Consider the following 144,179-nt stretch of genomic DNA (forward strand, 5'->3'; position numbering starts at 1 on the left):
TGAATCTATTCTACCGTGCCCATAAACCTGCTCTATTTACTCTCTGTTCCGAACGTACTAGATGGCCAGGTCTTATAGCCTTTAGCCGTACCCTTATCCTACTCCTACTCTGTTCCTCTGGTGATGTAGAGGTTACTCCAGGACCTGCAGTGCCTAGCTCCACTCCCATTCCCCAGGCGCTCTCATTTGTTGACTTCTGTAACCGTAAAAGCCTTGGTTTCATCCGTGTTAACGTTAGACGACTCCTCCCTAAGTTTGTTTTATTCACTGCTTTAGCACACTGCCAACCCGGATGTCCTAGCCGTGTCTGAATCCAGGCTTAGGAAAGCCACCAAAACCCCTGAAATTTCCATCCATAACTAGTAACATTTTCTGACAAGATAGAACTGCCAAAGGGTGCAGAGTTGCAGTCTACTGCAGAGATAGCCAGCATAGTTCTGTCTTACTATCCAGGTCTGTGCCCAAACAATTTGAGCTTCTACTTTTAAAAATCATAAACAAGTCTCTCACTGTTGCTGCTTGCATATAGATCACCTTCTGCCTCCAGCTGTGCCCTGGACATCATATGTGAATTGATTGCCCCCATCTATCTTCAGAGCTCGTGCTGTTAGGTGACCTAAACTGGGACATGCTTAACACCCCGGCCATCCTACAATCTAAACTTGATACCCTCAATCTCACACAAATGATCAATGAACCTACCAGGTACAACCCCAAATCCGTATACATGGGCACCCTTATAGATATCATCCTAATCAACCTGCCCTCCAAATACACCTCTGCTGTCTTCAACCAGGATCTCAGCGGTCACTGCCTCATTGCCTGCGTCCGTAATGGGTCTTCGGTCAAACGACCACCCCTCATCACTGTCAAACGCTCCCTAAAACACTTCAGCGAGCAGGCCTTTCTAATCGACCTGGCCCGGGTATCCTGGAAGGATATTGACCTCATTCCATCAGTAGAGGATGCCTGGTTATTCTTTAAAAATGCTTTCCTCACCATCTTAAATAAGCATGCCCAGTTAAAAAAATTTAGAACAAGGAACAGATATAGCCCTTGGTTCACTCCAGACTTGACTGCCCTTGACCAGCACAAAAACATCCGGTGGCGTACTGCATTAGCATCGAATAGCCCCTGTGATATGCAACTTTTCAGGGAAGTTAGGAACCAATATACACAGGCAATTAGGAAAGCAAAGGCTAGCTTTTTCAAACAGAAATGTGCATCCTGTAGCACAAAGTCCCAAAAGTTCTGGGACACTAAAGTCCATGGAGAATAAGAGCACCTCCTCTCAGCTGCCCACTGCACTGAGGCTAGGAAACACTGTCACCACCGATAAATCCACGATAATTGAGAATTTCAATAAGCATTTTTCTATGGCTGGCCATGCTTTCCACCTGGCTACCCCTGCCCCGGTCAACAGCCCCGCGCTCACCACCCAAACTGCTACAGACCTACAGTGCCTTGCGAAAGTATTCGGCCCCCTTGAACTTTGCGACCTTTTGCCACATTTCAGGCTTCAAACATAAAGATATAAAACTATTTTTTTGTGAAGAATCAACAACAAGTGGGACACAATCATGAAGTGGAACGACATTTATTGGATATTTCAAACTTTTTTAACAAATCAAGAACTGAAAAATTGGGCGTGCAAAATTATTCAGCCCCTTTAATTTCAGTGCAGCAAACTCTCTCCAGAAATTCAGTGAGGATCTCTGAATGATCCAATGTTGACCTAAATGACTAATGATGATAAATACAATCCACCTGTGTGTAATCAAGTCTCCGTATAAATGCACCTGCACTGTGATAGTCTCAGAGGTCCGTTAAAAGCGCAGAGAGCATCATGAAGAACAAGGAACACACCAGGCAGGTCCGAGATACTGTTGTGAAGAAGTTTAAAGCCGGATTTGGATACAAAAATATTTCCCAAGCTTTAAACATCCCAAGGAGCACTGTGCAAGCGATAATATTGAAATGGAAGGAGTATCAGACCACTGCAAATCTACCAAGACCTGGCCGTCCCTCTAAACTTTCAGCTCATACAAGGAGAAGACTGATCAGAGATGCAGCCAAGAGGCCCATGATCACTCTGGATGAACTGCAGAGATCTACAGCTGAGGTGGGAGACTCTGTCCATAGGACAACAATCAGTCGTATATTGCACAAATCTGGCCTTTATGGAAGAGTGGCAAGAAGAAAGCCATTTCTTAAAGATATCCATAAAACGTGTCGTTTAATGTTTGCCACAAGCCACCTGGGAGGCACACCAAACGTGGAAGAAGGTGCTCTGGTCAGATGAAACCAAAATTGAACTTTTTGGCAACAATGCAAAACGTTATGTTTGGCGTAAATGCAACACAGCTCATCAACCTGAACACACCATCCCCACTGTCAAACATGGTGGTGGCAGCATCATGGTTTGGGCATGCTTTTCTTCAGCAGGGACATTGAAGATGGTTAAAATTGATGGGAAGATGGATGGAGCCAAATACAGGACCATTCTGGAAGAAAACCTGACGGAGTCTGCAAAAGACCTGAGACTGGGACGGAGATTTGTCTTCCAACAAGACAATGATCCAAAACATAAAGCAAAATCTACAATGGAATGGTTCAAAAATAAACATATCCAGGTGTTAGAATGACCAAGTCAAAGTCCAGACATGAATCCAATCGAGAATCTGTGGAAACAACTGAAAACTGCTGTTCACAAATGCTCTCCATCCAACCTCACTGAGCTCGAGCTGTTTTGCAAGGAGGAATGGGAAAAAATTTCAGTTTCTCGATGTGCAAAACTGATAGACATATACCCCAAGCGACTTACAGCTGTAATCGCAGCAAAAGGTGGCGCTACAAAGTATTAACTTAAGGGGGCTGAATAATTTTGCATGCCCAATTTTTCAATTTTTGATTTGTTAAAAAAGTTTGAAATATCCAATAAATGTAATTCCACTTCATGATTGTGTCCCACTTGTTGTTGATTCTTCACAAAAAAATACAGTTTTATATCTTTATGTTTGAAGCCTGAAATGTGGCAAAAGGTCGCAAAGTTCAAGGGGGCCGAATACTTTCGCAAGGCACTGTATATCTATCATACCCTGCCTTTCTAAGGTCTTCGAAAGCCAAGTTAACAGATCACCGAACATTTAGACTCCCACTGTACCTTCTCCGCTATGCAATCTGGTTTCCGAGCTGGTCATGGGTGCACCTCAGCCACGCTCAAGGTCCTAAACGATATCATAACCGCCATGGTTAGACTGTAAACTATCCTTCCATACTCACATTAAGCATCTCCAATCCAAAATTACATCTAGAATTTGCTTCCTATTCCGCAATAAAGCATCCTTCACTCATGCTGCCAAACATACCCTCGTAAAACTGACTATCCTGCTGATCCTTGACTTTGGCGATGTCATTTACAAAATAGCCTCCTACACTCTACTCAGCAAATTGGATGCAGTCTATCACAGTGCCATCCGTTTTGTCACCATATACACTGCAACCTGTATGCTCCAGCTGGCTTCATATTCGTTACCAAAACCACTGGCTCCAGGTCATCTATAAAAGTCTTTGCTAAGTAAAGCCCCGCCTTATCTCAACTCACTGGTCACCATAGCACGTGCTCCAGCAGGTATATTTCACAAAGCCAATTCCACATTTGGCCACCTTTCCTTCCAGTTCTCTGCTCACTAACTTTTTTTTTGTTGTTGTTGAATTTTAGCCCTTTTTCTCCCCAATTTCGTGGTATCCAATTGTTTAGTAGCTACTATCTTGTCTCATCGCTACAACTCCCGTACGGGAGTAGGGGCTCGGCAGTAGAAGCCAAGGCAAATTGCTAGCTAGCATTAAACATATCTTATAAAAAAACAATCAATCATAATCACTAGTTATAACTACTAATCTAGTTTAGCAGGCAATATTAACCAGGTGAAATTGTGTAATTTCTCTTGTGTTCATTGCACGCAGAGTCAGGGTATATGCAACAGTTTGGGCTGCCTGGCTCATTGCGAACTAATTATGGCATAACATTGAAGGTTGTACAATGTAACAAGAATATTAGGGATGCCACCCGTTAGATAAAATACTGAACGGTTCCGTATTTCACTGAAATAATAAATGTTTGGTTTTCGAAATGAGTTTCCGGATTCGACCATATTAATGACCAAAGGCTCGTATTTCTGTGTTTTATGTTATAATTAAGTCTGATTTGATAGAGCAGTCTGACTGAGCAGCAGCAGGCCCATAATCATTCATTCAAACAGCACTTTCGTGCGTTTTGCCAGCAGCTCTTCACAAAAACAGCGCTGTTTGACTTCAAGCCTATCAGCCTAATGGCTGGTGTAACCAATGAGAAATGGTTAGCTGGGTGTGCGCTAATACTGTTTCAAACGTCACTCTCTTTTGGATTTGGAGTAGTTATTCCCCTTGCAGCGATGGGTAACGATGCTTCGAGTGTGGCTGTTGTCGATGTGTTCCTGGTTCGAGCCCAGGAGGGGGACGGAAGCTATACTGTTACACTGGCAATACTATAGTGCCTATAAGAACATTCAATAGTCAAAGGTATATGAAATACAAATGGTATAAGTCTCATGTTCTGAGCAAGGAACTTAAACGTTAGCTTTTTTTACATGGCACATATTACTTTCTTCTCCAACACTTTGTTTTTGCATTATTTAAACCAAATGGAACGTTTCATTATTTATTTGAGGCTAAATTGATTTTGATGTATTATATTAAGTTAAAATAAGTGTTCATTCAGTATTGTTGTAATTGTCATTATTTTTTATTTTTTTTAATTGTCCGATTAATCGGTATCGGCTTTTTTGGCCCTCCAATAATCGGTATTGAAAAATCATAATCGGTCGACCTCTAGTTCATTCCATGTGTAACTCAGTGCTGTTCTTTGTGTTGCACTGCTTTTCTTTATCTTGGCCAGGTCGCAGTTGTAAATGAGAACTTGTTCTCAATTAGCCTTGCTGATTAAATAAATAAGTGATAACTAAGCTCAGGTAGAAATCAGTTTTTCCAAACTAGACAAGCTATGGAACTCCAATATTTAGTCATATATATATATATATGAAATGCATGCCCATTACTCTCCTGAGTTGTCACGCAGTCTCTTGTTGATAGGAAAATTAAGACAAGTGACGTTTTGGTAACACTTTTTATGATCCACTGGCTTTAAGGGTCTTAGTGTATAATACTACCAGTGTGATTATTACAAATGCATCTACTGTATGTATTTATAAAGGGTGTTAATAGGAGCTTTGAGATGTGATGAAGCAACTTTAGGGTGATTGGGTGACATTCAATTCATTACTACATTAAAACAATATTTCACTGGAGACATCGTTCAGCATAAGTGTTTGCTATAGTAAATAACTAATGCAAATATTGTAAACGTAAAAAGCAACAATTATTTAAGTGTAAAAGAAATCACTTCATTTGTAGTTACAATAACTAACATTGCTAAACATTTCAACTAGCATATTTTCTCAATTACACTCGCAACATCTCAAACTGCATTTTAATATAGATTCTATCTTGCATCCAGCTTTCAGTTGTACACTGTCTAAAATGAAATACAAAAAGGTGAGAAGGGAACAGTGGGGGTGTAGAGATCTAGTTATTTCATGGAGAGAAAAAGGAAAGCAATTCATTTGTAATATTTTTTTATTTTGTATTGCCAACTCCACGCCTAACGCACAATTACAGAACATTTTTGTACAGAATGTCGCAGAGAAAACAGAATGGAAAAAATGCCACTACTGCTAAAGAAAGAGTCTCTGTTTACAAGGATAGGGGTACAGAACATTCTGCCATTCAGATGCTGCAAGTTCCTTCTTTTTTCTTATTAAAGGACAGAAAAAAACCTGTTTGTTACAAAATGTTTATTTTTTTTGTCACTGGAATTTGTTTGCTACACAAGAAATTAACATTTCTTTGTTCCATTTGTGTGTCTGTGCGTGCATATGTGTTTTAAATGTTTAGATTACTTTTAAAATCAAGGAATCCTTCCCAAGTATGGATATAAGACCAGGTAACTGTTTATGTTATGGTGTTTGCTGCTCTCAAGTGCATAGCTTTGACATTTTAATTGAATTATTTATGCACAGATTAGCCAAAAACAATATAAATACCATTGTAATTATGATATATTTAACAGGTTATTTTCTTTAAAAGAAAAACATCAAAAGGACTTAGTTCATATGCACCTCTTTTTAAGCAATTCTACAGCATGCGATCCTAAGAGTTAACCCACCCATGGCAGACAACTTTTCTTTTTTTTTTTTTTACTTAAAAAGTTTCAATATCATTATTTTCAAACATTGATTTATACAACCTTTCATTCAGAGTAGTAACTGCATTTCCAAGCACAGAATGGGTTCCTCTTGAAACTCCGGAAAGAAACCGGGGTATAAGTGGAGGCTTCCCTACCCAACCAAATCACATCACCGGTCCCAACCACAGTCAACAGAAAGAAATAAAATGAACCAATGGGATTTTTCATTTCATTATTCTACATTGTCACCAAACAGAAGGTGAAGAGAATGGGTAAATAAAAAAAAGATTTGATTTGTTTAAAAATTAACATTCATTATCACAAATAGCATGTGCTTGGTTAGTTAACTTTCCTTTAAACATTATTCTGCATATGCAAAGTAAAATTGTGTGCAAAACAAATTCTTGAATAGACAGAAACCCCCCAAAAAACTGAGTAAAGAATCTTGGGACTAAATATTCAAAATGGCCAGACCCTGTCGGTGGCTCATGGACACCCTGCTGAAGCTCAATTCTCGTTTGCTTTTTTTTCTGATGTGATAAAGCTGGATTAAAATGACATGATCATGAATTTTTATTTCAAATCTACAAAACTTGATTCTAAAATATTTCATGACCAAGAGATAAAACAAAGCTTTTGCTCCTCAATTTACCAACAGGAGGCCACTGATCTAGTTCTGGGGGGAAAAAGAGGAAAGTAACATGACCGAAAAAATTAAATAAACATGGCTGGCCAAAAATCTATCAAGAGTTAGATCATCATTGTGTAAATGACCTTCACTCAAACCTGTGTAATGAAGATGGATGATATTTGCATGGTGGTGAATGTATTTTCATTCAACACAATATCAGAAAATGGTCCCAGGAGGAATGCACAATTTCTTCCCCATTCCATTTCATACCACTGCAATTCCTCATCTTTTTTAGCTGAGTGATAAACAACTGTGGTATTTTAAATGAGAAGGAGATCATTTTTGCCCTTGGTAGTTTTTGGGGGTGTTGGGAGTCAGTATAGTGGTGTTTTGATCAAATTGGATATGCAAGAAAATTGAAATTTTTTATGTTGGAATGGTCTTCCACTCCACTTTGGAGTCCGGATGCCATCTGAAAACAGGACAAAGAGAAACAAACTTGTTATTTGCAACAAAAGTACTTCCTAAAAGTGTAGAGTCATTGTAGACAATTAACCTCTTAAAAATGAACCAAACCAAACTGATTGGTCAACGGTGAGCTATAAACTGGATGGCCGCAAACCAACAAGCAGTTAAGACTGAGCTAGACTTGATTTTAGTGATTTCCCCATGTTCACCCACAGATGGCAGCAGATATTCAAACTACAGAATATGATATCCAGTGCTACACTAAATTACCAAAACTATCTGGACACCTGCTTGTCGAACACCTTATTCTAAAATCATGGGCATTAATATTGAGTTGGTCCCCCCCTTTGCTGCTATAAGTTTCCACTCTTCTGGGAAGGCTTTCCACTAGATGTTGGAACATTGAAAGCAAATCACCGCAGCATTCAGCCACAAGAGCATTAGTGAGGTCGGGCAATGTTGTCGGGCGTTCAGGCCTGGCTCGCAGTCAACGTTCTGTATGGACCTTGCTTTGTGCACGGGGGTATTGCCATACTGAAAAAGGAAAGGGCCTTCCCCAAAATGTTGCCACAAAGTTGGAAGCACAGAATCGTCTAAAATGTCATTGTATGTTGTAGCGTTAAGATTTCCCATTACTGGAACTAAGGGGCCTAGCCCAGACCATGAAAAAAGAAAACCCAGACCATTATTCCGCTTCTACCAAACCATTCAGGAAGGTAGCGTTCACCTGGCATCCGCCAAACCCAGATTCATCCGTCGGACTGCCAAGATGGTACGTTTCCACTGCTCCTGAGTCCAATGGCAGCAAGCTTTACAGCACTCCAGCCGACGCTTGGCATTGCTCATTGTGATCTTAGGCTTGTGAGGCTGCTTGGCCATGGAAACCCATTCCAGATGAACAGTTCTTGTGCTGACATTGCTTCCAGAGGCAGTTTGTAATTATCTTTTTATTAGAATGTTATTTTCTTTTAACAGGGGTTACATAAACAACCAAACTAAGCATACCACATAGACTAAGTACAATCAAAAGGAATAAGGATACAGCAAAACATTATACCAAAAGCAGTAATAAAGTGGAGAACAACATTTTACTTCACAATGATAGCATGGGACATTTATGGGAGGTTTTCTACAGGACAACAATGTGGAGACTAGATTTTCCAAAATGTAACAGACTTCTGGTGTAACTCAAAGGTAAGTTTCTCTAGGGGTAGAATAGCAGAAGCTTTAGAAAGCCACATTCTCACAATGGTACTTCAGGTGTGGACCATAATAACAATATACATTTTTTTGCTAAGTAAACAAGTGTATTGAACAGATGTTCAGAGTCAGGGTCAAACACAACGTTACAATAAATTCAGCGAAAAAGCAAATTGTCTACCCAAGATGTTCTGGATGTGTAAATGAATATCATTCCAGTAAGACTGGATTCTGCTACAGTACCAAAAAACGTGCATGAAGGTGCCAGTATCCTGTTTACATTTGAAACATAAATGTGATGCATTGGAAAACATTCTTTGAAGGCGGACAGGTGTAAAGTAGATTCAATGAAAACATTTGAAATTGAGTTCTTGTATGCTTATGGAGGTGCATTTGGGGTAGACCCTTTCGCAGATAGAAGCCCATTCTTCCTCACCGAATGCATGTCCAATGTCTTTCGCCCAAACATGTCTCAACGCGTCATAGGATGAGGCACTTCTGTTCAATAAAATAGAATACAAGTCGAAGATTAAACCTCTCCGAACTTCAATAATTTGAAAATGTAGTTTTAAAATCGACTTTCTTCTGACCCTCTATGAAGTGTCTAAATTGTAGGTACTTAAAATCTGTTGGATAAATGAAACTCAGTGTTGGAACGATTTAAGAGTGTCCTGAGTAAATAAAGGCATAAAGTCAGCAATACCCTTTGTCTTTCAGCCCAGAAGTTCAATACTCCTTATTGTGGGGGAGGGGGGGGGATACAAACTAATCATGTGCTTGATCTGAACAGACCAGTAATATAGTTGCAGATTTGGCAAAGAGATCACTCCTAAATCTTTACTTGGTAAATTAGGTTCCAGGTTTCTTATTGTTCCAGATATATTGGCATTCCTTTTCTGGAAAAAAAAAAGGACTGAGATAGATGCCAAGGGATATTTTAGAATAGATAATTTAGCCGAGGAAGGATGTTCATCCTGACAACATTAATCCTGCCAAAAAGAGTTTGGTAGGGTAGATCAGTTAACCAGGTCCTATTTTATTAATTTTTTTACCCCCTTTTCTCCCCAGTTTCGTGGTATCCAATTGTTTTAGTAGCTACTATCTTGTCTCATCGCTACAACTCCCGTATGGGCTCAGGAGAGACGAAGGTTGAAAGTCATGCGTCCTCCGATACACAACCCAACCAAGCTGCACTGCTTCTAAACACAGAGCGCATCCAACCCGGAAGCCAGCCGCACCAATGTGTCGGAGGAAACATCGAGCACCTGGCAACCTTGGTTAGCGCGCACTGCGCCCGGCCCGCCACAGGTGCGCAATGAGACAAGGACATCCCTACCGGCCAAGCCCTCCCTAACCCGGACGACGCTAGGCCAATTGTGAGTCGCCCCACGGACCTCCCGGTCGCAGCCGGTTACGTCAGAGCCTGGGCGCGAACCCAGAGTCTCTGATGGCACAGCTGGCGCTGCAGTACAGTGCCCTTAACCACTGCGCCACCCAGGAGGCCTTAACCGGGTCCTATTTAATCTTTGTGAGCAAAGGCATATAATTTGAAGTGAACAGGTCTTTAAGATTTGGAGTAACATTTATGCCCAAGTACTCCAAGCCTGTTTCAGACAGCTGGAATGGAGATATCATATCTCAGTTGATTGTAGAGGGGATATTCAAAGGTATAGACATGGATTTATCCACGTTAATTTTGTTCCCTGACAGGTTACCATATTCAGATATGATGTCTAAACCAAAGACCTCTGCAGTAATGGACATGTGCTTTTATACATCAGCAAATAATGAAATTCAGTGCTCTTCGTCACCCACAGAGATGCCCCTTCCAGGGGCAGTTTGAAACTCAGTAGTGAGTGTTGCAACCGAGGACCAAAGATTTTTTACACGCTACGTGCTTCAGCACTCGGTGGTCACGTTCTGTGAGCTTGTGTAGCTGAGCCATTGTTTCTCTTAGTCACTCTAGGAGCTGAGCTCTTCAGTAAGGCCATTCTACTGCCAATGTTTGTCTATGGAAATTGCATGGCTGTGTGCTCGATTTTATACACCTGTCAGTCAGCAACTGGGGTGAGGCTGAAATAGCCAAATCTACTTGTTTGAAGGCTGTACACATAATTTTGCATATATAGTCTATTACACAACCTCAACACTCCATCCACTCAAATACAATTAGGCAAGGATGATGAGATCAATCTTTATCCAAGTTACACTGCACTGGTACATGGTCCCCTCATGAAACCAATTTTATCCATCAACTGATACAGAATGCATTCTCATGGCAGCTCAACCCAAATAGGACAACCCACTTTACGAAGTGGCACGGATACGATGCAACTACATGGCACCTTTACTTGGTGTTATTACAAACAATACACAGCAACTCAATTGAAACCATAGGCTATTTCCACTCAGTATAATTATAGTTTCATATAGTGCATCTGCAGTGTTCAGTTGAGTAAACACATTCTGGTTACCAATGTAGCTGTAGAGGAACTATAGGGCATAATGAAACAATTAGGAAAAATACATTTCTTCACCCAGGACAAGAGGCAAGTACAACTATATTCCTATTCAAGTCAATCATGCATTCATGTCTTAATTTACAGGGTCTGTGTTCCTGTAAGGCATCTTGAGATGTTTACCTGAACAGAAGTTATAGTCCACCTCCAGATATTTTGGAACTTTTCCAGTTGAAAAATGATATTCAGAGTAGAATCATAGTAATATACACATGTTACACTTTAAGCTTCAATAGAGACATTTGGAGCAAAACAGCACTTTTGACTCAAAACTTACATTCTACAACTTCAGAAAAGGATAAGGTGAAGTTAATTAAACTGGAGTTAAATGTTCTTTATGGGGAGAGATGAGGAGAGTGCCATAGCATGTCAGGCATACTTGTGGTGGGATGGCGGCTGTGAAGTGTAGTTACCTTCAGAATCTAGTTCCAGATCTTGAGGAAGCTGTCCCAGGACCCTGTTGCAACGGCCATTCCATCATCGGTCACACCCAAGCAGCTGACACGGTTGTCATGTCCAGCCAGGACACCTAGGGACAGAGCAGGGTCAGACCATGAGATCATATCACAACACTCAGCCAACACCACACCATCTCTTCTGCTCACTTAGTTTAACCCTTAAAAGAGCATTCCATGAACAACCTGGCTAGTCTATAATTATGTGTAGGAGTTCTATTGCATTGTATAAATGGAAGAATCAGTTATTAGCAAATGTTACTAGTGCGTGTCAGATCCAGCCCATCGCTTTCTCCTTGGATCCAGACCACAGTCGAAAGCACTAAACTATTCATGCCTCTGTGGGAGCTCGTCCGCTGCTGGAGCAGGTGAAACAGCGGGGGCTGCATCCACAAACCCTGTTACTGTACAAACTAGCCTTCACTTGCACACTCCCTGTCATGGATTTAACAAATGGTGAAAATTCCCTCCAGCCAATGCTTACACCAGTCTTATGCTTTTGACTCCACGAAGGGAAGTCTAAGTGCACAATTCTGGAAAAAGGTGGAGAATCTGGAATTCTCAAGTTCAATCTGCTGTATACCCAGAATTGCTGTGTCTGCAGTATCCCTGCTGTACTTGAGGAACTAGTCTGGCTACAACACCGACCCCTGTGTGGCCCCAGACGGTACCTCCGATGTGCTGAACTAAAGTAACCCTGCTGTTATCTGATACCTACAGGAACCCAGTCATTCCTGTAATACGGAGATGCTCCAAATCAATATCTCAGGTACTCCTCACATTTTTTGTCACATGCACCGAATACAACAGGTGTAGGTAGACCGTACCGTGGAATGCTTACTAACAAGCCCTTAACCAACAAATGCAGTTAAGAAAATATTTACTAAATAATACTTTTTTTAAAGTAACAAAAATAAAATAACAATACTGAGGCTATATGCAGGGGGTAGCAGTAGCGAGTCAAAATATCCCTGCTACAGTAGAACCACACCTAGTAGATCTAGTCCATTCCAACACCCCACCCCTTTTCACCAGCACTGGCTGCACTAGCTACATTCCACCCGGCTCCACTACCTGGAGGTACTGATGACGTCAAATATAGGTGTGTACAACCGTCAGAATGTAGCTTGACCACTGCTCTGCCACTGTACCCCCGACTTTTGTCATCATGACCGCCTCAAAGTAGGATAAAGTTGGCTCTAGATCTAGAGTCAGTTTAGTGTTTTCCCCCCTAACCATTAAGGATGGGATTGGGGAGTATGGGGACCTGATTCTAGACCTCTGGTTAGGTTGCTTTTTAACCCCGTCACACTTTCCCGGCATTCACCTGCACGGTCAGCCTTGAGGCTGTCCCATACGTTGCAGTTGAAGTCATCGTAGCCGGCGAGCAGCAGGCGGCCACTCTTGGAGAAAGCCACCGAGGTGATGCCGCAGATGATGTTGTCGTGGGAATAGACCATCAGCTCCTGGTCAGCGCGCAGGTCAAACAGCCTGCAGGTGGCGTCGTCCGATCCCGTGGCAAAGGCGTTGCCGTTGGGGAAGAACTGGAGGGAGGGAAAGAAGGGGGAGAGACAGTGAGGTTTGGTCTGATAAATTGCTCAACGCTCCACATGCGGTGTGTTTGTATGAGCTAGTATATAATGGCTGCCACAGCATCACCAAGGTGGGTGCTATACATTGGTAATGAGGATACCTTTCATAATGTAAAGCACTTGGTATTGACCAAGTGACCACGCATACTAAAGTTGCCAATGGACAATATATATGTCCACAATCACATTTATACACGACATAAATATAGACCACCATTTAACAAGCTGGTGTGTATACAATGTCTGTTTTGAAGTCTGTACGTCTGAATGCAAAAGACAACCACAGGTGTGGGCAGCCCGCAGCGGAAACACTGGTGACAAAAGACACTGGCATCACAGGTGAGAGTTTGCGGCTCCGTTTTAAATGGAGGTGTAGCAATGTAGGTTGAACAGCGGTCGGGTCGTGTGATTGACTTACGCAGATGGCATTAATGTCTGACTCGTGTCCGGTGAATGTCTGTCGGCACATTCCTTCTCTGATGTCCCAGAGCTTTGCGGAGGCGTCACATGCCCCGGACACAAACAGCCGGGTGTCGGGCGCCAGCGACAGGCTCATGACGTCACCGGTGTGGCCGGCGAATGTGGTCGTCTGCTGGCCCGTCTCAATGTCCCAAAGAGCACTGGTGGACGGAGAGTGGGAGGAAGGAGAAAAGAGAAAACATCTGATATGAATATCTGCCTTTTCAAGGAACACTCAAAATGTTATCAACACAACAGTGCAGAACTGGCATATCCACTGGCATATCCACTCAGTGAACATGGTGGATGGATGGATAACCATCCCCATTCTTCCTTGCCTGTCGCCCAGGCAGGCACAGTTCCCTCACTCACCAGGTGGTGTCTCCAGAGCTGGTGACAATCTGGCTGTCATCCACGAAGCGACAGCAGGACAGGTAACCTGGATGCCACAGCAGAGCAGACAGTAAGTCAGTCAGTCAGTCAGCATTGAGAAGCAGTCACAATGATCTCAAGACAGAAGGAAACACTAATTGAACTACATTACAGTTTGTACATTATAGGCCTGACCATGAAGGGTACAAATAGTTTATAAGAAGTGAATGTGTACAACAGAACCAGCTCAATAACACTAATGTTCCTTTTCACAGCAACTAGACAGACACAGCTCCTGTCATGAGACTGAAATAAGTGGCATTGAACATATCCAATGCTTCCAAGGTACTGGTTAAAAAAAATCTAGTGCATAAACAATATCTCTCCTGCAAACTGAACGTTGACCATAGTCTATCCTGTGTTACAGGTGAGCTGTCCGTGTGTACACACTGTGGTAGCTATTAGGGGTGACTACCGTACCCGTATGTCCGGCCAGCTCACGGCTGACACGCACGTTGCCCTCGCGGGTCTTGAGGTTGTAGATGGAGCAGATGTTGTCTAGGCCTCCACAGGCCACATAGTTCCCAGAGGGGGCGTAGGCACACGTCATCACCCAGGAGGAACGCAGTGGGATGGCGTGGACCTGAGGGAGACAGGGAGGAACTCTTGGTTTGATTCAAGCATGGACCACATATACTGGGAAGCCTATATCACATGTCACATATACTGGACATCCTATGTCATGAAACAACAAATGGTAGAGAATCTTTTTTTGTTTAGTTGCCCTCATGTTTTTAGGTACATTTTTTTTTTAAATGTTAAACAAAAATGCATTCAAATGTGAGTGCTTCCTTTTGATTCTTAAAGATGTGCACAGGTCAACCTTACCTTGTTTGTGGTGTAGCTGTCCCAAATAATGAGTTTACCATCCTGGGAGGCACTGACTAAAAGCCTACGGGGCAAAAGGAGAGCCATGATTAAACCAGTGATCTTAAAGGAAATCTTAAGAGCACTAGTATTACTAGGGCACATGAATGACATGCACACACCACGAATCCAAACAAAACATGTTAAGTTTGGAACTGTTAATGATAACAAAGTCATCAAGCAGAACACAGGCACGCAAACACATAACTGCTTCCCTATGAACATAGGGTGAAACCATGTTTTGCATTTTAGGGGTGGTGTGGTTTCCAGGGGTCTTTATGGCTGGGGAGCATCTCACCACTATCTGGGCAAATCAAACAAGAGTCGCCATGGAAACCAGGCCCTTATGGCTGGCTGGGGAACATTGGCTCCCTTTGGACCCACTCAGTGTATGCAAATCACACATGCTAACATAAACACATGCTAACACACGCACGCTAACACGCACACCCACTTCTTTACTGTCCAACATCCCTATCACACATAATAGGAAGGACAAGGTAGGTAAGCCTATGTTATGGGTGTGGTGGGTGTAAAACTGTAAGAGTGAGTTAGAAGCAGTAGCTTCAGCACTGGCAGTGATTCAATGCTTCCTGTCTCTGTGGTTTGAAACCATCTGCTGTTAGTTGAGGCTGATGAAACACTGCTAGGTGTTTGCCTCAGGTACACTAGCCTTCCAACTCCTGCACGCTAAACTGTTGCCTGCTTAAAAGAGGGTCAAAGTAGCACGTTTGGAGAAAAAAAAGGACATTTTTCAAATAATGACTAAACAAGGCCTGTATAGATTTATTTTCGCGTCGGGTGAGTTTTGAAAAAATAAGCTCTAGTGGAAAGTTTACTTTGAACCACGGTCGGTGTGTCACTGTCCACTCCGTTTCTCCAGAGTGAGTAAGATGCTTAGCAGAGATTGCAGCGCATTATCTGACTTTCCAAACACGCCTGCAATAAAGCAGGAGTGGAATTAACTAGCGCTCTTCTACTAGCTTTGCGCTGCTCTATTCACTTACATTTACTGATTACACATTGGCATTTGGATTACCTCTGCTTTTCCATTAGACGACAGCACCTCAATGTGAACAGAGGCATTCCAAGTAACGAGGACTTGTACTCCTACTCGGAGACACTTCATGAATAGACCCATGCTCTGGGTCAATTAAAGGAAACCCACCAGGAAGGGCGCTATAATTATTATTACCATACAGTTGAAGTCGGAAGTTTACATACACTTAGATTGGAGTCATTAAAACTTGTTTTTCAACAGCTCCACAAATTTCTTGTTAACAAACTAAAGTTTTGGCAAGTCGTTTAGGACATCTACCCTGTGCATGATACCATGTTTTTTTTTTTTTTTCCGTCCTCATGATGCCAACTCTTTTGTGAAGTGCACCAGTCTCTCCTGCAGCAAAGCACCCCCCACAAGATGCTGCCACCCCTGTGCTTTACGGTTGGGATGGTGTTCTTCTGCTTGCAAGCCCCCCCCCCCCCCCTTTTCCTCCAAACACAACAATGGTAATTATGGCCAAACAGTTCTATTTTTGTTTCATCAGACCAGAGGACATTTCTCCAAAAAGTACAATCTTTGTCCCCATGTGCAGTTGCAAACAGTAGTCTGGCATTTTCATGGTGGTTTTGGAGCAGTGGCTTCTTCCTTGCTGAGCGGCCTATCAGGTTCGATATAGGACTAGTTGTACTGTGGATATAGATACTTTTGCACCTCTTTCTTCCAGCATCTTCACAAGGTCCTTTGCTGTTGTTTTGGGATTGATTTGCACTTTTCGCACCAAAGTATGTTCATCTCTAGGAGACAGAAAGCGTCTCCTTCCTGCGCGGTATGATGGCTGCGTGGTCCCATGGTGTTTATACTATTGTTTGTACAGATGAACATGGTACCTTCAGGTGTTTGGAAATTGCTCCCAAGGATGAACCAGACTTGTGGTCTACCATTGTTTTTCTGAGATTTCGGCTGATTTCTTTTGATTTTCCCATGATGTCAAGCAAAGAGGCAATGAGTTTGAAGGTAGGCCTTGAAATACATCTACAGGAACACCACCAATTGAATCAAATGATGTCAATTAGCCTATCAGAAGCTTCTAAAGCCATGATGTCATTTCCTGGAATTCTCCACGCTGTTTAAAAGGCACAGTAAACTTCTGACCCACTGAAATTGTGATACAGTGAGTTATGTGAAATAATCTGTCTGTAAACAATTTTTCGGGAAAAATGACTTGTGTCATGCACAAAGCAGATGTCTTAACAGACTTGCCAAAACTATAGTTTGTGAACAAGAAATTTGTGAAGTGGTTGAAAAACGAGTTAATGACTCCAACCTAAGTGTATGTATGTAAACTTCCGACTTCAACTGTATGTACGTATTTTTTTTTTACCTTTATTTTACTAGGCAAGTCAGTTAAGAACAAATTCTTATTTACAATGGCGGCCTACCCCAGCTAAACCCAGACAACGCTGGGCCAATTGTGCACCAACCTATGGGACTCCCAATCATGGCCGGATGTGATATAGTCTGGATAAAAACCAGAGGGAGACAGAGTCCCTGTGCCGAAATAGCACCCGACTCTGGGTCAATACTTACATCTCTCCATTCTTCCATATCTCTGGTCGACTGCACTTCACTACAAGTAGACTATTTAGAGTCTTCAAACTCCCAAAACAAAGACAATAATACACAGTAATATGACTTTACGGATGAAGGTGGGGGAATAATAATTGTAATAATTTTATGTTGCATCATTGTGAACTCACCCGTAAAGAATGATCTCTTCTTTTAATTGGGGGTGGGTTGATAAAAATGAATCGGAGCAACAAAGAGAGATGACAACGCAATTTGGTTTGGGGTGAATGTGTTGTGTGTGTGTGGTGTCTCTATGGAGCGGAGTGTTATTAGTTGCTGAGATGAGAGCTGCTGGGCTGGGGGCTCCTGGGAAGGCCCCCTAAGCTCAGGAACACAGGAGTTACCAGCACTGACTGACACTCAGGGAAGAGCAGCCAGCCAGCCACACTACTAAACAATGGACTACTCCATTTTGTCTACACGCATACCCCACCAAACCACACACACACACAGTACACATGCAACAAACCACAAGCGACACAAACACACAGCATAAAAGTTATAGTTGTTAATGTTTTTGTTTAGGTTTTAAATTGCGAGGGAGTCATCTTGGAATCTCTATACAGGGAAGCTACACAAGATACAAATCGGGGAAAAAATGTACATATTTTTATGGCAACTTCCTGGATTTAGGGAGAGGGGTTGAATCATTTAGTTAATAGACAGAATGTGGCTAAATAAGATTACCTCGAGTCAGTGCCCCAGTGCATGGCATAGATTTTAGCCAGATGCCCCCTCAGTGTCCTTCTAGTGCGCATCTGAATTCGGCCAATTGGGTCGATGTTTGCAGTGATCTGAAGGGAAGGGGGGGACAATCAATGACCATGACAAAACAGGCTGTGTATCTGCATGGGAAATGGGGATGCTCTTTACTATGTTCTCTTCTATGAAACAATTGCCTTTCCTTCATCAGCCCCCATGTTGCATTTATAGAAGTACATGAGAGTGGGTGCTGCTGCTTCTAGCGTTTGTTGGCTGGGTGACAAATAGCCTAGCAATAGCAGGCTCTATTCTAGTGAGCTATCTCTGCTGCTATCTAAGGACAGCCTTTGAGCCATGGAATCATTGAACCCCAGTGCATCTCGCTTACCTATCCCAGTTAACCTTTACTAGGCTTTGACAACAGGTTTAACATGGCCCTTCACCTGTATCCTGCATAATGAGGAAGGCTTTATATTGGTTCCCCATCCCCTTCAACCTCGTTTCTGAACTGCACTCTATGGGATCTATGTGGGGTAAGGTGGGAAGGTCTCTTACCTGAGACAAGGTAGCATCCGCACACGCTTTCCTGGCATCCTGGAATAACAAAAAAAAGTTTTCATTATCACTGATCTAAATAGACAAGTCCTTATTCTATCCCACATAACATTTTGATAACATTCCTCTAACTCGCTGTTTGTCAATCTACCCAGAGCACACAGTGATTAAAATCTAGCAATACATACATGCCACTAGACACATTCTGAATCTCTGTGTTTGCATTGTTGTATCCTTGAATCATATATTGCTGTATCCTTGAATCTTGTGGGATAGGGAAAAGGCAGGCCGTGAAGAGCAAAGCCAAACACACTACAGCATCAAACATGCATAGTGATGTAATCACTCAGTAGAGAAGGGGAGCCCAATAGCAAGGGGAGAAAGGCAAGGAAGGTGGGGCTCTAGGCCCCACCTGTGAGTTCAACTTTTTGTTAATTTGTCAGATCATGGCTACACTATCAAAATGAGATGCGTTTAAACATCCCAAAACAATTCAATTTCAAACTAGACCACAAGCCCAATTGTGTTATTTTTGGTGTTTAAACTTATCACTACTGAAAAATGTTTCCTCACTTTTGCTATCTAGCTAGCATCTTGCAAAGATTTCACAGCATCTAGCTAGCTCGTTACAAGATAATTGGCTGAGACTAAAACAGATGCACGAGTATGTTATATTTTGATAGAGGAAATAACACAGATTTTAGCATTCTTAAGTGCTAAAATGTAAATGTTCAACTGAGAACAAAGTATGTGTTAGGCTTTAGGGACATCTGCGAGAATTGTAGTGCCCTCTAGTGGCTCTATGTAAAATCACTGCACAGACAATGCATTTATGAGAAGAAATCCGGGAGAGGACGATTGTAGAGGACTTACTCTGATCTGGTTTTTGAGCTGCTCGGCCTCCTGACGTAGCTGGTCTAGTTCGCTCATTTTCCTCTGCTAATGGGGTGCTTCGCTCCGCCGCCGGGACTCGTGCTGATCTGAGGCGCGAGAAAGAGGAGACAAGCTCAACACCCTGTTTTTCCTATTAGTAATTAGTGTTACTTACCAGACCAGGGTTCAAACAGTATTTACAATCTGATAAAAATCCTAAAAGTACAAACCCAGCCCATCTGGCACTCCAGGCAGGCTCAAGCAAATGCCCTCTGAAACCAGGTCTGGTACACACAGGCAGCTAAATAAACAGCTGTTACGGGGTCCCTAACAAGTGAGCGTCCAAATCCCTGAGACGGGCTCAATACGCAATTCCCGAAATAGCAAGGACAAGCTCAGGGCACTAGGGTTGAATGTTCCAGACATAGAGACCATGTTATGGTCAGATGCTATTTCTAAATAGTAGACTATATTTTCAAGCTAATACCTTTGTGTTGTGAAAGAGAAGAAAATTAAGCTTCCTATCACATTTTCATGTAACGTCCAAGAACGTAACTGTTGAGAAGAAAATTTGGCATTTGGACTCAGCATACACTAGCATCTATAAAATTCACAGTAAAGACAATTCCTGCTCAGAATCACACATCATTCCCCCGAAAGATTCATAAAGTCACACAAACTCACTGGGATTTCACAGAATCCCAACCCAGAATCCCAACCCTAGAGAAACCAAGATGTGTCATTGCCAGCAAGAAACGGTTACCTAGCAACAGGATTCTGCAGCTAGTTTGTGCTAAAGATCACCATTTCCAAAAATGATGCAGAATTTCTCTATCCCCCATCCCATCCCCTCTCGATAGACTGGCCAACTCGAGGCAAACATATGGTGGCCAGTAGCCATTCCTGGACAACGGAGGCAAAATTGAAATCCATTGAGTCTGCGAAAACATTGAGAACATACCCCTCCTTTGGCTTGCCAAACAGAGGGCTGGAGCGAGAAAAGAGGGAAGCCTGGTGGGTTCTGTGAGCTACTTCTAGCATAGAGGTGCTCAGGTGACAAGGACAGGCACTAGTTCAGCTCTCAGACACTCTGGCCCTGGTCAGTGGGCTCAGAATTCTCCTCCCAATGTCATTCCTGTAATCCTGGGACACAGTTGATTCAGCTCCTCCAACCAAATCCGGTTAAGACAAAACCTGCTGATGATCCTAAAAGCAGTGGCTATCCCGCTGACCCCAATCCTCTGTTGGACGGGCTTAGCCCTGACACTTTCACTGTCTGGAGACGAAACACAAACACAAAAATATAGGATACTTAGTGTAGTGATAAATGCTACAGTACAAGTTGGAAGTTCTGCATATTGACAGTCTGGGTTGAAGTTCATTATTGGCTAAGCACCGATGCTACCTTTTCTACCAACTGGTTCCACAAACAAAAAATAACCCAATGTCATCGTCAACCAGTTGCCATTGGTTTTTACAAGAAAAATGTATTTTGTGTTAGTACATTAACAGGCTTCCTTCCAGCTTTACGATTTGTAGGTTTGACCAAGACAGGGATAAAGGAATTCAGCCAATGAGGCAATTGATCTTAACATCTTCAATGTACATAGGTAATGCATATAGAACTAAGCATTTCTTTAAACTGTTTGGTGCAAACATTGGGGGGAAACCATTACATCCACCTTTGTCACTAATAACACAGTTAAAGACACACAAATATCCACATTCCTTAGTCCAAGTATGTAGACTATAACAGTTTCCGAGTTTTGCAAAACATTTCAACCATCCCGTCCATTTTCCTTACCTCCCTTTCTCTCTGTCTTTTCTGTATGGGTCATGTGTCCTAAGAGCTTGGAGACCTTCTGAATGAAGTACCTCATCCTTCAAAACACCTGAGCCATCTCAGCAGCTACCTGCCACCTGATTGGCTCACGGGCTAACTGGGTCTACTTCTAAGCAATGAGACTTAAACCCCTAACCATGTTGATAAAAATGTGTCATGATAATATTACTAACTCTCCTTGTCTTCTCCCTGACGAGAGCCAGTTAGAATGGCCTGTGTGTGGCCCTTCCCAGAACCAAAGCCGTACAGGCAGATCTGTATGTTATTTCAACTAAACACTTCCACTTTCTCTTGTAAGTGTGAGTAGTAAGGTCTACTGTGAGTATTCTAAACTACAGGGTAGGGCTGGGCGATATGGCCAAAATATTATATCACAGCATTTAAAAAAATACAAAATAAAAATTGGCTGTATTTTATGTTTTTTAATAATAAAAGTTCTAAATTTGCTTTATGAGTAGTGTGTGACCCAAGGGTGGCAACACATACATTAAGTGATTTCAAAATGGGTCTTTCTCCATTATGATTTATACTGTTTATACTGTTCAATTCAACTTCAACCCCCCAAAAAGTAATCATTTTCATAAATTTCTGCATTTGAGATCATTTCCACACTGCCACGTAGGGCTGCACAATACGGGCAAGTAATATGGGCCTTATTTTTAACCAAATGTTGCAATTCGAATTGCGATTTAGAGCAAAATACTTTGAACTATTGGAATCATGGGAATATAATGTCTATTCTAATTATATAGTTAGTTAGAATATAATAGTGGGCACTTTCAATACAGTGGTGTTCGACATGACAACGAATGAAAATGCCAGGGAGGATTTATTGTGACAGGGTAGAAACTGTGTTGATAGGTGTTTCCTAGGGGACCTATAATCTTTCGGTACATTGAATGTTTTCTCTTAACTACTTCTAGTAGCTAACATATGCTTTCTTTGCGTTTACCTCTAATTTAGAAGACACTGTTGCACAAACAACATGCTGATTTAGGTCTACACAATCACTGGTATTATTAGACTGTATGGCTAATTACGCTTGCGCTTATTCAGTACATATATTAGCTAGCTAGCAATTAGCATTAACGGCTAACAAGATTTAGGAACAACTTGCTAAGAAAATTCAAATTAGCTGTTTGCAGATGTAAGAAACACGGGCTAATAGTGTAATTAGAATGTCAGTAGGATTATATTAAGAAGCAGTGACAACTATCGTTTTCATCCGTGTTGCAAATGCATTGACCATGCAGACTGAACTCAAGGGTCTCGTGGTTGAAAAACTTCAAATGCGCTCCTTGAGTGACAGGGGGCGTGGCTAGGTCTGTGTGGAAAGCGGCATAGAGTGGAGAGAGAACTCAAGAAGCGAAGTAAACTATAAAAATGGACGTTACACACTGCGTATCACATATAGCAAACCTAACATTCATATACTGGTATAGAAGGTAAAGTAAAAACCCAGACCGGTCCATGCATCAATACCGGTTATTGCAAAAAACAGTGTACAGCCCAGACCTACTACAGGGTGCCTTGAATAAGCTTAGGGATGTCTAAGATTTATTTATTGGGCCATATTGGATGTTGGTGGTGACAAAATAAGATCGTAAATCCCATTACAAAAGTCAGTTACATGAAGAAAAAAAGGGGACATTAATATGTTCAAATTGAGATGGAATTTGGTCAAACAGATGGCATTGAAACCAACCATGATGGCAGAAATATGAGTGGAGGGGGGGGGTCTGTAAATGGTGGCAGAAGTGGGATTTAGGGGCAGCTTGGGGAGTCTACATTGGTGATGTAAGTGTGATATTTATTTGTGGGGGAGCTGTGTGATGGCGGCAGAGGTGTGATTCAGAAAGCCTTTTTCTGTTCTGGTGGTGGGAGTGTGTTGAAACCGCTGGCAGGCCCACTGATAGTGTGTCTCAATGCTGCTGCCTTCTCTCTCAGCCTCTATTTTTAGAGAGGTGGTGGAGGAGGGAAGCAGACTTCACATTTTCCAGCCAGTTCTATTGGCTCCATCAAGCACAATGCAGTGACATAGGGAGAGGGAAGTGAAATTAGGGGGGGGGGGGGGGACCAGCGCTTTAAAGGCATTTCTTCTTCCTATGAAGCAAATCAGCATTTACTACCTTATCAAGCCCTGATGCCACTATTTGGCATAGGGAAGCCTAATAAATAGAGGTCGACCGATTCATCGGAATGGCTGATTAATTAGGGCCGATTTCAAGTTTTCATGACAATCTGAAATCTGTATTTTTTGACACAGATTAGGCCGGAGGGAAAAAAGTTGTATTTATCTAGGCAAGCCAGTTAAGAACACATTCTTATTTTCAATGATGGCATAGGAACAGTGGGTTAACTGCCTTGTTCAGGGGCAGAACGACAGATTTTTAACTTGTCAGCTCCGGAATTCAATCTTGCAACCCTACAGTTCACTAGTCCAACACTAACCACCTGCCTCTCATTGCACTCCACGAGGAGCCTGCCTGTTACGCAAATGCAGTAAGAAGCCACGGTGAGTTGCTAGCTAGCATTAAACTTTTAAAAAACAATCAATCATAATCACTCGTTAACTACACATGGTTGATGGTATTACTAGTTTATCTAGCGTGTCCTGCGTTGCATATACTCGATGCAACGTAGGGAGATGGTTTAACAAAAGTGCATTTGCGAAAAAAGCACAATCGTTGTACGACTGTACCTAACCATAAACACCAGTGCCTTTCTTAAAATCAATACACAGAAGTATATTTTTTTTTACCCTGCATATTTATCTAAAATAAATCCAGGTTAGCAGGCAATATTAACCAGGTGAAATTGTGTCACTTCTCTTGTGTTCATTGCACGCATATATGCAACAGTTTGGGCAGCCTGGCTCATAGCGAACTAATTTGCCAGAACTTTACGTAATTATGACATAACATTGAAGGTTGTGCAATGTAACAGGAACATTTAGACTTAGGGATGCCACCCATTAGATAAAATACAGAACGGTTCCGTATTTCACTGAAAGAATAAAAAAATATATATATTTCCCCCACCCCTCGAGGGTGGCTGTTTTCAATGTGTTTCTGGTTCGAGCCCAGGTAGGAGCGAGGAGAGGGACGGAAGCTATACTGTTACACTGGCAATACTAGTGCGCCTATAAGAACATCCAATAGTCAAAGGTTAATGAAATACAAATTGTATAGAGAGAAATAGTCCTATAAATACTATATTAACTACAACCTAAAAACCTCTTACTTTTGAATATTGCAGTGTCATGTTAAAAGGAACCACCAGCTTTCATATGTTCTCATGTTCTGAACAAGGAACTTAAACGTTAGCTTTCTTACATGGCACATATTGCACTTTTACTTCCTTCTCCAACACTTTGTTTTTGCATTATTTAAACCAAATTGACCAAGTTTCATTATTTGATGCTAAATAGATTTTTATTTATGTATTATATTAATTTAAAATAAGTCTTCATTCAGTAGTTGTAATTATTACAAATTATTCATTCATACATTACATTACATTACATTACATTACATTACATACATACATACATACATACAGTGCCTTGCGAAAGTATTCGGCCCCCTTGAACCTTCAAACATAAAGATATAAAACTGTATTTTTTGTGAAGAATCAACAACAAGTGGGACACAATCATGAAGTGGAACGACATTTATTGGATATTTCATACTTTTTTAACAAATAAAAAACTTGAAAAATTGGGCGTGCAAAATTATTCAGCCCCTTTACTTTCATTGCAGCAAACTCTCTCCAGAAGTTCAGTGAGGATCTCTGAATGATCCAATGTTGACCTAAATGACTAATGATGATAAATACAATCCACCTGTGTGTAATCAAGTCTCCGTATAAATGCACCTGCACTGTGATAGTCTCAGAGGTCCGTTAAAAGCGCAGAGAGCATCATGAAGAACAAGGAACACACCAGGCAGGTCCGAGATACTGTTGTGAAGAAGTTTAAAGCCGGATTTGGATACAACAAGATTTCCCAAGCTTTAAACATCCCAAGGAGCACTGTGCAAGCGATAATATTGAAATGGAAGGAGTATCAGACCACTGCAAATCTACCAAGACGTGGCCGTCCCTCTAAACTTTCAGCTCATACAAGGAGAAGACTGATCAGAGATGCAGCCAAGAGGCCCATGATCACTCTGGATGAACTGCAGAGATCTACAGCTGAGGTGGGAGACTCTGTCCATAGGACAACAATCTGTCGTATATTGCACAAATCTGGCCTTTATGGAAGAGTGGCAAGAAGAAAGCCATTTCTTAAAGATATCCATAAAAAGTGTTGTTTAAAGTTTGCCACAAGCCACCTGGGAGACACACCAAACATGTGGAAGAAGGTGCTCTGGTCAGATGAAACCAAAATGTAACTTTTTGGCAACAATGCAAAACGTTATGTTTGGCGTAAAAGCAACACAGCTGAACACACCATCCCCACTGTCAAACATGGTGGTGGCAGCATCATGGTTTGGGCCTGCGTTTCTTCAGCAGGGACAGGGAAGATGGTTAAAATTGATGGGAAGATGGAGCCAAATACAGGACCATTCTGGAAGAAAACCTGATGGAGTCTGCAAAAGACCTGAGACTGGGACGGAGATTTGTCTTCCAACAAGACAATGATCCAAAACATAAAGCAAAATCTACAATGGAATGGTTCAAAAATAAACATATCCAGGTGTTAGAATGGCCAAGTCAAAGTCCAGACCTGAATCCAATCGAGAATCTGTGGAAAGAACTGAAAACTGCTGTTCACAAATGCTCTCCATCCAACCTCACGGAGCTCGAGCTGTTTTGCAAGGAGGAATGGGAAAAAATGTCAGTCTCTCGATGTGCAAAACTGATAGAGACATACCCCAAGCGACTTACAGCTGTAATCGCAGCAAAAGGTGGCGCTACAAAGTATTAACTTAAGGGGGCTGAATAATTTTGCACGCCCAATTTTTCAGTTTTTGATTTGTTAAAAAAGTTTGAAATATCCAATAAATGTCGTTCCACTTCATGATTGTGTCCCACTTGTTGTTGATTCTTCACAAAAAAATACAGTTTTATATCTTTATGTTTGAAGCCTGAAATGTGGCAAAAGGTCGCAAAGTTCAAGGGGGCCGAATACTTTCGCAAGGCACTGTATATATATATATATATATAATTTTATTTGTAATAATGACAATTACAACTACTGAATGAACACTTATTTTAACTTAATATAATACATAAATAAAAATCTATTTTTTTATACACACATACATGCATACATATATATCACACACACACACACACAGATAAAATAAAAAAAAAACACAAAAAAAACATCAGATTAATCGGTATCGGCTTTTTTTGGTCCTCCAATAATCGGTTTCAATTGTTGAAAAGTCATATTCGGTCGACCTCTACTAATAAAAGAATCATAGAAACTGTTGAGGAATTCCTTCAATTTCAAAAGCATCCAGTGGCAATTACTTCACATGCAATAACAGCTATAGATTTGATCAGAATAAAAGTGGATAAGATAGGTCATTACTAAGCCACCTTTCCAATCACATTATAGGTTCTGAGACAAAGCAGTCAAATCACTTCTCTCAGCACCCTATTTCTCCTACCCCCCAGTATGTACGCAAATGTTATTCACATAAAAAAATACATTGAAACAGACCGGCTTGATTCAAAATTGAAATATACTGAACAAAAATATAAACACAACCATTTCAATGATTTTACTGAGTTACAGTTCATATAAGGAAATCAGTCAATTTAAATAAGTCAATTTATAATAATAGTCATTAGGCCCTAATCTATGGATTTCACATGACTGGGTAGGGGTGCAGCCATGGGTGGGAGTGGGAGGCCATAGGCCCAACCAATGGGGAGACAGGCCCAGCCAATCAAAATGTGTTTTTCCCAACAAAAGGGCTTTATCACAGACAGACATATTCCTCAGTTTCATCAGTTGTCCGGGTGGCTGGTCTCAGACAATCCCACAGGTAAAGAAGATGGATGTGGAGTTCCTGGGCTGGTGTGGTTACACGTGTGGTCTGCGGTTGTGAGGCCGGTTGGCCGTGTTACCAAATTCTCTAAAACGACGTTGGAGGAGGCTTATGGTAGAATAATGTACATTCAATTCCCTGGTGGACATTCCTACAATCAGAAAGACAATTGCACACTCCCTAAAAACAGTTTTGGCATTGTGTTGTGAGACAAAACTGCACATTTTAGAATGGCATTTTATTGTCCCCAGCACAAGGTGCACCTGTATAATGATCATACTGTTTAATCAGCTTCTTGATATGCCACACCTGTCAGGTAGAAGCATTCTTAGCAAAGGAGAAATGCTCACTAACAGGGATGTAAGCAAATTTGTACAAATATTTGAGCGAAATAAGCTTTGTGCGTATGGAAAACTTCTGGGATCTCATGAAACACGGGCCCAACACGTTGCGTTTATATTTTTGTCTATTATAGATAACGGCCGAATCATAATTGGGTCGTTGTGGTGTAAAGAAGAGGGAAGCTCCTCCCCATGGCATGAGGAAGGGGACTGAGGAAGGCTGGGTGGGTATTTAGGGAGATGTTCTGGTGCACAGGAGGATAGAGGAGAGGGAGGAGAGGCGGAGGGAGGACAGAGCCAGATTAGCCTAATGAGCCTAACAAGCAGAGGACGATTGGGAGGAAACCTGCTAATTAACCCCTTGGTGAAGGGGAACAGGGTGTGGTAACCTTCACAACATTAAGAACCCAGCGGAGCAGGCGCACAGACCCAATCACCTTGCAGCTACTGCTGGGAGCCTCTTAAGGTTGCAGCCTGAGAGATCGGTGCTATACACACTTACAGTTGAAGTCACTTAGGTTGGAGTTATTAAAACATGTCTTTCAACAACTCCACAAATTTCTTGTTAACAAACTATAGTTTTGGCAAGTTGGTTAGGACATCTACCCTGTGCATGACAATACATTTTTAACAGACAGATTAATTCATTTAACTCACTCTATCACAACTTCAGTGGGTCAGAAGTTTACATACACTAAGTTGACAGTGCCTTTAAACAGCTTGGAAAATTCCAGAAAATTATGTCATGGATTTAGAAGCTTTGATAAACTAATTTACATCATTTGAGTCAATTGGAGGTGTTCCTGTGGATGAATTTCACAGTCTACCTTCAAACTCAGTGACTCTTTGCTTGACATCATGGGAAAATCAAAAGAAATCAGCCAAGACCTCAGAAAAAAAATTGTAGACCTCCACAAGTCTGGTTCATCCTTGGGAGCAATTTCCAAATGCCTGAAGGTACCACGTTCATATGTACAAACAATAGTAAGCAAGTATAAACACCATAGGACCACACAGCCATCATACCGCTCAGGAAGGAGACGTGTTCTGTCTCCTAGAGATGAACGTACTATGGTGCGAAAAGTGCAAATCAATCCCAGAACAACAGCAAAGGACCTTGTGAAGATGCTGGAGGAAACGGATACAAAAGTATCTATATCCACAGTACAACGAGTCCTATATCGACATAACCTGAAAGGCTGCACAGCAAGGAAGAAGCCACTGCTCCAAAACCACCATAAAAAGCCAGACTACGGTTTCAAATCAAATTTATTTGTCACATACACATGGTTAGCAGATGTTAATGCGAGTGTAGCGAAATGCTTGTGCTTCTAGTTCCGACAATGCAGTAATAACCAACGAGTAATCTAACCTAACAATCCCAAAACTACTACCTTATACACACGTGTAAAGTGATAAAGAATATGTACATAAAGATATATGAATGAGTGATGGTACAGAACGGTATAGGCAAGATACAGTAGATGGTATCAAGTACAGTATATGCATATGAGATGAGTAATGTAGGGTATGTAGACAAAGTGACATAGTTTAAAGTGGCTAGTGATACATGTATTACATAAAGATGCAGTAGATGATATAGGGTACAGTATATACATATGAGATTAGTAATGTAGGGTATGTAAACATTATATTAAGTAGCATTGTTTAAAGTGGCTAGTGATATATTTTACATCAATTCCCATTTGCAACTGCACATGGGGACAAAGATAGTACTTTTTGGAGAAATGTCCTCTGGTCTGATTAAACAAAAATAGAACTGTTTGGCCATGACCATCGTTATGTTTGGAGGAAAAAGGGGGAGGCTTGCAAGCCGAGGAACACCATCCCAACCGTGAAGTGACCATCCCAACCAAGTGACCAAATACACTGACTTTTTAAAGCAAAACTACTTCTTATGGTAAACCGGAATAATCTAAATATTACAGCCACACTGGAAGTCACGAGTCATGAAGGCAGTCAAATTCCATGTGACCGTTTAGTCATAGTCAAGGTAATTAGGCTTCTCCAAGCTCTGATGTTGCTGCTGGTCAATAGTAGCCTACCAAACTTGCTAAATGCCTGGTACTCGGCACTCTATTGTACCTCTAATCATCATCAATGCAAATGTATTAGAAAATCTATATCAAAACACTTCACGAGAAGGGCCTCCCTAGTGGCGCAGCGGTCTAAGGCACTGCATCGCAGTGCTACTAGAGATCCTCGTTCAAGTCCAGGCTCTGTCGCAGCCGGCCACAACCGGGAGACCCATGGTGCAGCGCACAATTGGCCCAGCGTCATCCGGGTCAGGGGAGGGTTTGGCCGGCCGGGATGTCCTTGTCCAATCTCGCACTAGCGACTCCTGTGGCGGGCCAGGCGCATGCACGTTGACACGATCGCCAGGTGTACGGCGTTTCCTCCGACACATTGGCGCGGCTGGCTTCCGGGCTTAATAACGCGTAAGCATATAGTAATATTCTTCATACTAAATTAACTAGTGTAGCCCACAGCCATTTGGCATAGCCACATCAGGACCTAGCATAAGGACAACTCAGAGTATGCTATTATTTTCTTCTGAAATAGACTACATTTTCTTCATACCATGTTTCTTTAGGCCTGTCTAAAATAATGGATTTATTGTGAAGGTGTAGGATAAATTACATGGATTTCTTCAACTTTTTTTGCGTGGAAGCCAGGAGATGCTAAATGTGTTTGTTAATTAACAGTCAACTAGCGTGAGAATGAGAGTTATTTGCTTGACAATCACTGGCTGACAAAAGTTTGTGACCGCCACAGCCCTAGTTGCGTCTATTCCGGTAGGCTACACAACTCCGTAAAAAATAATAGCAATTCTACAGCACACTTGGTAACAATGACCCAGCGAGTTACGTTGGTTGTAACTCAACTAATAAAGCCTGCGAATTGATATTACGGATGCCATTTTACAAGCATCTGACCGCTGAAGGTGCCGCGCAGATATACGAATAGCCTACTAGAAACAGGGATCGGCCTACCTCTCGTTGGCGCGAGTAGCTATGTCTCCCGCACTGTGCACACAGTTATGACAGTCCTACGCAGTTACATGCATAAAAGTTGGATAGGCTACTGAACTGAAGGAGAGGACGCATCAACTCAGTCACAACAGATAAGTTTTCTGATTAAAACAATAAGACGAAAAAAACATTCCGTTTTAACATCTGTTTCTGACCATACATGATTTATTTGGAACATTTGAACCGGGGACCGATGCGTCAGTGAATCGTTACATCCCCAAGACGATTTACTCAATCGCAGTTCTTCATTTTTACATGAAGTGGATGAAGTTAGAATCACCAAACCTGTGCTATATTTATTAGGTATATCATAGGTGATTTTCAAAGATGCATTATCATGCTTTACATGTTCAAAACATTATGACAATATCCATGACAATTTGCATGACAATAGTTACCCAAAATTCCATAATCGTCACAGCCCTACTAGTCACAAGCTGCTACTGTTCTAGAATTGGAATCCTTTGCTTTAATCTTTTGACCTGAGAACTACAACACAAACAGTAGCTAAATGGAATGGAAGTTATGTTCTGATTAAAATCATTGTGGGAAATGACTTGCTCAATCTAGGCATTCAGCCATGGCATTCATAGTTAAATAAAATGTTATAATTCTAAACAGTATTTTTTTAGGTTAGTTAGCTAACTTCAGCATAACTGGTTACCTATAAATTAAGTTTTAGCTGTCATCTAAAGAAACAGGGTGTGTGGTGCTTAAAAGAGATGCGTTGTGCTTAAACGGTAACTGTAATTAACACATTAACCCATGACAGCCCTTATTGCTGTTATACAGATCAGAAAACTCATGTTCTCTAAATCTAGGAAATGTCTCTGAAAACGTTGACGGTGCCCTGTGTATGTTTCACCACTGGTATGCTTGATACCATGGACACTTCACATGAGGCTCTGATAAAACAACTATATATTTTGTGAAATAAGGATGACTTCCCTGACTATCAATCTACCCACCTAATCTAATGATACCGTCAGCCACATTGGTGTGAAATTGGGGCAGCATTTGAAAACAGAAAAGGTGTGGTTTAGGAAATCTTAATGTTGAACTGTCTGCAAGGCTGAGATTTGGTCACTGTGTGAGAGTTAAATCCTGCCTCTCACCAAACTGTGCCATGTATTAAGTATTAACCATGAGGCCCTGTTGAAGCAGCATGGGGGTGAGGAGGGGGTTGGTCTTAATAATTAAAGACCCCTTCCCAGCTGCCCCACTCCTCCCCTGCATGATGTGGCGTTACTCCTTCCTGCCTGGCTGATCTTAGACTTCACACCGTTGCATTACTATTCCCTGGGCGCCATTTACCTCATGACCAGATTTGCTCATTTCTAAAAGCGAGAGGAGCAGTGGACGGATCTTCCTTCCATGATGCTACACAGTCTGCATGTCAGTACTTCAGCCATTTATTTGGTGTATGTCAGCACACTCCCTCTACACCAGGAAGTGCAGCGTGGAGCCTCTGAACGGGCGTTTCCTCTCAAAGGGTGTTTCCTTTGCTGCTGGTCTCTCTCCCTCTGTCGAAACACCCAGCGGAAGTGGCGACAGCGCATCCTCCCAAAACACTCTTTCAATCATCCTCTCCCTTCGGGTAATACACCAGACAGGTGACAAATACCATCTGACTGGTCTGCAAGCAAAACTCCAGTGTTTGACCATGGTCAGATGCTCGTCCCTGTTCTGTTGTGTGCCACAGCCCCAAAGGCTACTGCTTGCCTGAGCAGCAAGAGGTGCTGTGGATGGTGAGCTCAGCTGAGGCTGCTGCAGCACACGTAGATTGACACACTAGTCCTCAATCAGATTATTCCATACTCAGAACAATCATTCAACACTAGCTCAGTGTGACCTGCAATGATCATCACAGTAAGTACAGCCAATTAAAATCACTGGGCTGAGCTACCTGCCATCCAGGACCTCTATACCAGAAGGCCCTAACAATTGTCAAAAGACTCCAGCCACCCAAGTCAGACTTCTCTCTGCTTCTGCACGGCAAGTGGTGGACCATGTCTGGAACCAACAGGACCCTGAACAGGTTCTACCCCCAAGCCATAAGACTGACAAATAGTTAACCAAAATAGCTACATAGACCATCCGCATTGACCCCCTTTTGCACCAACACTTTTGACTCATCACATACGCTGCTGATACTGCTTATTATGTATCGTGCTGTCTAGTTGCAAATGTATTATAAATAAAAAACAAAACTACCTTATTTACATAACTGTTCAGATCTTTTGCCACGACTCAAAATTGAGCTCAAGTGCATCCTATTTTCATTGATCATCTTTCAGATGTTTCTACCAATTCATTGGAGTTCACCTGTGGTAAATTCAATTGATTGAACATGATTTAGAAAGGCACACACACCTGTCTATACAAGGTCCCACAGTTGAAAGTGCATGTCAGAGCAAAAACCAAGCCATGACGTCGAAGGAATTGTCCGTAGAGCTCCGAGACATGATTGTCTTGTCAGATCTGGGGAAGGATACCCAAAAATGTCTGCAGCATTGAAGGTCCCCAAGAACATAGTGTCCTCCATCATTCATAAATAGAAGAAGTTTAGAACCACCAAGAATCTTCCTAGAGCTGGCCGCTCAGCCAAACTGAGCAATCGGGGGAGAAAGGCCTGGTTCAGGGAGGTGACCAAAGACTTGATGGTCACTCTGACAGAGCTATAGAGTTCCTCTGTGGAAATGGGAGAACCTTCCAGAAGGACAACTTCCTCTGCAGCACTCCAATTAGGCCTTTATGGTAGAGTGGCACATGACAGAACCCACTCCTAAGTAAAAAGCATATGACAGCCAGGTTGGAGTTTGCCAAAAGGCACCAAGAGACTCTCAGCGCATGAGAAACTAGATTCTCTGGTCTGATGAAACCAATATTGAACTCTGACCTGAATGCCAAGCGTCACATCTGGAGGAAACCTGGCATTTTCCCTACGGTGAAGTATAGTGGTGGCAGCATCATGCTGTGGGTAGATTTTTCAGTGGCAGGGACTGGGAGACTAGTCAGGATCAATGGAAAGATGAACGGATCAAAGTACAGAGAGGTCATTAATGAAAACCTGCTCCAGAGCACTCAGTACCTCAGACTGGGGTGAAGGTTCACCTTCCAACAGGTCAACAACCCTTAGCACACAGCCAAGACAATGCAGGGGTGGCTTCTCTGAATGTCCTTGAGTGACCCAGCCAGAGCCCGATCGAACATCTCTGGAGAGACCTGAAAACAGCTGTTCCGCCGACGCTCCCCATCCAACCTGACATAGATTGAGAGGATATGCAGAGAAGAAAATGGGAGAAACTCCCCAAATACAGGTGTGCTAAGCTTGTAGTCATCCCCAAGAAGACTTGAGGCTGTAATTTATGTCAAAGGTGCTTCAAAGTACTGTGTAAAGGGTCTGAATATTTATGTAATTGTGATATTTCTGGGGGTTTTGTATACATTTGCAAAAGAAATCTAAAAACCTGTTTCTGCTTTGTCATTATGTGGTAGTGTGTAAATGGATAAGGACATTTTTTATCAATTTTAGAATAAGGCTGTAATGTAACAAAATGTGGGGGGGAAATAAGGGGTCTGAATACTTTCCGAATGCACTGTATATATATGTGCACATCTACCTCAATTACCTTGTACCCCTGCCCCGACTAGGCACCCTGTGTATATAGCCAGGTTACCGTTACAAATTGTGTATTTATTCCTTGTGTTATTATTTCTCTGCATTGTTGCATGTGTAGGCCCCTTCAGTAAGCCTACACCTGTTGTTGATAAAGTATGTGACAAATAAAATGTGATTTGAAGTTCTTTTTCTATTGAACTACCAGACTGAAGGAGTACCAGATATCTACCAATATGTTATCATCATATAAACCACAAATTCAAAGCCATTCAAATCAAATAGGCTAGTTTATGAAGAGGGGGAGAGAATCTGAGTAATATGGAGAAACAGCAAATCTCAGTAAGAATAGCTGTCTCATGAAAACACCTTCCAAACCCGTTTGTCCAACATAGTTCTTAACCTAGATTACAGTACATAACATTTTGAAACAAATCTGTGGTTAACTGGTCTCCCTAAACTAGCTACTTGAGACAAACCACATTCTTCCTTCATTCCACTAGCCTACTTCCATAAACCCCTGGCTACTTGGACAGTAACAAGCTCCCCCTTATGAGGGTACATGGGGTGGCTTTCCAAAGACCTGCCCCGTCACTGGGATGAAGGCCTACTGGGTGCAGAGTGGACGGGCAGCTGGACAGTGTGCGGCCAGTGTCTGAACAGGGGGCTAAGTGCTGTGAGGAAGTCATGCATGTGAAGGGAGCTGAAACACAAGGTCACAAAAAGGTCCGGGACAAGGGGGCTGATGGGGAAAGGCAGGAATCACTCCCAGCCATTTCTTAAAAGCCTCGGCCACACTCACTCAAGCACACACTCCGGCTCTCAGGCCCTCTCTTTGCCAAATGGAGTCCAGCAGTAGCATGAAGGAAAAGAGAGCAAGCGAGCACGAGAGACAGAAAGCGTTTCCACAAGCTCATGGAATAGCCAACCAAATCACAACCCTCAGTAAGTATCGCTGATCATTTTTTACACTTTTACAGTGTTACTTTCATCTGCTGTTGAACAACATGATGTAAAACACAGTAAAACTAACATTTACTGCAATGGGCCTTCAAAATAATCATGGAAGAGTCCACGTGTCAAGCTTCCTTTTAAAAAGGTATGACTGAAGAATGAAGCAGGTGTTAAACATGGGCTTTGCGACACAGAAAGCAGCAGTTGACTACTCCATAGTCAACGCTTTGATTAAAATCAGTAGACCTAGATCCATATATAGCATCAAAGCTTGGACCGAGAGACAGAAGCTATTTATTAATCCCAAGACCAGACTGTTACACAGCCATCACTAACACAGAGGCTGCTGCCTACAGTCGTGGCCAAAAGTTTTGAGAATGACAAATATAAATTTTCAAAGCCTGCTGCCTCAGTTTGTATGATGGCAATTTGCATATACTCCAGAATGTTATGAAGAGTGATCAGATGAATTTAAATTAATTGAAAAGTCCCTCTATGCCATGCAAATGTACTGAACAAATCCAATGCATTTCAGCCCTGCCACAAAAGTACCAGCTGACATCATGTCAGTGATTATCTCATTAACACGGGTGTGAATGTTGACGAGGACAAGGTTAGAGATCACTGTTATGCTGATTGAGTTCGAATAACAGACTGGAAGCTTCAAAAGGATGGTGGTGCTTGGAATCATTGTTCTTCCTCTGTCAACCATGGTTACCTGCAAGGAAACATGTGCCGTCATCATTGCGTTGCACAAAAAGGGCTTCACAGGCAAGGATATTGCTGCCAGCAAGATTGCACCTAAATCAACTATTTATCGGATCATCAAAAACATCAAGGACAGCGTTTCAATTGTTGTGAAGGCTTCAGGGCGCCCAAGAAAGTCTAGCAAGTGCCAGGACCGTCTCCTAAAGTTGATTCAGCTGCGGGATCGGGCCACCACCAGCACAGAGCTTGCTCAGGAATGGCAGCAAGTAGGTGTGAGTGCATCTGCACACAAAGTGAGGCAAAGACTTTTGGAGGATAGTCTGGTGTCAAGAGGGCACCAGACAGGGCAGCAAAGAAGCCACTTTTCTCCTGGAAAAACATCAGGGACAGACTGATATTCTGCAAAAGGTACAGGGATTGGACTGCTGAGGACTGGGGTAAAGTTATTTTCTGATGAATCCCCTTTCCAATTGGTTGGGGCATCCGGAAAAAGCTTGTCCGGAGAAGACAAGGTGAGCGCTACCATCAGTCCTGTGTCATGCCAACAGTAAAGCATCCTGAGACCATTCATGTGCGGCGTTGCTTCTCAGCCAAGGGAGTGGGCTCACTCACTATTTTGCCTAAGAACACAGCCATGAATTAAAAATGGTACCAACACATCCTCCGAGAGCAACTTCTCCCAACCATCCAGGAACAGTTTGGTGACGAACAATGCCTTTTCCAGCATGATGGAGCACCTTGTCATAAGGCAAAAGTGATAACTAAGTGGCTCGGGGAACAAAACATGGATATTTTGGGTCCATGGCCAGGAAACTCCCCAGACCTTAATCCCATTGAGAACTTGTGGTCAATCCTCAAGAGGCAGGTGGACAAACAAAAACCCACAAATTCTGACAAACTCCAAGCATTGATTATGTAAGAATGGGCTGCCATCAGTCAGGTTGTGGCCCAGAAGTTAATTGACAGCATGCCAGGGCAGATTGCAGAGGTCTTGAAAAAGAAGTGTCAACACCGCAAATATTGACTCTTTGCATCAACTTCATGTAATTGTCAATAAAAGCCTTAGACACTTATGAAACGCTTGTAATTATACTCAGTATTCCATAGTAACATCTGACAAAATACCTAAAGACACTGAAGCAGCAAACTTTGTGGAAATTAATATTTGTCATTCTCAAAACTTTTGTCCACAACTGTAGACTTGAAATCCTTGGCCACTAACAAATGAATCACTAGTCACTTCATTAATGTCATTTTAATAATGATGTTTACATATCTTGCACCACTCATCTCAGATATACAGTATTTTATGCCATCTATTGCATCTCGTCTATGCTGGTTGGTCATGGCCCATCCACATAGTTATATGTACATTTTCTTATTCCATCACTTTACTTAGATTAGTATGTATTAGGTAGTTGTGGAATTGTTAGACTACTTGTTAGATATTGCTGCATTGCTGGAACTAGAAGCACAAGCATTTCGCTACAATCGCAATAACATCTGCTAATCATGTGTATGTGACCAATAAAATGTGATTTGATTGATATCTGTAACCTATATCAATACCATATAAATATTATCAGCTTTAAAAAGATATATATATATTTTTAAACACTTCAATCTGTTTTCTTTTATTTGGACCAGTGTTGGCTCTCTCCACTCGCCTACCCATTGTTCCTGCAGTGATGAGAATTCACCATCTTCATCGAATGAGGTCATAATTTATATGCTGATAATGGACAAAAAGCCTACCAGTACATACATTTGGGTGCCAAACCTCTCTTACGGATGCAATTAGGTAGGCTACTGGTAGGCTACTGACAAGTCACTCACTTTAACATCACTGTCTGGCAACTCCTGATTAACTTCATATTGAAAATACAAACGAGATTTTTTGTTTACTGGTCCCGATACGATATCATGGACATAACTAGGCAAGGATATAAGATCGACTTTATTCAGCCAATTCCACACCTTTTGTAAAACTAGTCAAGCTTGCTGTTTGCCAATCAAAGCACAGTAAGAAGTCTCTGCAACACCACTCTGTGGCTGCATATGAAATACGCAATGGACCAACATTAACTTGCTTTCTCACTGGCCCGATCGGGTCAGTTGGCCGAAAATCTTCTGGCCCGAACCGAATTTCTACTGGCCTGGAGATGGTGTAGTTCTTAAATTATTGCCAAAAGCCAGGGAAAATGCAGTGCGGCAAATTCATATAAAATTATATAAAAATCAAACTTTCATTAAATCACACAAGTAAGATACCAAATTAAAGCTACACTCATTGTGACTCCAGCAAACATGTCCGATTTTTAAAAAGGCTTTTCGGCGAACGCATAAGAAGCTATTATCTGATGATAGCACAACAGTAAACAAAGAGAGAAAACATATTTCAACCCCGCAGGCGCGACACAAAACGCAGAAATAAAATATAAAACATGCCTTACCTTTGACATGCTTCTTTTGTTGGCACTCCAATATGTCCCATAAACATCACAATTGGTCCTTTTGTTCGATTAATTCCGACCATATATATCCAAAATGTCTATTTGGCGCGTTTGATCCAGAAAAAAACAACTTCCAATTTGTAAATACAAAATCTCAAAAGTTGCCTGTAAACTTTGCCAAAACATTTCAAACTACTTTTGTAATACAACTTTAGGTATTTTTAAACGTTAATAATCGATCAAATTGAAGACGGGTCTATCTGTGTTCAATACAGGAAGACAAACCAACGCTACTTTTCAAGTCTTGCGCAACTTTCAACAGTGTTACACAGTTGGCCGTACTTCTTCATTGCACAAAGGAACAGCCTCAACCAAATTCCAAAGACTGGTGACATCCAGTGACATCCAGTGGAAGCGGTAGGAACTGAAAACAAGTGCCTAAGAAATATTGTTTCCCAATGAGACCTCACCGAACAGACAGACCTCCCCCAAAAAAATTCTGAATGGATTAGTCCTCAGGGTTTTGCTGCTACATAAGTTCTGTTATACTCACAGAATGATTCAAACAGTTTTAGAAACAGAGTTTTTTCTATCCAAATCTACTAATAATATGCATATCTTATATTCTTGGCATGAGCAGCAGGAAGTTGAAATTGGGCATGCTATTTATCCAAAAGTGAAAATGCTGCCCCCTATACCTTAAGAAGTTAAGGAATATTCCAAAAGAGAGACATGTAGGCTAGCCAAGAAAAATGCTAGGTGTATTTTTGTAGGTTTCCTTTTGCAGACGATCAACAGCAGCCAGCATATTGCTGGCATGTTCACTTTAGAAGGTTAACTTTTGTAAATCACTTTCCCTAAAATAAATACAAACAGCATAACATTTATGTGTAGGTTTCCAACCGTAGGTACAGTGCCGTGCGAAAGTATTCGGCCCCCTTGAACTTTGCAACCTTTTGACACATTTCAGGCTTCAAACAAAGATATAAAACTGTATTTTTTTGTAAAGAATCAACAACAAGTGGGACACAATCATGAAGTGGAACGACATTTATTGGATATTTCAAACTTTAACAAATCAAAAACTGAAAAATTGGGCGTGCAAAATGATTCAGCCCCCTTAAGTTAATACTTTGTAGCGCCACCTTTTGCTGCGCTTACAGCTGTAAGTCGCTTGGGGTATGTCTATCAGTTTTGCACATCGAGAGACTGAAATTTTTTCCCATTCCTCCTTGCAAAACAGCTCGAGCTCAGTGAGGTTGGATGGAGAGCATTTGTGAACAGCAGTTTTCAGTTCTTTCCACAGATTCTCGATTGGATTCAGGTCTGGACTTTGACTTGGCCTTTCTAACACCTGGATATGTTTATTTTTGAACCATTCCATTGTAGAGTTTGCTTTATGTTTTGGATCAGTCTTGTTGGAAGACAAATCTCCGTCCCAGTCTCAGGTCTTTTGCAGACTCCATCAGGTTTTCTTCCAGAATGGTCCTGTATTTGGCTCCATCCATCTTCCCATCAATTTTAACCATCTTCCCTGTCCCTGCTGAAGAAAAGCAGGCCCAAACCATGATGCTGCCACCACCATGTTTGACAGTGGGGATGGTGTGTTCAGCTGTGTTGCTTTTACGCCAAACATAACGTTTTGCATTGTTGCCAAAAAGTTCAATTTTGGTTTCATCTGACCAGAGCACCTTCTTCCACATGTTTGGTGTGTCTCCCAGGTGGCTTGTGGCAAACTTTAAACAACACTTTTTATGGATATCTTTAAGAAATGGCTTTCTTCTTGCCACTCTTCCATAAAGGCCAGATTCGTGCAATATACGACTGATTGTTGTCCTATGGACAGAGTCTCCCACCTCAGCTGTAGATCTCTGCAGTTCATCCAGAGTGATCATGGGCCTCTTGGCTGCATCTCTGATCAGTCTTCTCCTTGTATGAGCTGAAAGTTTAGAGGGACGGCCAGGTCTTGGTAGATTTGCAGTGGTCTGATACTCCTTCCATTTCAATATTATCGCTTGCACAGTGCTCCTTGGGATGTTTAAAGCTTGGGAAATCTTTTTGTATCCAAATCCGGCTTTAAAACTTCTTCACAACAGTATCTCGGACCTGCCTGGTGTGTTCCTTGTTCTTCATGATGCTCTCTGCGCTTTTAACGGACCTCTGAGACTATCACAGTGCAGGTGCATTTATACGGAGACTTGATTACACACAGGTGGATTGTATTTATCATCATTAGTCATTTAGGTCAACATTGGATCATTCAGAGATCCTCACTGAATTTCTGGAGAGTTTGCTGCACTGAAAGTAAAGGGGCTGAATAATTTTGCACGCCCAATTTTTCAGTTTTTGATTTGTTAAAAAAGTTTGAAATATCCAATAAATGTCATTCCACTTCATGATTGTGTCCCACTTGTTGTTGATTCTTCACAAAAAAATACAGTTTTATATCTTTATGTTTGAAGCCTGAAATGTGGCAAAAGGTCGCAAAGTTCAAGGGGGCCGAATACTTTCGCACGGCACTGTAAATGTTGAACTGGAATGCCAAAATGCGCTGAAAAGTTACGAGATCCACAGGTTTAGTTGGCCCACTGGTCCGGGGCACCGTTAATGTCAGACCCTGCATGCTAAAGAAAATAAATGGCTGTGCCAGAAAACAAAAAAGGCAAAGTGGATTGACTCATCGTTACCACATTACATACACTGCTCAAAAAAATAAAGGGAACACTTAAACACAATGTAACTCCAAGTCAATCACACTTCTGTTAAATCAAACTGTCCACTTAGGAAGCAACACTGACAATAAATTTCACATGCTGTTGTGCAAATGGAATAGACAACAGGTGGAAATTATAGGCAATTAGCAAGACACCTCTAAAAAAGGAGTGGTTCAGCAGGTGGTGACCACAGACCACGTCTCAGTTCGTATGCTTCCTGGCTGATGTTTTGGTCACTTTTGAATGCTGGCGGTGCTTTCACTCTAGTGGTAGCATGATACGGAGTCTACAACCCACACAAGTGGCTCAGGTAGTGCAGCTCATCCAGGATGGCACATCAATGCGAGCTGTGGCAAGAAGGTTTGCTGTGTCTGTCAGCGTAGTGTCCAGAGCATGGAGGCGCTACCAGGAGACAGGCCAGTACATCAGGAGACGTGGAGGAGGCCGTAGGAGGGCAACAACCCAGCAGCAGGACCGCTATCTCCGCCTTTGTGCAAGGAGGAGCACTGCCAGAGCCCTGCAAAATGACCCCCAGCAGGCCACAAATGTGCATGTGTCTGCTCAAACGGTCTTTTCTGACTAGCTAAATGATAAGTAGCCTAGTTAAATTAAGTGGAAAAAGTACCCAGCTGAAAATGAGTATAATCTGCTGTGTAACTGACTGCCGGTGCTAGTGGAAAACACCGGAGAAAGCGAGAGAGAAAGCAAACGGTTATTGTAGAACATACAAATTCAAATCAAACAGCCAGACACTGCCATGACTGGGAGGGGCCACTGCCCGCTATCCACCATGATCCCAGACAGAGCCGCAAACAACCCAGAATATGCACGCACACACTACAGCATAGACCTACACCACAGCATAGACATTGACATGTTTTCACATGAGGCAGACTCTTATAACCATGACAATTTTACACTGTGGGACTGGGGAATTGAGACCACCTGACTACAACTGGCCCATGTCAGGAATGGGTGAATTCCAAAACCTATAGGAAAGTATAAATGAACTGAAATGAGTAGCCTACTTTCCCACCATCGAAAATAGGGCAAAGCAGACTTGGATCCAAAATCCTGGGGCTAGAATACATAACGTGAAACGCTTTTGATTGGGATAGGGTTCCTCTGACCTGGTAATTCCTTGTATAAATCCATATATTCAGACTTGCAGCAGTGTTTTTATTGTTATAGTCTTGCTGTGTGCCTCTGCAATATCTACTAGGCATATGTAACAGTACTCTTACCAATGACAGTAGCCTCACTAATGGCCAACACATGTATTTTGTGACTGCTTGGACCAAATACAATTGTTTTTTCTTATTCACTTAATTGACCCTAGAGAGACTCTTTATGCCGTTCTGTCAGAGCTGACTAGACATACAATTGAGAAAATGACAAAGATGGTCACACAATACTTGAGCTTGTGTGCACATTGACAAAAAGGCCCAACACAGAAGTATCCTTTTATTATGTTGTGAGTCCCATTGAAGTCAGGACCTCGGGGCTAATGGGGATAGACGGGATGGGTTGGCCATCATAAAAGGCCCCACTCTCAGAGGACACTAGCATCAGTCCTCTATATACTGTATATTCTGTCTACACAAAACCAGTTCCTGCTCAGCAGCTTCACGCCCAGGGGCTACATGCATATGACAAGTCCCTTGCATTTCCTCTACAACTGGGACGACCCCCCCCACTACGGTTAGAACCGTGGCTTCTGTAAACAAGAACCCTCTGCTGTCGAACCATGGGGCTGACTTCAGAATGGATGTGGGGAAGAAACACGCAGGCACAATTCAATTAAAGGATGAGAAAAGGAGCACTACACTTAAATCCATGGCTACGCAGGCCCAACATACGACAGCACACATACAGTACATGTATGTACACTTCTCTTACACGAGGCACATGCATAGAAAAGCTGGGCATCCTCAGAGTCAGTTAACAAGGAGGTTTGTGTTATTTCCATTAAGCCTAACTTTTAAAATACTAAGGCTTTTGAAATTGTATAGCCTACATTGCAAAGGCAAATGGGGCACAATGATTTAAAAAAAAATTGCATTCCACTTTAACAAACTCCCACAAGCATGGCATAATCGCAGTGGGGTATCTTTATTTTTTCTAATTTCTCTCAGGTGGCCATACTTGTATACAACCACAATACTGAGATTAACACACAGATAACTATGTCCAAATCACTATCAGGCATTCCAGTCATAGTAAAGTGGAGCTTTCTGAACTTTACCACTCTAGAAAGAGCCGAGTCATTAAGAGAAACAGAGCTGTCCGTAACCCTTCACCTGTCCTCTGGCACCTAAATTCCCAGGCACCCATCCGCACGGCAGCCTGGTAAGCCCACCCTCTGCCTCCCCCCTCCTCGCAGCAGCATCCCCGAGCACAAGGCTTGTGCCAAACAGGTTCCACAGGATAGTGCCCATGCTGGCAGACTTACTCCAAATGCCACGCCATTTTTTCCCATTTGTGCTTGTGACATTTGCACAACTAGCTTTTTCATTACGGAAAAATGAAGGCACAGAAAAAACAAGAGTCAAGCTTGCCCAAAGCATGACTGTTTAAAAAACAAAATACACTCCTTTAATATATTTACCCCTCCCCCTGCCCTCTCTCCCAAATACCAAAAAGAGAGGAAGACGTGTGAAGTGTCACATGACAGTCAGCCAGTCCTTTTTACTCCGGCGACTCACGGTCTCTTTTTCTGACGTATAAAAACTCACTGCCTTCCTGTCAGAGTTCTGGTTTGGTCACATTTTCCAGCAGGCAGTCAAATCTATGGGGCTGAATGTAAATAGAAAGCAATAGGCTTTTCTTCAGATAAGCAGAGCCCTGAGGTTCCCCATGCAAAGTGCTGTTTTAGGTTGACAGGACTCCAGAGCAGTGGAACGACCGATGACACAGGAGTAAAGGGCTCACTAACTGCCCTGTCGACACTCACTTTGACTATTCAAAACATAGTGGGGCCCTCAGCCGTGCAGTCATCCCTGAAAAAGCCAGGGCCACACAGTGCGGACCTTCATTCAAACTAGCTGGTGAGCAGAATGGTTACCACAACACAGCTCTCCTGGTATACAGCTAACCGAAACTGTGTGGCTTGTATTTACTTGGCTTTCTCCCACACATTGGGACAACTAACAATGGAACAGAGGAGATGTACTGACAAAGGACATGTTTGTCCTCAGGTAAAACACAGGAAAGAAATGCAGATTATGAAGCCGATAGCTAACACAAACCACACACACCTGGGATGCCCAGAATAACCAGGGTATCCATCCCTAGGCACACCCCCCACCACTGGCCTGGCCATACAGCTGAGAGCGAGGAGAAATGGGGTGGGGGGGGGGGGGGACAGCAGAGAAGAGTGGCCAGTCACATGAGGCTAATACTTAAAATAACCCAGTGGTGGTGAAAATGTGCTTGTTTGTGTTCAAATAAACTTCGAACTCAGGGGGTCAGGCCCAGGCTTCAACATCCCACCCTTCCCTCAGCCCAGAGAGAGCAGAGCAGGCTGGGTTGGCCAGCGCACTAGTGCCCAGTCACTATTCAACTGGCACCTGGGTTTAAAAATATAAAAAAGTAGGGTTGCATCGGATATAGCCGAGCCCCATGGAAGGGCGCTGCTGCTATGGCTGCCATGTCAGCCATGTCGTGACCCATTGGGGGAATAGCAGGAGGGAGTGAGTGGAGCAGAGTAGATGGTGCTTGAGAGAGAGAAAATGGACAGCATACAATCTCAGAATCTTCAGCACGGGTGGAAACGGGTCAGATTTGGTAAAACAGGGATGACAGCTCATTTATGAACCCTAAAGTAAAGACGAGCTGTCAGCCTGCACTACAGGTGAGGTTGAGGAAGGGGTAAGGACGGGGCAAGCAAGGAAAATGAACTTGTCTGGGAAATTTATTGGAATGACTTGGTTCTGACTGTACAGCCGTTGAAGTACGGGAGGTTAATATTAGCAGTCAAACGGCTGCTGCCTGCCCTGGGTGATCTGACCCGACTGTGTTCCTCTTACCGAGGGATGTTAATGCCTGTTAGTGTTTCTCAGGCCCAAGTACTGGGCTGCCAAGTTAAATATTGCCCCAGTACGAACATATCATAGCAAGTTTTGTATGGTTTTCCTTTTAACTTAAATCAGAGTCATCAGTAATTAGAGTCAGAAAAAATTTCGCAATGTGGACATTTTTACAAAAATGCAATATAGTTATGTGAAGCAGAATATCCAAAATAAACACGTCTATGGTAAAACAAAGGGTGTAGGTCGGTAAAAAAAATAGGGATGAAATTGCCAGGGACCTCACGATACGATATCACGATACTTGTGCCGATACAATATGAATTGCGATTTTAAGTTCATCACGATTCAATAGGAATTGTGATTTGATACTGTGATTCAATGTTCCAAACATATTGATCACTATATAGCCCTGCCGCAGAGGGACAAGAGAGAAAACAGGGACCTCACGATACGATATCACGATACTTGTGCCGATACAATATGAATTGCGATTTTAAGTTCATCACGATTCAATAGGAATTGTGATTTGATACTGTGATTCAATGTTCCAAACATATTGATCACTATATAGCCCTGCCGCAGAGGGACAAGAGAGAAAACGATTTTTGATCAGTCATGGAAATAAGTGCTGAAAACATATCCATTTAAAAAAGATGGAGAACAAGCTATTTAAAGAAAGATTCTGGCATTTTGGCACAGCCGACATATCCCAATATGTAATTGTATCGATTTTCTCCCCCATTATTAGTCAGAAACTAACCAACAATTCACTTATAGATAATCCCATCTGGGGCGGCAGGGTAGCCAAGTGGTTAGAGCGTTGGACTAGTAACCGGAAGGTTGCACGTTCAAACCCCCGAGCTGACAAGGTACAAATCTGTCGTTCTGCCCCTGAACAGGCAGTTAACCCACTGTTCCTAGGCCGTCATTGAAAATAAGAATTTGTTCTTAACTGACTTGTCTAGTTAAATAAAAGGTCAAATATAATCTAGTCTGGCTGTGGCAGTCCCATTCATGATAACAGGGCGGGACTGCTATTGTGTGACAGTAAGAAATTCCATATGGCTGAAAGCAGGATCATAGGAAAATCAGCACTATCATTGACCAAACCTTGTAATCCTAAAAGCTGAAATCCACAGAGGGTAAGATTTTAATCCCTATTATTCCCTACGCTCACATAAAAATCCAGTGGGATGAAATTCTGTTTAAAACAAATACTCCCCTCTGGTTACCCAAAGGGCAGATAATTCAGCTCATCCCCTCTCAGTCTAAGATGAAGAAGTCAAGCCAGTGAAGAAAACGTCATTCAGACAAATTCGGAGTCTGCTTTCGCATCCTGATTGTCAAGGCAAACGTTAGTATCATAGTCATCAAACTAACGTGTCAACTCCACTAGTCTGATAGAAACCGACTGAAGTCTCCGTGTAAGGCAATATATGTATACAGTTGAAGTCGGAAGTTTACATACACCTTAGCCAAACACATTTAAACTCAGTTTCACAATTCCTGACATTTAATCCTCATAAAAATTCCCTGTCTTAATAAGTCAGTTAGGATCACCACATTATTTTAAGAATGTGAAATGTCAGAATAATAGCAGAGAATTATTTATTTCAACTTTTATTTCTTTCATCACATTCCCAGTGGGTAAGAAGTTTACATACACTCAATTAGTATTTGGTAGCATTGCCTTTAAATTGTTTAACTTGGGTCAAACGTTTTGGGTAGCCTTCAACAAGCTTGGGGGAATTTTGGCCCATTCCTCCTGACAGAGCTGGTGTAACTGAGTCAGGTTTGTAAGGCCTGCTTTTTCAGTTCTGCCCACACATTTTCTACAGGATTGAGGTCAGGGCTTTGTGACGGCCACTCCAATACCTTGACTCTGCTGTCCTTAAGCCATTTTGCCACAACTTTGGAAGTATGCTTGTGGTCATTGTCCATTTGGAAGACCCATTTGCAACCAAACTTCCTGACTGAGGTCTTGAGATGTTGCTTCAATATATCCACATAATTTCCCTCCCTCATGATGCCATCTATTCTGTGAAGTGCACCGGTTCACGGTTGGGATGGTGTTCTTCGGCTTGCAAGCCTCCCCCTTTCTCCTCCAAACATAATGATGGTCATTATGGCCAAACAGTTTTATTTTTGTTTCATCAGACCAGAGGACATTTCTCCAAAAAGTAGGATGTGCAGTTGCAAACCGTAGTCTGGCTTCTTCCTTGCTGAGCGGCCTTTCAGGTTATGTCGATATTGGACTCGTTTTACTGTGGATACAGATACTTTTGGACCGGTTTCCTCCAGCATCTTCACATGGTCCTTTGCTATTGTTCTGGGATTGATTTGCACTTTGTCTCCTTCCTGAGCGGTATGACAGCTGCGCGGTCCCATGGTGTTTATACTTGCATACTATTGTTTGTACAGATGAATGTGGTAACTTCAGACTTGTGGAGGTCTACAACTTAGTTTGTGAGGTCTTGATAGATTTCTTTTGATTTACCCATGATGTCAGGCAAAGAGGCACTGATTTTGAAGGTAGGCCTTGAAATACATCCACAGGTACACCTCAATTGACTCAAATTATGTCAATTAGCCTATCGGAAGCTTCTAAATCCATGACATCATTTTCTGGAATTCTCCAAGCAGTTTAAAGGCACAGTCAATTTAGTGTATGTAAACTTCTGACCCACTGGAATTGTGATACAGTGAATTATAAGTGAAATTACCTCTCTGTAAACAATTGTTGGAAAAGTTACTTGTGTCATGCACAACATAGATGTCCTAACTGACTTGCCAAAACTATAGTTGGTTAACTTCTTTACGTACCCATCCCGTTAGAAAGATAATTTACATCATCAGCTGGATTACAGCTCGCCAAATTCAAATTACTAAAAATGAATTTTTATGTAATCACAAATGCAATATAGCAAAACACAGCCTAGCTTGTTGTTAATCCACCTGGCGTGTCAGATTTCAATAAAGCTTTTCAGCGAAAGCGAACATCTCTCTCAGTAGACAAAATATTACAAACAGCTAGCCGCCAAGTAGATTGGTCACGAAAGTCAGAAAAACAAAATTAATCGCTTACCTTTGATGATCTTCGGATGTTTGCACTCACAAGACTACCAGTTACACAATAAATGTTCCCTTTGTTCCATCAAATATTATTTTTATATCCAAAATACCTCCATTTGTTTGGCGCGTTATGTTCAGAAATCCATAGGCACGAGCGGTCACGACATCACAGACGAAAATTCCAAATAGTATCCGTAATGTTCACAGAAACATGGCAAACGTTTTTTTTTTTTAAATAATCAATCCTCAGGTTGTTTTTTTCAATATATAATATATCAACCGGGACTTTAGCTTCGTCAATAGGAGACACACACAATGGCTGCTCCAAACTGTTGAGCAAGCAAAACTCTGGGGACACCCAGCTTTACACTGACGTGATGTGATCTTCCTCGCTAATTTTTTCAAAATAAAAGCCTGAAACTATGTGCAAAGACTGTTCGCAACATGGAAAATAAATCTGGTTGATATCCCTTTAAATGGAGGAAAGGCATTCAATGGAACATGGAGCTTTCAAAATAGAGGCCACTTCCTGGTTGAATTTTCCTCAATATCAGTTCTGTTATACTCAGACAACATTTTTTTTCATTTTTTTATTTTACCCCCTTTTCTCCCCAATTTCGTGGTATCCAATTGTAGTAGCTACTATCTTGTCTCATCGCTACAACTCCCGTACGGGCTCGGGAGAGACGAAGGCTGATTGTCATGCGTCCTCCGATACACAACCCAACCAGCCGTACTGCTTCTTAACTTCTTGATTCTACTACGCAGATGTCTCAAGTAGACACCTGGAAATGCAAATGCGCTACGCTAAATGCTAAATGTACTCGTTACAACTCAAACCTTGATCAAAATTCACAAGCAGGGTATTGAATTAAAGCTACACTCGTTGTGAACCTAGCCAGCAAGTCAGATTTTTAAAATGCTTTTCGGCGAAAGCATGAGAAGGTATTATCTGATAGCATGCACCACCTGAAAATGCCTGAATGCGACGTAAACAGAGACTCCGCTTATCCGACGCAGCACAAAACGCAGAAATAAAATATAAAACATTCATTACCTTTGACGAGCTTCTTTCTTGGCACTCCTATATGCCCCATAAACATCACTATTGGGTCTTTTTTTCGTTTAAATTGGTCCATATATACCCAAAATAGCTTTGTATGGAAGCTGTGTCATTCAGAAAAAAACATTGTTTTTAAACGCTGCGTAATTTTTTTAAATTAAAAAAGTCGACGATAAACTTTCACAAAACACTTCGAAATCCTTTTGTAATCCAACTTTAGGTATTAGTAAACGTTTATAATCTATCAAAATGATTATAGGGCGATGTCTATTCAATAGCTCCTCGTTTGCAAATCAATGGCTGCCAATGTCTACATTAACAACATCCGGGTGAAGACTGGAAGAAACGGATGCCAGATAGATGGATTTTCCAACAATTAATTCAATTGAAAATGACGACATCGTGTGGAATTTGTATGAATTGCATGCAGGTCGTTATTAAATTTTGTCCTCTTTTAACAACTCGTGGAAGTGACTTATGGACATTATTTTTAGCTTTCAGAGAGCAGTTTTTCTTGCGTTTTTCAATGAAACACACGATCTGTTATAGTCACAGCCGTGATTTAACCAGTTTTAGAAACTTCAGAGTGTTTTCTATCCACACATACTAATCATATGCATATACTATATTCCTGGCATGAGTAGCAGGACGCTGAAAAGTTGCGCGATTTTTAACAGAATGTTCGAAAAAGGAGGGGGTAGAAGTAAGAGGTTAACACAGCGCGCATCCAACCCGGAAGCCAGCCGCACCAATGTGTCGGAGGCTACACCGTGCACCGTGCAACCTTGGCTAGCGCGCTCTGCGCCCTCCTTGTTCCTGCCAAAAGTCAACATGAGGCAGTGGATCATGTATGGTAACAGCGGAGTCGCAGTCACACAAAATGAAATATGCACATTTAGATGAGTGAAAGTCTTTTAGACAACAGCTTACATGAAATGCCACAGAAGGGGACGTAGATTTGTGCAAAGCATCTCCTGATGTTCTACTGGAGGTGTGTGGTGTTCTGACCTGTAAGTAACTTTGAGATGAGAGCTATGAGATCAGAGCCTGGAGGCCTGAATACTGTAGTCACTGATTAGACTCAATCACACTTCCATGATGAGAGAAACCACAGTGGTGCTAAGATTTCTGTGAGTAAGACTGAGAAATTAGGTGAAGACTATTTTGGGTCACATTTTAGTTATTTAAGCAGGGGGGGGGGGGGGGGTTCTGGTTAAGACATAGCAGTGAATACATATTTAAGGACCCAAAGGCTTCAGTCTGCTTGATGGCCAGTACCCTGTAGGTATAGGCACTAATTGTTGTTCAAAGTGCATCAAGACAAACGAAAATCAAAACCACGTTCAATAAATGAATAAGTTATGGCAGAAGTGGGCCAATGCATCTCTTACAAGCAATATGATATTTCACAATGCCCCTCTCATCCACAGGACATGCTTTGCTCCAAGTCACATTAACTTATTTAAGTCTAGAAAAGACATGTAGGACTAGCCTATAATCAAAATGTGACAATGGTAAAGGAGCAGACCCAGTACACTGATATTTAAAGTTCATAGATACAGCAAGCATTCACTTTTTATTTGGATAATATTTTTATCAAAAACATATGATACATACAAAAGGTGACTGAACAACAAAGTTGGCAAATATGTCCAAAAACCTATGAATTATTGTATCTTAAATCATTACCTAGACACATATCCTCAAATGGAGTGGTGAGGAAGACGGCTCTACCGTGTCCAGAAACTAACTCGCCATTCATTTTCTGTATTCAGGGCTTTGCTGGTGACACTGATTTATTTAGAATTCAAGGCACACTTAACCAGCATGGCTACCATATCATTCTGCAGCAATAAGCCATCCCCTATGGTTTGTGCTTAGTGGGTCTATAATTTGTTTGTCAAAAGGACAATGGCCCAACACCTCCAGGCTGTGTATGTGCTATTTGACCAAGAAGAGTTTTGAAGAGTGAGGAGTGCTGCATTAGATGACCTGGCCTCCACAATCACCGACCTCAACCCAATTCGGAAGGTTTGGGATGAGTTGGACCGCAGTGAAGGAAGATAAGCCAATAAGTGCTCAGCATACTCCTACAAGACTGGAGGAGGTGAAGCTGGTTGAGAGAATGCCAAGAGAGTGTAAAGCTGTCATCAAGGCAACGGGTGGCTACTTTGAAGAACCTCAAATCTAAAATATATATTTAGATTTGTTTAACACTTTTTTGGTTACTACATGATTCCATATGTGTAAATTCACAGGTGATGCCTTCACTACTTTTCAACAATGTAGAAAATAGTAAAATTAAGAAAAACCCTTGAATGAGTAGGTGAGTATAACCTTAACTGGTACACACATACAAACTCAGCAAAAAAAAGAAACATCCCTTTTTTAGAACCCTGTCTATCAAAGATAATTCATAAAAAACAACTAACTTTACAGATCATCATTGTAAAGGGTTTAAACACCGTTTCCTATGCTTGTTCTATGATCCATAAACAATTAATGAACATGCACCTGTGGAACGATCGTTAAGACACTAACAGCTTTCAGACGGTAGGCAATTAAGGACACACTTATGAAAACGTAGGACACTAAAGAGGCCTTTCTACTGACTCTGGAAAAACACCAAAAAGAAAGATGCCCAGGGTCCCTGCTCATCTGCGTGAACGTGCCTTAGGCATGCTGCAAGGAGGAATGAGGATTGCAGATGTGGCCAGGGCAATAAACTGCAATGTCCGTACTGTGAGACGCCCAAGACAGCGCTACAGGGAGACAGGACGGACAGCTGATCGTCCTCACAGTGGCAGACCACATGTAACAAAACCCGCAAAGGATTGGTACATCTGAACCTCACACCTGCGGGACAGGTACAAGATGGCAAAAACAACTGCCCGAGTTACACCAGGAACGCACAATCCCTCCATCAGTGCTCAGACTGTCCGCAATAGGCTGAGAGAGGCTTGACTGAGGGCTTGTAGGCCTGTTGTAAGGCAGGTCCTCACCAGACATCGTCGGTAATAACGTCGCCCATGGGCACAAACCCACCGTTGCTGGACCAGACAGGACTGGCAAAAAGTGCTCTTCACTGATGAGTCGCGGTTTTGTCTCAAGGGTGGTGATGGTCGGACTCGCGTTTATCGTCAAAGGAATGAGCGTTACACCATTACACCGAGGCCTGTACCCTGGAGCAGGATCGATTTGGAGGTGGAGGGTCCGTCATGGTCAGGGGCGGTGTGTCACAGCATCATTGGACTGAGCTTGTTGTCATTGCAGGCAATCTCAATGCTGTGCGTTACAGGGGAGACATCCTCCTCCCTCATGTGGTACCCTTCTTACAGGCTCATCCTGACATGACCCTCCAGCATGATAATGCCACCAGCCATACTGCTCATTCTGTGCGTGATTTCCTGCAAGAGAGGAATGTCAGTGTTCTGCCATGGCCAGCGAAGAGCCCGGATCTCAATCCCATTGAGCACGTCTGGGACCTGTTGGATCGGAGGGTGAGGACTCGGGCCATTACCCCCAGAAATGTGCGGGAACTTGCAGGTGCCTTGGTGGAAGAGTGGGGTAACATCTCACAGCAAGAACTGGGAAATCTGGTGCAGTCCATGAGGAGGAGATGCACTGCAATACTTAATGCAGCTGGTGGCCACAACAGACACAGACTGGTGTTACTTTTGATTTTGACCCCCACTTTGTTCAAATGGACAATGACCCCAAGCATACTTCCAGGGTTGTGGCAAAATGGCTTAAGGACAAGGTATTGGAGTGGCCATCACAAAGCCCTGACCTCAATCCTGAAGAATATTTGTGGGCAGAACTGAAAAGGCGTGTGTGAGCAAGGAGGCCAACAAACCTGACTCAGTTACACCAGCTCTGTCAGGAGGAATGGGCCAAAATTCATCCATTATTTTGGAAGTTTGTAGAAGGCTACCTAAAACATTTGACCCAAGTTAAACAATTTAAAGGTAATGCTGCCAAATACTAATTGAGTGTATGTAAACTTCTGACCCACTGGGAATGTGATGAAAGAAATAAACGCTGAAATAAATCATTCTCTATTATTTTGGCATTTCACATTCTTTAAATAAAGTGATGATCCTAACTGACCCAAGACAGGGAATTTTTACTAGGAATAAATGTCAGGAATTGTGAAAAACTGAGTTTAAATGTATTTGGCTAAGGTGTATGTAAACTTCCGACTTCAACTCTATGTACACATATACATGCATGTATACATGCATACATGCATACATATGTACATATACACACACATATATGTATACACACACACACTACTTTAATACCGTACATCAAAATGAAACATACAGTTGTATTGGAAGAATACTGACTCAAATACATAGTGTTAAAACATTAAATAAATCTCATTCATATGAAGAACAGTTACGTCGAGAGTGCTATTACATATTTGTACACGTAGACAGAATATTTCTGAATGTAGAAGCTCACCGGCAAATATTCAAGATGTCCCACACCCCACACTATAAACACCGGTTTCACTTTAATATCATTTGAATAATTTATTCATATATTATAAAGTCGTATATTTACTACCAACTCTGTATATTAAGAAACATTCCCAATATCTATTATGGTAAACCTGAATACATCCGATGCTGGGCTGCTGTCTTTCAGTCTGGGTAAAAAAGCGGTGTGGAAAAAGGCTTTGAACGCCATCTTGTTCGTTGCAGCTGCCTGGGCCCTGAATACAGGAACCCATTCATTCAGGGGGGGGGTGGCGGACTAACGAAATGAATTCATCTTTGTGAAGCAAGAATTACAAATAGCCCTTTTGAAAGAGGGAAATGTTTAACGCTAGCAAATAACTTGGGGAAAACCGAAACTACAACCGCCCTATATTGTTTTTCAAAATGTAACAAATCTGAGATTTTTCTTTCACCCAGAGTTCGATAATGGCAACATCGTTACTACTTGTTCTCAACATTGTGCGACAATGTCTCTGGTCCAATGGAACTGAAAGTCCCGCGCGTTAAAATGTTTGCACAAGATGTCGCATCCCTACATGTTTTATTTATATAGTTAAAAACTAACCAGATTAGGTGCTTCCTCATTTTAAGCGAACGTTACTCATTTCCTCTAGTTTACACCATTAAATATTCACACTGGAGCAGCATTACTATTTAGTTGTAACCACTTGGACACTAGCTAATAGACACATGGCAAGGGTGAACAGATTGTCGAAATCCAATTAACGTTAGTTTACTACATCTCTATATCATTAAACGTGGAGGCTCAAATTAAGACAAATTACATGCACCGTACACGAATAAAGTAGAAAGCTGGCTAACCAGACTACTGCTTACTAGCAACACTTTATACATAACTAACGTTAGCTAGCTAGGCGACACAAAACGAATGTCCCAGCAGCAACTAGCTAACGTTACATCTTGGTTGGCTCCTTTTGGCAGGCAAACAACCACTGTCTTGCTAACCAGCAAACGTAGGCTGTAACGTTATGGCTTTTTAGAGTGTCTATGTCAGGTATGGACTACGAAAAAGTGGGGATCGTAGAAGCTAGCTGTCGGCTCCAGCGTTGGTGTACCAGACATTTGTAGTCTCACTGACTTGTATTAAATTAAAACAAATCCTCTTCTGGATAACCGTATCACTTAATCCTTGCAAAAATACAAAGTCAGATATATCAGAACGTTATGCATCAGCATCTCTGTCACTTGGTACAGTAGTATTTAACTAGCATTTAAGATAACTAGCATTGCTAATTTACTAGTTAGCTACTGTAAATAGCTATCTATCTATGGAATGTCGGTCTACCAACATATTCATCTTTTCAAAATCAAATTTACAGTAGGCTGAATCCACTCACACCATTTCATTAGTTGGCTACAGTGCGTTTGCTATTTTGCTAACGTTAGTTAAATGAGTGACAGGCAGTGCAACTCAGAAATTCAGATGTTGACAGTAGTTACCTATCGTTAACTAGCTATCGATCGATCTTAGCAACTAGTACTAACTACAACTAGTTTAAGTTTAAATTTAGCTGCTAGTAAGGTAGCTAACGTTTGTTAGCTTGCTAGCCCACTCAATGTACAGTATTGCAAAACATCAAGTTAAACCCCAGCCACGGTAAATAACTAACCCGCACTATAAATTGTTTTAAACGTTTGCATAAAGTTACTGTTATATACTGTGAGTAGCTACGGCCACAACTCAAAGTAGTTCAACATCTAATCATTTAACGTGAGTGTATTGTCGATCAACTATTTAGTTAGGTACCTACCCCCACCCCCGTCGCAATAAAAGGCAGATTCAACCAGCGAGTCACTCAACCCAATTTAGCTAACCCCTTTCGCCAGGCTTCCTAGCTAGTTAGCCACCGTAAACCAAGGCAGGCTAACTTACATCTTTAAAAAAAATAACATGTCAATCCTCCGTCCCAAATCATAACTTACCCGTTTTCAGTCGAGGGTATCCGTTGTTTATATCGCATTGACTGGAAACAGCGAAGATCGACTCCTCTCCGCCTACTAGCACACAGACTAGAGCTAGCAAGCTATCGAGGAGCGGCACTCCCCGAACCCAGCTTTCGATCCGCCAAGGGGAGACACACCAGCACAATGATGAGGCAATGTTAACCCTACCAACTGCTTTGTGGAACAACAATGCGTTTGAGTTTAGGGACGGTCTTCTAACTCACAACAACCTCTCCAATCTTCTGTCCTTGTCTTTCCCACCGTTGTTCCCCTATTCACTACTTATTCACACAAGTAATATCTCAAACTCTTCCTACTGCCCTCAAACAGCAGCGATGGGCGCGGTAACCCTGCTCTCAGCTCTAGGAAACCCCACGTTACGGGTGCGTCATAACGCACGGCAAAGGGTCGTCTTCCCTTAAAAAATCTGGGCCTTGGTCATTTGGCTGGTAGCTAGCGTAATAGAAAACCAAAATATTGGCTTTTCATGTGATTTTAGTTTGTACTCCAATGAATGGGTGTTAACATTAAAGGGATAGTTCACCCATATTACAAATTGACATATTGGTTTCCTTACCCTGTAAGCAGTCTGTGAACAATGTATGACAACAATCCATGCTTGGGTTTCCCTTGCACTGTTTCCACATGCTAACGTCTTAGCATTTGTTGCACAAATCACATTCTTGTCATGGGACCGATATTAGCATTTTTTCCACGCATCATGTTCAAAACATCTATAAGTGAATTTGTTGAGCTTCACAATAACTAGTAGATATTTTCGGATGATTTGGACATGATGGGCCAAAAATGCTAATACCAGTTGCTAGTTGCTACAACTATGTTTGGCCTTATAAATTATTGATAAATACCCATTGATTCTTGAAGAATATAACTTACAAATGCCTCATGTGCCTCATGTGCTGTCATACCCCATCAGAACCCAAAGTATAAGGTTGTTTTACTCCAATGTTTGTAAACATTGTAAATGTAAACAAACTGTATATAGCCCCAAAACATGGTTAAAACTATCATTTTGATTTCATGGATTTCATAGTTCTATGAATTTGAAAGTGGTTACATTTCTCCAGGCCCATCCCTCAGCTTTTTACCAAAACAAAGGTGGGGTGCCGACTTTGTTATTGTTTCAATTAAGGTCTAGCTTTAATAGAGAAAACAGAAGTACCAGTGAAGGCAAATATTGTCAGGGGACTATACCATCTCTGTCTACTCTGTAGAAGAACATATCAGTCTACACAGAGACAGCAGATCATTATCACCAGCAGCTAGTGTGTGTAATAGCGCTCAGAGGAAGGGCTGATGATGCTCAGTGGGTTAAGATGTTACTTAGAGACCTGGAACACAATATCCCCTCGTCCATTACCCAGGGGAGAGAGAGAAAGCCTCTTCCCTCCCATAGTGTGACCCTCCGATGGGGAGACAGCAGCATCAACAAACCCCTCTCCTGGAGCTTAAGTTCATTAAAGGCCCAGTGCAGTCAAAATTATGTTTACCTGTGTTTCTTAAAATATTGTACAACATCTGATGCAACTAACACTGTAAAAGTGTGAAAAAATGTGGTCAATGTTAGTTCCTGATAGTTGGTTGTTGAAAATACAATTTACACAGGACCTTCTAATCAGCCGGTTTTGCATAGGGGGAGTATTGGCTTCACCAGGTTAATATACCAATGACAAAGAGAGTTTCAAACCTCTCTGCCAATAACAGCTAGTTTTCAGGTAACATAACCCTTCCATTTGGTTCCTCCAATTAGGTCCCTCAGTCAGACCACTCCCAGACCGTCCTAGCAAAATTGTTGCTTGAGACTTATTTTTTCTAAAAAGCTATATTTGTGGCTTTTTGACAATTTTAAGGGGAAATTATTACAGTAATGTACTTAATTGTCACCCAGAAATGATTTTATATTGAAATAAAACATCTACATTGGGCCTTTAGGATCAATGATACTTCTGTATAACCAGACATCCTCTACTACCCTACCCAGTCTCTGGGGCTTATTTGCTGTGAAGTATAGACAGGAGAATTTGTAGTAAATCATAAAATAAAATGTTGCTATTAGCTCGAGACAGAGCCATGATAATCATGTAAAACTACACAAACTCTGTTCTGAGAATATAAAATGCATCCTACCCATGAATCAGAATTATTTAAATTTTTGTCAGGGTGTAGGTATGTAGGTGTGTTACAGGACTATAGTGTGTGTGTGTGTTATATTGGCAGGCTCACACCTTCTACGAGGTCACCTGAGTCTACACATCTCTGCAATTTCCTGTGTTGCTCAGGTCACTTTTGAGGCCTGAATGCACTGAGTGACAACACACAGCTCTAGTCCAGAGGAAATTATGGCACTGTTCAGCATACTGTACAATGTGCTCACAGAGATGACACCGGCACAATGACCTCTCTGCTATCATATGGGCCACTAGTGGTAACATGATGCACACCCCAGTCAGCCTGGACCATTTGTATGTCATTATATCTGAGCAGTGTTATGAGGGTTATTGGGTCAGTGAAGTGTTTATTTTACTGAAATGCAACCCTGTTTAAGTACTTTGAAACTTATATTTTGGTATTTGTTTAATTAGTCCAATGTTGATACAGCCCCAAAATATTTTACATGTCAACAATCAAGTTTTCAATATATATAACTTTCAAAATACCGAAAGTGTCACAGATTTACACCAAACTGAGTGTGTGTGTGTGTGTGTGTGTGTGTGTGTGTGTGTGTGTGTGTGTGTGTATGTGTGTGTGTATGTGTGTGTGTGTGTGTGTGTACTGCATACATTTGAGCGGATACCTCTGTAAAACATACACCTTGTGGAGTGTATGTAGAGACTGCTATCTCTTCAGCCAACACCTCTGAGTTAATTTGGTGGCTGGTTCCAGAGGGACTCATCTGCACAGCCCAGCCCATCTCAGCTAGACCTGAGTGCTGGTGAGGTTTAGTTGCCCTGGCTACACTGTCTGCATGCATGTGTTGTGAAGCTAATGCCATATGCCCCAGGGAACCTTTTCAAAGATTGTCTGACTTGCATTTGCCTTTGACTTATAGGCTATAAGAGAAAGCCTCACTGCTATATCCATTGTTTAGGAAACAGGTTTATAGAAAGATGTATCAAAGATTGCTATTTAATCAAAATAAAGTAAAGTAATGTGTCATGCAGTGTCAGTTTTGCCATTTTAATCTGGGAAATTCCCATTATTTTACACTTTATTAAGTCACTCATCTGTGACGTTTAAAGGATAGTAGGTCTACTGCAAAATGTTAGTGAACTCTAAACCTGGGAAATGTTTCCACCCAGTGGCTTAAGACAATAACTGCTTCTAGTCATTGGCAGTCTTGTTATCCCGGCCCCTCATATCTTCAATGTACGTTTCAGAAAAATGCATGGAAATTCTCTCCCTCACACACACACACACACACACACACACACACACACCACTGATCATAGAAAGCAAGTAGCAGAATTAATGGACTTAATGGAAAATAAATCAGATTACAAAAAGCCGAAATGGCAACACAAATATGATCTCATACAGTTCATAAAACGGGTGACATTACATTAAGCTCATAATGACCTTGCTTTTTATAGCCAGGATGGGCTGCACTAATCTGATTTAGTGTAATCTGCTTCAATCTCTGATAAATGCTTACTAATGTATCTTACAGAATTGATGAATGCTATTGGCCCACCAATAGTGTTCCTATATAGAGCTTCGCCATATGTTTAAACTAAGCACCTCATTCTCACATTCCTTATATTCTCTTTTGTAGCAGTGCTGTCTAGCATGTAATGACATAAATCAAATTTAAATTAATGAATAGGAACATAATACACTGCATTGCCAAAAGTAGGTGGACACCTGCTAATTGAACATCTCATTACAAAAATAATGAGCATTAATATGGAGTTGGTCTCCCTTTTGCTGCTATAACAGTCAACACTCTTCTGGGAAGGCTTTCCACTAGTTGTTGGAACAGTGCTGTGGGGAATTGCTTCCATTCAGCCACAAGAGCATTAGTGAGGTTGGGCACTGATGTTGGGCAATTAAGCCTGGCTCGCAGTCTGCGTTCCAATTCATCCCAAAAGTGTTCGATGGGGTTGAGGTCAGGGCTTTGTGCAGGCCAGTCAAGTTCTTCCACACCGATCTCGACAAACCATTTCTGTATGGACTTTGCTTTGTGCACGGGGGAATTGTCATGCTGAAGCAGGAAAGGGCCTAGCCTGAACTGTTGCCACAAAGTTGAAAGCACAGAATTGTCTAGAATGTCATTGTATGCTGTAGCATTAATATTTACCTTCACTGGAACTAAGGGGCCTAGCTCAAACCATGAAAACAGCCCCAGACTATTATTCCTGCCACAAAGTTGGAAGCACAGAATCGTCTAGAATGTCATTGTATGCTGTAGCGTTAATATTTCCCTTCACTGGAACTAAGGGGCCTAGCCCAAACCATGAAAAACAGCCCCAGACTGTTGTTGCTCTTAGACGTTTCCACTTCACAATAACAGCACTTACCGTTGACCGGGGAAACTCTAGCAGGGCAGAAATTTGACTAACTGACTTGTTGGAAAGGTGTTCCCAAGTTGAAAGTCACAGAGCTCTTCAGTACAGGCCATTCTAATGCCAATGTTTGTCTATGGAGTGTGCTCAATTTTTTTTTTTTTACAGCTGTCAACTACGGATGTGGCTGAAATAGCCAAATCCACAAATTTGAAGGGTTGTCCACATACTTTTGGTCATGTAGTGTATATCCTGCCAATTTCGTTGTCAAAGCCTTGTTGTTTTACAAGTGACATGGATTTATTATTATAGAGAGCTACTGTATGTATTGGTTTTAACATGTTGATAGTAAAGTTCTCTTCACTGGTCAGCAGGTAGCCTAGTGGTTAAAGCATTGGTCCAGTAATCGAATCCCTGAACCGACAAGGTTAAAAATCTGTTGATGTGCCGTTGAGCAAGGCACATAACCCTAATTGCTCCAGGATCACCGTTGACAATGGCAGACAGTGGCTGTGGTCCCCACTTGAGGGTGTCTCAGGGAGTGTGAGATATGCAAAAAAAAAAAAATCTAATTCATGCATATATTAATTATTACTATTATACTTTTACATTTTATATCAATAATCATCTGCACCTGTAATAGTGAATAACTTTATTTTTTTCGGTGTGTAGTTAGGTCATTTGTATTACAGTAGTAGTAACTGAACAATTAGAGAAGGTATGAGCAGGGATACACACCAATTACAATGTACCAGAGGAGGCTGGTGGGCAGATATATAGGAGGATGACTCATTGTAATATTTAACCAATTAAAATGTCCTGTTGTCTGTAGCCAAACAATTAAAGAATAGTTTTGTTCTCTGTACCGTCAATCAAATGGTACAGTCCTGTTGTATGGACAATTAACCAATTCAATTATCCTGTTGTCTGTAGTCAAACAAGTAAAATAAGAGTTTTGTTCTCTATACCATCAAACAATCCCAAAAGTAAAAAATATGGTCTTGTCTGGACTAATAAACAAAGAATACAGTCCTGTTCACTGTACAGTTAATTAACTATTTTAAACCTTTAACAACAACCGGAGTATTGAAATGAAGGACATCAGAGTCTCCCTGTACTGACCCATCTATATCATGTTAACCCCTGATTCAGACAGAGGCAGCAACACTCAGACACAGACCTTCACAGGTTACACAACTTCACAAGGCAGAGCCCACAGACAGAGATTTTCACAGCTAACACCTTCAGCAAATCAAAATAGTAATTAGTAAAGTAGGGAAAGACCCTCTGAGAACTTGTGTATGTGAATTTGAAATTATACAATGACTATGAGGTTAAAGTGCAGACTGACAGGGTATTTTCCTACATATTGGGTGAACCGTTTAGAAATTACAGCACTTTTTGTACATAGTCCCCCCATTTCAGGGGACCAAAAGTATTGGGAAAAATTAACATGTGTGTATTAAAGCTCACTTTTACAGTAGCATATCACACAATGACTGTATAATGTAAATGAATGAATGAGTGAAAGTTTGCTTACTTCTTTTAGTAGACTAAACACCGTATTGGTCCTACTACTATGACTACAACATTTAGAAAAAAAAACAGTCAATTTGACCCCGCCCTGGGTGGGATCCAATGAGCTTCCTAAACAAGGTAATGAACGTGGTACCTTGTGACATTGGATGGCTAGGTGCCCAATCTGGGGGGGGGGGGGGGGGGGGGGGGGGGGGGGGGGGTCCATGCAACAGCAGAATGTTCTGCTTTCTCTTTTCAAAACTAGTTGAATGGCAATTTTTAACCCTGTCGGTAGGAACCTGCATCTTCCCACAGGTGAGATAAATTGCACAGTAAACGAGAATCACCTGCCACCAACCAAATTAATTTGAATTCTGAATAATTTACTCCAGGCCCCCCAGATTGGGCACCTAGCCATCCAATGTCACTTCATTAACCTTGTAAGTTTTTTATTTTCTTGGTTCTGTGTAAAAGTAAATTAAACAAACACAGCACCCAAAATACATATTTGTATGCATGTTATTTTTGTGATTTTTTGTTGTTGTTGTTGAATTTAATAATTTTTGGGGGGTGGGAATAATGCAAGGAAATGTACATTGGATCCCTAGAAGATGGCACTTCAACACATTAATTAAAACACTTGTTTTTGTCCTCGATGGTAAAGTATCCATCCACACTACTACTGTGCCCCTCAACTTCTCTTCATCATGCTGTTAAATTTCAGGAAGAAGTCAAGACTGCACAGGAGCTCTTTAAGCAGAAGTTGAGGTTCTCGGATGCAGTAAGAAAGCCCTTTGATAAAGCAGCAGAGCATATCAAGGTACTGTAAGAATAGTGTCTTAATAAAAGCATTGCCAACCTGGATTGTACAATATTAGCCCATTCTTTAAAACATTCTTCAAGCTTTGTCAAGTTGGTTTTTCATCATTGCTAGATAGCCATTTTCAAGTCTTGCCATAGATTTTCAAGCCAATTTATGTCAACTGTAACTAGGCCACTCAGGGACATTTAATGTCGTCTTGGTAAGTAACACAAGTTTATATTTGGCCTTGCGTTTTAGGTTATTGTTCTGCTGAAAGGTGGATTTGTCTCCCAGTGTCTGTTGGAAAGCAGACTGAACCAGGTTTCCCTCTAGGACTTTGCCTTTGCTTAGCTATATTCCTTTTTATTTCTATCACTAAGAAATCCCTAGTCCTTGTCAATAACAAGCATCCCTATAACATGATGCAGCCACCACCATGCTTGAAAATGCTTGAGTAGCACTCAGTGATGTGTTGTGTTGGATTTGCCCCAAACATAATGCTTTGTATTCAGAAAGTTGATTTATTTACAACATTTTTTGCAATATTACTTTAGTGCCTTATTGCAACCAGGATGAATGTTTTGGAATATTTTTATTCTGTACAGGCTTCCTTCTTTTCACTCGGTCCTTTTAGGTTAGTATTTTGGCTTAACTACAACGTTGTTGATCCATCCTCAGGTTAAACCTATCGCAGCCATTTAACTCTGTAACTGGTTTAAAATCACCATTGGCCTCATGATAAAATCCCTGAGCGATTTCCTTCCTCTCCAGCAACTGAGTTAGCAAGGACTCCAGTATCTTTGTACTGACTGGGTGCATTGATACACCATCCAAAGTGTAATTAATATCTTCACCATGCTCAAAGGGATATTCACTGTCTGCTATTATTTTTTTTTTTACCCATCTACCAATAGGTGACTTTCTTTGCGAAGCATTGGAAAACCTTCCTGGTTTTTGTAGTTGAACCTGTGCATGAAATTAATTGCTCGACTGAAGGACCTTACAGATAATTGTATGTGTTGGGTACAGAGACTGTGTAGTCATGAAAAAAGTATTGTTAAACACCGTTTTTGCACACAAAGTTAGTCCATGCAACTTATTATCTGACTTGTTATACACATTTTTACTCCTGAAGTTATTTAGGCTTGCCATAACCAAAGGGTTGAATACTTAGTATTTTCATTTTTAATTCATTTGTACAAATTTCTAAACACATAATTCGACTTTAACATTATAGTATATTGTGTGTAGATCAGTGATACACAACCTAAATGTAATCCATTTAAAATTCAGACTGTAACACAACAAAATGTGGAAAAGGTCAAGGGGTGTGAATACTTTCTGAAAGCACTGTGTGTATTTATTTTTGATTGGTCTTTTATTATACTGCTGTTTAAAAATGTTTTCCTTTCTCCCGCAGAAGTACCAGGCCACACTGGAAAGGTAAGTGATCTGCCTCCAGGGCGATTCCACACCAGCGTGGATAGAAAATATTTTTGGTATCTCAGATTGGCAATTCTCACAAATGTAATTGAGACGAAGCATGTTTGACATGCTTTTTACATTTGTATCACAAGCCATTTTTTTGAAAATCATGATGAAAGCGGCCATTTCAGATCTTTTTAGAGCTTACATGCCTCCTGTAAGACCCTATGAACTGTACATGATACAGACAACATCTTGGTGTCATTATACTCCTTATAGTGTTCTCTAAAATATGGAGTATGTCTAGATTCTGAAATATAATGATTCACATTATTTTATTCAACATTTGAAAATATTAGCCAGGTCGCAGTTGTAAATGAGAACTTGTTCTCAACTAGCCTACCTGGTTAAATAAAGGTGAAAAAAAAGAAGTGTATTCTAGGGATGGGCATTTGAAATGATTGCAGTATTTGAATAATATCATTATTTTTTTCAGATATCCGGATAGTCAAAATACATGTGCTAATACATGTTTGATTTACAATTACACTGTGTTCTACTTGTTTCAGCAGAAGGGTGGGGGAGGAGCGTGAGAAGAGCAATGGCCGGTGTGTGTGACAGTCTGTGTGTTGCACAGAGGGAGAGAGAGAAAGTAGCCAAACCGTCTTGCTAGACTTGTTAGACAAACTTGTTGCGGCCATAGAAGCTAGCTAGCGTCAGTAGCCAACTATAGCCAGCTAAAGTAACAAGGCTAATTGAGGCTATTTTGCTGCGCTTCCCGTCCAATGTCTACTCATCATTTGGCCAACTTGTAGGCTACCGGTGTGTCCTTTTTTAATGGAGCGTACTCCTAAAAACTGTCATAAAATATATATATATATTTTTTAAATGTAATGGTCTATCCATGTAAGCTATGTAGCAATGTCACAAAGATCATTTTATTTTAGACAGCCTTTCCCCCTCCCAAAAAAAGCAGGCCTATATTTTTCCCAAAAAATAAATACTAGTAATAATAAGGCCAACATAAGTAGATGTGGTGGTTTGAGATTCAGCCCATGCAACAAAAAAAACTCTCTAGCTTAAACTGACGGGGATAGCCTCTGAACAATTAATTTCAATTTCTATATTAATGTTGAATACATTTGTGAAATATTATATTTCATATTTACTCCATATTTTAGAGAACAATATAAGGAGTATAATGACACCAAAATGTTGTCTGTATCGTACGGTTCAATGGTGTCACACCCTGATGGGTTGGGTTTCTGTACAGCACTTTGATATATCAGCTGATGTACGAAGGGCTATATAAATAAATTTGATTTGATCAGTTTCACCTGTCCTCGTTATTGTCTCCACCCCCTCCAGGTGTCGCTTATTTTCCACAGTGTATTTTATCCCTGTGTTTCCTGTCTCTCTGTGCCAGTTTGTCTTGTATGTTAGTCAAGTCAACCAGTGTGTTCCCCCCCAATACTCCTTTTGCTATTCTCCTTTTGATAGTCCTCCTGGTTTTGACCCCTGCCTGACTCTGGACTTCTTTCCCGCATGCCTGATCTTCCTGCCTGGCCTGCCCTTTGGGACCCTGAACTGGTTTTGACCCTTTTGCCGGTCCACAACCATTCTCTTGCCTTCCCCTATTGGATTAATAAATATTGTAAGACTCCAACCATTTTTTAAAAACCTTTATTTAACTAGGCAAGTCAGTTAAGAACAAATTCTTATTTTCAATGTCGGCCTTGGAACAGTGGGTTAACTGCCTTGTTCAGGGGCAGAACGACAGATTTGCATCTTGTCAGTTTAGGGACTTGAACTTGCAGCCTTTCGGTTACTAGTCCAACGCTCTAACCACTAGGCTACCCTGCTGCCCCATCTGCCTCCTGGGTCTCGCCTTGTGTCATGATACATGGGGTCTTACAGGAGGCATGTATGGCTCCAAAAAGGGCCTAAAATTTCTACCTTCTTCATGATTTAGGAAAAAAAAGTAATACAAATATAAAAAGCATGTGAACATCCTTCCTCCAATGACATGTTGGAATTGGCAGAACAATACCAACATTATTTTTGGACCATGCTGGCGTGGAATCGCCCTTCTCTCTTGCTCTTCTCTGTGGTTCTGAACCCAACCCCACAGCAGCACTGACACCTCTTCTGAATGTTCTTCCAGAAATTGTTGTATGGTGCCAGACCCAGAGTGCGAGTGTTTTTCCTATAATCTGGACGAGTTTAATAGCATCCCTCTGAAGCTGCTACCAGCACATGTCACTGTAGTCGTGGGGCAATCAGATTCAGATAATCCATGACAGATTACATAATTTTGCTTTAACAACCTAATAGAGCTCATTTTAGTTAATATTTTTTATTTGGACATTTCTGCGTGTATCTATCTGAAAGGATCATGTTCTGCTCTTGCCCAGACCTGCCCAGCACTTTAGCTAGTCAGACCATTATTACCGTTCCAGCTGGCTGATAGACGTTACTGATGTTAAGCGTAGCACAGAACATTTTCGACCAAACTTTACTTGCCGATACTTTATAAATTCCTGACTTGGAAGGCAACATGTCTTCTAAACTTCCATGTCTAGTTGCAGGGGGTTCGTTTTAATTTAGAAAATGCTGTGTTATTAAATGTTTTGCTCCATGACATAATCCAACAATGTGTACGCCACCATCTTGTCTATTTAAAATCTTCTCATTGATTGTGAAAGGTGTGTCATGATGACATGCAGCACTTTGCGGCACACCCACATGTCTCAATCAATGAGAGAAGATTTGAAATTGACAAGATGGCGGCGTACACATTGTTGGATTACTTCGTGGAGCAAAACTATTATTTAATTTAATAACAGAGAATTTTGTAAGAGAAAGTCAGCTGTGTGGGGCCTGGGGCAAATATCTTGACAGCTTGCTGTGTCTGGTAACTAGGGGTGGCAGGTAGCTTAGTGGTTAGAGCGTTGGACTAGTAACCGAAAGATTGCAAAATCGATTCCCCGAGCAGACAAGGTACAAATCAGTCGTTCTGCCCCTAAACAAGGCAGTTAACCCACTGTTCCTAGGCCATCATTGAAAATAAGAATTTGTTCTTAACTGACTTGCCTAGTAATAAATAAATACAATATATTGGGTGAATTTCATCTGAATGGGTGGCCAATGTTCCGCAGAGCAGTGTTTTTCAATTCATTCCTGCGTGACTACTAGGGTGTGCACATTTTTGTTATAATCCAGAGCTAATGTAGCACATTGGGATCTGTGAAACGTAATCCTCAGCCTTAAGTCTCCCTACTTGCACCAGCGACACTTCAGGAGGGCGGTCACGTTTGCTAGCAAGGCATGAGCCGAATCAGGAGGAAGTGGTACTCGCTAAGCAAGCAGCGTGAGGTCCTTTACACTACCACACCTGATTCAACTAATCAAGGGCTTGGTGATGAGTTCATATGTTGAACCTGGTGTGGTAGTGCGGCTGGGCTAGAACAAAAATATGCCCACCTTGAGAAACACTTAAAGTATAGGACCATTCTAGATCTGTCCATTCAGGAGATGAATGGCAATTCAACTCATGAATTGATTAACTTTCAACCACATTTTCTTCTTGGGGTAATTTTTTTTTTAATGACTTGAACTGAATTGACCCCAAAGCCCAACCCCATGAATAAGGTGCATTCATGATGAGGCTTTTAGACGGCAGTCGCTTCTTAAGGCCACTAGGGGAGTCCAGATCACAGAGATTGTGCAGGTGCGTCCGTGGCCGGCGTCCATCGTGTCCCTGGTCGGCTCCAAGCTGAACTCCACATTCTTTACATGGATGGCAGAGGGCAAAGGTCACAACATAGGTTAGGTGAACACAGAAGTAGAGAAGAGAGGGAGGGGAAGACGTGTTGTAGTCATGTGGCCCGAAGTTTGCAGTTACTCACCCTATCTCATGGAATACAAAGCATGGGAGTTTTGTAAGAAATATGGTTGAAACTAACTCCCTAGTCCATGCTTACAAGAATCCACTGTTTTTGAATCCATGAGAGAGAGTGAATAAGGGGGAGTGGTGCACACTTTGGCTGCGGGCCTATTCTTTCCCTATCTTCCCAATGTTAGGCTCGCCATATGAATCTGTACTCATCCTAATGATGTTATTTCAACCAGATTTCAAGCTGTTTGTATTGATGTTATTATAACCAGATTTCAACCTGCTTGTAAGGCTGCTGTAACCAGTGAGCTAGCAGTGAACCTGGCCATGTCTCATCTCAATGTACTGAAGATGCTGTCTCCAGAAGAAGTCAACTACCTTGTCTTTACGTTTTGATTCAGCATTAGTATAAGTATTATTGTGACCATTTGCGTTAGCCTACCCTCACCACCAAGGGATGTGGAGCGGATGCCGCCCACATCCAGCTCTCTGACCGGGTCTCCTCCACACAGGTAAATAGTGTAAGAGCGAGCAGCACCCTTCAGTACCATGACACACTGTTCTCTGAGAGAAGGAGCAGCAGGGTGTTAGAGCAGCCAATGCTCTGCTTATACAATCCATAGTGACAGAAAAGGGGTCAATTTATCTTTACAGTCTGAGATAGTGATTACATCTGAAACATCCTGCGTCAGTAAATCATTTTATAGTTATACTGAACTCCTGCATTAGACACCTTCCCATTTATTGCCAACCAAATATAAAAGCCTTTATCAGGAAACTGGTTCATACTGAAAACATGCTCTATATTCAGCTGTGCGTACGTGAGCATTGCGGCCTAGCACTGCTGCTGTCCTAAAGGGACGAGATGAGTGGCCTAGTAAAGTTAGATTGCCTGTACATTTTTGGCCTCGCTCTCATTGACTGCATCATCTCTTAGGACTGCCACTAGGTTGGTGATGGGGGGTTTAAATAAAGTTTCATTTGAACACCACACTATAAACATAAAAAAAATAAGCAGAGGTGTTGGTTGTGTCCAAATTGGCACCATATCCTTTATATAGGGCATTTATAGATCATGGCCCTATGGTGAAAAGTAGGGCACTACATATGAAATTAATAGGGAGCCATTTCAGACACAGTGTGTCTTAATGAGAGCTAGATGATTTGATTCTGTGGCACCTCGTTCATGAGCTCCAACGCCAGTCTGACCAGGTAGTGGATGCTGTCGTGGTCTGACAGGAAGGTCACAGTGATGTCCTGGCTCTTTCCTGGGGTGATGGCGCCCTCTGTGGGCATCAGACTGAACACACTCAGACCGCTGTAGTTCTGGGTCCCTGGCCATTAGGAGATGGGAGAGAAAGATTCCAAGACTAGTAACCTTTCACACTCGTACCTGTATACTGGTTCAAAATCGCAGATTTGGGCACTGATAAGTACCTAAATTGGAACGCAGTGGCAGTAGAGTAACATTATATAAATTACATCAGCGCTCAGTCTCTGCACTTCACAGCACTGTATGGGTTTTGACTGACAGCTGTTCTGAACTTGAGCACCGCAGGCTACAAAAGGTTGCCCCCATCCCTCCCGCTAATTGAGCAACTTTTGAAATTTGAAAAATGTTGTCTGAGTGAGGGAAATGCTGTAAACTAAGAGGACTCAATGTATTTTGAAAGATGAGAAGTTGAGGATGATAATAAATACCACGTTGATGTCATACAAGCAGGCCAAACCCCTGTGAGTCCAAATGTGCACTTCACATTTCCATATCATAAAACTCATGTCATATACAGTGCCAACGTTTATGATCACTATGTTTGATGTACAGTTACAAGATGCCATGGCGTTATACCCTGGACTGTTCTGAACAGAATGAGCCTGTTTGTCTATTGTGAAGAACATTTTCAGCGGAACAGGCACCTGAATGCACTCATGACTCCTTTCTATGCACACCAAAATTATGATCTGTTCCTCTGAATTGTCTTGTGAAAGCCTAACACTGTGAGATCATATTTTATAATGTATCTAGTCATGTTGGCAACAGAACAAACTTTCAAATGATGCCCACCTGACATAGCTTACGATTTACAATGGGCCGTTTTTGGATTGCATAAACAACAACAGTAATTGTGTGATGGTGGGGATGCAGCATTGAGTTTCAAACAGTGTTCTTGCTCTAGTTCATCAATGGCACAGCTAGGAGAGTTCAAAAAGCATCATATAGTTGAATACTTCTTTGAGTCATAAAATTGCATTGGAATTACTTAAGAACTGTGCACACTTTGGAGAGGTGTGTGGCCACTTGGAGACACCAAAATTGTTTTTGTCTTATGTTGCACCTAGGGGAGAGTGAGGTAAGCTGAGCCAAAGAGGTAAGTTGAGCCACCCTTATTTGTAGGACACTATAAAGAAAATGCATAATTTGATCAAATATTTAGGAAGAGGTCATCATTTCATGGAATCTGTAAAGGAAGAAACAACATGGAAAAAGTGATAAGCAAGTTAAATCCCCAAAAATTAATTTGTGTTAGAAGTTTCATGATGCTTGTATCTAGACCAAAGTATAGAATTTTAAGATTGTTTTATTCATGAGTTTGGGTCTCTATAAGCTTCAATATGAGGTATGAAAGTGCATTCTTGTAGCTGTGTGGCTAATATAGTCTAAATGTCAGGGCAAGTTGAGTCAAATTCCATGGGGTAAGTTGAACTAATGGTTGAGGCAATGACAAGTTGAGCAAATTGAAGTGCGTTCTTCCCAGGCGAAATGCAAGGCATTATTGCTGGTTTATGAGCTAACAACAGGGCCTATGTTAAAAGTGTTTGTTAGATGTTAAGCCTGTGGTAAAATATGCTTAAAATTATTAAAAGACAAAAAAGCAACTGATTGTGTTGAATTGTGCTTGGGAAATAAAAATAGACATGGTTTTAAAATTGGAATGGTAATATTTAATTCAGTATAGACATTTTTAGTCGGTTTAACTTACCCTGTCTCACGGCTCAACTTACCCCCTGGGGTAAGCTGTGCCATGAAACCCCTTTATGTTCAACAAGCTCTGTTTTCAAAACTGTAATATAGAAAAAAATACAACATTTCCCATGACTGAATGATGCTGAATAAAAAAAAAAAGGCTAAATTTACCCCACATTTTCCAGTTTTATTTTTTATTTTATATATATATATATATATATATATATATATATATATATATATATATATATATATATATATATATATATATATATATATATATATATATATATACAGTACCAGTCAAAAGTTGACACCTACTCATTCAAGGGTTTTTCTTTATTTTTTACTATTTTCTACATTCTAGAATAATAGTGAATACATCAAAACAATAAAATAACACATATGGAATCATGTAGTAACCAAAAAAGGTATTAAACAAATCAAAATAGATTTTATATCTGAGATTCTTCAAAGTAGCCACCGTTTGCCTTGATGACAGCTTTGCACACTCTTGGCATTCTCTCAATCAGCTTCATGAGGTAGTCACCTAGAATGCATTTAAATTGACAGGTGTGCCTTATTAAAAGGTAAATAGTGGAATTTAATTCCTTCTTAATGCGCTTGAGCCAATCAGTTGTGTTGTGACAAGGTAGGGTTGGTATACAGAAGATAACCCTATTTGGTAAAATACCAAGTCCATATTATGGCAAGAACAGCTCAAATAAGCAAAGAGAAATGACAGTCCATCATTACTTTAAGACATGGTCAGTCAATCTGGAACATTTCAAGAACTTCTAACGTTTCTTCAAGTGCAGTCGCAAAATCCATCAAGCTCTATGAAGTCTCTTATGAGGAATGCCACAGGAAAGGAAGACCCAGACTTACCTCTGCTGCAGAGGATAAGTTCATTAGAGTTACCAGCCCCAGAAATTGCTGGCACAATAAATACTTCACAGGGTTCAAGTAACAGACACATCTCAACATCAACTGTTCAGAGGAGACTGTGTGAATCAGGCCTTCATGGTCGAATTGCTGCCAAGAAACCACTACTAAAGGACACTAATAATAAGAAGAGACTTGTTTGTGCCAAGAAACACGAGCAATGGACATTAGACCGGTGGAAATCTGTCCTTTAGTCTGATGAGTCTAAATTTGAGATTTTCTGTGTCTTTCTGTGACGCAGAGTAGGTGAACGGATGATTTCTGCATGTGTGGTTCCCACCGTGAAGCATGGAGGAGGAGGTGTGATGGTATGGGGGTGCTTTGCTGTCGGTGATTTATTTGGAACACAAACAGCATGGCTACCACAGCATTCTGCAGCGATATGCCATCTCATCTGGTTTGTGCTTAATGGGACTATCATTTGTTTTTCAACAGGACAATGACCCAACACACCTCCAGGCTGTGTAAGGGGTATTTGACCAACAAGGAGAGTGATGGAGTTCTGCATCAGATTACCCGACCTCAACCCAATTGAGATGGTTTAGGATGAGTTGGACTGCAGAGTGAAGGAAAAGCAGCCAACAAGTGCTCACCATATGTGGGAACTCCTTCAAGACGGTTGGATTGTGCAAAGATTGTGCAAAGCTTTCATCAAGGCAAAGGGTGGCTACTTTGAAGAATCTAAAATCTAAAATATATTTTAATTTGTTTAACACTTTTTGGTTACTACATGTTTGCTTTTGTGTTATTTTATAGTTTTGATGTCTTCACTATTATTCCACAATGTAGAAAATAGTAAAAATAAAGAAAAACCCTTGAATGAGTAGGTGTGTCCAAACTTTTAACTGGTACTATATATATATATATATATTTAAAAAAAAAAAATATATATATTTAATATATATATATTATATATATTTTTTTAACCCCAAATTACAATCTTGTCTCATTGCTGCAACTCCCCAACAGGCTCGGGACATGCAAAAGTAGAGTCATGCTTCCTCAGAAACATGACCCGCAAAACCACGCTCCTTAACACCCGCCCGCTTAACCCGGCAGCCAGCTGCACCAATGTGTGAAGAAATGCTGTTCAACTGACGACCAGTCAGCCTGCAGGCACCTGGGCCACCACTAAGAGTTACTAGAGCGCAATGAGCCAAGTAAACCCTCCCCTAACCCAGACTATGCTGTTGGCCGCACCTTTCAGCAGGACAATAACCTAAAATACAAGGCTAAATCTAACACTAGAGTTGCTTATCAAGAAGACAGGGAATGTTCCTGAGTGGCCGAGTTAGTTTTGACTTACTGTAAATCTATGGTAATACCTAAAAACAGTTGTCTAGCAATGATCAACAACCAATTTGATGTGAGCTTGAAGAATTAAAAAAATTATAATGGGCAAATGTTGCACAATCCAGTTGTGGAATGTTCTTAGAAACTTACCCAGAAAGACTCATCTGTAATCACTGCCAAATGTGCTTCTATAAACTATTGACTTAGGGGTGTAAATGTGATATTTCTGTATTTAATCGTCAATACACTTGCAAAAAAAATTTAAAACATGTTTTCACTTTGTCATCATGGGGTAATATGTGTAGATGGGCACACCTGTATTTGGGGAGTTTCTCCCATTCTTCTCTGCAGATCCTCTCAATCTCTATCAGGTTGAATGGGGAGCATCACTGCACAGCAATTTTCAGGTCTCCAGAGATGTTCAATCGGCTTCAAGTTCGGGCTCTGGCTGAGTCACTCAAGGACATTCAGAGACTTGTCCCGAAGCCACTCCTGCGTTGTCTTGGCTGTGTGCTAATGGTCGTTGTCCTGATGGAAGGTGAACCTTCGCCCCAGTCTGAGGTCCTGAGCGCTCTGGAGCAGGTTTTCATCAATGACCTCTCTGTACTTTCCTCCGTTACTTCCGTCTGGCCACACTACCATAAAGGCCTGATTGGTGGACTGCTGCACAGATGTTTGTCCTTCTGGAAGGTTCTCCCATCTCCACAGAGGACCAAGGCCCTTCTCCCCCGATTGCTCAGTTTTGCAGGGCGGACAGCTCTAGGAAGAGTCTTGGTGCTTCCAAACTCCTTCCACTTAAGAATGGTGGAGGTCACTGTTCTCAGGGACCTTCAATGCTGCAGAAATGTTTTGGTACCTTTCCCCAGATCTGTGCCTCGACACAATCCTGTCTCGGAGCTCTACGGACAATTCCTTTGACCTCATGGCTTGGTTTTTGCTCTGACATGCACTGTCAACGGTGGGACCTTATATAGACAGGTGTGTGCATTTCCAAATCATGTCCAATCAATTGAATTTACCACAGATGAACTCCAAGTTGTAGAAACATCTCAACGATGATCACTGGAAACAGGATGCACATTAACTTAATTTCGAGTCTCATAGCAAAGGGTCTGAATACTTATGTAAACAAGATATTTCTGTTTTTTTATTTTTTTTAAATTTGCATACATTTACATAAATCTGCTTTTGCTTTGTCATTATGGGATATTGTGTGTAGATGATGAGGCAAAAAAGAATATAATACATTTTAGAACAAGGCCATAACGTAACAAGATCTGGAAAAACGGAAGGGGTCTGAATACTTTCTGAATGTACCGTATATCTAATTTTACATTCCGGCTGCAACAACAAAATGTGGAACAGTGATGGTGTTAGACAGGTGATGAGCTGTGCCTTTTTCTAGACATAACGCTTTGCATTCAGTCCAAATAGTTACATTTTTATATCATCAGACCACAGAATCTTTTGCCTTATGCTCAGTCTGTCCCATGCCTTTTTGAAAAGTCCATGTGCTTTTTTCTTAGGAGTGGCTTCCGTCTGGCACTCTCCCATAACGCCCAGATTGGTGAACCTGGCAGGTTCTCCCATCTCAGCCAGGGAACTCTGTAGTTCTGGCATAGTGGTCATTGGGTTCTTGGTCACCTCCCTGACCATTGTCCTTCTTGCCCGGTTGCTCAGTTTGGTCAGACAAAGTCTGCGTAGTTTCATAGTTTTTCAATTTCCCAATGATGGAGACCACTGTGCTGTTGTAAACTTTTAACACTCTAGTTTTATACCCTTCCCCAGATAGACACTGAGTGGACAAAACTTTAGGAACACCTTCCTAATATTGAGTTGCACCCCTTTTTGCCCTCAGCACAGCCTCAATTCGTCGGGGCATAGACTCTACATGGTGTCAAAAGCGTTCTACAGGGATGATGGCCCATGTTAACTCCAATGCTTCCCACAGTTGTGTCTAGTTGGCTGGATGTCCTTTGGGTGGTGGACCGTTCTTGATACGCACGGGAAACTCAGCAGCGTTACAGTTCTTGATACATTCTAACCGGTGCACCTGGCACCTACTACCCCCGTTGAAAGGCACTTGAATCTTTTATCTTGCACTTAAATCTTTTTTCACCCTCTAAATTGCACTCAAACACAATGTCTCAGTTGTTTTAAGGCTTAAAAATACATTTTTTTTTACCTGTCTCCTCCCCATCATCTACACTTATTGAAGTGGATTTAACACGTGACATCAATAAGGGATCATAGTTTCACCTGGATTCACCTGGTCAGTCTGTGTCATGGAAAAGAGTAGGTGTTCCTAATGTTTTGTACACTCAGTGTCACGGATGGTACACTTATCACGGATGGGCTATTGCAGCAGACGACCACACCGGGTTCCCGTCCTATTAGCAAATTCCGACAAATTCCGGTTCCTGTTACGTCATGCTGATGGCAGAGTCAGGATTTGGTGTAAGCGGCATGAGTACACGGCCCCATCCTGCCTGGAGTCAACGGTACAGGATGGTAGTGGTGGTGTAATGGTGTGGGGAATGTTTTCCTGGTGCACGTTAGGTCCCTTGATACCAATTGAGCAACATTTTAATGCCACACCTTATAAAATCGATACCTTGAAGAATCCAGGCTGTTCTGGAGGCAAATGGAGGTCCGACCCGGTACTAGATGGGTTTACCTAATAAACTGGCCACTGAGTGTATATCATTATTGTGTGCCCTTATCTTACCTTACAACGAGCACATAGAGAACGACTTGAGCTTATTCATAACAGCTTTGTTAAATCTAACACTTTATCCCTGAAAACCAATTAAACCATGAATCAAGATTGGATGAATGCATGCATCATTCTCAGAATGTCAGCAAGTTATTATAACTGATTGAGTTTTTCATTCTGAGCACCATGGAGTTCGTGGGCAGATTCTTTTGTGTGTCTTAGAAAAACAGGTGGTAGAAATGCTGTGGTGGTAAAGATTCATGAATAAACCCCACTGACTTTTCTCATACAATCACAGATCATCAATATTTGTGTATGTTGTGACACAGAAAAGGATACCAGAGAAATATTCTGAACAGTGAGGTTTTCCACCACTTTCTGACCTAAGAGAAGAAAAGAAACACATAAGTGACATATGTAGAGATGTATTCACAGGCAAGGGTGAATAGCGAAAAACACTGCCAGTATCAGAATCATACCTGGGTCCAAATAGTTTATTACCTGTCCTTGATTGATCTTTCCTGGTTCAAAATATTAATAAACCAATAGAATAGTCCCAAAAACACAAACCCTGTTCATCTGTCACTCCATGCAGGGTCAAGCAAACACTCAAAGTATGTGAAAGATAATAGTATTTGAACCAAGCTCTGGTCAGAATAATACATTTGAATGGACTAACCCACAGCCACCTGGTTGTAGTTGATTGACCACTAGGGGGGGCCTGATGACTGTGAAATGCAGCTCCAGGTACAGCGTGTTGAGGGGGCTGTTGGAACAGAGGAAAGCTCGTCAGCAATACAACAACTAGGGTGACCACATAAAAAAAAGACCCAAATGTGGGACAACAGTAAAGTTGATATTGAATAGGAGCTCAATGGAGTTGTAGTGTGTACAGTAAAGTTGATATTGAATAGGAGCTCAATGGAGTTGTAGTGTGTACAGTAAAGTTGATATTGAATAGCTTCTCAAAGGAGTTTTAGTTTGTACAGTACATTTTATATTGTAAAGGATCTCCATGGATCTCCAGGATCTACATGTTGCTATAGTGTGTACAATATCCTACCTGCAGGATGGGTCCTGGCGGAAACGAAGCAAGGGATGACGTAGCAACAGTTTAGCTCAGGGAAGGAGTGCAGAAGGTAGGTTTGGGGTCTCTGAAGGGCTGTCTGCTTTGGGGCTCATGGACACCTTGGTGGACCTGCACAGGAACCGCACGATACGACAGGGTGAAGCAAACATGGGGAAAAACACAAATAAATAGTAGTCATGTGGTGAAATGTACTTGATAGCGCTGAATTCCGCGACAGGACAAGGTGTAGGAAGGAACGAAACCTTGATTACCTGTTCATTCCAGATTTGCAGTTTAGTTGAAAGCTGTACCCTCATGCCTTTTTGGAGCTAAAGATCATATCCACCCCCAAGGTTTCTAATGGGAGGAGAGTGCCAAAGTTGTTGTAGTGCTGTAATGGGAGGAGAGTGGCAAAGTAATTTTTGGGTTGGACCTCTGTAAACTAGGAGGAGAAAAGAAAACTGCTCAACTGATTAGTGCTCAGGCCATCCAAATCCTATGCCGTGACTTGCCAAAGATGTCCTGAGATGGAGATCGGGGGTGCCAGCTAGACCCCCCCCCCCTCCTGGGGCTGTTGGACAGTTTTGTGAGGGTCATAAATACCTTCCCTTTGCCAAGCAGTATGGAGGGAAAGAGACCTTAGTAGAACAGGGACCTTCTCCCACCAAAACCAAAAACTCCCCAAAATTGGAGAATTAAACAATATTTATATTTTTGAGAATGTGGAAATGTTCAGTGGAGACTAAAATAACCCTCATGTCGAATTAATTTTGATGTTGTGACATCATGAAAGACGGTAGAACCACATAACTGTACCTCTGTTTGTCTACACTTCTCAATTATGAAGTTTGCATCTGAATGTTGTATAAAATGTATGATTAAGTATCAGAATACTTTTGAAAAGATAGAAATGGGTTTTTAGTCTTCTAAATGAGAAAATTATTTTTCATGTAAAGTTCACCAAGTCAGTAACCACACCCACGTGAGCACAGAGTTTATGCAAAACGTAATGGAACGTCCTTTTTCCCCAAGTGTTTAAAAGGATGCGCTGAAGAATGAACATATTAGACCAGAGAGCATGGAGCTGTAGCAACATGTTGAAATGGTTGAGAAATCTGCCACTCTATAGACCAAGCAGACTAAGGCGTGAGCCAGATGTTGCAAAATGGTTATAAACTCTGAAACTGTCGATCACTACAGAAGAAGCAAATCCTAGACGTTGCGTTATCAATCTGCAGCTGGAAACATACGTAGCCTAGGATGAGAACACCATAACCTCTTAAGCATTCTAACAAGATTAATTCTGAGAATTACTGTACAGGGTACGTCGAAGTATCCATTCTTACCACCACTACGACCAGGAGCTCTCCCTAAGGACATGGTGATCTCTGGTGGCCGAACCAGAGTCGTACACCCAACATCTCCGTGACCAAAGGATTTGGACGATCCAAGACAGCTCAATCGTAAATACATAAATTGCATTCTTTATTTCCAAATGAGCGGTTATTAGAGTGCTTAAGATTTTGTATTTTTGTGAGCATAGCTTCCCAATGTCCGATAGAGTAACTCCTTTGTCTCCCTTCCTCCCCCCTCTTCTCTCTGAATTTGCCAGTGTTATAACCAAATTGTCCTGTTTTGTTAGTCTTCTAGAGACGATTTACTGTGTAATGTTAGTGTGTATTCTGTAACTGTTTAATTAGTTGGTAAATAAATCAATTGAGACAATTTGTGTATCGCTGATTCATCAATAAAGTAGGGTTCATGCAGACTAGAAGAAATTATGCCGTTCAGAATGACTGATGAGGTAATAATACATAAGTGACTATAATCGATAAGATATGAAAACATCTGAAGAGAGTTAAATTGGGGAAATATTAACTCTTTAAACAACATTTTCCCAGGATGCTCTAACTTCTTAGTCAATTAATGTTACATGATTAGTTTAGTCACATAATAATAATTACACATATAGAATTTATTTGATATAACAGTCTTAATGAAAAGTCACGTCACGACACATATGTCCAAACACTTTAGTCCTGACTGAAAGCAGAGAACCTACATAGGGGCGGATTAGCTATTCAGGACAGGTTTAGGTGAGATTTAGAGGTCTAAAGCCACAGGCATAACAGCAGACACAGAGTCACATACACAGAAATATAATTCATTATAATTTAATGGTCAGATATACCCTGCTAGAGAGAATAGCCTAGCTGTGACCCCACTCGCTGAGTTCATATCAGGGGGATTTGGGATATGCAAAAAACACATTCCCAATTCACACATGAGCACATGTGAAATAGGACAAATATAAGCACCCACCTAATTATCATTATTATATTAGCAAAGGCCAAACTGGCACCTCAGAGCAAAACTAGTATAATCCAAATGAATAAACAGGAGTGTTTCCTACTGATGGTTCAGGATGCCGACCTGATTTAGCCAAGGTGGAATAGTGGACTATACTGTAGAGAGATACAAGCATTGAGTAGGAAATGAGGTCAAAGGTCAATCCATAGGTCTGCTGTAAGTCAGGGAGATGGAGGCCCGTACCTGAGGTACAGTATGCCCAGAAAGCCAAATTCCTGGGGCAAGGAGGACAGCCAAATTCCTGGGGCAGGAGGACAAGGCCCGTGAGGTGCATGTTGGTCTTCACTTATTCGTAGATGGAGCAGTGGCCAAAGTCTACCTCTGTACGGTCAAAGCACAGGTTATGACTGCATGGACCGTGACGGGAACAGGCTACACCTGAAAGCCCAGTGAAAGGAAATAATTGTTAGAGAGTATTTATGCTTTTTTCTGAAATAATTGTAATAAATTATAAATAATAAAAAAATATATAAAAAAATAATAATAATTAAAAATAATAAAACATTTTATGAAATAATATCCTATGCTGTCAATTTCTTTTCTATGCAAAATAACCCTTTCCATGCCCAAAAAGACTATGCATACTCACAACACCTCAAACACATATACTTGTATCTGGAGGCATTTTATGAAGTTTGTTCATTTTAGTCCAAACAATTAGTAGTAATGGGTCCAAAAATAGAAGTCTCTGGTCCAATATGTACAGTGCCTTGCGAAAGTATTCGGCCCCCTTGAACTTTGCGACCTTTTGCCACATTTCAGGCTTCAAACATAAAGATATAAAACTGTATTTTTTTGTGAAGAATCAACAACAAGTAGGACACAATCATGAAGTGGAACGACATTTATTGGATATTTCAAACTTTTTTAACAAATCAAAAACTGAAAAATTGGGCGTGCAAAATTATTCAGCCCCTTTACTTTCAGTGCAGCAAACTCTCTCCAGAAGTTCAGTGAGGATCTCTGAATGATCCAATGTTGACCTAAATGACTAATGATGATAAATACAATCCACCTGTGTGTAATCAAGTCTCCGTATAAATGCACCTGCACTGTGATAGTCTCAGAGGTCCGTTAAAAGCGCAGAGAGCATCATGAAGAACAAGGAACACACCAGGCAGGTCCGAGATACTGTTGTGAAGAAGTTTAAAGCCGGATTTGGATACAAAAATATTTCCCAAGCTTTAAACATCCCAAGGAGCACTGTGCAAGCGATAATATTGAAATGGAAGGAGTATCAGACCACTGCAAATCTACCAAGACCTGGCCGTCCCTCTAAACTTTCAGCTCATACAAGGAGAAGACTGATCAGAGATGCAGCCAAGAGGCCCATGATCACTCTGGATGAACTGCAGAGATCTACAGCTGAGGTGGGAGACTCTGTCCATAGGACAACAATCAGTCGTATATTGCACGAATCTGGCCTTTATGGAAGAGTGGCAAGAAGAAAGCCATTTCTTAAAGATATCCATAAAAATTGTTGTTTAAAGTTTGCCACAAGCCACCTGGGAGACACACCAAACATGTGGAAGAAGGTGCTCTGGTCAGATGAAACCAAAATTGAACTTTTTGACAACAATGCAAAACGTTATGTTTGGCGTAAAAGCAACACAGCTGAACACACCATCCCCACTGTCAAACATGGTGGTGGCAGCATCATGGTTTGGGCCTGCTTTTCTTCAGCAGGAACAGGGAAGATGGTTAAAATTGATGGGAAGATGGATGGAGCCAAATACAGGACCATTCTGGAAGAAAACCTGATGGAGTCTGCAAAAGACCTGAGACTGGGACGGAGATTTGTCTTCCAACAAGACAATGATCCAAAACATAAAGCAAAATCTACAATGGAATGGTTCAAAAATAAACATATCCAGGTGTTAGAATGGCCAAGTCAAAGTCCAGACCTGAATCCAATTGAGAATCTGTGGAAAGAACTGAAAACTGCTGTTCACAAATGCTCTCCTTCCAACCTCACTGAGCTCGAGCTGTTTTGCAAGGAGGAATGGGAAAAAATTTCAGTCTCTCGATGTGCAAAACTTTTTCAGTTTTTGATTTGTTAAAAAAGTTTGAAATATCCAATAAATGTCGTTCCACTTCATGATTGTGTCCCACTTGTTGTTGATTCTTCACAAAAAAATACAGTTTTATATCTTTATGTTTGAAGCCTGAAATGTGGCAAAAGGTCGCAAAGTTCAAGGGGGCCGAATACTTTCGCAAGGCACTGTATGTGTTTCAATCCCAATAGGTGCACTTGATTACGCCTGGCACAATAGAAACAATGAAATTGTCCCAAAAGTGCACACCCTGCACACATAGTCCACCAGGCAAGCTAAATTAAGTGCATGTCCTAAAGCAATAGAATCAAAGCAAATCCATTTTTGATCCAGGTGGAACAATTAGTCAATTTATTTATTCCAAACCAAATCCCTGTGCCATATGTTGTGCACAACTCCACTCAAAACGAACACAATCTGTTGTCCTGAGAGCAGCGTTCCTGTCCATGTAATAATAATGTCCTGTACTGTCTCTGCAGCAGATTACCTTGTTTACCGGTCACGCGTTCCGCACCGGCGCTCTCCTGGCCAGCGAGGGCCAGGAGAGGGCCAGAGAGGGAAGCCTGGAGAGCAGGCAGGGCTCAAGGCTGGGGGCACAGCTTTTGGTCTCTGTAGGAGCATCCTGGTGGCCTGCTTTTGGCTCTGTGAGAACTTAATGCCTCCAAATCCTCTCCTCCCCAATATAGGGGTGTGGGTTTGGGAGGCAGGCGGGGGGGCATGTGGGACAGGGTGGGTAAGGTAATTATTTGGCTGAGGGGGAGTGTGACTGCTGGCCAGTTTGGGGGATTTGATGTCTGGATAACGCTGCTCTAATGTGCCATGAGTGTTGGGTCGGAGCCTGTTCTGTGTTTTTGATTTGAGTCGGTTGTGTGTGTGTGTGTGAAATAGGGGAGAACGACTGCCCCATTGATGTAAAGGTTGTCGTAGGTGGAAGAAGGTGAAGAGGACCAAGGTGCAGCGTGGTACGTGTTCATGGTAGATTTAATAAAGAATCTGAACACTAGAACAAAAAAACAACAAAGCGGAACAAACGAAACTGTTCTGTCTGGTGCAGACACACATAGACAGAAAACAACTACCCACACCCATAGTGGGAAAACAGGCTGCCTAAGTATGGTTCTCAATCAGAGACAACAATTGCCAGCTGCCTCTGATTGGGAACCATACCAGGCCAAACACATAGAAATACAAAACCTAGACTACAAATCATAGAATGCCCACCCCAACTCACGCCCTGACCAAACTAAAACAGAGACATAAAAATGGAACTAAGGTCAGGACGTGACAATTGAAGCCACGAAGTTCAAGGCCGACCGCGATACTACAGGCATTGTTTTCAGAAAATGATCATCTTCGTGGACAATCAGCGTGTAAATAAATAAGAAAACCGAAGACAGTCATGGTACTAATAATTAATTCTATTACACCAGATGTATGTCCTTGAACAGATTATTTTAAAATCGCACACAGAAGAAGTTAGAAGGATAATTCAGATGCTACAGGCAGCCTGCAGTACACTGGTCGACCTTCAACTTGAGATACTCAATGAGAGGGCGTAGCCCTGAGCTAGCGTTCAACATCACTTCAAATTGTACATGTTATATCTACATAAATCTCCCCGCTAAACCGACTTCCTTGGCTTCAAATGCGCTGTTGAGTCTTCACATAGGAATGCATGGTGTCACGTGATCAATGGCTTTGTCTATTCAAATACAGTCATTGGTGTGAAAGCAATTCAACAATCCCTGATAAATTGATAAAATGTTTGGTTTTACTGTTATCATTCATCAATATGGTGGGTTGGTCTTTATTTGGGATATCCAGAATAATCCCTGCAGCATCACAAATAAGTGCCTGAAAATTATCCCCTTATGATTTCCAGTTGTAATATCTGATCAGCAGTATACATGCGAAACACCCAGAATGTAAAGCTAAAATAGAGGGGAAACAACATGAAAAACTAAGATTCCCAGATTATATTATCTAGACCTTTCATTAAAACAATGTGGAATAACCTTTATGCTTGGTTGATTAGCACTCATGGAACAGCGCAGGCCTTGGGGTGGTGGATCATTTTTTCTTGCTACTAATAAAATGGGTTACAACCTTCAGCGCCTTTGCCCTTCATGGGGACCTGCAGGAGGCTTGCTACTTAAGAATAAGTACTCAATGCTGCCTTTTGGATTGAGATGGGTTGTTGTCCTGTATGACACTTCACACTGTAGACTGTGTGTCTACACTGTAGACTGCCAGAATACAATCATTGCATATTGCAATTTTCCACAATGCAATCTTTAGAAGGCTATTTTTGCAGTATTTGAGGCCAACTCCATCTCCCAAATTGCTTCCCTCTGTATCCCTGGCTGTGTCCCTTTTGGGGACATTTTCAACATATATTATCAGTGGTAGTTGACTGATACAGATTGTTTTTTGTGCCACAATTGAATTCTGGCCTGTAAATTTAGAGCGTATTAGTGCAACAACCTGATCAACCACTTATCAAGGGGACTTCCACCACTCCCTTTTCACTGTCAAAAAATGCCTTTGTATCCTCGGACATGGAACATCTAGGGGGGGAGAACAAAGTAGTGGGTATAAGAACACAGAAAACAATTATACATTAAAGGTAGACTCTGCAAAATTAAACAATCATACACAGTGGGGCAACGTCCTGCTTATAAACAACAACAATCTGTCAAGGTTGCCACTATTAGAAAGAGCCAATGGTAGCAGTCTTGTTAGATTGGAACTTTGTTTTTGATTTCGTTAAGTTGCCCCACTATGTATGATATCATAACACAAAGTTTGCATCAACACATACAGTGGGGCCTGAAATGATTGACACCCTTGATAAAGATGAGCAAAATGAGTAAGAAAGTTTTTGTGAATCGTGAATAATGATGAGGGAGAAAGTTACAGAGGGTTAAAGATCATACTCCAAAGACATGCTAACCTCTCACCATCACCAATAACAGGGGAGGTAAGCATGTTTTGGGGGGTATCTTTGACCCTCTGTAACTTTCTCACTCCACATTATTCATGATGAATTCAAGATTATCCATAATCATGGTAGCATTCACATTAATGTAGAAGTATTTAGAAACATATTATATTCTTATTTACAATAAAAGTGACTCCAAAATAACACAATAAAGTATTTACCATAAATTTCTATTGGGCACAAAATAATCTGAAATACAACCAAAACGAACTGCAAATGTATCCAACAAGTTTGTAGTGTCACAATTCAAACCTGATGTAGTCATTGTGTGCTAGGAATATGGAACCAAATATTACACTTTTGACCACTTCATTTATAAGGATCTTTAGGGGTGTCGACATTTGTTTTGCGCTACCTTTGAGAACACAAAAAAAATTATTAAACAAAATGTCTTTCTCTGAGCCAATTCTATTAATATAAAATAACATGATTTCCCAAAATGTTCGAGCATATAAAATACAGTGCATTCGGAAAGTATTTAGAGCCCTTGACTTTTTCCACATTTTGTTATGTTATAGCCTTATTTTAAAATTGATTAAATAGTTCCCCCCCCCCTCATTAATCTAAATGCAACACCCCATAATGTCAAAGCAAAAACAGATTTTTAGATTTTTGAGCAAATTTATTGATAATAAAAAAACTGAAATATTACATTTCCTTAAGTTTTCAGACCCTTTACTCAGCACTTTGTTGAAGCACCTTTGGCAGTGATTACAGCCTCGAGTCTTCTTGGGTATGACGCTACAATCTTGGCACACCTGTATTTGGGGAGTTTCTCCCATTCTTATTTGCAGATCTTCAGGTTGGATGGGGAGCGTCGCTGCACAGCTATTTTCAGGTCTCTCCAGAGATGTTAGATCGGATTCAAGCCTGGGCTCTGGCTGAGCCACTCAAGGACATTCAGATACTTGTCCCGAAGCCACTCATGCGTTGTCTTGGCTGTGTGCTTAGGATCGTTGTCCTGTTGGAAGGTGAACCTTCGTCCCAGTCTGAGGTCCTGAGCGCTCTGAAGCAGGTTTTCATCTCTCTGTACTTTGCTCCATTCATCTTTCCTTCGATCCTGACTAGTCTCCCAGTCCCTGCCACTGAAAACCATCCCCACAGCATGATGGAGATCCCCACCACCATGCTTCACCGTAGGGATGGTACCAGGTTTCCTCCAGACATGATGCTTGACATTCAGGTCAATCTTGGTTTCATCAGACCAGAGAAACTTGTTTCTCATGGTCTAGGAGTCTTTTGGTGGCTTTTGGCAAACTCCAAGTGGGCTGTCATCTGCCTTTTACTTAGGAGTGGCTTCCGCCACTTAACCATAAAGGCCTGATTGGTGAAGTGCTGCAGAGGTGGTTGTCCTTCTGGGAGGTTCTCCCATCTCCACAGAGGAACTCTGGAGCTCTGTCAGAGTGACCATTGGGTTCCTGGTCAGATCCCTGAATAAGGCCCTTTTCCCGGGATTGCTCACTTTGGCAGGGTGACCAGCTCTAGGAAGAGTCTTGGTGGTTCCAAACTTATTCTATTTAATAATGATGGAGGCCACAGTGTTCTTGCGGACCTTCAATGCTGCAGAAATGTTTTGGTACTCTTCCCCAGATCTGTGCCTCGACACAATCCTGTCTCGGAGCTCTACGGACAATTCCTTCAGCCTCATGGTTTTTGTTCTGACATGCACTGTCTACTGTGGGACCTTATATAGACAGGTGTGTGCCTTTCCAAATCATATCCAATCAATTGAATTTACTACAGGTGGACTCCAATATCAATTTAATTACCACAGCTGGACTTCAATCAAGTTGTAGAAACATCTCAAGGATAATCAATGGAAACAGGATGCACCTGAGCTCAATTTCGAGTCTTATAGCAAAGGGTCTGAATTCTTATGTAAATAAGTTATTTATGTTTGTTCTTGTTGCAAAAACTCACCAAAAACAGGTGTGCCAAGATTGGAATGCCATACCCAAGAAGACTTGAGACTGTAATCGCTGCCAAAGGTGCTTCAACAAAGTGCTGAGTAAAGGGTCTGAATACTTATGAAAATGTAATATTTCAGTTTTTAATTATTAATACATTTGCTCAAAAATCGTAAATATCTGTTTTTGCTTTGTCATTATGGGGCATTGTGTGTAGATTGATGAGGATTTTAATGTTTTTAATACATTTTAGAATAAGGCTGTAACAACAAAATGCACTGAAACTCAGTATTTGAATTCTTTATTTTATACAGTCATTATTGCTCATCTTTATCAACGGCGTCAATCATTTTAGACCCCACTGTATGTCCCAGCCCTCAACAAATAGGACAATGCTCAGTGCGAGGGATAGATAGACCATGGTGGAAAACGTTCCATCGTTTCACTTTAAAACAGCACGACTATCCCCGTTTAGATCTGTAGAACCACTAGGGAATGCAAGAGAGCGCCATTGTTCTATCTGTGCTACTATTGGCTGTAGCCATGGTGATGTTGGGCGTAAGTACCCCTCAAAGAGAGCTTGCAGTTATACAGAGAGCTTATGTAAAGCACAATCTCCATCAATACCCCAGGTGGAGAATTGCTCCCATAAGAGCCCCCATCTCTCTACTACTACGCAGCTAAGATTCTATTATCATGAAAACAATGGTCAGATGTCAATCCACAGTGAGGAGCACAATCCTAGGCCACTCCTGACTCCCCGCTCTCTCTGTTTGGAAATGTTGACATACTGTATAGCTAGCTAGCTAAGTGAATTAAATATCACCAGCAATCTAACTTCACATTTGCTAGCTATCTTGATGTATTTACCATTGTAAAAAATTTACTCCAAATGCATTTGTAGGTAGCTAGCTAACAGCCATGGAGGAGGGTGAAAGGATAGCAGCCTCTACTGTCAAAGTGAGGGAGGCAGGTGCTTTTGTGTAGTTCCAGTCCCTAGAAGTGAGGATGGAGTTAATGCTAACATAATATTCAGTGCAGTCTAATTTGAGTCTAATGAAGTATTTTTTCTTGTGATGTTTTCTGAACTCAGATACAGAGAGCTGTGAAAGTGTGTGTGCAGATGAAACGGTACCAATGAAGAGCAGTGGTTCTCAGTACTGGTCCTGGTGACTCAAAGGGATGCACATTTGCACTACACAGCTGATTCAAATGATCAACTCATCATCAAGCTTCAAGTGGTATTTCTATATTAATTTTTTATGTTATCCTTGATATGATCCTGCTGGTGTCACATGCTACACATGTGGGTGCACATGCATCTATCTATCCAATGTTATTATGGTTTGTTATAAGAGATATTATGCTTTAGTAATCCACAATGACCTGGTGATGTAAAAGTATAATAATGAAATTATCTTCCTATATATTCCTATAGATACCTTCCAACTGGAGATTCCTTCAAAACGATTGCCTACAGTTACCGTGTAGGGCACTGCACAGTTGGGTGTCCAGGCCATCTGGGACTGCCTCCTGGGGGAATTCAGGCGTGTGAAGGCTACGTGTGTCCTTCATGAGGATAGAAGACCAGGAGGGGATGTGCAGCTCACCGCCATGTGCCAGAGGAGAGGTCAGCTGCTCTGCAGGATGTTTCATGGATGGGGACCTAGGCAGCATGGGAGGCAAACCGTGTGCGGGAGATCTTCACCTCCTGCTTCTTCAAAGAGGGTGCTGTTCCCTGGAAACACCATAGACTACACTATGCACAACCAAAGGCTCTTTTAAGACCCATCCACATTGCAATAAGAGTATTCTCCCATTTACTTAGCTATGTCTACTGCAGTTATTAAATTCCCAGTTTCTATCCCTTTGATTCTACTTCTCAGGTGAGGGTGCTATAGTGTAGTCTATGGTGCTGTCTGTATAAGAGTCATCCATATTGAACACAACTACACACTTGTGTATCAATTTAATGGATTGTGTTATGCAGTAAGCAGGCTCAGGTATATAACTGTGTCTTCTTCCACCTTCAAAGAATAGGCAAGAGGACCAACCATGGAGAATAGTAAGACACTTAATTGGTTATATTTATAGAACTACACTATATTGTTTGTCGTCGTGTGTCTGTGCATGTTTTTCTGCAGCCACTTAGTGTGGACACCAGGTGAGGCCACACACACAGATTACTCTTGAACACTGTCTCTTCAACTACCTTCTTTTCTCAATAACAGTCTCTCTCCTTCACTTCCTCACTTCTCCCTAAATCTTTTAGGTTATTTCAGCTGTGTCGGTGAACCCCTCCCACATCTGAACTGGCTACATAGAGGGCACAGCATGATCAGAGGTGAAAGGTCTCTTGGCCAGGTCAACAGGAACTATTATTAAAACCTCTTAAGGATCCGCCCCTTTTTTTCAATTTTCCTCGAAAATGACATACCCAAATCTAACTGCCTGTAGCTTAGGATCTGAAGCAAGGATATGCATATTCTTGATACCATTTGAAAGGAAACACTTTGTCGTTTGTGGAAATTGGAAAATAATGTAGGAGAATATAACACATTAGATCTGGTAAAAGATAATACAAAGAAAAAAACAAGCATTTTTTAATTACTTTTTTGTACCATCATCTTTGATATGCAAGAGAAAGGCCATAATGCATTATTCCAGCCCAAGCGCAATTTAGACTTTGGCCACTAGATGGCAGCAGTGTATGTGCACATTTCTAGACTGATCCAATGAACTATTGCATTTCTGTTCAAAATGCTGTATCTAGACTGCCCAAATGTGCCTAATTGGTTTATTAATAACTTTTCAAGTTCATAACTGTGCACTCTCCTCAAACAATAGCATGGTATTCTTTCACTGTAATAGCTACTGTAAATTGGACAGTGCAGTTAGATTAACAAGCATTTAAGCTTTCTGCCAATATCAGATATGTCTATGTCCTGGGAAATGTTCTTGTTACTTACAACCTCATGCTAATCGCATTAGCTCAAACGTATCGCGGGTGGGACATCAATCTGTAGAGATCATTAAGAGATTAAAGAGATGCTTTACATTGAAAAATAGATAAAGATGTAGTAGTCCCAGAGTAAATGATCCAAGGTCAGTTTTGCATTTCACCTCCTGATGATTATGATGACTGACAGTGTTAGAACCCCCCCACACACACACAAGGATTAATCATGCTCTCTCTCTCTCCATCTGTTTCTCGTCTGCAGGTATGTTTTGATGTAAACACCGTTAGAGACACTATTATGTAATTGTAATGAACTGAGAGAATATTAAGTTCTTTCTGTCTTTTACATTCTCTTACCTCTCTCTCCCCACCTCTTTCTTCCTCTGTTTTTATAATGCACACCAGATGTGCATTGAAGTACAGATTGAACTTTTATTTATAATATATTATTACAATTATAATATTTCTAATGCATGTATTATGTATTTATAACACTTGGATAATTAACTTCTTTCAAAAAAGTGTTTCACATTCTCTACTGATTGAAATACTACACTTACCCTGTGTCCTCAGATCAGTGCAGATGAAGGAAATTAGATATTGAGATGAATCGGTTTTTAGAGTATTTACCTGATGCGTAGAAAGTGTAGTGTACTGTTTTTTAAATTATGTTTCTGTATATATGAATTATAAAATCAGCCTTTAACTAGTTAAATCATGTTTCTAGTCTATTGCATAGTTACAATGTGTAACCCTATATTTCCCAGGACCAGGATTGGTAAACACTGTTGAAGTGTATTCAGTAATTGTAATACAGTTGAAGTCGGAAGTTTACATACACTTAGGTTGGAGTCATTAAAACTCGTTTTCAACCACTCCACAAATTTCTTGTCAACAAACTTGGAAAGTTGGTTAGGACATCTACTTTGTGCATGACAAGTAATTTTTCCAACAATTGTTTACAGACAGATTATTTCACTTATAATTCACTGTATCACAATTCCAGTGGGTCAGAAGTTTACATACACTAAGTTGACTGTGAATTTAAATAGCTTGGAAAATTCTAGAAAATGATGTCATGGTTTTAGAAGATTCTGATAGGCTAATTAACATCATTTGAGTCAATTGGAGGTGTACCTATGGATGTATTTCAAGGTCTACCTTCAAACTCAGTGCCTCTTTGCTTGACATCATGGGAAAATCAAAATAAATCAGCCAAGACCTCAGGGAAAAGAATGGTAGACATCCACAAGTCTGGTTCATCCTTGGGAGCAATTTTCAAATGCCTGAAGGTACCATGTCCATCTGTACAAACAATAGTACGCAAGTATAAACACCATGGGACCACGCATCCGTCATACCGCTCAGGAACGAGACACGTTCTGTCTCCTAGAGATGAACGTACTTTGGTGCGAAAAGTGCAAATCAATCCCAGAACAACAGTAAACAACAGATGCTGGAGGAAACAGGTACAAAAGTATCTACTGTATATCTACAGTAAAACAAATCCTATATTGACATAACCTTAAAGGCTGCTCAGCAAGGAAGAAGCTGCTGCTCCAAAACTGCCATAAAAAAGCCATACTACGGTTTGCAATGGCACATGGGGATAAAGATTGTACTTTTTGGAGAAATATACACTGGTCTGATGAAACAAAAATATAACTGTTTGGTCATAATGACCATTGTTATGTTTGGTGGCAGTATCATGTTGTGGGGGTGCTTTGCTGCAGGGGGGACTGGTGCACTTCACAAAATAGATGGCGACAGGAAGAAGGAAAATTATGTGGATATATTAAAGCAACATCTCAAGACATCAGTCAGGAAGTTAAATCTTTGTCACAAATGGGACTTCCAAATGGACAATGACCCCAAGCATACTTCCAAAGTTGTGGCAAAAGGGCTTAAGGACAACAAAGTCAAGGCATTGGCATGGCCATCACAAATCCCTGACCTCAATTCCATAGAAAATGTGTGGGCAGAACTGAAAAATCATGTGCGAGCAAGGAGTCCTACAAACCTGACTCAGTTACACCAGCTCTGTCAGGAGGAATGGGCCAAAATTCACCCAACTTATTGTGGGAAGCTTGTTGAAGGCTCCCTGAAACGTTTGACCCAAGTTAAACAATTTAAAGGCAATGCTACCAAATACTAATTAAGTGTATGTAAACTTCTGACTCACTGGGAATGTGATAATTCTCTCTACTATTATTCTGACATTTCACATTCTTAAAATAAAGTGGTGATCCTAACTGACCTAAAACAGGGAATTTTTACTTGGATTAAATGTCAGGAATTGTGAAAAGCTGAGTTTAAATGTATTTGGCTAAGGTGTATGTAAACTTCCGACTTCAACTGTAGGTTGTAATATGGCAATTTTTTCCTGGCTTGGCTTCCCCAGTGATTTCACCCATGTGCTGCTACTGCAGGGAGGGGCAATTGAATGCAAGCTTGAATCCCTGAGCTGACTAGGTGAACACATCTGCCGATGTGCCCTTAGGCAAGGCACTTTTCTACATATTTTTCTCTTGAATCACTATTATCTGTACTATTTCATAATTATTATTATGTTTTTATGAAGATATTATGTATTTGCCAACATTTTCACAAAATTCTCCTTATGTCCAAAAAAGTAATTAAAAAAAAACAAAAAAACGTTTTTACATTGCTCATAATGTAAAGGCCTGAGTTTAACATAACACTGAAAACATATATATTTTCAAATGTAATTATAGTATTATTTGCTACAGACATTTTAAAACTGGTTTCACAAGAATCACCCAATTGCTCCAGGTTTGCCATCAATAATGGCTGATCCCTGGCCATGACCTGCTCTCCGAGGGTGTCTCAGGGATAGTCGGATATGCAATAAAAAAATAATTTCCAATGTACAAGTATAAAATACACACTTGTACACATATGAAATAGGACAAATGTAAGCACCCACCTAAGTATTATTATGGGTAGTAGGGTTATGCTCAACCCACTCAGTTTTCCACCACAAAATACCAGAAAATGGCTGAAAAGAGTAGAACCAGTGACATGCTTTTACACTATGATTTTACTATTCAATGTTTCTTATTAAAAGGAATAGTTTCACCATGTTAAAACGAAAGTTCAGTTCACGGTTGACCTTAAAATGAGGGACAGCTATTATTTTAACTTTAAAATCAATCACATGAAATAAATAGTAAATCTTCAGAAATTACTATTTAAAGCAACAAAATAACTAGGGCTTTACAATTATGGTGAAGTTGGAGAAATGTTGGGTTTAAGTGGGTTAAAATCTTGCTGGAAGTCACAAAGAGTGCACAGAGGGAGATGTCAAAATGCTGAATTTAAGCATTTTAGCAAGTCTTTTTTCATATAAAAATCCATTTTATAGTTTTCCATGTGGACTATGTTAAAGGGCACTTCATTTAACATGTCAGCTTTTAAAATGCAATATTGGTGCACAAGTTCTATTTAAAATGTCAAAGAGACGCAAAAGGGTTGTTTGCCATTGCAAAGCCTTGACCAATCAGCACAGACAATTTATTTAAGGAAGCGTGTGTTCTCTGCTAATAGAATCTCTGGAGAGTCACTCTTGAATTAGCTTGGCAGAGTGGAAAAGCCTGACAGGATGTCGCCAGACCCATATGCTGCTGAGGGGAAATGTTCGGATGGATGAGGTTTCAAGTTTTTGGCATTCCGCAATTTTACCTCATGCCACTCAGTAACCAGTTTATCCATTATAGCCTATATCTCCTCCAAATCTTACCCAAATAACACTATGCACGTGTACAGTCTTCAACAAGGTAATTCTAAGGGAATTATAAGATAACTTAGATTTACACTGAATAGTTGTACCGGTGGTGTGTAGAAAGCACTTCTTGTGTGTAAAGTAAAAACACTATTCATTATATTATCCTCACATCAGCAGTCAACTATTAGGGTGACATTTCAATGAACATTTTATCGCCATCTGCCTGAGCCACAACATAAGTGGCAAAAATATCCTTTTGGAGTCATTTCATGTCACCGCTTAAAAAAGTCTAAACCTCAATAATATGTTAAGATAAGATCTTAATTTGATCAACCTGTTGCAGGAGAACTTTCCCGCAGGACATTTTTAACTTGTAGTGTATTTGAGGTACTTCTGAAGTTTGTAATTTCCACTTCAAAATTTCAGACTTGTTTTTTGCTTACGAAAAATGTTTCAACGCCTACAAAAGGCAGTTTGCTGGAGCAAACTGGCTCAGATTAAGATCATACATCTGTAGACCACCTATAATCCTAACAGTGGAAGGCTCAGCAGACTGACAGAGTGAGAGAGTGAGAGAGTGAGAGAGTGAGAGAGTGAGAGAGTGAGAGAGTGAGAGAGAGAGAGCGAAAGCGAGAGAGCAAGACATCCATCAGTCTCCGTGACAGCGTAAAAACAAACCACTGTCTAACTTTGGGGCAACGTTCGTTCTATACAGTCATTTAAACTTTAGGCTACCTGATTAAAGGCAGCACGGTATATTTGGACAAATACATCTCTAATCAATATGGGCTCCTGCTCCACATCAAAACAGTAATTATGAACAAGGATTACAAAACAGATGAAAGAAGATTAGCAGCATCACATTTTGGAAAAGGAGGAAAAACACCCTTGACAACTCACATCCCCCACAAAACATATTCTTGACAAGACATACTTTTCCTTCCCTAACTCGCATACAGTAACATTTACAGATGTTAGTGTTGTAGACCAGTGAATGATGCACTGCATGCTCTGCAGAAGTTCTGTTAAATGTAATCTGGGTGATCACCATTTGACCAGCCTGAGCTGACTAGTTGACCGGAAGTGCCGGGCCACATCTCCCACTTTCTACAGATTAGACATAAACCATTTATGATACAGAACAGGTCTCTGACTGCTGACCAGGGCCTATATTCATAAAGCTCCTCAGAGTAATAGTGCTGATCATGGATCAGGTCCCCCTTGTTCATATGAAGCAAAACTGGTCCAAATATATAGAGTATGTAAAAAAAAAAGTGGATGAAGCAAACAATATCTGCCCTGAAACAAAAAGCTAGGCTATTTACACCCACAGTATAAGAGATTATCTACTACTACATATATTCTGGCCTAGTTATGTACTGTACAGAGAGAGCGAGCTGATAGAGAGAGAGAGAGAGAGAGAGAGACACACAGAGGGTGAGTGATGGAGAGAGGGAGAGAGAGAAAAGCTAGAGACAATCGAGGCCATAAAAAAACATTTTTTAAAACCTTTATTTACCTAGGCAAGTCAGTTTAAGAACAAATTCTTATTAACAATGACGGCCTACCCCACAGTCTACTCCCGCAATAAAGACAAAGCAAGACAGAGCGAGCGAGAGAGAGAGAAACGATAGAAAGAGAGAGAGAGCAAGAAAGACAAAAAGAGAGCAAGTGCAAGTTCTAGGTCTGTGGAGCATTCTGCAGCCTGAGGCCAATCCAGCCGTGGTTCAGGGGTGTACACTACATTTACACCCCAGGAGGTTGGTGGCTCCCTAGTTGGGGAAAATGGGCTCGTGGTAATGGCTGGAGAGGAATGGTATCAAATACATCAAACACATAGTTTCCATGCGTTTGATGACATTCCATTTGCTCCGTTCCTGCTACTATTATGAGCCGTCCTCCCCTCACCAGCCTCCACTGACTACACTCAGAGTGAGAATATATGGAGGAGAGGCAGAGGCAGAAATAAACGGCTGTCTGAACAATATATAACAAATGACTCATCTAACAGTGAGATGAAACGGTCCTGCCTGCGCGGGTGGTGAGGATTTGGTCAACCTACGGCATCTTCTCACACGAATCTTACTGCCACGGATTTAGCAGTACCAAAGCTGCCAGTTTGGATGTCACACAGTCACATTCGGTTTAAAGTAACTGCCCATTGTTCCCAGATTACTATGTAATATGACCTATAATTGCTTATAATATTAGTGAAATAGTTTTACTTTAAGACAAAAGAAACGCACACACACATGGTGCATGGTACAACCTCCACCCACCAGCTGCAGCGCTAGTCGTGGTAGCCAAGATAGTGTATGTGCTTAGGGCTGGACGGTATACTGTATGTTACGACATACGAGTATTGATGCAGGAACTCGTTTGGGTTTTTATGTTACCTTCTATAACGATATTTGAATGTTTGGTTTGTTAAATGTGATATGCCATGTACAACGTCCATTTTCATAGTTACTTTGAAACTTGAGTCATCTCTCTCTCTCTCTCATGTCACTTTCCACACAGACCTAGCCCTGCCCCCTGTTACTCAAGGAGTGTATTTGTTGTTCCTCGACCACGACACACTTGCATTCAGTTTGCATGGTCAATGCAGTACATGCAACAATGTTGATGACAACGATGCTGTTTTCCCTTTGGTTCTTAATATACATCCACTAGCGTTATATTAATACTATTAGTTTGTGTTTCTTACATCTGAAAATTGCTAGTTTGTCTTTTCTTAGCAAGTTGGGCCTAAATCGTGTTAGCCGCTAATGCTAACTGCTAGTTTGCTGGCTAGCTAGCTAATAAATGTACTGAGTTTGAGCAAATGTAATTAGCTATACAGCCTGATAATACCAGTGATGGTGTAGATGTAAATCAGTATGTTGTTTGTTCAACAGTATCTTCTATCTTCTAGTATCTTCTATCTTCTAGTATCTTCTAGCTACATGAAGTAGTTAAGAGAAAACATTCAATGTAGCCGAAGAATATAGGGTCCCCTAGGAAACACGTATTAACACTTTTGTTCTGACCATGTCACAATAACTTATGATATTGTGTTTAGAGGTAGGTGAAGGAGTCAAGCGCAAGAGAGCAGAGATGTCCGAGTTTTAATAGGCAAGTCCACAAACATATAGGTCAGGTACAATACCAAAATAAACACCCTCGACAAAAGAGAAACCAGTTACTCACGGAAGGAGGAAAACAACTCTCCTAAACTTACACACACTCAGTATAATACGTGAAAATAAATAAAGCACAACCTCACCAGCAACATGACACGAATAGGACGAGGACGACCCGGAGGACGAGGCGCAGGGTGATCCGGATGGAGGCGGTGAAACTCACTCAGCATCTAATATGTCCTCCACTGGCACCCAGCATCTCTCCTCCTGACCGTACCCCTCCCACTCCACGAGGTACTGAAGGCCCCTCGCCCTACGCCTCGAATCCAGTATGGACCAAACTGCATACGCCGGGGCCCCCTCGATGTCCAGGTGGGGCGGACCAGCCAACACCGGCCTGAGGAGAGACACATGAAATGAGGGGTTAATACGGTAATAAGGGGGAGCTGTAACCTATAATACACCTCGTTTATTCTCCTCAGGACTTTGAAGGGCCCCACAAACCGCAGACCCAGCTTCTGGCAGGGCAGGCGGAGGGGCTGGTTTTGGGTCGCCTGCCTAAGCAGGCAACAGGGGTAATTATACACACAGAAATGAAAGCAAATGAAACCAGGTGTGAAAGAACCAAAGACAAAACAGTGATGACTAGTAGGCCGGCGACGCCGACCACCGCCCGAACAGGGAGAGGAACCACCTTCGGTGGAAGTCGTGATATAACTCCTCCTGACATTTTCAATCATGTCAAACAACACTGTATTCAAAGTGCCCACTATTATATTCTAACTATAGAATTTGAATAATCATTCTATTTCCATGATCACAAATGTTCACCCAAGTGTTTTGCTCTAAATCCCAAGTCAAATCGCAATTGCTACATTTGGTTAAAAATAAGGCCTAGATTGTTTGCCCCTATCGTGCAGCCCTACTTGGCAGTGTGGAAATGACCTCAAATGAGGGCACGAAATGCAGAAATTGATGAAAATAATTTATTGTTGAAGTTTAACTGAACAGTATAACAATCAGAATGGCAAAAGACCATCAAAATCAAATGTAAACTCAGCAAAAAAGAAACATCCCTTTTTCAGGACCCTGTCTATCAAAGATCATTGGTAAAAATCCAAATAACTTCACAGATCTTCATTGTAAAGGGTTTAAACACTGTTTCCCATGCTTGTTCAATGAACCATAAACAATTAATGAACATGCACCTGTGGAACGGTCGTTAAGACACTAACAGCTTACAGACGGTAGGAAATTAAGGTCACAGTTATGAAAACTTAGGACACTAAAGAGGCCGTTCTACTGACTCTGAAAAACACCAAAAGAAAGATGCCCAGGGTCCCTGCTCATCTGCGTGAACGTGCCTTAGGTATGCTGCAAGGGGTTATGAGGACTGCAGATGTGGCCAGGGCAATAAATTGCAATGTCCGTACTGTGAGACGCCCAAGACATCGCTACAGGACGGACAGCTGATCGTCCTCGCAGTGGCAGACCACGTGTAACAACACCTGCACAGGATCGGTGCATCTGAACATCACACCTGCAGGACAGGTACAGGATGGCAACAACAACTGCCCGAGTTACACCAGGAACGCACAATCCCTTCATCAGTGCTCAGACTGTCCGCAATAGGCTGAGAGAGGCTGGACTGAGGACTTGTAGGCCTGTTGTAAGGCAGGTCCTCACCAGACATACCGGAAACAACGCCGCCTATGGGCACAAACCGATCGTTGCTGGCAACAAGTGTTCTTCACTGACAAGTCGCGGTTTTGTCTCACCAGGGGTGATGGTCTGATTTGCGTTTATCATTGAAGGAATGAGCGTTACACCGAGGTCTGTACTCGGGAGCAGGATCGATTTGGAGGTGGAGGGTACGTCATGGTCTGGGGCGGTGTGTCACAGCATCATCGGACTGAGCTTGTTGTCATTGCAGGCAATCTCAACGCTGTGCATAAGAGGGAAGAAATCCTCCTCCCTCATGTGGTACCCTTCCTGTAGACTCATCCTGACATGACCCTCCAGCATGACAATGCCACCAGCCATACTGCTCGTTCTGTGTGTGATTTCCTGCAAGACAGGAATGTCAGTGTTCTGCCATGGCCAGCGAAGAGCCCGGATCTCAATTACATTGAGTACGTCTGGGACCTGTTGGATCGGAGGGTGAGGGCCATTCCCCCCAGAAATGTGCAGGAACTTGCAGGTGCCTTGGTGGAAGTGTGGGGTAACATCTCACAACAAGAACTGCCAAATCTGGTGCAGTCCATGAGGAGGAGATGCACTGCAGTACTTAATGCACCTGGTGGCCACACCAGATACGGACTGTTACTTTTGATTTTGATTCCCCCCTTTGTTCAGGGGCACATTATTCAATTTCTGTTAGTCACATGTCTGTGGAACTTGTTCAATTTATGTCTCAGTTGTTTATCTTGTTATGTTCATACAAATATTTACACATATTTACACAGTTTGATGAAAATAAACGCAGTTTACAGTCACAGTTTATGTGTTGCCACCCTAGGGTCACGCACTACTCATAACGCAGATTTGGAACTTTGTTATTCAAAAAGATAAAATACCGTCAAATACCGTCATACCATATTTAAAAATATTTAAATACCGTTTTATGATATTTTGGCCATTGCGCCCAGCACTTTATGCTTGACAGAAGGTATGTTTTTTGTAAACACTAGAGATCATGGGATACACCAAAGTATGTGGACACCTGCTCGTCAAACATCTTATTCCAAAAACATTGGCATTCATGTGGAGTTGGTCCCTCTTTGCTGCTATAACAACCTCCACTCTTCTGGGAAGGCTTTCAACTAGATGTTGGAACATTGCTGAGGGGAATTGCTTCCATTCAACCACAAGAACATTAGTGAGGTCGGGCACTGATGTTTGCTAATTAGGCCTGGCTCGCAGTCGGCATTCCAATTCATCCCAAAGGTGTTCGATAGGGTGGAATGGTCGTTAACACACCTTGTTTATTCTCCTCAGGACTTTGAAGGGCCCCACAAACCGCGGACCCAGCTTCTGGCAGGGCAGGCGGAGGGGTAGGTTGGAACATTGCTGAGGGGAATTGCTCAGGGCTCTGTGCAGGTGAGTCAAGTTCTTCCACACCAATCTTGACAAACCATTTCTGTATGGACCTCGTTTTGTGCAAGGGTGCATTGTAATGCTGAAATAGGAAACGGTTTCCCCAAACTGTTTCCACAAAGTTGTAAGCACAGAATTATCTAGAATGTCATTGTATGCTGTAGCGTCATTATATGCTGTAATTTTTCCCTTCACTGGAACTAAGGGGCCTAGCCCGAACCATGTAAAATAGCCCCAGACCATTATTCCTCCTCCACCAAACTTTACAGTTGGCACTATGCTTTCGGGCAGGTAGCATTCTCTTGGCATCCGCCAAACCCAGATTTGTCTGTCGGACTGCCAGATGGTGAAGCGTGAGAATGCATTTCCACTGCTCCAGAGTCCAATGGCGGCGAGCTTTACACCACTCCAGACAACTCTTGGCATTGCGCATGGTGATCTTAGGATTGTGTGCGGCTGCTCGGCCATGGAAACCCATTTCATGAAGCGCCTGACGAATAGAGGCAGTTTGGAACTCGGTAGTGTGTGTTGCAACTGAGGACAGGCGATTTTTACGTGCTACGCGCATCAGCACTTTGCGGTCCAGTTCTGTGAGCTTGTGTGGCCTACCACTTCGCAGCTGAGCCATTGTTACACCTAGACGTTTCCAGTTCACAATATCAACACTTACAGTTGACCGGGGCAGCTCTTACTTGCTGGAAAGGTGGCATCGTATGACGGTGCCACATTGAAAGTCACTGAGCTCTTCAGTACGGGCTGTTCTACTGCCAATGTTTGTCTATGGGGATTGCATGGTTGTGTGGTCAATGTTATACACCTGTTAGCAACGGGTGTGGCTGAAATGACCGAATCCACTAATTTGAAGGGTTGTCCACATACTTTTGGACATGTAGTGTATTTGTTTCACTTATTGTTTCCGACTGGATTTCCTTTCTGCTGAGACTAGGACGTCTAGGAGCTTAGAGCATGTTAAGGATAGATGTACTCTCCAAGAGAGCTCAGAATGGGCCTGTGTGCGTCAGCCCAGACCTTTATGTAACTACGCACTGTGCTGGATACATAAGCAGGTCTTCTACTGCTTAATGGAGGGATGAGGGCAGAGAGAGAAAAAAGAGAGATAGAAGCAAAGAGAGGAGGGGGGAGTGAGAGAGAAATAGCAGAGAGGGAGAGAGAGAGGGAAAGGGGCATGCCTCCGACCGCGGCATGGCAGCAGTTATATTCTCTCCCCTTAATCCTGGTTTTAAACCCCTCTCTGATTTACTAAAGCAGATTATTGTTGTTTTCCACTTCTCGTTCAGCACTCCGGGTCTGGCCATCTGATGTTACCTTTTGTAATGTAAAACCACCCTCATCTTCCACTGCCATCAGCAGACCGAAAATCTTCTTATTAATCAATATGCCAAACTCTGGAGGAGAAAAAACTAAGACGGGCATGAACGAGAACTCTCGCCCCCTCTCCTCAGCGTGCTGTACGCCTCTCATCCATGCCCTGAAGGTCCTCTTTTCCGTTCCCCTGGTGCTACAACTGCAGCTCAACTCAGCCTCACCGTCCCAAAAATAGCCCACCCATCCTACCAGAAATTACCATGTCCTTCAATGTCATTAAAAACCATTATCTGAAGCCTTCATGGCATTCCATTTCTGTGTTGGGAGTGAGTCGCTGTGCGCTGGTTAAATGGTCCCGGTTGATATGTTATCGAATCGATATTTGAAAAACACCTTGAGGATTGATTATAAAAAACGTTTGCCATGTTTCTGTCGATATTATGGATATAATTAGGATTTTTTTTTCAGCGTTATCGTGACCGCTATTTCCGGTGTATTTCTTAACATAACGTAACAAACAAACGGAGGTATTTTGGGTATAAAAATAATCTTTATGGAACAAAAGCAACATTTGCTGTCTAACTAGGAGTCTCGTGAGTGTAAACATCCAAAGATCATAGGTAAACGATTAATTTGATTGCTTTTCTGATTTGTTACCAAGCTTCCTGCTGCTAGCTGAACATAATGCCAGGCTATCGATAAACTTACACAAACGCTTGTCTTGCTTTGGCTGTAAAGCATCATTTCAAAATCTGAGACGACAGGGTGATTAACAAAAGGATAAGCTGTGTTTCGCTATAGTTCACTTGTGATATCATGAATATGACTATTTTCTAGTAAGATTATTTGGCCGTTGCGCTATGCTAATTAGTGTAGTTGATGACAATTCTCCCGGATCCGGGATGGGTAGTTCCAAGATTAAACAATGGCTTTTTTTCTGGACATTCTTCCTTAAAGCCCAGCTCTGTGGAGTGTGCGGTATAAAGTGGTCCTATGGACAGATACTCCAATTACCACTGTGGAGCTATGCAGCTCCTTCAGGCTTATCTTTGGTCTCTTTGTTGCCTCTCTGATTAATGCCCTCCTTGCCTGGTCCATGAGTTTTGGTGGGCGGCCCTCTCTTGCCAGGTTTGTTGTGGTGCCATATTCTTTCAATTTTTTAATAATGGATTTAATGGTGCTCCGTGGGATGTTCAAAGTTTCGGATATTTGTCCCTGACCTGTTTGGAGAGCTCCTTGGTCTTCATGGTGCCGCTTGCTTGGTGGGGCCCTTTGCTTAGTGGTGTTGCAGACTCTGGGACCTTTCGGAACAGGTGTATATATACTGAGATCATGTGACGCATAGATTGCACACAGGTGGACTTTATTTATTAACTAATTATGTGACTTCTGAAGGCAGTTGGTTGCACCAGATCTTATTTAGGGGCTTCATAGCAAAGTGGGGGAATACATATGCACGCACCACTTTTCCGTTTAAAAAAATTATTATTATATATATTTTTTTTCATTTCACTTCACCAATTTGGACTACTTTGTATATGTCCATTACGTGAAAACCAAATAAAAATTAATTTTAAATTACAGGTTGTAATGCAGCAAAATAAGAAACTGTCAACAAAGTTGTCTTGAAAATGACCGGACCAAGGTGCAGCATGGTGAGTGTACATTTCTTTTTATTATAAATGTCGCCATCAAAACAATAAACAACAAAAACGAACGTGAAGCTTACTAGGGCTATACAGGCCACTAACAAAGACAACTACCCACAAAATCAAAAAGGCTGCCTAAGTATGATTCCCAATCAGAGACAATGATAGACAGCTGTCCCTGATTGAGAACCATACCAATACCATACCAAAACATAGAAACAAAGAACATAGAGTTTCCCACCCGAGGCACACCCTAAACCAACCAAACATACAGAATAAAAAGATCTCTACGGTCAGAGCATGACAAAAACACAAAGGGGGATTAATACTTTTGCAAGGCACTGTAGCTGACCTAATTTCAGGGGGATCCAACAGATGGTAGTGCTGGAGGCGAAGAGTCTCCTGACGTAGCTGTGGTGATATAAATGAATGCCAACCCAGGGAATTCTCCACGCAGCCTAACGACACACACACACACAAGCTCCCTTCTCAACAGCTCCACTCAAGTGACTCAGTTTTTTCCATCATGTCCATTTTCTTCAGGGATACTGAGGTGAGACGTCTTGAACCTGCAGTGAAATCATTTTGACAGGTTCCACCGAACGGGCGCACTCCTTAGTTTTTCCTTTTTCCAACTATGTGACCCACTTTTAATAGGTGGTCAAACAGATGGCTCTTCTCCCAGAGACAAGGACACTCAGGGGTGTCGAAGCAGCCATCTTAACCCGAGCCAAATGACAACCTTCAAACGGCTCTCCCAGGAATTCAAAGACCCATAATCAATTATAGCCAATTTCAGATTTAAATTGGATTGAGCAGTCTAATGAACTCATCATTAACCAAAAAAAGTGTTAAACTAATGAAAATATATTTTAGATTTTAAATTCAAAGTAGCCACCCTTTGCCTTGATGACAGCTTTGCACACTCTTGGAATTCTCTCAACCAGCTTCATGAGAAATGCTTTTCCAACAGTCTTGAAGGAGTTCCCACATATACAAAGCATTTGTTGGCTGCTTTTTCTTCACTCTGCGGTCCAACTCATCCCAAACCATCTCAATTGGGTTGAGGTTGGGTGATTGTGGAGACCAGGTCATCTGATGCAGCACTCCCTCACTCTCCTTGGTCAAATAGCCCTTACACAGTCTGGACGTGTGTGTTGGGTCATTGTCCTGTTGAAAAACAAATTATAGTCCCACTAAGCGCAAACCAGATGGGATGGCGTATCGCTGCAGAATGCTGTGGTAGCCATGTTGGTTAAGTGTGTCTTGAATTCTAAATAAATCACTGACAGTGTCACCAATAAAGCACATTCACACCGTCACACCTCCCACTCCATGCTTCATGGTGGGAACCACACATGCGGACATCATCCGTTCACCTACTTGCATAATATCCATTGCTTGTGTTTCTTGGCCCAAGCAGGTCTCTTCTTCTTATTGTTGTCCTTTAGTAGTGGTTTCTTTGCAGCAATTCGATCATAAAGGCCTGCTTCACGCAGTGTCCTCTGAGCAGTTAATGTTGAGATATGTCTTACTTGAACTCTGTGAAGCATTTATTTGGGCTGCAATCGGAGGTGCAGTTAACTGCAGTTAATGAACTTATCCTCTGCAGCAGAGGTAATTCTGGGTCTCCCTTTCCCGTGGCGTTCCTCATGAGAGCCAGTTTCATCATAGGGCTTGATGGTTTTGCGACTGCACTTGAAGAAAGGTTCAAAGTTCTTGAAATGTTCCGCATTGACTGACCTTGTCATGACTTCCGCCGAAGTCGGCTTCTCTCCTTGTTCGGGTGGCGTTCGGCGATCGACGTCACCGGCTTTCTAGCCATCATCGCTCCATTTTTCATATATCCATTTGTTTTGTCTTGTTTCCATACACACCCGGTTTTCATTTCCCCAATCAATCTACTTGTATTTAACCCTCTGTTTCCCATCATGTTTTGTGTGTAATTGTTTCATGTTATTGTGTTGTTTTATTACGCGCTCTACTTTTGTTATGTTCCGCGTTTTGAGCGCATTTGATTTATGTAGTGCTCTCGTTTTGGAACTAAAATAAAGTGTGCCTGTTTACATCACTCTACTCTCCTATACCTGACTTCACCTCTTATACACTCGATGACAGACGTTCATGTCTTAAAGTAATGATGGACTGTTATTTCTCTTTGCTGATTGGAGCTGTAATTGCCATAATATGGACTTGGTCTTTTACCAAATAGGGCTATCTTCTGTATACCAACCCTACCTTGTCACAACACAACTGATTGGCTCAAGCGCATTAAGAAGGAATTCAATTCCACTATTTACCTTTTAATAAGGCACACCTGTCAATTTAAATGCATTCTAGGTGACTACCTCATGAAGCTGATTGAGAGAATGCCAAGAGTGTGCAAAGCTGTCATCAAGGCAAACGGTGGCTACTTTGAAGAATCTCAAATATAAAATCTATTTTGATTTGTTTAATACCTTTTTTGGTTACTACATGATTGCATATTCTTTCAGTGGCAGGGACTGGGAGACTAGTCAGGATCGAGGGAAAGATGAACGGAGCAAAGTACAGAGAGATCCTTGATGAAAACCTGTTTCAGAGCGCTCAGGACCTCAGACTGGGGCGAATGATCACCTTACAACAGGACATCACCCCTAAGCACACAGCAAAGACAACGCAGGAGTGGCTTTTGGACAAGTCTCTGAATGTCTCAAACATCTCTGGAGAGACCTGAAAATAGCTGTGCAGTGGTGCTCCCCATCACATATATATATGTATAAATATATACACACTTATTTTCCACCATAATTTGCAAATAAATTCATTAAAAATCCTACAATGTGATTTTCTGGATTTTTTTTCTCTCATTTTTTCTGCCATAGTTGAACTGTACAAATGATGAAAATTACAGGCCTCTCATCTTTTTAAGTGGGAGAACTTCCACAATTGGTGGCTGACTAAATACTTTTTTGCCCCCCTGTATGTATATATATATGTGATGGGGAGCATCACTGCACAGCTATTTTCAGTGCCAGTGCATTCCACCAGCTATGGGTTTAACTGACACCCATCGTTCATGACTGGATAAGTTCATGTTTATCAAAAGGGTATTAGGCAAGTATTATATTCTAATACGCTCAACCAGTTGGGGTTTAGTGATAATGCCTGTGACTGGTGGATGTTTAATGCTTATACAGTTATACTAGTTAAAGCGCTAAGGCACATACATTTTAAGGTGGAATGATATTATACGTTTTGATGAGGCTTGTTTCGGCTGATAACCAGACCAGGGTGTAAGGAAGTCTAAGGTAAAGCTAACTGACTAGAGTGCTCACACCCGTTTTATGATAGAACCCATGACTGGTGAATGTTTAGTGCTGAAGGTGATGATGGATAGACTGGGTATCAGTCTGTTTGTGCCATCCTGCCACTCCTTGTCATGCAAAACAGATCTGAGACCAGGCTTTCCCATAATAATAATAATTGTTAACGTTCATGACTTGTTAAGGTTTAGGCCTCTACTAACATCCGTCACTAGTCAAGGTGCCGATGGCTATACTGTAGCGGCGCCACATTCCATCCCTTGCACGTACAGATGGCACACTTGGTGAAACCCCATGTGACCAAAGGCCTGATGGGATACCCAGCACCCCAGAAATAGTCTGGGTAATTACCACCACCACCACAGCCATGTCTCCTTTCTCCTGGCAATGTCAATAGATAAACCCTAAATCAACCAACTCAAGAGAGGGCAATTGGAGAATGTAGAAATGTCTAGGCACCTGTATTATCTATTTTTAGGAATCTGCCGGCTTCGATTCAAAAGTGAGGCGGTGGAGAGAACAACTATTCATTCTGGAGGAAGAGGAGCGGCGTCAGAAACAGAAGACATTAATCAACACAGCCTCTCTCCTCTAGGTGAGAGGAGGACGGTTGTGCATACAGGAGGTATTGTTATAAATAAGTGGGGGAAGAAAGAGGGAAGGAGGTGGTTTTAGGAAAAGCACGTAGTCTGCTTTGTCGTCTTCTTTGACTCCCCAGCAGGTGTTAGTGGGAAATGGTTTTAAACGTTTGGCTTTGATTTGGTGTTTGAGATTAAACATGCTGTCCCCTGAAATATGTCAAAAGTGGTTTATTGTGTAACTCTGGTTGGTGTTTCTCTCACATTTCTCAGAAATCTGTCAACGACTGTTAGTCTAGGCTATATTTTAATGGTTGGCTCAAAAGTTAAGTCATATTGCGTGATTCTGGTTGGTGTTGCTCTTGCAGTTCCCAAATATTTCAAGTGCTGTACACAGTATATTATTAATTTAAACCATTGACTCAAAAGCAAAAGTAACATATTGTATGATGCTAGTTGGTGTCTGTTTTGGGGGACTTGGGGGGGTAAAAAGCTGTCATTTTCAGAGTCACTGTCATCACATCATCACGTGCACTTTGTGCGCTCCAGCTTCCTGATGGCAGCTGCCACAAATCCACCCTCGCTCTATCCACCCTACACAGACACGCAGGTGGAGAGACATGCCTCTAAATGTTATTGCTGGCAGAGCTTTCTTAACCCTCAGCATAATGTATCACATTCATAATAAGAAAGGATTTGCTGTTGTTCCATCCCATATCTAAAGCAGTGGGGATTGAGATCTCAAACAGCAAGAGCAGAACCAGCTTATCCAGGGTTCTTTGACCCCATCCAATTCAGTAGTCCCAGGGTTTTGGGGGGTTTAAGGGAAGCCTAATACATTTCCATGCCATTTGTCACGTTATTGAATATTACGTACGGTATATTCTGGGTTGTCCCCATCTTTGCCGAGTTACATGTGAGGAAAGCTTGAGTCAGTGCTGCCGTGAGATTGCATGGGATTTCCGTGAGCTGTTTTTCTGTAAAAACTGAATTTAACACAGTGTCAGAGTAGTACTCAGAATATGCAACAGCAGCTACAATCAAACTCTATAATTGTGTCAAATATGAACGGCATGAAAAGTGTTATTACACTGCATTCGGTTTTAAGGATGTGTTGTCTTCTAGAGGGGGAGACGGCTATGGAGGGACAGAGAGGAAAGGCAGAGGCAGGATTTGTAACACAATTGTCAGCACTACCACTAGACCTGACTACGGCACAGGCCTCGTCTTTTTTCTTCTAATACAAAACTATTTAATAAGCAAACTGCAAAGCTCTACTGTACATAATGTGAACGAATGACCCTTTCTGACCAATTGACGGACCCATCTACTTTGGACCACAATGCATATATAGAGGCGATTGAACATGCAGATCTTCAGGTCAATGCTTGGCTAAGCCACCCACATAGGCAAGCACACAGCCGTCCCTCGGACTCCAATGGATATCTGTGAATGAACGAGGCCCCAGTCAATCAAAACTAGTGCCTGGACATTTCCAAGGTTAAGCCAGAGTGACGTTCTTCTCATTAGTCTTCACACATAATATTGTAAATATTGAGTAAATGTTATTTTACTGATTACATCACTCCAAATTCTCAAAGCACGAGAGGTAAGTTGTTTTGTCATACATAGGTTAAAGCCTGGCTTTTGGCTTTGGTTGAATATGCTTTTGGTCTTACTGTGAGTTTTCCACTGTATCTAGCAGAGCGTAGGCCTAGTGTTAGTTCATGAGGGAAATCTTACCGATTCACAGGTTGGGTTGGAGAACTTGATGGGGAAGTCCATCTTAGCCTCCCCTGGAATGGTGGGTGTGAACAAAATCTCTAGTTTGACACTTTCAAATGGGCCCACCTCCCCTCTCTGACCTAGGCTTAAGAGGAAGTCTTAAGGGTACAGGTCACAACAACAGTCACATCATCAAGTGCAGTATCAGAGGTGTATTCATTAGTGCACACCGTAGAAAAACATTTTGCAATGGAAACAATATCTTCTTATTGGACAAATTCAGATGGGTCCCTCCCTGTTTCGGCCTTTTTGCTTCTGTTTGGTTCCAAGTAAATACACCCCCTGATGAAATATTTGTAGAGCTATTTTTAATACAGTACCCTACATCTCACGCATGCGCAACCACACACACACACACACACACACACACACACACACACACACACACACACACACACACACACACAGACAGACAGACAGCAGAGGGAGCAGCAATGCACCATTACCCCCAGGAGAGGAGTAATGAGCCCTAAACAAGCCCACAACTACACAGGGCCACAGGGCACACATGACATTAGTGCACAAACACACCATGGAAGGAGAGATGGAGAGAGGACGAGATGAGAGAGAGATGACAAAGGCAGACTTCTATCACTACAGAACTAGTGAGGATGTGTGTGTGTTTGTGTTAGCATGAAGACGGCTGCTACGTTGCTTTAATGTTTTATACATTTGTTTGTATCTGATAATTCACCATTTTACCCATTCACACAAAAGACAGAGGCAGACTTATATCAACACAGAACTGTACAGAGAAGAGGGGAAGAAGAAAAGCTGCAATCAGGAAGACAACACAGGGTCAAATTTACTAAACATTTTTTTTTACCAAACTTCTGTTCTTCACTCAACATTCCAGTCTCTTCTACAAAGAACTGATGAGGTAGCATTGTCATTCTGTCTCAGTTTTGATCTGGTAATGTGTACATATGACACAATATAATAACTAGACCAAGGGATTCCCATAGCAGTTGTTCAAAGGCACTATACCTCTCCGATGGTGATGTCACTGCCTCCTGCTGCTCTGAGGCCTCGCCTCGTTTTCCTGAGGCAGCCTCCACACCCCCCAGGGTCTCTGACACAGCAGGTGTATGGGCCCCTGATACCACATACATATGTACACATGAGCGCAAAAAATGACACGCCCCACACACACACACTGCACCTCACGCACGCAGGCACACACGCACATTATCAAAGCATCTATTAATCAGTAAAAAAATGTAACATGCTGAGTAGAGAGATATTTCATTTTTATACATCAAAGAGTCATGTGTTTTATTTACCTGACTGTTTGGAGTTATTTTGTGTCTTGAGATTAGGGTTGGAAAGGCAGGCTATATTACTGGATAAACACAAGTTTCACTAAACTACGCAAATATTTCAAGGATTTTATGTAATCTATTACAAGACATTTAGTAGCCCTTTTGGGTACTTCAGATTTGTACAGATGTCTGCAATCATATCTGGCCCTCTGTGTGGTCTTATCACATGTAAAATATATGAAATACTGTTTTTTTTTTTTTTTTACAATTGCTAGGATCCATTTCTCAATACTTAGGTCACTTTTTCAAAACTCTTCACAGTTTTCCTAACCAAATTTCAGCTTGGTACAGCAGTTCATTTCACATCCAAAATGCACTAAAAACACTCCATACAGCTCTCAAATCAACTCAATCTTCCATAACACTAGCAAAGGTTGTTACCCAACAAGCACACTGTCACTCATAAAACAATGACCTAAAAAACACTAACAGGTAGCATTACGCAATGTTTTCTTTTGTAAAATGTCTTTACAAAACAATGACACCTCTCTACTGTTTAGAATTCACTGCAGTATATGTTACAGGAATTAATCTGACATGATGCAATAAGCTTCAATATGTTATGTCATTTTTTGGCATTGAGTGATTCCAAACTAGAAGAATTTGTATATACACCATTTCCCGATACAGATACAGTAGCAATGCTAGTCAACCCTGTCTTCTGCATTTGGCCACAGATTCTCAACCACATCATATCTTATGTAATCTTGGGCAATACAACTAGGAAAGAATATTATAGCATGCCTGGTCCATCCCTGGCAATCTTTTATAGATATGTCCAGTCAACCAGCATTCATTGCGTCCAGGAGGGACATTTGATCATGTGGATGGTGGTCATGAACCTTCCACCTCCACAAGGAAAATAATTCCTCTATAGGGTTGAGGAATGGAGATTAAGGTGGGAGGAAAAGTGACACCATGCTGGGATGGGCTGCAAACCACTCTGTGACTGCACGGGAGTGGTGAAATGCCACATTGTCCCACACTGTAACGGTTTTCGTCGTCTGAGGAAGAGGAATCATTGGACCAAAGCGCAGTGTGGTAAGTGTTCATGCTTTCTTTATTAAAACGGAACCCAATAACAAAGGGAATAACCGAAACAGTCCTGAAAGGTGCAAAACACTAAACAGAAATTAACTACCCACAAAACCCAGGTGGGAAAAAGCTGCCTAAATATGATTCTCAATCAGAGACAACAATAGACAGCTGCTTCTGATTGAGAACCACACCCGGCCAAACAAAGAATTAGAAAACATAGAAATAAGAAACTAGAATACCCACCCGAGTCACACCCTGGCCTAACCAAAATAGAGATTAAAACCCTCTATGACCAGGGCGTGACACATACAATTACAAATGTTGGCCTATTTCGCCTCACTGCAACCCTTTCCTCACCTGGCACAACCCTTCCATAGAGGTCATCCAGGAATGAAATGAGACGCTCGGTGTTGTATGACCAAATTAGCAGTTTGTGTAACAGCAATCCATCAGAGGATATTGCTGAACACATTGTGATGTTGGCACCCCTCTGGCCATCCACTGTGGCTCTTTTCCCAATCACATTCCTTCCTCACCGCCGTGTTTTGGCCAAGTTGAAACCAGCCTCATCCACAAAAATGAATATGTGGGGTGTTTGCCTGGCTTCAATCTCCATGACTCCAAATCCACAAGGCAATATAAGAGTTAGGCTATTACGGTAGTTTACATTATACCTAAAAACATGCCATTGTATGCCTCTGCCCTGTTTGGTTTTGTTCAAAACTAGTTCTGTATTTTATAGTCATCTTACCTGGACATATTGGTTACTGAGTTGCTTGACTCGTTCAGAGTTTCTCTCAAAGGGGACAGTGTACACCTGCTTCCTCCTGACTTTGTTGTTTCAGGACCCTAGAAATAGTTATGCTTACATTGTGAATATTTCCAAATGTAATATTGTACGCCAACACTCTGTCCCAAATCTCTGTGAGTTTTATGCCATTGTTTCTGATGACCATATCAACTAGCAGTGAAAATCCTACCTCTCCCACCTGTGGGAGGTAACTGTTGGGTCCTAAGCAGAAATACAAAAACAATTACACACAAGTGGGTTTGGAGGCTTTGTCAAATTTACTTCTGTAATGTGCAGTTTAGCCAGATGCCCTTGCAGAATGCACATCTTACCTGATGTTTTGCCGGAGATTTTTCACAATAGATGCCACTGTTGAGCGTTGCAGATTTGGCTGCACTCTCAGACCAGTCTCTCCCATTGATAGACCATGATTTATTACATGATCAATTATAGTAGCCCTAATCTCATCTGAGACTACAGCTCTTGAGCTTCTTCTCAGTCTTCTTCTACCATGCATATGTACTCTCCTTCTCCCAGCCACTCTTCTTCCTCTGTCAGCCACTTCTCTAGCTCTGGCTGGGTCCATGTTTACATTATAGTCCATCATTGTCCCCTTGTATATAGATGGTAATGAAATTGAAAGACTAACACCTGGGTAGGTGTTCAGATACAATGGGAATCAGCTGTGGTTGGTCTAATGGTTTTGATTGCATTTCATTTTTTAGATTTGGAATATATTTCAATACGGTATTACTGTAGAAAAGTTGCTGTCTTATTCAATTTTGTGTTATGTTAGGTTTTGAACTTAAGTTTAACAGTTTGTTTTGAAAAGAGTATGTAAACATGTGCAAATTGGCCTGTAGGTACATATAGTTTTGGTGATGGTTGTGTATGAGTGAGAAAATAATGACATTTTAAAGATGTGGTCATTGAATGATCCACAGTTTAGCCCACATAGACTGCTGTTGTGCTCACTGTGTGAAGAGTTTTGAAAAAGTGACCTAAGCATTGAGAAATGGGTCCTAGCGATTGTAAAAACTGTAATATGTAACTATTTGGGTGACCCAACCAAATTCACATAGAAATGTGAGTTATGTCATTCTCATTGAAAGCAAGTCTAAGAGGAAATATATCTGTTCTATGTGCACTATTTCAATGCTTCCCATGCTTAAGTTTCAATTTTGAGTCTTTTACTTTCGGTTTTGTACACCAGCTTCAAACAGCCGAAAATACAATATTTTTGGTTAGGGAAGCATCAAAACTTACAGAATGGCTACCTGGAGGAAAATGGGTGAGGGTCATGCTTTTTCATTTCAGTCAAGAGTAGGGTTTAGTATTATTTTTTAAATCGAGTCCAGGGGAGGGTCGTGTACTTTGTAATTTATGAAATTTAAATATTTCTCAGTGTTCTAGAATTAGTTGCTTATTAGGCTATACAGTGGGGCAAAAAAGTATTTAGTCAGCCACCAATTGTGCAAGTTCTCCCACTTAAATGATGAGAGAGGCCTGTAATTTTCATGATAGGTACACTTCAACTATGAATCACATTCTAGGATTTTTAATGAATTTATTTGCAAATTATGGTGGAAAATAAGTATTTGGTCAATAACAAAAGTTTATCTCAATACTTTGTTTTATACCCTTTGTTGGCAATGACAGAGGTCAAACATTTTCTATAAGTCTTCACAAGGTTTTCACACACTGTTGCTGGTATTTTGGCCCATTCCTCCATGCAGATCTCCTTTAGAGCAGTGATGTTTTGGGGCTGTTTCTGGGCAACACGGACTTTCAACTCCCTCCAAAGATTTTCTATGGGGTTGAGATGTGGAGACTGGCTAGGCCACTCCAGGACCTTGAAATGCTTCTTACGAAGCCACTCCTTTGTTGCCCGGGCGGTGTGTTTGGGATCATTGTCATGCTGAAAGACCCAGCCACGTTTCATCTTCAATGCCCTTGCTGATGGAAGTAGGTTTTCACTCAAAATCTCACGATACATGGCCCCATTCATTCTTTCCTTTACAGGGATCAGTCGTCCTGGTCCCTTTGCAGAAAAACATGATGTTTCCACCCCCATGCTTCACAGTAGGTATGGTGTTCTTTGGATGCAACTCAGCATTCTTTGTCCTCCAAACACAACGAGTTGAGTTTTTACCAAAAAGTTATATTTTGGTTTCATCTGACCATATGACATTCTCCCAATCTTCTTCTGGTTCATCCAAATGCTCTCTAGCAAACTTCAGATGGGCCTGGCTTAAGCAGGGGGACACGTCTGGCACTGCAGGATTTGAGTCCTTGGCGGCGTAGTGTGTTACTGATGGTAGGCTTTGTTACTTTGGTCCCAGCTCTCTGCAGGTCATTCACTAGGTCTCCCCGTGTGGTTCTTTGATTTTTGCTCACTGTTCTTATGATCATTTTGACCCCACGGGGTGAGATCTTGCGTGGAGCCCCAGATCGAGGGAGATTATCAGTGGTCTTGTATGTCTTCCATTTCCTAATAATTGCTCCCCACAGTTGATTTCTTCAAACCAAGCTGCTTACCTATTGCAGATTCAGTCTTGCCAGCCTGGTGCAGGTCTACAATTTTGTTTCTGGTGTCCTTTGACAGCTCTTTGGTCTTGGCCATAGTGGAGTTTGGAGTGTGACTGTTTGAGGTTGTGGACAGGTGTCTTTTATACTGATAACAAGTTCAAACAGGTGCCATTAATACAGGTAACGAGTGGAGGACAGAGGAGCCTCTTAAAGAAGAAGTTACAGGTCTGTGAGAGCCAGAAATCTTGCTTGTTTGTAGGTCACCAAATACTTATTTTCCACCATAATTTGCACATAAATTCATTAAAAATCCTATAATGTGATTTTCTGGATTTTTTTTTCTCATTTTGTCTGTCATAGTGTAAGTGTAATTACAGGCCTCTCTCATATTTTTAAGTGGGAGAACTTGCAGAATTGTATATCAATGTGTGCCTAATGCCACCCCTCATCTCTGATTCTCCGCTGGGCTTGCAATTTAAATAGCTTGCTACTACTATAATTGTTTTTTATTAAAAACAATTTGTTTCTTGCCCATTATGTATTTAACAGAGTTATTGACCTCACAATAAACCAGATTCGACTAACTTACATTGTGGTGCTGAAACTTGAAGCAGCAGCCGAGGCACACACAATCAATCATAAATGGACAGCTCAGTAGAAAAATTTGTCTCATTTTAATTAGACTTTACTAACAACAAGAGGGCTTTTAGTTGGAGCCAATTTCTTCCTATTTAAGAAATTTAAGAAAGCCTACTTGTTTGACAGGGCTGTTAAGTTAAAACCAAGACTCAATTTTAATTTAATTTATTTCTTCTTTATTCAACCAGGTAGGCCAGTTGAGAACAAGTTCTCCTTTACAACTGCGACCTGGCCAAGATAAAGCAAAGCAGTGTGACAAAAACAACAACACGGTTACACATGGAATAAACAAACGTACAGTCAATAACACAATATAAAAATCTATATACCATGTGTGCAAATGTAGTAAGATTAAGGAGGTAAGGCAATAAATAGGCCATAGTGGCAAAATAATTACAATTTAGCATTAACACTGGAGTGAGATGTGCAGATTATGATGTGCAAGTAGAGATACTGGGGTGCAAAAGAGCAAAAATAAATAACAATATGGGGATGAGGTAGTTGGGTGGGCTATTTACAGATGGGCTGTGTACAGGTGAAGTGATCGGTAAGAGTTGAGGGGGTTATGAGAGGGTATGCAGTAGGTCTACCTTTTATTAACGAAAATGGCAAAAAGCACAGTCCTACCCCTTGATAGCTTAAGATTTTGAAGAAAATAAAATGGATCTGATTAGAAAGTGATCTATAACTGCGCTTTGAAACAAGAAACAAGCTGTAAAATACCCAGGAAAGACGTAACCAATGCATATGGGGATATCATTGTTTTGTTTCTTTGACATTCAGAGGCTGACTTTGCTTGGGAAGTAATCTAATTCATTCACTACCAGTTTATTAAGCTATTAACTTTCTGTACAATAGAAGATGTTTAAACCCAGACAGCTTTTAGGGAAACACTTGTGACTTTCTCTCATTGGGTTAAAGGTAGGCCCAACTTTTGAAAGTACCATGATCAGATTCCTAATGATGTCTCAGATTTAAATATTTACAAACAGGCAAATATAGTGTAGAGAATCCTTGTACCATCTACTGTTTACCCTCACTTATTAAACAGACCAGAGTCTTTGATATGCAGTTTTAAAATCTGTTCTTTCCCCTGTAAGAATTACATGGCAACGGAGGAATTTTGATAGCGCACAGGGCTGAGGGCCAGACCACCATGGACAAAGTTTCATTGCAAACAGTACACACTGGTTTGGCATTAGAGAAATATGGTAAGTTGAACACATACTGTAGGCCTATCTTTCTGTCCATTCTTAGACTGTAATTTATGGTATTAAAAAAAGATTCCACTAATATGTAAAATTACGTAGAATTGCAGACCTGCAAATACGATGATAGATTCATGCAATGCTTTTACCATAAAGGAACTCTTTCCACTACTGCTTGTCCATGGTGGCCTGGCCCGTTCCGGTAACTTTGGCAAACTACCGGCAGCTTTGCAACCTTACCCGTGATGCAGGGCTCTCCTGGCCCTCAGAGGTGCTGCTATTGAAGTGCTTCTCTCCTGCGCGCGCACACACACACACACACACACACACACACACACACACACACACACACACACACACACACACACACACACACACACACACACACACCAGCACTCCATCACTGGCCAGAGAAGTGTCTTATTGGATATATTCAAATCATCTTTGACCATCTGTAATTTTCTCACTCATCATTATTGACAATTCATTTAGAAATATATTCTACTCTTATTTACAATATATGTGACTCCCAAATGACACAATACAGTATTTACCATAAATTTCTATTGGGCAAATAATCTGTAACACAACCAAAACTAACTGCAAATTCATCCAACAAGTTTGTAGAGTCACAAACTTGCTTTAATCCAGGCACATGCACAGATAGGGTTCTACCTGTGCCCAAGCAGCTGCCTCTTTTCCCTCCCACTCGCCAAGTGCCCTTTTGTCATTTTTGTTCTGAACCCACTGGCCCCAAGTTGTCGTGAAGTCGTCAAGTTCGCTATCCCCCACCCCTATGCGGACCACTGGTCTGCTCAGTGGTCTGCACTGTATGGAGCTCATGTGCATCTGGTTGTGCCAACATGCATGGCTTAAAATGCTGAAACCAGTCAAGTGTGTGTAGCAAGCTACCCAAATGACATGGAAACAATGTTGATTCAACCAGTGGGTGCCTAGTTTAAATATCAACAGTACTTCCACAGCAGCATAACATTTGATTAACATTTGATTAGACTTGATTTACATTATCATCATCAATATTCGCTCTGGTTGGCAGCAGCACTTCATCGTTTATTTCCTTATAGAATCATAGCCGCCAGGAACTGTGCTCGAGGTGCTACAACACGCCTGAAAAATGTTACTACATTTGCCAAAGTGATAGAATTACTGCTGTCTGTTCAGAAATAAATCAAATAATTTAGAATAGCCTACCTCACTATGAGTAGGCCTATAATTTAGCCACAGAGGATCAATAGCTCTTTAAAAAATGACCTACAGTAGCTGTGGATTGTGTGTAGCCCAATAACAAGGCATAGCCTACAGTCGGGAACAGTCATTAAATCTGTCATTGAACAGCACTGCAGACAAAATAGGCCTTTGCAATATTTCAAATAAAATCACAGGAAAACACAGGTTGGAAAGCAAATGGCTCCTGCTGAAAAGGGAAGACACTAATCTTTCTGCTGTAGGCTACCCAAATAATTGATCAACTTCCAAATAGTTTTACAAAGTAAAATGAGAGAGGTAGGGTTTTGGCACAAGCACATCGGCCATTGCCGGTGAGTGAGCTGCACATCATTGGGCGAGTCAATGAAACTGGAAAGCTTTTCTAGGACTATAATTTCCTCCTCATTTTGTACAATATGTGTCTCCACACACACCTAGGCCTAGGCTATTGATGGGTTCAAGACGAGGATGTTTTTATTTTTCTCATATTCTCAGTTTGTCAGTGTCAAAGTAGCCTGCCATTTCAATCACTTGTGCAGTATTAAAAAAGATTCTGCCAAAGTCTCCAGTCATGTAAAAATGACGTAGATTTGCATATATATTTTTTTCTCTCCAGATCCTAGGCTACTAAAAATGGTCCTCACGTGTGCAACTTCTGTAAGCGCCTGGAATCTTCTGCTATATGCCACTACACAAATATGATGATATGCATACAATTCTCCCCAAGCCGCCCTCCCTCGCACTCCTTTTCAAATCAAGATGGCACAGTACTGGATGGTTGCCGTTGTCACGTTCTGACCTTTATTTCTATTGTTTTTGTCATTATTTAGTATGGTCAGGGCGTGAGTTGGGGTGGGCAGTCTATGTTTGTTTTTCTATGATTTTGGGATTTCTATGTTTCGGCCTAGTATGGTTCTCAATCAGAGGCAGGTGTCATTAGTTGTCTCTGATTGAGAATCATACTTAGGTAGCCTGGGTTTCACTGTTTGTTTGTGGGTGATTGTCTATGTTGATTGCTTGTGTCAGCACAGTTCTCATTTAGCTTAACAGGCGTTATTTGTTCATTGTTTTGTATAGTGTCTTTAAGTGTTCAGTGTTTTCTTTATTAAATTTCATCATGAACACATACCATGCCACATTTTGGTCTTCAGATGAAGAGGAGGACGCCCGTGACAGCCGTTTTGCAAGCACCGACCCAACTTTGATATTTTGTTTCTTTTTTGTCCACTTTCACTTAATGTCGCCGCTATTATTTTTTACAACCGACAAGAACTCATCAGACCGGAAGTTACTTACCCCAATTCCGGCTTCTACTTCGACTCATTTGTCCTGGGCTCTCTCTGTAATTCCAGCCCAATTTTCGGGCTACTGAAGAGGAAATGCCGGCATTACAGAGGCAAGAGAGGGGGGGTCTTGGTGAGATTAAGGCAAAGGGAAAACCGGCCACCTCTTCCCTCCATTCTACTGGCAAATGTACAGTCACTTGATAATAAGATGGATGACCTCCGATTGTGGATTTGCTACTAACAGGACAATATTCTTTGCTTTTCAGAAACATGTCTCTCAGACAAGATACCCTTCGGCTATCCTGCTCGATGGATTCTCCATTCTCCGGGCGGACAAGACAGTGAAGTGGGGAAATCGAAGGGGGAAGGGTTTGCCTCTTCATCAACTCCAATTGGTGTCCCAATTCCATAATAATGTCCTAGACCACTACTATTCTACCCACAAGAAAGCATTCAAGCCCATCCATTCGGCAAATTCGTGTTTACAAGCAGAAGCTGAAACAGGAAGTAGCAGCGATTCGCTCCATTGAGGAATGGTCACCAGAATCAGAGGGTATGCTTTAGGACTGCTTTGCTAGCGCTGATTGGAATATGTTTAGAGACTCCGCCGATAACTTCGACGAGCTAACCACCTCCATCACCGGCTTCATTAGGAAATGCATCGGCAACGTTGTACCCACGGTGAATGTTCGCTGCTTTACCAATGAAAATCCCTGGATTAACACCAAGATTGGTCTCTAAACTAAAGAGTATGGCTACCGCACACAGAGCTATCGCAGGGTCTACAGTCAATCACGGACTACAAGAAGAAATCCAGCCCAGTCACGGACCAGGATGTCTTGCTCCCAGGCAGACTAAATAACTTTTTTGCCCGCTTTGAGGAAAACATGCGGTCTCTCCTTCACTGCAGCCGAGGTGAGTAAGACATTTAAACGTGTTAACCCTCGCAAGGCTGCAGGCCCAGACGGCATCCCCAGCCGCGCCCTCAGAGCATGCGCAGACCAGCTGGCCGGTGTGTTTACGGACATATTCAATCAATCCCTATACCAGTCTGCTGTTCCCACATGCTTCAAGAGGGCCACCATTGTTCCTGTTCCCAAGAAAGCTAAGGTAACTGAGCTAAACGACTACCGCCCCGTAGCACTCACTTCCGTCATCATGAAGTGCTTTGAGAGACTAGTCAAGGACCATATCACCTCCACCCTACCTGACACCCTAGACCCACTCCAATTTGCTTACCGCCCAAATAGGTCCACAGACGATGCAATCTCAACCACACTGCACACTGCCCTAACCCATCTGGACAAGAGGAATACCTATGTGAGAATGCTGTTCATCGACTACAGCTCGGCATTCAACACCATAGTACCCTCCAAGCTCGTCATCAAGCTCGAGACCCTGGGTCTCGACCCCGCCCTGTGCAACTGGGTACTGGACTTCCTGACGGGCCGCCCCCAGGTGGTGAGGGTAGGCAACAACATCTCCTCCCCGCTGATCCTCAACACTGGGGCCCCACAAGGGTGCGTTCTGAGCCCTCTCCTGTACTCCCTGTTCACCCACGACTGCGTGGCCACGCACGCCTCCAACTCAATCATCAAGTTTGCGGACGACACAACAGTGGTAGGCTTGATTACCAACAACGACGAGACGGCCTACAGGGAGGAGGTGAGGGCCCTCGGAGTGTGGTGTCAGGAAAATAACCTCACACTCAACGTCAACAAAACTAAGGAGATGATTGTGGACTTCAGGAAAGAGCAGAGGGAACACCCCCCTATCCACATTGATGGAACAGTAGTGGAGAGGGTAGCAAGTTTTAAGTTCCTCGGCATACACATCACAGACAAACTGAATTGGTCCACTCACACAGACAGCATCGTGAAGAAGGCGCAGCAGCGCCTCTTCAACCTCAGGAGGCTGAAGAAATTCGGCTTGTCACCAAAAGCACTCACAAACTTCTACAGATGCACAATCGAGAGCATCCTGGCGGGCTGTATCACCGCCTGGTACGGCAACTGCTCCGCCCTCAACCGTAAGGCTCTCCAGAGGGTAGTGAGGTCTGCACAACGCATCACCGGGGGCAAACTACCTGCCCTCCAGGACACCTACACCACCCGATGTTACAGGAAGGCCATAAAGATCATCAAGGACATCAACCACCCGAGCCACTGCCTGTTCACCCCGCTATCATCCAGAAGGCGAGGTCAGTACAGGTGCATCAAAGCTGGGACCGAGAGACTGAAAAACAGCTTCTATCTCAAGGCCATCAGACTGTTAAACAGCCACCACTAACATTGAGTGGCTGCTGCCAACACACTGACATTGACAATGACTCAACTCCAGCCAGTTTAATAATGGGAATTGATGGGAAATGATGTAAATATATCACTAGCCACTTTAAACAATGCTACCTTATATAATGTTACTTACCCTACATTATTCTTCTCATATGCATACGTATATCCTGTACTCTATATCATCGACTGCATCCTTATGTAATACATGTATCACTAGCCACTTTAACTATGCCGCTTTGTTTACATACTCATCTCATATGTATATACTGTACTCGATACCATCTACTGTATCTTGCCTATGCTGCCCTGTACCATCACTCATTCATATATCCTTATGTACATATTCTTTATCCCCTTACACTGTGTATAAGACAGTAGTTTTGGAATTGTTAGTTAGATTACTTGTTGGTTATTACTGCATTGTCGGAACTAGAAGCACAAGCATTTCGCTACACTCGCATTAACATCTGCTAACCATGTGTATGTGACAAATAAAATTTGATTTGATTTGACAACCCTGATGCTATGGCCGAAGACAGGAATAAGTACAATAAGTCCCACTATGACCTCCGCAGTGTCATTAAACGACCAAAATTACATTATAGGAATAAGGTTGAATCATATTACACAGGCTCCGACACCCGCAGCATGTGGCAGAGGCTACAGCCTATCACGGATTACAAAGGAAGACCCAAACGTGATCTGCCCAGCTATGCCTCTCTACCAGACGAACTCAATGCATTTTATGCACTATTTGACCACAACAACATCGAGCCGGGTGTGAGGGCCGTCACCAACCCAGAGGACTGGGGGATCTTGCTCTCTGCGGCTGATGTGAGAAGGGTCTTTAATCAGGTCAACACCCACAAGGCCGCAGGCCCCGACAGTATTCCAGGGTGCATTCTTAGAGCATGCGCAGAACAGCTGGCAGGCATATTCACGTTAATTTTCTTGTCCCAGTCTGTAATCCCCACATGTTTTAAGATTACCATAGTCATCCCTGTTCCTAAGAACTCTAAGGCTTCATGCCACAGGTGGTGAGGGTAGGCAACATCACCTCCACCATGCTGACCATTAACACAGGGGCCCCACAGGGGTGTGTGCTTAGTCCCCTCCTGTACTCCCTGCTCACCAAGACACAATGGTGGTTGGCCTGATCACCGGCGATGATGAGTCAGCCTACAGTGAGGAGGTCCTGACGATGTGGTGCCGGAACAACAACCTCTCCTTCAATGACAGCAAGACCAAGGAGCTGACCACGCCCACATCCACATCGATGGGTCCATAGTGGAGCAGGTAGACAGTTTCAAGTTCCTCAGGGTGCAAATCACCAAAATGGTTCAAACAAACACACACACAGTCGTGAAGAAGGCATGACATTGCCTCTTCCCCCTAAATAGGTTGAAAAGGTTTGGCATGGGCCATCAAATCCTGAAAAGGATTTATACAGCCGTACCATCGAGCATATTGACTGGCTGAATCACTCCTTGGTATGGCAATAGCACCAGCCTCGATCGCATGATGCTTCAGAGGGTTGTGCCGACAGCCCAGTACATTACTGGGGCCAAGCTTCCTTGACCTCTATATCAGGAGGTGTGAAAAGAAGGCCTGGAAATTTGTGAAGGACCCCAACCACCCAAGCCATAGACTATTTTCTCTGCTGCTGCATGGCAAGAGGTTCCGGTGCATCAAGTCTGACACCAACAGGCTCTTGAACAGCTTCAATCCCCAAGCAATACGACCGATAAATAACTAACAAAATAGCTACATGGACCGAGTTTACCTTGTATTTTTATTATTTACCTTTTATTTCAGCATCTCTATGCATACTCTACACACTCACACACACTGTCACTCCAATACACACACTCAATCATTTGCTCATTTACACGTAATTTGCAAATACATTTGTACTGACTCTACAAACCTGCACACCCACTCACATGCAAGCTGCTGCTACTCTGTTTATCTTATATCCCGTTGCCTAGTCACCTTACCCCTAAACATATCTACCTCCATCACTCCAGTATCCCTGCACATGTAAATATGGTATTGAAACTGACTTTCCTTTATATAGTATACTTCATATATTGTGTATTTAATATATATTATTCTTACTTCTAGTGTTTTTTTGTTTATTTTTTTCTAGTAATACATTGATATTGATTAATGCATTGTTGGGTTTTGAATTTGCAAGAAAGGCATGTCACTGTATTTGTGCATGTGACATTAAAACTTGAAACCTCCCAATTTACAAATTAAGCACTGAACACAGGTAGTCTAGACTTTAGATAACCACCATATCAGTGGAGGTCAGTGCCGTATTTCTATTACAGCATATTGGATGACTGTCATTCTTATTCCATTCAACCAGCTCAATGTAACATCTAAAAGTTTAGGCTACAACATGATACTCAAATGTTCCCTATACTCAGCATGAGGTTGCTACCACCTAGCCTATGACTCAAAATTTCCAACGTAGACTTACATTTAAAAAACACAAAATAACAGTTTACAAAGTCAAGTAATCAAGGTGACAGACATTGACACATTCAATACCACCTTGCACACACTTGCCTGCATCTAGCTGGTCTAGGGTGTAATAATTAGTCCAACAGTTGCAATCGACAGTTTCTATTGGACAAACTCAGGTATGTTTATCCCCGCTTCATTCCATTTGCTTCCATTTAATAAGAAACATTTTTCAACATAAAAAAACAATATGGCTCTGTTCGAACCTGATGTGGACACCCCTGTGGCAGGGATCAAGGGTAAGGGTCTCATCTGGGTGCTGGTGGAGGAGGCCTTGGACAGGCCCTGAACCTATGCCTGGAGCTGGGCAAGGGCAGGAAGAGGGGACCAGGTTGAAGGATGTCCCTAGGGCCCTCCTATTGGTCAGGGTGATAGCCCAGGAAATGGTCTGGCCCACCACGTGGATGCAAGACAATGAGGCTGCTGTCTACAGAGAGCTAGGAGATGCATGACATGAGACACAATGAAAATGTGCATAAGTACTTGGATGACAGTACACAGTATGAGAGGGTAAATTAATAGAGATGAAGAACTACAACATTGATAATGTAATACTATACATACGGAATCGGAGGCGTGAGGGCCGTTTGGAGCCATTTAAGGAAATATGCAGATGACATCAGGCTAAGCTGCAGAGTAGGATGCCGAGATAAATGGGCACTCTTCAGACGAGGTCATTTTTAGTACTCACATCACATTTCTTTATGGTGCATCTGATGGGCACAGAGAAGGAGCCAGCTGCTGAAACAAACTGGACCTCTGCCTTCAAATCCCTATTTATCTGGAAGGACATCAATGGTGATAATTTGTAGTTTCTCACTTTGGAGAAGGATGGGTATGCTTGACAGACTGACTGACTTACCATTGGTTGAAAAGCACATGCCATTCATACTTTAGACAGACATTTCAGAGCCATTGAGACAACACAGCGTGATATTTTCCACACTCAGTGGAATGATATTGCAGATCCATTTACAAAATGCTTCTGAAGATTTGACCAGGTCATGCTATACATTACAGATACAATTGAGGCAGATCTAAATGGCAACAGAGTGTGTGTGTGTGAGCGTGTGCAATGTAATTGCTAACTTCCACATGTGCCAAGTTCTGTGTGAAAAGCAAACAAGCTCAAAACTAACATATAAAATATTAAATTGCAACACGTGTATCTGTTGATACATTCCAGATAGAGCCCAGAGATCGCCCAAGAGCACCTCACAATGCTCCTGCCTCCAAAAGATACAAAAGGTTATCCAATCGATGCGGTGGAGAGAACAGGATAACTTTTCAAAACTCAATACATAAACAATGAGTTGGAAAAAACAACCATAAGCAACCATAAGCACAATTTAAGGAAGACTCTATAGAGCACAAGCTGAAAAATCAGTATCAAACTATTGTGTGACAATGATAATACAGTATATTGCTGAAACCCATTTTAGGTCTGATATAACCAGGCTCAACCAAGACTAGTTTTGGAGTGTCCTCTTTCTTCAATGTTGAGGAGGGGCTTTTAATTTTTTATTTTTTTATTTTTACCTTTATTTAACCAGGCAAGTCAGTTAAGAACAAATTCTTATTTTCAATGACAGCCTGGGAACAGCGGGTTAACTGCCTGTTCAGGGGCAGAACGACAGATTTGTACCTTGTCAGCTCGGGGGTTTGAACTCGCAACCTTCCGGTTACTAGTCCAACGCTCTAACCACTAGGCTACCCTGCCGCCCCGGTACTCTGGTACTCTGGCAGAGAGGCTAGGAGAGGAGGGCTGAAATGCTCCCTGGATCCCATTCCTCACCTGCCTACAAATAGGACGTACTGTCGATGCTGTCAATATTTGTCATATTCCCATAAACTAATGATCCATCTCCAAACACCCAGAAAGATGTGTGTGGAAGATTCTGGGAATGGTTAAAAACCAGGAGAGAGCTAGGGATGCTTTGCCTCAAGTGTTGAATTCAACAACCCAGGCCATCTCCTCACAGAGGGTAGGGGAAGTAGCTAGACGTTCTGACCCATCTGACCATGATTTTCAGTTAGAGATCAATATTTGACTTGACCATATTTCTACTTATTGATACAAGCACAGCACTAACACAAATTACAGATGATTGGCTGAGAGAAATTGAAGAGAAAATATTGTGTTCAGTTAGACTTTATTGTGGCTTTTGACATTGTCGATCATAGTCTGCTACTAGAAAAACGTATGTGTTATGGCTTTAAACCCCCTGGTATTTTGTGGATAAAGAGTTAACTGTCTAACAAAACACAAAGGGTGTTCTTTAATTGAAGCCTCTCCAACATAATCCAAGTAATTCCCCAGGGCAGCTGTCTAGGCCCCTTACTTTTTCAATCTTTACTAATGACATACCGCTGGCTTTGAGTAAATGTACATGTTGAATGCACCGAGCTGTCTGTTTGAACTACTGGTGCACAGCTCGGACACCCATGCATACCCCACAAGACATGCCACAAGAGGTCTCTTCTCAGCCCCCAAGTCCAGAACCGACTATGGGAGGTGCACAGTACTACATAGAGCCATGATTACATAGCATCAAGTAACTGATGCAAGCAGTAAAATGAAATAAAAAAAACAGATAAAAATACACCGTATGGAACAGTAGGGACTATGGAGCAACACAAACATAGGCACAGACACGAACACGATAACATACGCACCATTCACACACATACACATGGATTTTGTACTGTAGATATGTGGCAGTGGTGAAGTAGGGGCTTGAGGGCACACAGTGTGTTGTGAAATCTGTGAATGTATTGTAATGTTTTTAAAATTGTATAAACTGCCTTAATTTTGCTGGACCCCAGGAAGAGTAATGGGGGTCCATAATAAATACAAATACAAATACATAAGAAGTTGCATGGACTCACTTTGTGTGCAATAATAGTGTTTAACATGATTTTTGAATGACTACCTCACATCTGTACCCCACACATACAATTATCTGTAAAGTCCCTCGGTCGAGTAGTGAATTTCAACCACAGATTCAACCACAAACACCAGGTAGGGTTTCCAATGCCTCGCAAAGAAAGGCACCTATTGGTAGATGGGTAGAAATAAAAAAGCAGGCATTGAATATCTCTTTGAGCATGGTGAAGTACTAATTATAATTTGGATGGTGTATCAATACACCCAGTCACTACAAAAATACAAGTGTCCTTCCTAACTCAGCTGCTGGAGATGAAGTCAACCGCTCAGGGATTTCGCCATGAGGCCAATGGTGACTTTAAAACAGTTACAGAGTTTAATGGCTGTGATAGGAGAAAACTGAGGACAGATCAACAACATTGTAGTTACTCCACAATACTATCCTAATTGACAGAGTGAAAATAAGGAAGCCTGTACAGGTTAGAATATACCAAAACATGCATCCTGTTTGCAACGAGGCATTAAAGTAATACTGCAAAAAGTGTGGCAAAGCAATTATGTGTCCTGAATACAAAGTGTTATGTTTGGGACAAATCCAATATAACACATTACTGAGTACCACTCTCCATATTTTCAAGTATAGTGGTGGCTGCATATTATGGGTTTGTTTGTAATCGTTAATGACTGGGGAGTTTTTCAGGCTAAAAAATAAACATAACGGAGCTAATCACAGGCAAAATCCTAGAGGAAAACCTGGTTTAGTGTGCGTTCCACCAGACACTGGGGAGATGAATTCACCTTTCATTAGGACAAGGCCAAATCCTCACTGGAGTTGCTTACCAATAAGACAGTGAATGTTCCTGAGTAGCCGAGTTACAGTTTTGAATTAAATCTACATGAAAATCTATGGCAAGACTTGAAAATGGCTGTCAAGCAATGATCAACAACTAACTTGACAGAGCTTTAACAATTAAAAAAAATAACAATGTTCAAATGTTGTACAATCCAGATAAGCAAAGCTCTTAGAGACTTACCCAGAAAGACTCAAATCTGTCATTTCTGCCAAAGGTGATTCTAACAAATATTGACTCATGGGGTTGAATACTTATCTAATCAGTTAGTGTTTAATTTTCCATATTTGTTAAAACAAATCTTAGAATATTTCTTCCACTTTGACATTGCAGAGTATTTTCTGTAGATCATTGACAAAAATTACAATTCAATCCATTTTAATCCCACTATATAAGACAACAAAATGTAAAGGGGTGTGAATACTTTCTGAAGGCACTGCACATCAAACTCCTAAGGAGGAAGAAGTTATTCTAGAAGTTCAGATAGAAAAGGTACTTCCTAAGGATACTCGGGAGAGTAATCATGTCATATCACACTATTTCAAATAGAAATGGGAACTATTGAGTTTCAAAGACAGTCAACAGTAGCCTGCTGTGCCCTGGAAATGAATGAAAGAGACCAAAATGGGCATGCTCACAGAACACTACCAACATCTGTTGTCTCAATAAGAGGAGAGCACACAAAGTAGTACTACTATCTACTGTATCTACACTATCTTAAATTCTACTTTCAAATGTCATATGACATGCAGGAAGCATTCTTTTTTGGGTCAGAATTTTTTTTTTTATCAAAGAAAAATAGAACAGTTCACTAGGGATTGAGTGTTGAGTGAGACCACGTTGAACACATGTGGTGAACAGTACTGTAAATGAGGCCATGTTTACACTTAGATTAAATATATCTGGCTGGAGCCCATGGGTGCAGTATGACTCTGCCTGGCATAGACATTATCCAACTCTCCTGGGTCACACTGATCCCATAACAAATCAATCAGCACTAGTTAGTTCATCAACACTAAATGCTGTCACACCTAAACATGTCTGATGGTTACATACGGTGCTGTGCAAAAACATGACTCCTGTCACATAAATCAGAAAAGAGATTGACAGATTCTGAGTGGTGTCCATTTTGGAACCATCTTAGGCTCCAGCTCATTCTTAGGCAGTAGCATAATGAGCACAGAAGGATGTCTGTAAGCCAAAATGATTAATACATTTTTCTAAACTGTGAAAATGCTGCGTTTCCTTAAGAATAATGTCTTAGTAATGTTTGGCTAGCCTGGGAAGTCCACCTAGCAGAGTCCCAGCTGTATATGGCTAAGATGGCAGGGAGAGCAATAGCCCTGGCACACACACAGCTACGCTGCGGGGAAGAGAGATTGGGAGCAATTTTTAGAATTTCAGGGGGCGTCAAAGGAGCATGCTCTGTAAAAGTCAGATCATGTTCTTGGCTAACGTTTGTCTCCTGATGAGAAAACTCTGAACATAGTGGTCATTTAAAAAAAGATTTAAAAGAATAATCCTCCAAAACAAAATACTAAAATCCACATTACAGATGACATAACAGCTTAACAGCTCTTTTCCAATTCATTTTTATTGATCGCCATAACCATATTACTTATAAGATTATAACAATCCACCCCTATTTTAACCAGAAGCAGATCCTCTTATGTCATTGAAATCGACCTTTTCAAAAGTGATACTACTGCGTACTATAGCTCCAATCAAGGATCCTCCTCCTTCTGAGTCATGGTAGTGGTGGAGGAGAGGCTGTGGCACTGGCACCCCAGAGGAGTGGGTGAGTTGAGCGGCTCACTGAAAAAAGTGTGGAGGCGATGTGTGTTGACAGGCCCTGCCAAAGCTCCAACATGCCCAGCCACGAGACACTCTGACTGGGCTCCGTTTGAGACGGCAGCAGCCTGGGAGGATGAGGACTTAGTTCACTCACTCAGGCAGAAAGAGCAGAGGCCCATGTAACTGCATCAAGTCAGAGGGACCTTACAATCTCTCTGGAAAGGGATAGAGTGAGTTGTGTGTGAGACCCATGTGTAACACTCATCGCTCCTTTGTTTATGTGTGGGAGGGATGGAGGCTCGGGACTGAGAAAAACGCATTACCGAGACTGAGCTGGTGTGTAGGCTGTGTGAGGGGGTGGATGCTCGAGGGAGAAGTTGTGCCGACCTAACCAAAGATGGATCAGATTACCCAACCTCAAATTGTTAACTTAACCATTTGAAGGATTATATAACAATATCACCCTGGACCAGGCATTATGGGCACCTTTGAATGATTCCGGGGTGGACATTCCACTTCCGTCCATGTGAAGTTAGACCCTTACATTAACTAAGCCCTGTTTTCTTGAGCCTACAAGAAATGAGTAACAGTTTTTGAACGGTTAGCAAGACAGTCATTTTCCTCTTCTGTTCCAATTCGACCTACCATGGAACATAGGCTATAAGGCATATCTTACAGAAATGAAATCCATCAGATCCATGGTGACACCAAGTAACTTGCAATAACTGGTTGTGTAGCTGACATTAGTCAGGATGACCTTCTTCTTGTACATAATCATTTCGACCTCAAATTCCTACGTGGATGTGTAAAACAGCTGAATGTCATGAAAATGACTGTCATTTTGTTTGAAGTGACTGCACAACATGAAATAACTGCATGTTCTGCGATACAACACAATGCATAGTTACATAATGCTCAGCAGTGTACATTGAAGAGGACAATTTCTGGCTTGCTGATGCAAGGTGAGCCTTTGAATTCCTTCCCATGTATAACTCTTTTACCAGCCGCTGGAGGTTTTCCCACCTCCAGTAAAGACATGTCTCTGCTCGCGACTGCAATGATTAAGCCTCTTCATTGGAAGTGCTCAGGAAAATTCTGTTAATATTTCAAAGTTGACAAATATCCATATACAGTGCCTTGCGAAAGTATTCGGCCCCCTTGAACTTGAGTTGAGTTGAGTTGGTCCCCCCCCCCCCCCCCCCCCCCCCTCCCCCCCCCCCTTGGGTTGTGCCGTGGCGGAGGTCTTTGTGGGCTATACTCAGCCTTGTCTCAGGATGGTAAGTTGGTGGTTGAAGATATCCCTCTAGTGGTGTGGGGGCTGTGCTTTGGCAAAGTGGGTGGGGTTATATCCTTCCTGTTTGGCCCTGTCCGGGGGTGTCCTCGGAGTGGGCCACAGTGTCTCCTGACCCCTCCTGTCTCAGCCTCCAGTATTTATGCTGCAGTAGTTTATGTGTCGGGGGGCTAGGGTCAGTTTGTTACATCTGGAGTACTTCTCCTGTCCTATTTGGTGTCCTGTGTGAATCTAAGTGTGCGTTCTCTAATTCTCTCCTTCTCTCTTTCTCTCTCTCGGAGGACCTGAGCCCTAGGACCATGCCCCAGGACTACCTGACATGATGACTCCTTGCTGTCCCCAGTCCACCTGGCTGTGCTGCTGCTCCAGTTTCAACTGTTCTGCCTTATTATTATTCGACCATGCTGGTCATTTATGAACATTTGAACATCTTGGCCATGTTCTGTTATAATCTCCACCCGGCACAGCCAGAAGAGGACTGGCCATCCCACATATGCTCTCTCTAATTCTCTCTTTCTTTCTCTCTCTCGGAGGACCTGAGCCCTAGGACCATGCCCCAGGAATACCTGACATGATGACTCCTTGCTGTCCCCAGTCCACCTGACTGTGCTGCTGCTCCAGTTTCAACTATTCTGCCTTATTATTATTCGACCATGCTGGTCATTTATGAACATTTGAACATCTTGACCATGTTTTGTTATAATCTCCACCCGGCACAGCCAGAAGAGGACTGGCCACCCCACATAGCCTGGTTCCTCTCTAGGTTTCTTCCTAGGTTTTGGCCTTTCTAGGGAGTTTTTCCTAGCCACCGTGCTTCTACACCTGCATTGCTTGCTGTTTGGGGTTTTAGGCTGTGTTTCTGTACAGCACTTTGAGATATCAGCTGATGTACGAAGGGCTATATAAATAAATTTGATTTGATTTGATTCGATTTGAACTTTGCGACCTTTTGCCACATTTCAGGCTTCATACATAAAGATATAAAACTGTATTTTTTTGTGAAGAATCAACAACAAGTGGAACACAATCATGAAGTGGAACGACATTTATTGGATATTTCAAACTTTTTTAACAAATCAAAAACTGAAAAATTGGGCGTGCAAAATTATTCAGCCCCTTTACTTTCAGTGCAGCAAACTCTCTCCAGAAGTTCAAGACCTGGCCGTCCCTCTAAACTTTCAGCTCATACAAGGAGAAGACTGATCAGAGATGCAGCCAAGAGGCCCATGATCACTCTGGATGAACTGCAGAGATCTACAGCTGAGGTGGGAGACTCTGTCCATAGGACAACAATCAGTCGTATATTGCACAAATCTGGCCTTTATGGAAGAGTGGCAAGAAGAAAGCCATTTCTTAAAGATATCCATAAAAAGTGTAGTTTAAAGTTTGCCACAAGCTACCTGGGAGACACACATGTGGAAGAAGGTGCTCTGGTCAGATGAAACCAAAATTGAACTTTTTGGCAACAATGCAAAACGTTATGTTTGGCGTAAAAGCAACACAGCTCATCACCCTGAACACACCATCCCCACTGTCAAACATGGTGGTGGCAGCATCATGGTTTGGGCCTGCTTTTCTTCAGCAGGGACAGGGAAGATGGTTAAAATTGATGGGAAGATGGATGGAGCCAAATACAGGACCATTCTGGAAGAAAACCTGATGGAGTCTGCAAAAGACCTGAGACTGGGACGGAGATTTGTCTTCCAACAAGACAATGATCCAAAACATAAAGCAAAATCTACAATGGAATGGTTCAAAAATAAACATATTCAGGTGTTAGAATGGTCAAGTCAAAGTCCAGACCTGAATCCAATCGAGAATCTGTGGAAAGAACTGAAAACTGCTGTTCACAAATGCTCTCCATCCAACCTCACTGAGCTCGAGCTGTTTTGCAAGGAGGAATGGGAAAAAATGTCAGTCTCTCGATGTGCAAAACTGATAGAGACATACCCCAAGCGACTTACAGCTGTAATCGCAGCAAAAGGTGGCGCTACAAAGTATTAACTTATGGGGGCTGAATAATTTTGCACGCCCAATTTTTCAGTTTTTGATTTGTTAAAAAAGTTTGAAATATCCAATAAATGTCGTTCCACTTCATGATTGTGTCCCACTTGTTGTTGATTCTTCACAAAAAAATACAGTTTTATATCTTTATGTTTGAAGCCTGAAATGTGACAAAAGGTCGCAAAGTTCAAGGGGGCCGAATACTTTCGCAAGGCACTGTATATCGATATACTACAGCTTGTAAGTTGTTATAATTTTTCACAAGACAAACAAACAGATAGGCTAACATTTTCTATGTTTCTCTCAAAGCCACATTGACACAAAAGGGCATGGACAATGCAGCCAACATCATGACATAGAAACCATTAAATAAACAATATGCTTATTGTGGGAGGCAGCAGCTCTAAATTCACAATTATAAACTGGGTGGTTCAAGCCCTGAATGCTGATTGTCTGAAAGCCGTGGTATGTCAGACCATATACCACGGGTATGACAAAACATTTATTTTTACTGCTCTAATTACATTGGTTAATAATAGCAACAAGGCACCTTGGGTGTTTGTGGTATATTGCCAATATACCCAGGCACTCCACATTGCATTGTGCTAAGAACTGCCCTTAGCCCTGGTATATTGGCCATATACCACACCCCCTCGGGCCTTATTGCTTAAATAGACTTCAGTAAATAAACTCCACAAACAAAACACCAATTACGTATGATTGTAAACAGTAGTTGCATAATATGTACTGTCCTGCAGAGAGACTGGAAACCGATCTGAATTCTCATGGATAGGCCAAAGTTGGGGGTTTCCTTGGTGGTTGGGTGTGGGGCTGCACCAGTGCCATGATTACTGTATATATGTGATAACCTTTGTATGCTTGCAATGCGCAATGATGGAAAAGTACTGGGTAAACGGAGAAGTACTGCTTTAGTTCTCAGGCTGAGAATTGTCTGCACCTGCTGATAGTCATGCAGGCTCAAGGCCGAGATACCACAGTCTAGACATGTTTTTCTCATTTTAGATACTTTGTATCTAATACAATGCACTAATGTTAAGGTATGATTGACGGTAGGTTGTCCACACCACTAGTATAAAGAGGGTTGTCTCCTGTTTCGCTACACAGATCTTTACTGTAGACTACTGAGGTATTCTGTATGTGAATCTCTGTCTGCAATTGCATTTTATTACTAAAGAGTTTTATACCAAGGTTCCGGTGTCTGTGTCATCTATCGGGAAGACTGATTGTTAAAGGAAACTTACATCACCCCATGCAAAGGACCACCCAACATCATTCATGTCTTGCCTGGCTACCCTAACTCCTTGCTCCGTCCAAATGCTACGCTATGCCCACGGACGTTACTTTCTCCACCAGAATGAGTCTGTAACTGAGTGCCTCCCCGAAGATTTCTAGAATGCAAACACATATCTAACCGTTCTTGTCACGTTTACTCTCGCTCCCCCTCTCCGGCGCTTGACATCGCCAGTTTACTCATTATTACGCACACCTGCCACCATTGTTACGCGCACCTGCTCCTCATGAGACTCACCTGGACTCCATCACCTTCCTGATTACCTCCCCTATATTTGTTACTCCCTTTGGTTCTTTCCCCAGGCATTATTGATTCTGTTCCTGTGTTATATGTCTGTACTCTACTCTTGTTTCTTGTTATGTTTAATTTATTATTGAATTCACTCCTTGTACTTGTTTCCCAACTACTAGTGTACCCGTTACAGTTCTGATTGGTCCCAGAAACAGTTGGGTTGGGCCAGAGCCAGAACATGTGGGTAAAGTAGCATTTAGAAAATCCGTCATTGGGTTTGATACTCTGATTGGTTAGAGATGACCCCATCACTGATGCCTTTTTAATAAAAAAATTTACAATAGCCCTGATTTTGACATCCTCACAAACGATTTCAACGATGGCAGTCTCAGGCTGAAGTATGTAGCGAACATAGAGCAGCGTAAGAATTCAGTTTGAGTCGTTAGACAAATTCATGTCATGCTCAGTTAATCAAATGCTAGACAAGGCAATATCAAGACACAAACAAGACAATACATCAATCTTTGAGGGAGAGCGCTAATGTGATACAAACTTAGGAGTTGAGGATCTGAATAATTTGCTCAGTTTTTTTTTCGACGTCTTTTATATTGCAATGTCGCTTTTTTAACTTGCAACCTCATTGTGATAATAACTGCAATTACAATATAATCATCACCATCATCATCATCATCCTGGAATCAAGAATATTCCTTTGTTATGCTGGAGAAGGCGGTAGAATTTGGCCTATGGTCCTTTTCTTTTGTGTAAACTAAACCCATAACTCGGCTCACAACCCAATCGACATGTGGCATGTTGTCATGAGAACCTCATTTGTGGAAGTGCAAGATAAAAACCTTTCCGCATGACTTCTTGCACACAGTACTATCTGGCCTAAATGACTCTCATATTCCGTTGTAGGCTTTCAAGGCACTAGTAAATGAGAAGGGATGACTGTTGCCATGGATCTCAGGAGTGGGAGAGAGGCAGAGGCAACCTATTGCTGCTGGCTGGGACCTAACTGCTGGCTCTTATCCTAACTCAACTCAATGCCTTAACAATAGCCTTGGGTGGTGGCATTTCATGTTCACCCTCAAAAAAGTGTGCAGTGCTTACTTGGGTGGCTGCAATGTTGGCGTTCAACTACATGATGGCTGCCTGCATCCTTTTCTGCCTCTGATCTCGACTCTGCTGCTCTTTCTCTGCCTCCTCCTGATGCATCCTGGACATGAGGTATGTAGTAGCTATCACTCATAGCGAGTCAACAACATTGCTACTTGTTCATAGCTATCCAACTGGTGTGTCGCCTGTATATAAGCCATTCACTACTGTAGGGCATTCTCATCACCAATTAAGCATCCTATAATTATACCTGTTAATACTGTAGATTGAACACAGCAGTTATCTGTTGACAGTGTCTTTTAGATACAGTGCTGCTTTCTGGGAGCTAGCCTGGGCCACCTCTGTGGTCTCCTCCTCCCTCTCTATGTTCACCTGCCTCCTGTTAACATCTAGGCTACTGTGTAGTATATACAGTACCAGTCAAAAGTTTGGACACACCTACTCATTCAAGAGTTTTTCATTATTTTACTATTTTCTACATTGTAGAATAATACTGAAGACATCAAAAGTATGAAATAACGCATTTGGAATCATGTGGTAACCAAAAAAAGCGTTTAACAAATCAAAATATATTTTATATTTGAGATTCTTCAAAGTAGCCACCCTTTGCCTTGATGACAGCTTTGCACACTCTTGGCATTCTCTCAACCAGCTTCATTAGGTAGTCACCTGGAATGCATTTCAATTATCAGGTGTGCCTTGTTAAAAGTTAATTTGTGGAATTTCTTTCCATCTTAATGCACTTGAGCCAATCAGTTGTGTTGTGACAAAGTAGGGGTGCCATACAGACGATATCCCTATTTGGTAAAAGACCAAGTCCATATCATTGCAAGAACACCTCAAATAAGAGAAATGACAGTACACCATTACTTTAAGAACTTTTGAAAGTTTCTTCAATTGCAGTTGCTAAAACCATCAAGCGCTATGATGAAACTGGGTCTCATGAGGACCGCCACAGGAAAGGAAGGTCCAGAGTTACCTCTGCGGCAGAGGATAAGTTCATTAGAGTTACCAGCCTCAGAAATTGCAGCCCAAATGAATGCTTCACCGAGTTCAAGTAATAGACACATTTCCACACCAACTGTTCAGAGGATTTTTGGTTCCAACTTCCGTGTCTTTGTGAGACGCAGAGTAAGTGAACGGATGATCGCCGCATGTGTGGTTGCCACCGTGAAGCATGGAGGAGGTGTGATGTTGTGGGGGTGCTTTGCTGGTGAGACTATCAGTGATTTATTTAGAATTCAAGGCACACTTAATAACCAGGATGGCTACCACAGCATTCTGCAGGGATATGCCATCCCATCTGGTTTTCTCTTAATAGGACTATCATTTGTTTATCAACATGACAATGACCCAACACACCTCCAGGCTGTGTAAGGGTTATTTGACCAAGAAGGCAAGTGATGGAGTGCTGCATCACATGACCTGGTCTCCACAATCACCCGACCTCAACCCAATTGAGATGGTTTGGGATGAGTTAGACCGCAGAGTGAAGGAACAGCAGCCAAAAAGAGCTCAGCATATGTGCAAACTCCTTCAAGACGGTTGGAAAATAATTCCAGGTGAAGCTGGTTTAGAGAATGCCAAGAGTGTGCAAAGCTGTCATCAAGACAAAGGGTGGCTACCTTGAAGATTCTAAAATACCCTTTTTTGGTTACTACATGATTCCATATGTGTTATTTCATAGTTTTGATGTCTTCAGTATTATTCTACAATGTAGAAAATAGTAAAAATAAAGAAAAACCGTTGTGTGTCCAAACTTTTGACTGGTACTGTATTATATGTTTTATGTCGTTACAGGGGTTAGTGGTAAATATAGAAATACGTAGAAAGAGAGAGGCAGGGAAGGTCAAGGATGAGATCGGTGCTTAAAGGGATACTCTGAGATTCTGGTAATTAAATTTTTTTTCTACACTACTGATTCAGATTAACTTGGGGATACCATGTTTATGTCTCTGCGTGCAGAATGTAGGACGTTAGAGTTAGTTTCACGAGCCAATGCTGACTAGAGGGACTTGATACCAGAGCATAACTCCTACTCTGAGACACTACATACTGTACGCCCCCTGACCTGGCTATATGTGGGTTTGTTTTGTTTGTGCCTACCCATTGTCTGCCTCTTTCTGTTGCTCTATCTCTCTGCTTCTCCAGCTCAGAAATATGCAGACTGCAAACTTTGAGCTCCTTCTTGGAAACCAAGAACAACAACAAACCACCATATAAAAATATTGAATTTTGCTAGTCACAAGACTATTCAGAGATTTTTTGCAAAGTAATAGGTTGGATGTGTCTGTATAAATGATTTTGTGACTGAAGGTGGCCTTGATGAAAAGGTCATAAAGGTGTGCTATAGCAGAGACAGCTGCGAGATTTCAACGCACCCTCGTCTCAACATCTTTGAATAGCCCAATGTTCTCTTTGCAATCAAATGAAGTGAATCATAATGTAAGGGTTTTCCTGTGGTGAAGGAGAGGCAGACCAAAATGCAGCGTGGTTATATTGATTCATGTTTAATGAAAAACGATAAACACGAACACTACAAAACAATAAACGTGGAAAACCAAAAACAGCCCTATCTGGTGCAAAACACAGAGACAGGAACAATCACCCACCAACACACAGTGAAACCCAGGCTACCTAAGTATGATTCTCAATCAGAGACAACTAATGACACCTGCCTCTGATTGAGAACCATACTAGGCCGAAACATAGAAATTCCCAAAACCTAGAAAAACAAACATAGACTGCCCACCCAACTCACGCCCTGACCATACTAAATAAATACAAAACAAAGGAAATAAAGGTCAGAACGTGACACATAATCTGTAACTGGGATAAAGTGCTAAAGCAAAACATTAAGGACCATTATGTTTCAGGTCATCTGTATATTGGCTAAATGCCAGGTGCTTTAGTTGCCATTCCAATATGACCCTGACCACAAAACTTCTTGATTTGCCACACACAATCTATTGCAGTGTGTTGTTTTGTGTCAGCGAAGAAGGACAACCATTTATGTTTCTGCTAAAGGTTTGCATCACAGCTCATTGGGCTCTAAATGGCTTGATGTTGCAGAAAACAACAACGAATGTGGACACATCAAAAGTGCATCCTCTTTCTTTTGAATATCCAAATCAGTGAATTATAGAAACGGTCCCTTGGTTTAGGGCAGGACTGAAAAGGGGCATTGGAATGTATTTGGGCAGAGAAAATCTTTGATTTGGGTTAAGGTGGCATATGGTTAAGGTGGCATACAAAGGTCTGATCCTTGCCAGACACAGGTTGTATCCCGAATGGCATCCTATTTCCATTATAGTGCACTACTTTTGACTAGGGCCCACGCAGACACCGACCTGGCTTTCAGTACGTTGTGCTCCTTCTGTCAGTGGAAGTGGTCCAGCTGGTCTAGGTTTCTTCTCAGCATGAACATCCGTGCTGTCCCGCTATAACTCTTCTTTCCTCTACCGCTGCCATCCTCCACAAGGTCGTTATAATTATCCTCCCTTTGACGATACAAGACACATTGGCCAAGGTTTGGTGAATGGTCAATAATAGATCATCAGTAACAACATGAAGTAATCTAATAGGTATAACAATATAAGGCACACCTCTATTCATTTAAAATAATTTATAGATAACCCATTCCCACTTGCGCAACAGCCTGGGCACGCGGTTAGATAATCCTAGACAAAATGCAATTATTAGTGAAAAGTAAATTATAAGACAGAAGCCAAAATTGGTCTGTTGGGAATATTTAAAACTGAATTAGACCACATTTAGGATTATCAAATCATCTGTTCTCAAATAAGCAGCAGACACCCACCAGTTACTGGTATCTGGGGTGGTAGGTAGCCTAGTGGTTAGAGCATTGGGCCAGTAACTGAAAGGTTGCTATATCAAATCCCCAAGCTGACAAGGTCAAAATCTGTCGTTCTGCTACTGCACAAGGCAGTTAACCTGCTGTTCCTAGGCTGTCATTGTAAATAAGAATTTGTTTTTAAAACTTCATTTGGATAGGGGGCAATATTTTCACATACGGATGAAAAGCTTGCCCAAAGTAAACTGCCCAGAAGCTAGGATATGCATATAATTGGTAGACTTAGATAGAAACACTCTAAATTTTCTAAAACTGTTAAAATTATGTCTGTGAGACAGAACTTATTTGGCAGGCAAAACCCCGAGGACAAACCATCCAGAATTTTTTTTTTGAGGTCACTGTGTTTTCAATTGGTTTTCTATGGGAAACTATATTTATGAGGAACCTGGTTGCAGTTCCTATGGCTTCCACTAGATGTCAACAGTCTTTATAAATTGGTTGATGTTTTTCTTTTGAGAAATGAAGAAGTAGGGTTGTTCATTGTGAGTGTCAAGCCAAGTGGACTCTTCTGTGTGTCGCTTGAACTGGAGCTCGCTCCACTTTTTTTTTTTATCCGCTATATTGAACACAGTATATTCCATCTTAAATTTGATCAATTATTTACATTTTAGGATATCTAAGGTTGGATTAGGAAAGTTGTTTGAAATGTTTGGACCAGGTTTACAGGAAACTTATTAGATACTTTGTAGTCATGTTGGGCGAGTTGGAACTGACGTATTTCTGACTCAAATGCGCCAAATAAATTGACATTTTGGGGATATAAAGAAGACATTTATCGAACAAAAGGACCATTTGTGATGTTTCTGGGACATTTTGGAGTGCCAACAGAAGAAGATCTTCAAAGGTAAGGCATGAATTATATCGTTATTTCTGACATTTGTGTTGTCCCTGCCTGGTTGAAATATACTTTTCATGTGTTGGTATGCGGGGCGCTGTCCTCAGATAATCGCATGGTTTGCTTTCGCCGTAAAGCTGACACGGCAGCTGGATTTACAACAAGTTAAGCTTTATTTTAATGTATTGCACGTATGAAAGTGAAATATTTATAATTTAATTTGAATTTGGCGCTCTGCAATTTCAACGGATGTTGTCGAGGTGGGACACTAGCATCCCACTTATCCGAAAGTTAACTGACTTGCCTAGTTAAATGTTAAATAAAAAAATCTTAGTCTATAGACAACTCTGTTGCATCAGTTCAGATTGCTCTGAAATTGTTGCTGTTGTTTGAAACAGATAAGATTAGCATTCCAGCAACATTATGTTGTTGAAATATAATTGGAACTCTGAGAAATTAACCTAATTGCACCAAAATTGGCCAAAATTGGACATTCATACAGAGTGAATTACACCATGACATTACGTCTTTAAAATAAAGATGTAACTTAAATAGTAAAAATTAAGTAACTTTTAATGTGCCATGAACACAACCTGTCAAGATATTTACACACATGAACACACCCAGAACAGGTGGCCTACATTCAATATAACCCATGAGTTGAATAAAAACTTGTTTTACATCCTAGTTCATGAATTGTACATAATGAATGAGTTGATGCTTGGAGACTTCACAGATCGTGTGACATAAAACACTACCTTTCTACCTTTAATGAAATTTATGACAGTGTTATGTCATTGTTAAGCATTTAAAATTTGAATTAGAACTTGAAATCATGGATCTTGGAGATCTCGGGAAATGCACTGTAAGTGGAACTATGTCTACGTAAAATGTAATTATGTTTCACTGTGAAACAGTTGTCTTGGGCACACAAATCCAAAATAATGTAGGACTCTTGCCATGGCAAAGTCGAATGTTTCTCACCTCTAACCAAAATAATCACCTTATATGCCTACTGTCATTAACATATAGCCTACATGGATTGGATGTGCATTGCTCTCTAGCTGTAAGCTAGTTGTCTAGTAATATTGTCGACCATCATCAGTTGATTGTAACGGATTTCCTCCTCTTCGTCTGAAGAGGTGTAGCAAGAATCGGACCAATACGCAGCGTGGTAAGTGTCCATGTTTTAATAGAAAAGACTGAACATGACACAAATACAAAATAACAAAGTGAAATGGAAACGAAATAGTCCTGTGTGGCACAAACACTGACACAGGAAATAATCACCCACAAAATACCCAAAGAATATGGCTGCCTAAATGTGGTTCCCAATCAGAGACAACGATAAACACTTGCCTCTAATTGAGAACCAATCTAGGCAACCATAGACCTACGTAAACACCTAGACGGAAACAACCCCACAAATCTACAAAAACCCTTAGACGGTACAAACACCCCAGATGAGACAAAAACACACATATCACCCATGTCACACCCTGACCTAACCAAAATAGTAAAGAAAACAAAGAATACTAAGGTCAGTGCATGACACTGATCCAGGAAATAAAACAAATATTGATAGAATAATAATAATACATCTAAATAAATGATCAACTACTTCTGGTCACGGATGGCACCAAGAACACCAGTATCCACGCGCACCTGAAAAACAAAGCAATTAGAGCTCTAAACAGCTGACTGACAAAAATAAACAATGATAAATCAACAAATACATTGAATGCATTGGAATAAAGGCTATTTTTGGCAAACAAATGGGGAAGTACAAATTAAAATCTATGTGTAAAGGAGCTCAGCTGAGGCCGAAATTCAGCACCACTGAGTGGACAGTGCTGCCACATAGAAATAAATGGTTTAAACCATGACCGAGAGGTGGGGGTGTTAATTTAATTTGGAAGCTTTAATTTACATATTTACCACTGTAAAACATATGTACCACTACATTTGGTGAACAAAAAATGTAATGGCTTATCTGCTACATGTGGCCTATTTGATCCAATAGAAGTTTCATAGTGTTAGGTTGTTAGAAGTATACTGATAAGTAGGACACCTGATATCCCAGAAACTTTGCGACAACATGTTTACTGTTGCCTTGTTTCTCTGTTTGACAAGGAGTATGGAGCTGTGGTTCGGAGTATTGTTTCTTCATCCTATGTAACATATTCAATTTGGTTATGTTTTTTCCCCCTCTTCAGAGAAATTTGTCATTATATGTCCCATCCTACATCCTGATATTACCAAGTTCTGACCACTAGATAGTGAAGTTCCTGCTATTAGGAAAACAAATGTTTTAAAATCAATGTTAAAGGGATAGTTATTGCAAATTGCAAAATTACATATTGTTTTCCTTAACCGGTAACAGTTTATTTTACAAGGTACGAAAGCAACCCATGCTTTGGTTGTGTTTACCTTACCACTAAACCTAACAACTTCAATTTACTGACAATCCATTACATAGGATGAAAAAAAATACTCAGAGCCCCAGCTCCATGTAATTGTCAAACATATAGAACTGATATCGTATACTCGTTGTTAGGGTGGGATTGGCATGGGGTGTGGGGGTCCATGGGTGGCTTTGACTATTAATTTGGATTCCTCAAGTCTTACTCATTGTAAGAAAAAAGTTTGGCACAAATAGAATGTTAGGTTAGGCTAATTATTATATGAATCCTATAAATCTTATCTGTTTATAACAATTTGAGATGGTGGGTGTCATGGCTTGCTGAAATGACATGAAACAGCCAATGTGCCTAATCTGAATTAGTGTCAAAAAAGGAAACACTGTGGAAACACCACTTTAGAATGACTAACTAGATAGGATACTGTATGCTTGCATGAATTTGTGATGAAGGGAAATCTTAATGTTACAGCATACAATGACATTATACACAATTATGTGCTTCCAACTTTGTGGCAACAGTTTGGGGTAGGCTCTTTCCTGTTTTAGCATGACAATGCCCCCATGGACAAAGCGAGGTCCATACAGAAATGGTTTGTCGAGATCGGTGTGAAAGAACTTGACTGGCCTGCAAAGAGCCCTGACCTCAACCCGATCAAACACCTTTTGGATGAATTGGAACACCTACTGCAAGCTAGGCCTAATCGCCCAACATCAGTATCCCACCTCACTAATAATCTTGTGGCTGAATGGAAGCAAGTCCCCGCAGCAATGTTCCAACATCTAGAGGTAAGCCTTCCCAGAAGACTGGAGGCTGTTATAGCAGTAAAGGCAGGGACCAACTCCATAGTAATGCCCATGATTTTGTAATGAGATGTTCGGCGAGCAGGTATCCACATACTTTTGGTCATGTAGTGTAGCTATACTAGACTGCCATTAAAAATGTTCAGGTAGGCTCGTGCATTACAGTCATTTGCAACAGCCAACCTAGCTAACGTTAGCTAGTCAGCATTGTAGTTAGCACGCTAACTTACTAGCTAACCTCAGCCCCCCCCCCCCCCCCCACAAAGAAGAGGGTGCATCCAGAGGTGCGTTCAGCAGGGCTCAACATTTTGGAAAGTTCAGATATTAATTTGTAGCCTAATATAGAACAAATATGCCTCTCCGACATGTAGACCAAGGATAAAAAAAAAAAAAAGTTTTTATGAATATTGCTAGCAACGAAATCGCTTACATAACTACAGTATCTTCTTTATGATGATGTCAACTTTATTTCTCAACTCCCTTATACTGAGTAAATTACATTCATTGAAGACAATTACACTCACAGGAGAATCTGCTATAGGCTTTTAAAAAGCAACTGTGAATAGGCTATCAGTGCGGCAAGTGCCGCTGGCTGCTATTAAGCTTTCTTGACAAGGACAGCTGCTCTTAGTGAAAATGTGTTTGGAGTTACCTTTCTAGCTAATAGGCTATGTTAGAGTTTACACTCATCTTCCAATTATAATGTGGGGAGGTCAAAATAATGAAAAACTATTTACCAAATCTATTAATTTTAAAATGTTAATTACCATAATTATTCACCTGATGATAACCCAAGACGTATGATGGGGGGTCCTGCCTGGGAGGGGGTCCTTGGGAAAGAAAAGGTTGAAGACCCCTGATCTACAGTCAGCGTGTGCATTACTAGGATTTAGGATTTTATCTATTTTCTCTCTCTCTGTTAAAATTGATTGATTAAAACCTCTTTGGACTGAGATCCCGCTAACGGGATCGATATGACAACAGTCAGTGAAAGTGCAGGGCGCCAAATACTAAACAACAGAAATCCCATAATTAAATTCCTCAAACATACAAGTATTTTACACAATTTTAAAGATACACTTCTTGTTAATCCCACCACAGTGTCCGATTTCAAAAAGGCTTTACAGCAAAAGCAAATCAAATTATGTTAGGTCAGAGCCAAGTCACAGAAAAACACAAGCATTTTTCAAAAAGCAGAAATAGAGATAAATGAATCACTAACCTTTGATGATCTTCATCAGATGACACTCATAGGACCTCATGTTACACAATACATGTATGTTTTGTTCAATAAAGTTCATATTTATATCCAAAAATCTCAGTTCACATTGACGCGTTACGTTCAGTAGTTCCAAAACATCTGGTGATTTTGCATAGAGCCACATCAATTTACAGAAATACTCATAATAAACATTGATAAAAGATACAACTATTATGCACGGAATTATAGATACACTTCTCCTTAATGCAACTGCTGTGTCAGATTTCAAAAAAACTTCAGAATAAGCACAGCATGCTATAATCTGAGTACGGCGCTCAGAGACAAAAACAACCCAAACAGATATCCGCCATGTTGTGTAGTCAACAGAAGTCAGAAATAGCATTATAAATATTCACTTACCTTTGATGATCTTCATCAGAATGCACTCCCAGGAATCCCAGTTCCACAATAAATGTTTGTTTTGTTCGATGATGTCCATAATTTATGTCCAAATACCTCCTTTTTGTTCACGCGTTTAGCCCAGTAATCCAAATTCATGACGCGCGATCACTAGGAGCAGACGAAAAGTCAAAAAGTTCCATTACAGTCCGGTAGAAACATGTCAAACGATGTATAAAATCAATCTTTAG

The 144,179-nt window shown here is 41.5% G+C and overlaps 1 protein-coding gene across 3 annotated transcripts; it reads right to left on the reverse strand.

The window, feature by feature from the left end:
* Positions 1-5,655: 5,655 nt before the first annotated feature.
* LOC110532389 (guanine nucleotide-binding protein G(I)/G(S)/G(T) subunit beta-1) lies at positions 5,656-56,377 on the reverse strand. 3 transcript variants are annotated; one of them, XM_021616258.2, is made up of 11 exons: positions 55,974-56,377; positions 19,666-19,772; positions 18,793-18,831; positions 18,223-18,329; positions 14,868-14,931; positions 14,460-14,622; positions 13,980-14,046; positions 13,567-13,768; positions 12,884-13,100; positions 11,515-11,630; positions 5,656-7,386 (listed from the first exon to the last, which is right to left on the reverse strand). In XM_021616258.2, exons 2-10 carry the CDS (start codon positions 19,720-19,722, stop codon positions 11,524-11,526), a joined length of 1,023 nt encoding a protein of 340 aa, XP_021471933.1. In that variant the 5' UTR covers positions 19,723-19,772; positions 55,974-56,377; the 3' UTR covers positions 5,656-7,386; positions 11,515-11,523. The 3 variants fall into 3 exon arrangements, with proteins under 3 accessions (XP_021471933.1, XP_021471935.1, XP_021471934.1); XM_021616260.2 differs by lacking the exon at positions 55,974-56,377 and adding an exon at positions 20,627-20,755; XM_021616259.2 differs by lacking the exon at positions 5,656-7,386 and adding an exon at positions 8,314-9,080.
* Between the last annotated feature and the right edge of the window lie 87,802 nt (positions 56,378-144,179).

This window comes from Oncorhynchus mykiss, chromosome 9 (assembly GCF_013265735.2).
Source record: "Oncorhynchus mykiss isolate Arlee chromosome 9, USDA_OmykA_1.1, whole genome shotgun sequence".
NCBI classification, from domain to species: domain Eukaryota; kingdom Metazoa; phylum Chordata; class Actinopteri; order Salmoniformes; family Salmonidae; genus Oncorhynchus; species Oncorhynchus mykiss.

What these genes read in the sequence shown, in the direction of transcription:
- LOC110532389 (XM_021616258.2), bottom strand. Translation starts at nt 19,722, where the DNA reads ATGAGCGAACTAGACCAGCTACGTCAGGAGGCCGAGCAGCTCAAAAAC. An exon ending in TGAGCTGGCCGGACATACGG is followed by an intron (nt 14,047 to 14,459) that starts GTACGGTAGTCA and finishes TGTGGCATCCAG; the next exon opens with GTTACCTGTCCTGCTGTCGC. An exon ending in AGCTCTGGAGACACCACCTG is followed by an intron (nt 13,769 to 13,979) that starts GTGAGTGAGGGA and finishes TCCGTCCACCAG; the next exon opens with TGCTCTTTGGGACATTGAGA.